This window comes from Orbicella faveolata, unplaced genomic scaffold, assembly GCF_042242905.1.
Source record: "Orbicella faveolata isolate gen_17 unplaced genomic scaffold, um_ofav_v1 contig_12, whole genome shotgun sequence".
Taxonomy (NCBI): Eukaryota; Metazoa; Cnidaria; class Anthozoa; order Scleractinia; family Merulinidae; genus Orbicella; species Orbicella faveolata.
The window spans coordinates 30,302,441-30,444,350 of NW_028301539.1; the positions used below are offsets into that span (position 1 = coordinate 30,302,441).

A 141,910-nucleotide genomic window follows, 5' to 3' on the forward strand; every position below is an offset into this window, starting at 1 on the left:
TGATCGGCTCAATGGAGCCTGAAATATACACGAAAATGCTCAGAAATTTGAGTGAAAACCTCAGAGCAAAATTTCCTGCGACTACACATGGCTACTCCAGGGTAAAAATTGCCTGTCTCCATGATGCTTTCTCAGACTTTTTTGAACTTGAAGCAAGCCCAGTAGAAGGTCAATTACTGCAGCAAAAAGATAAGAAAAGGAGAAAAAGGAAAGGCAAAAAATTAAAATTAAAAAAGAAGAAAAGCCTAAAGACGTAGGGCACTTTCCTGTCCAAAATTTTGATTTCTGTGCATGCCCGAGCAAACATGTCGTAAAACGCCATGCTAGTGGAAAGACAAGCATGCTGTCATGTTGCAAATGACTTTTTAAGTAGACTGGAGCTAATTTGGCCCATATCCAGCCTGAAAATCTCCAAAATGTCCAAAAAATGTGTTTTTGCAAACAGTTCTGGGAGTCAATGGGTTAATAATTACTATTATTTTTTCTCAAGCATCTGAGCGGGCCAGAATCCTAAATCCTCAAATTTGATTGGCTAATCATACGCACATGACTGGTCCAGCTTTTTATGATACAGCCCACAGGCTGGCTTTTTTCCCCAAATTTCGCTCCTAAAAGTTAGCGGTAATTGTCAATCTTTTGCCTTTTTTACACATCCATCGACGATTAGTCAACGCAAGTTTATATCTGTTCACTTTAAAATGGTAAGGAAAGTCACTGTAAGTAAATTCAATTGAGTGTTTTGAAGTTGTGAGAGTTTGCTTGGTTGTTTGTAGCTTCACACTGTAATGGCGCGCAATCCTGTGTTTCTCTCGCAGTAAAATTTGAGTCAATTTCAGTCGAGTTTACCTCTCTGATCGTTGCTGTATTGAGGAGAATTTCTGTGGAATACACTTAACAAATTTCCTCGCTTTCTGCTATTGAATTTACGGTAGAAAAATCTGATTTCAAGTGATTTTAAAAGCAACAACTGACAGAAATTGTTTTTGTAGTAAAACTTCAAACTTTGCACGAAATTTCACGCAGCAAAAACAATTTTGCAGAACTTAACTGGTGAAATCAACGCAACTAACATAAAGTAGTTTGAAAAAAAATCTGTTCTTTACTACATCCTTCTTTGTCTACTATCTGAGCTACTTGCTCGTAGCCAAGATTCTTTACAAAGTGTTAGTAGACGGCACGCAAGCCGATTCAATGACAACGGCTGCGTAAACAAACCCATTTGTAATCTGTAAAACCAATTTACTGCAAGAAAGAAAACTAAACATGTTATTTGCTGGTTTAGGTCGGTCCGTATAGTGAAAAACTGTGACCTTGGGCAGCATTTTCAAGACCCCGGTCACAGTTTTTCACTATACGGACCTGCCAGCCGGCAAATAACATATATATATTGAAAGGGAATGGGTTAAGAAGCATGTATCCATGTATGTGATGCTTGATTTGTCACTTTGTCGGTATAGAAGAATGATAACTGGAACTGGTGGCCAAACGTTCCATTCGCCAATCATGGAGAACACCAGAAACAATCTGGAACAAAATGTCTTCAACAGACACAACAAAACATCTACAGACTGAGTGACATCAACAATATTGAATTCTTACATTTCTTGAACGAGCAAACAATTGAGCACGGGAAGAACAATTGTTTTCTCAGAAAGAAGATGGTGATAAGTTTACTCACAAGCGTTTCTTTTGAGTCTTGACATATGGCTGTTCAACTTCCTCTTCCTTCTCCTCAGGAATGCTACAGGATCTCATTCTAGAGTTTGGATTTTCCTTGCAGTACCATTTGTCTGGCAGCTTTTTGGGGTCTGTACCATCAGGTAACTTACGCCACTTCAGGCATTCTGGATTGTCACATTGCACCCAGATCTGGTCAGGGAGTTGTCTGCAATAAAATGTAACTCTTACAGTCCTGTGTGCACTTAAAAGGGTCACAGTCATGACTTAAGCAGTGCTTTGTATCAAAACCAAAAACGAAAAAAGAAAATTGCCATAAATGGCAATTTACTACCACAGTTCAAACAGAAATTATAATTTTCAGCAAGAAAAGAACAGTTAGTGTGCCCCTTGATTTCAATAGCAGCAGCACAAATCTGTCACTCCTTTCATGACACAAGTCTTATAAATTATACACATCTGGTACTAAATTTATTTCTTTTTAATCCTGAAACATTTCTGGTTAGCTCATTTAATTTTACTACCAGTACATGATGCAAAATTTCCTCAAAATGTAAACTTGCTCATTAGTATCACTACCATCACAGGCCATACTCATCATCAACAGTGAACATCACTAATTTAAATTCATCATCATGGTTATCATTCACGTCATTATCATGATCATGTAACAAGCAAGTACTCACTGAACTTCCACAGGTTCAGGGATTGGCTCCTTGCTGTTGAGACGCTGAGGCCCCTTCTTCTCATTCCTAAATTGAGATTTTTTGGAACATAAAATGATTAAAATCATTGAGAGACAGACACAAGAGAAGAGATAGAGTTAATTTATTTGGCACCTGTGGAACAGGACGAAACATACAAAAGGGTTGGGGATGCTCCTTTAAAAGTTTGAATTTGACTTCTAAAGGAAACTTATCTCAGGTGTACTGTTACTGAAGCTTTCATTTAACCTCTAAAAAGGTACTATCCAAAAAATTCATTGCTGATCAGTCTACGCAAGCAATGCAGATCACAACATTTTCAATTTATTTGTTTGCATGCAACCAAAAACTGACAATACATTGACTGGTAAAAATATTGCCTTTCTGACCTGAACTCTCTAACTGCTATGAGAATCTGGAATTTGAACCCCTAAGTAAGAAAATGAACGTTGTCATCACTATAACAAGAAATGAATGATATTAAATCAATGCTTACCAATAATCATTCAGCTTGGATCCTAGTGCAGCAAAACAAGCTCTGCAAAATACAATTCAAGAATAATGTTTAGGATGTTAAACGCCCAATAATTCTTTCTATGTTCCCTTTGGCTAAAAATGAGGGAATCAGTAAAGGATTAGTGACCTATGAAAAGAGAAGAGGGTGTCATTGACCATTTAAGAGATGCAGAGTACACTGTAGGTAAATGCAACCGGTACCTATCCCTTTATGTACTGGAGAAATAATTCAAGCACCTGAAAACATCCTGCAAGAGTTTTGAAGATACGCACAGCTACTAATACTTAACATCCTAAACTTCCTCAAAAAAACGGATCATTTTCCTACAGTACCTGTAAGCCTTGGTATAATCAAAGTCTTGTTTGTTATGGGTTGGCTGAAGAAAATCACATTCAATGACACCCACAACCCCAACTCCTAAGTTGTTGGCCTGCAAAGTAAAGATAACATGAATCAGAAAAATAGTTTTCAGCTGTTGTGGTGGCTAATGGTTAGTAAGTTGGACTATGGACTAAGTAAGAGGCCCCAGTTGTTCAAAGGCTGGACAACACTACCCTCCGGATAAATCACTATCCAGTGGATAAGTGCTAACAAAACAAACCAGCTATCTGCTAGATAGCGATTTATCCGAGGACCAGGTTGCCTTCAGTTGTAGTGGTGGATCCATCCAGAGCGATGACTAGTACCTAGAGTGTTTGCCTTTATTTCTGTCATAATATTTACAACCTTTTTCAATTTTGTTTTTTTGATATTCACTTCTCCAAAAGGGGGAAGAGGTGGGTGGGGTGGGGAGGGCTAGCCACTCAATCCATCCCCATAAATCCACCATAACTCTCTAGTTCTTGTTATTTTTACATGACATGGGTGGTGAAACACTCAATATCAAAGTTCCAGAAAAATATCCATAACTGACCCCAAAGAGTTACTGGAAAATCCAAAATGTGGATATTTTTGGAACAACTCATTTGAGAATCAAGTATCTTGTGAAACAGCACAACACAATTCAACCATGAACACAAAGCTGTCAATTAATGCATGGCACCAGGTACCAGACTTCTAATAAAATAAAATGCATTTTTCAAATGCATTATTTAATTATTTCACTTACTTTTAACTGGTAACCCACACGGACATAGGGTTTAATAAGTCTGTTCCTGTGGTACATCATAATTCCATAATGATTTCTATTCTGACTAAAACCAAAGAATATCTTCACTTGCTTGTTTACCTATCCAAATTTTTAACCATGTCAAGGAAAAGAGTTTCATTTTACTTATCTCCATGATAACAAACTGAATACTGTATAGAACCAGTTCAAGTCTCAAAATAATCGCATTAATATTATTAAGCTTACCATAACACTCTGGATAATCCCAAAAATCCTGTATTCTTTTGTTTAAAAACAATAACAGTAAGTTTAGAATTTTGTTAAAAGCACAAAGCTCTGCATTGGTCTAGTAAACTATGGCCAAGGATGTTCACACCCAAATCTCCTCACATTCAAATTTTTTTACACTTAGCATTGGCAAGATTACCAACTTGTGTCACAAAGAAAGATATCCACTACATTGCCTTACATGAAAACAACATAAAAATAAGAGAACTCTACATAAGGGGGATGAAGGGTAATTATAATAATTGAGGACCCCGACTAGTAATACATTTTACAGCAGAGTATGCTAGATGGTCCTTAATGCTGTGGGCTCCAGTCCCAGCAATTTACCTGACAGTTTTATTTGGTCTTAAGAAACACTTAGATGAATGACATTGTGTGACATTGTGTAGTTCCAGAAAATATCCATACCTTCCCCACGGAAGGGAATTTTTCTAGGTCCCCCCCCCCCCCTGGAAATTCCGATTGAGCTTCATACATTTCTTTAAATTTTTTGGTCTTACAGAACCCCCACCCCCAGGAAATTCCAATCCCTTCTGTGGGGGGAGTATGGATATTTTCTGGAACTGAACATTGTAAATTGTGGATTTACGTGAACAGTAAATATGCATAGTGAAACAATATAAGTGCAAATGTCCCTAAGTACATAACCTGGCTACAGAACACAGAAAATATCAATAAAGGATACAGCTGATGGGCGGTAAAAGTCCACTGCTGTCTTGCTCAAACTCTTTGTTATCACAGTGGTGCGCACTTTCTTACCCCTCAGTATTATCTGCATTCTAGGTCTTAAGTACAGAATGGCACAATATGCCTAAGAAAAAACAACAATGCATGCATGTTAAAGCAAACAACTTGTTAAAACAGTTGTAAGCTTCACCAACAATATTATTGCTAGTCGCATGTAGGCAAAACATCTTAAGCCCAACTGGCTCGTAGCTCTTGGCACTTAACTCCGAATTCTGTAGGATCAACCAGCTACAGATATTGCTACTCCCTCTGGATGTGATGTTAGTCTACTGCAGGTTTCTCCCTAGCATTCTGTCAGGTTGCCTCCACAATTTGCCAGTACTCATTTATGCTTCTAGTTAGAAGGAGGCAATGTGAAAGTACAGTGCCTTATTTAAGAACACAGTACAGTGATCCAGGCCAGGGGCCCGTTTCTTGAAGGTCCTGAAAAGTTTTCGCACCCAAAAGCTGTAGCAAAATCTCAAAAGTTCTGACTACAGAGCTGTTTTATGAATATATTCTTAATATGAGCAGATGTTCTCTTCATACCAGGAGTTTCAGGCGCGTACACCTCTCTGTCTTTAAATACCAATTAACTAAAAATGCCTTTGCGGGCCTGAAAAGTTTCCAGGGCTTTCGAGAAATGGGCCCCAGGGCTCAAACCCACACAGAACACAAAAAAAATTTGGCCACCGGGCTTCCCATGCCACATAATATGACGTAGTAAGTACAATTACTAACCCGTAACGAGTAATCCGACTCTGGAATGTGGTTTTGTCGCTCCTGCTTTCTTATCTTGCTGATCTCCAAGTCTGTATCCTCAGGAATTCTTACATCATCAGGTGCAGATGAAAAATCAAACTCTGGTTTTCCATCAGGAGTTGTTCGAACATTGAAAATGATAATACGAGTGCCACTTGGATTTTGAATCCCAGCGAACTCAGCTAAAAGTTCCTCTTTGTATTTAAACACAGAATGCGTCAGAATGTCCTGCAGTGCTTTGTCTTTGTCAGACTTCTCAAGAATTTTTGAGAAATGTTAAGGATCCTATTAGGTGTAAATTTACAAAAATAACTAACTGGAAAATAAAGATAACATCATTTCAGAACTAAGTAGTGATATTGAAGCACTCTTGCATTCATGCCAATCACAAGCACAAATCAAAATGTAGACAATAAGCAAATTGAGTATAAAATAGGTAAACACAAATTTAAGGCAGCATGGAAAAGGCACGGGAGTAACAGAAGCAGCCAGATGGTTACCATACTGATCCAAATGCTGATCAGGGTCACCATGTTAGGTCTTAAGCAAGACACTTAAGTCTCAAGGGTTGCTCCGACTCTCTCAATGAGCAATATCAATGGATATCAGTATGTCCACTTAACTCATGCTACAAAGACAGATGTAGGTTTTATGACTGATTAAATGCAAGACACAGATATGGCCTCAAGATTTTAGCAGTCAAACAAAGTGCTACTAGAAAAAAAAAAATCAATTCACTGTGTAATTCAGGTGTGGCTTTCTCTCTTGAAATAAAATCATTCAGAAGCAAGTGCACCAAATTAATTAGTATTAAAAATTTTAAATAAGAAATAATGGTAACTATCATGCACTATGTCTGTATGACCATAAGTTGTGTAGGACCAAATTAAGACCAATTAAAATGCAGGGAATTACATTGAATGCTTAATCACTTTTTATGAAGTACAAACATTCATCATCTTATCTACCGTCCGTAAAAACAAAATCACACTCTTGAAAAATAAATTTAGTATCCTTGAAAAGCGCAAGAGCATTATTTGTGAATTAATACGTGATGCTCTGAAAGAGCACAATCGATCACTTCAAAATTTTACACTGAGCTTTAATACCAGTTTTAACGATGTTTCATGCATTTATGTAGAACGCGAAACGTTTCAGGCCATTAAATCGCTGGTGTAAGGAGACAGGACACTTCATTTGGCAAATTAATACAGAGACTTACTGTTAAAAAAAGTATTGGCCAGTCATTAGAGTCAGCCATCCTCCGATCTCATCAACAATGGAGACCACGAAGGATCTTTAATTCAAGGCGCCAAATTCGAGTTTGGCGCGAACGTCATACGACCGCGGAAGTACCGCAAACGCACGGACGAATTCAACGGTCTTCAACAGGTCGCGTTTATTTACGTGTGAGAATTACTTTAGTAATTAGTAAAGGATATTTCCATCAGAGTCCCAAGTGACCATAGGCACAAGAATTGTTTCCGCTTTGATGGCTTCCAAATAAGTTTGCGAGAGGAATCCAACGCTCCTCGTGTTGCCGGTTTTGGTAAGGACGATGGCGTCCTTGCCAAGTCTCATGGATCCCGACTTGAATCCATTCCCATAGTGTCCAACAGGCATAAATCCCTTGTCCTCTACCTAATGATGGTAATATTGTGAAATGAGATAACAAGAAACGTTCGAAAACTTTACAATGTCAATTGTAAATAAGTTTACTGTACGAATGAGTAACGCAACGTGAAAATCGCTCACTCTCACCTTATCACAAAATCCGAAGCTGCAATAGTGAAAAAAAGGACATGTAAGTATTCACGAACCTCAGAGTAAACGAAGAAGGTATTTAACTAAATTAAGTTGAGCATCTACAATGTGTAAGCCCCGTACCTCAACATTTTATGCAGCTTCTCCGGACCCATGCCGGCACCGTTATCCGTGAAGACAAGGCAATAGTTGTGTTTACTGTATTTTTTGACATCTATCCATAGCTGGCTGGCATTCACGTCCGGATCGTATGCATTATCTGCAGAACAAGCATAAACAAATCACAAAGAGGCCAAACACCGGCGGAAGAAACGAGCCCTGGGCTTGCGGCGACGCGAAACTTACCAATGAGTTCGGCGATAGCGCTGAAGGGCCAAGTATGACTCGTCGAATTCGTGTGCAAATACTTTGGACTGAGCTGGGGAAAAAGTAAATTCTTAGCAAACTAGAGCAGTTCTTTATTACAAAATATTGACGGTGCACTTACAGTGCTAAGGCGAACTCCGAGATCCGTGGAATCGAGAAGCTGTCTTGCCGCCATTTTGTTTTGTTTTCTTTTTCCCCTACACTCCCCCTTACAAACTGGTTTACTCGATCCGGCCGCCCAAGGGCCCGCAAGACAGACTGCGGTGTTCGTTTTCTCCTGGAAATTTGAAAGGCGTGGATCAGGAAAGATTGGCATATAAGGAAAAACGTCAAATACAGCCAATCAACTGATAAGATTTCAATGATGGACAGCCAAAGCTAATAATATCAGCCAATCACAAGACGACCCTTACTGACGCCTTTATCAGTGCGCAACGAAGCGCGCGCAATTCCGCAAAAATGCGGTTTCGGCGAAATAAGTTTTGGACTCAAGCCAGGACAGAATTAAATCAATTCAATTACTCTAAAAATTTTCCTCAAGTTCATGATCAGATTTTTTAATCACAACGCTGAAAAATACCCTTTTAATCTTGTCAACAACAATGACAAAAAAACCTGCAAAAGCAATTTTTTTACAGTGCACTATTCCACCTAGTTTCGAGAAAGTCCAATCGAATATCTCTTCGTAAAAAAATCGCCCTAGGCAAAGTGGGTTTTCACTGGGTCACGGTAAAACGAACTGAAGAAAAGTTTAGTCAAGCAGCTAGATTACGAGACAAGCGACAGCATGAGAGCTAGAACAAATCCCTTATTTTACAGCTTACATTGTAGGTCTCGTTTTCCGAATAAAAACGCGAAAATTATAAACCTCCTTTCTCAAGATCTTCCATTATGCTGAAATGCAAAGCAAGATTTACCTGCCGCTCAGGTTTTAAATTACCGCACTTGCATAATCGATCGAAACCTAAATAAACACGTCTACATCTCGACAAATTCGACGAATCGTGTTCAAGTGAACTTTGCATTTACATGTGATGGGCACGTGATAGACATATGCACGGCGCCAGTTTCTGAAACTGGGATGATGAAATGTTTACATCTGCGTGAGTTTCATGGCCATATATGGAAACAGGTCATGCAAAACATTTCATTGCGCTTGCGTACGACGTGGCAGGCGCCCAGTTATCTCATATGGCGTCTTTTGTCTTTTCGCTTTTTAATTTGGCATTGCATGGCGTGAGAAATCGACCTCACACGTCATATTTCCTGTAAATCGTCTGATTTGATTGGCTGGCAGTCGAGAAGCAATCAATCACATGCCATCGCCAGTTCGTATTTCAATTCTCATCCGAGATATGACATGCTCTAATGATTTGAAGTAAAAATATTTCGAAAGATTTGATAAGATTCCAAATTAAAAAAAAAAAAACAGATAATCGTACAGTGATGGCAGATTCGTCGTAACACGCAGCGCGAGCTTGATAAACACTGTGTTGAGATATGATTTCTGTCGCGAATCTTCCAAAGACGAAGAAACCAGAATTTTTCGCTGGCTTCTCGATAATATTTGAAAATGGCAAATATGAAATACTAATTAACTCAAGATATGGCGTTTGTCTAATGCAACAGCAAGAAATAAATACTCGTTATGGAACTTGACTAAATGAGTAACTGAAAGGGAACCGAATACTTTGACCAGAGCGAAACTGAAATAAAAGCGTTCACAAGGCATTGCGCAATCTTCCTAATCTCGAAAGTCATTCGGATGTAATCGTTTCTTCAAAATGTCAAATTGGCAGACTGTACAGAACAAAAAGCTTTACATAGATCAGTAAGCGAGAACTGCCAAGCAGGGAGGCGCATTTAAACTGCTTGAAGGGTTTTTGAGGCGATAATTTTTACTTCCTGATACTTGTAATAATTCAGTTACGGGGGCTCTCCCTAGTCACTGACGTTATATTTTTTTAAAATTCAAATTCTGAGGAATTTTCGCCGATGATACCTTGGCCATACAAAATTTCTGACTCGTGCGTTTCACATGGCCGTGCACGTGTGAGGAGAAGTTGCAAATACGGGGCCAATTAGATAGATAGTCGTTACTTTTCTAATATATGTATTTTGACCTCACAAGTGGTATGCAATCCACATACAAACAGGAATTAATTCTGCTTTCGTTTAATAGATTGTAAACAAATACGAAGCTCCGGGGCAGAAAAATAAATCTTTCAATAGGCCACTTTCGATATATTAAAATTCCGCTTGATGGTGAGGCCTAGAGGACACAAACAAAAGAAATGAATAAACATGGTCATTTATCAATTTCCTTTGTTTCTGTCCTCTAAGCCTCACTGCCAAGCAGAATTTCAATGTATCGAAAACGGTCTGTTGCGTTTGATTTATACCGTCAATACCCTATCATTATCAAGCTGCACTTGTCAGCAGAGATAACAATGACAGTTGTCAAATGCCGCGTGACATCAATGGTTCAATGAGTCGAAAGGCCTATAAATTTCCTAATGTTGACCTTTCTGCGTTAACTGACAGATATTGCAACAGGTCGAAACAGGTAAGTATTAGAAATATTAGAAGTTTCATTTTAAAACCAGCTGTTGATTATTTCCATCTGTTCCTTCTGTTGAGTGATTGGTCTGTGGTTTAATGCCAGCAGACTGATTTCATCTCTGTACCTGCGGGGCCTTGGAACCAAAAGCTACAGAACGTTTTGTGATGGTTTTCGGCATCAGTTTTGTGAAATATTAAACGCCGAGGCTTGGAGGCAAGAAAAAAAAAAATCTAAAAAACAAAAACAAAAAACAAAAAACAAAGAAATAACATTCAGGTCGAGATGTGAATAAATGGTTTGTTTTGTCCCTGACTCGGCGCCATGTTAGAATTTTTAAATAAGCATCAGCAACGTACAGATACGCAGTAATTTTACGAAGTCATTCTTAACTTATTTTAGTTTTTATCCTTATATTATGTTATTTAAACAGGACCCCTTTGATAACAGTACTCTTGCACTGAAGGGCTATCCTGTTTAAATATTCGTTATTATTATTACCATTATTTATTATTATTAAGATGTTGATAATTAGCACCTTTTGTTTGAAAAACGTTCTTGCAAAAGGTGCTACATGACTGCACCTCTACTGCGTCGGCGTACGATGCTTATATGCTCGTGCTTCTGCCTTTGAGAAACTCATGCAGTCTTGACAAGAATACTCAAATCACGTGCGACAAGACCGTAACAAGGAATTGAAAGAGCCTCTCTGATAGGCCATGTTCGTATTCTCGGTATTGGACTGGAACGAGCTTGCAACTGACGCTAATGCGCGCGCGCGGGGAGTCTTCTCGAATACAAATGACATTAATTGACATTAATATCGTTTTAGTGATATTCCCCCGCACGAGCTAGCCTCCATTGCAAGCTAGTTCCAGTCTAATATCGAGAATACGAATAATAATGCCTAATATCAGCTTCTTTCGTTTGCATCATTCAATATAATGGCCTGCGGTTCCTCTCAATCTCTCTCAGGATTGAATGTAACCTGTTGATACGCCATTTTGTATATCTAGTTTCACACCGTTACCATTTTACCTGAAGCGATAAATCGTGATAGAATCTTAATGTTTAATTTTTCGCTAAACATGTCGATGAAAGACTGAAGCAAAAGAAATAAAATTTGCCAATGCTTTCATGGCTGCATACCTTACTTCACTCTGAAAAGCAGAACAAAAGCAAATTTCTGACTAAATTGGCAAAACCTGTGCACAAATTTTAGGCCAAAACAGCTGAAGGACCCCTATCACCTTTTAGTGGCGCGCTTGAAAGATAATTTTACCGTCAATGAAATTTCGACAGTGACGTTGGTGTCGTGTGTGTGTACCACATTATGGCATCAAAGACAAACGCACGACCCACAACCGTCTGTTTCATCAAACGCTTTTTCAATATCACTGTAGGATTCCAAGCCCCTATCCACACTACGTCCGAGGAATTTGAAAACGGAGGTTTCACTCTGGTAACCCATCAAATGTTTTCTGTCCACACTACGCCGGCGCATTGAGAAGAATTTGTAAAAGCAACAATCACCGGTCATTTTCGATCTGTGTTTGAGGAAAGCTCAGACAGGAAAATCACAAGATTATTGTGACGCCATCGCTTTCGAAAAGCTTCAGCGTTTTCAAATTGTTTTCCGTCCACACGGAAACGAAAAGCCGACGTTTTCGGTTTGAAGAGCGTTTCGAGGACGGTAGGCCTAACCGAAAATATACATGAAGTGCGTTTTCAAATTTCTCCGGCGCAGCGTGGACAGGGCCTAAGTCACGTGGGCACACAGTGTTTAAGTTAATAGACTCATGTTTATTAAGATTTTTTTCGGTTACAATCTCTGGCTTAACGTTAGTAACTTTTTAATGGGACCTTTACAATGGTGCTCGCCGAATGGTTGCCAATTGAAAAAGTTATCATTCAATTTTGACATCTTTTTGACAACTTTCTGTTGCCTCTGAGAGGCGAAGATGTTAAGTTTGACGTTTGCTTCCCAATAATTGTCAACTCCGCCTCCCTCGCGTGCGGCATTTTGATTGGCCAGTTGAAAAAGAAACCACGAGAAAGTTGTCAAAAAGTTGTCAAAACTAATTAACAGGCAACAGAGTATCGGGAAGCCCTGTCAAAAGCTCCACTTCCTTGTTTTGACCTCACGTCAGCAACAATCAGTCTTATCACACGTACAATATAAGACTCTTCACAAGCTGACAATGTTTTTATCTTTTCGAGACAAGAAAGACACATTTTCAAACGCGCCATTTTGCCATAGCAATCCATAAAAAGGGCACACATCTTGGTCACACTCGGTTTACCGAGCGACGTGATGAGACTCGAAAGAAGACGTTGCTGTTGTTGTTGTTGTTGTTGTTGTCGATATTGTGCTTGAAAACTATAGAATATTAAACTGACGATTACTTCATGACTCTGGTTTTATTGTAACTCCTCTTCTGATTTGGCCCCAACCGATCAACCTGAAATTAAAATCAGAGTATCTAAGTCAAAAAGTTACGCTTTCAACTACAAAACCGAAGCAGCTAAGACTGACAACGAATTTGTCACAGCCTGTCGTACTTCCGCCTCGCGTCGACAAAAACCAACTACGTTTTCCGCTGGGTAGTGTTTAATCCGTTGACTGTGTTATCCATTCTTTGATCAAACAATTCGGCCACATTTATTTGGCCAAGATGATTTTTTTTCAAAAACAGCGTCAACTAGTTAACAGTATTCAATACATTGAGAGAGAAAAGTCTCGGCTTTTAAGTTCACTGCCCTTTTAATTATTTGTAGCAAAATATTTCAACACTTTCAAGTAGAAATACAACAATTCTCCTACTTTAGTATTTTTGTCTTGGACAAAAACTTCAGTCATCTATTTGGCCTCCAAAACAATAAGTAACATCCTTGGGTGCCTAGTTTGGGCCCGGTTTCCCTGAAATTTCTTGAGTGGGAATATGGAATCAGAAGGGAGACAATCACCATCAAGCAGCAACAATTGCCAACTTATAACTGACCGCCCGTCTCCTTGGGATCATCACATTCCATGCCACGCGTAAATACAATTAGAAATTGGTGACCTGTGGATGACCCCGCCGCACTCCAAATTATGTTAGCGTAATTCAAAGAACCATGCGTGACACAACAAATTTGGTTTGGACACAGGTCACGCAAGTAACGCAAGCGTTTCAACACATACCTCCAGTGTTTTTCAACTCTTCTACTAAGTGCAATCTTCTCTCCAATCTCAGTGCAAACCGGCTGAGTCAACACTATTTTCGCTAAATCTGCCTTGACAGCCAAAACGCGGCCTCCAGTAGACAAAGATCCAATGTTTACCATCAACACTTCATTCTTGGATAACTTTTGAACCTGCAAAAACAAAAACAAAGCTTATAAAAGGCTCTTAGCTCCCCTTGATTTTCCTTGAACAAAAACAAACTATAAACAGATAGAACGTACATGAGTGATTACCATGAATTATACTTAGGATTATGAAAGATTATGTCTTAGTCAAGAGCGCTTGAATTGCGTGCCTTGAGATTCAGTTTCAAAATCTCAGGAACAAACCTTGGCTCCCTTTTTGTCACCCTCAGTCCTTACTCCTAGCAGTCTTCTCAACAAGAAGTAACTGATTTCCAACTCGGTGTAAATCTCAGGAAGTGTACCAACAGCACCCAAAACCTGCCATGACAAAAGATAGATACTGAAACAAAACAGATTCCCTCGTGTGTACTGACCTTCAGAATACATGTAGCTCAACTTTACTTCTACTACACCAGGTTTGTTTGTTTACTTGACAATGTAAGAAACAAACAAACAAAAATGAAAACATGCACACCTGTCCAACCATTCTGTCAGCCCTACATAACGTTGGGTCAATCTTTGTTCCAACACCTGGAAATAACAAAATTAAAAACCCTTGAGAAAGCAGAGCTTGTCAAACTTAAGCCCTGGCCAAACGGACTTGCAAGTAGTTGCAAGTAGTCACAAGTTGAACTTGCGAGGAGAATTGCGTTGGGTGGCTAAACAGACTCGCAAGTTTCCTCGCAAGTACACGCAAATTGCAAAAAAAAAAAAAACACATTTTAAGGCTACATATCCTGTATTTAATTGGCTAATAGGTCGCTATAACAATGACTGGACTTCACTCAACTTGCATTGACTTGGGTTGGGTGACCAAACGGTGAAAAACTTGCATCGACTTGCTTGCAAATTTGATCTTGACTAAAGTGAGTGCAAGTCATCACAAGTCAACACAAGAGCATGCAAGTCCTGGCCAAATGGAGTCGCAAGTTGACCCAAGTTTTCAACTGGGGTCTACTTGCGAGTCAGTTTGACCAGGGCTTTAAGGGGATTTTATACAAGAGTGTTTCCCTGCACAGATACAGGTTTGAAGGCAGAAACACAGGAAGTTCTTCCTACCGATCAGTCCTCCAGGCACAGCATATTGAAGGTCATTCTGCTCAGCAAACAGGGATACAATACGAGAAAATATGGCACGGCACTGCAATTTGCCTTCACTGTCCTTTGAGACAATACCAGGTCTCACTTCAATTTCTTGGTTAACCTATACAAGCAGAAAAAAACAACAACAACAAAAGAAAAGGTAATGGTGTTGTTGCTTATGAATTACTTATTTTTAATTTTTATTAGAATTTGACTTTGTATTTTTATTAAGTATTCAGTTTTCGTATTTTATTCATTCATCTACTTTTTTATCAAGGTAATCTCTTCTTGATACTGTAATTAATGTTAGAGTGTATAAAAGTAGATGTAAATAGCAATAGTCAGCATCCACGTAACCAAAAATGAAGTTAGTGACGTGCTGCCATTGCTGATTCCCCAGCTCTCTAGAAAAAAAATTTGGAAAGGACCACTAAAATAAGGCTGTTATTAAGACTTATATCACTTAATAAACACACCCTAAGAACTCCACATAATATACTTCCTCCAGCAACTCCACCCTTAAGTTCTTCAACTTCACAACCAGGCTTGTTTACATCAAAAGACCTGATAACTAAACAACAACAACAAAAGATGAGAATCAAACTGAGTAATATGTTAAAATAAAAAGAATAAAGGCAACAAAAGATATTGCAATTAACTAAAAGCTAATGATAAACTGTCCCGTCAATTTGGTGAATATTGCTTTAGAGCACCCATGTATATGAAATAGTATATTTCTGTTTAATTATTTCTTTAACTCACTTTCCCATTTAGGTTTTTCAATAAGTTTGCATCTTAACCCAAGTAGTGTAGTTTACAATAGGCCAGTTCTAAGTCACATTTGGCTCTTTCCAAAACAAGTCCTCGGAGCAAAACTTTTCACTTAATCAAGTTTTTTTTTATTAATGTAACTATAAACATGCATATGACAAATATAAAAAACAACATGCCTTTCCCCTAGACTACTGATGCCATTGAGTTGAATCAATACATATTCTAGTTGAAGGCAGGATTATCAAAGTTACTATTAGTTTTAAAGTAAAACAAACCTATGAGTTTAGCACTTGAAGTAAAATCTCTGACGGGAACAGGAATCTTCTTGCAGATAAATTCACAGATAACTTCTATGTTGTACTTGAGCTGTGCCGAGATGGGTACAACAGGGGCTCCCTCGGCAATTGTTCCTATTGATAAAATAAAATTATAAATCATTAAAAAATACTAATAATTCACTGTTAATGCTTAGGCAAGTAGCTGCAACATAAAGGTCTTTAATTTTACCATGAAGCAAAGTGTAAACCTACAAGTACTGACATAACGTCCCACCTTGAACAAACTTGAGTATCTGGTCATACTGTTCTTTAGCCTGGCTTTCTTTGACCAAGTCTATCTTGTTCTGTAGGATAATTATGTGTTTAAGCTTCATGATTTCAATGGCGGCCAGATGTTCTGAGGTTTGTGGCTGAGGACAAGATTCATTTCCAGCTTTGAGGAAAACAAGCAAACATAATAATTTTGTCAATTGCATAACAGCACAGTGAAGTAATGGTGTTATCATGAACAGAAATGCTTTTGTGCAGTAACATGCAAATTTTGAAAAAACAAGGAGTTTATTCATTATTTGTGCATTAACTGTACATTATTTTTGACAACCCTTGGAACTGGAAAGGGAAATAGCACAGTAACCATAAATCCATGTGAACCCCTATCTCTTTTGGATGTGTTGTGTACCCTGTGCACGGGCTCAGGTTAGAAGGAGAGAGCTGAAAAGGATCTAGCTGTGGCAGCTGAAGGAGGTTCTATCTTCTCGTTCTGCCCAAATTTTCTTTTTGCCCATCCTGGAGAGCCTTCTCACAGGCTAGTGCTGTGAAGCAGATGGACTATGATCAGAAGCTAAAACCAATCTCTGAAGTCTACAATGTATCTTATTCTGTTTAGACACTACTGCTTCCAACAGTCTAGTTGGAATGTAACCAAAAGAGCTGAAAAAAGGCTAAGAATGCAAGATGCATGATCTGTATGGTGTTGGTCTCAATTACCAGTAAAATATTAATGAATACCACCAGGATGCTGGTATTGCAGAATTGAAATTTAATTACAGTTAATGCCCAGGGGCAGGGGGGCAGAGAAACTCCTGTGTGAAAAGGTAGGGAATGCTCACCAAAATAGTTTGAATCAACCTGCCAAATGAGAGCACTCTGGGCAAGGTTCAAGCTTTATTTGATCCCTAAAAACTTATTTTTGTACACTTAAATTTTAGGTAAAAGTACAAGTAAGTTGTTGTTGTTGTTGTTGTTAAAAGATACCACATTAAAACAGACATGACAGCTGTTTTATTATTCTTCGCAAGCAACCCTAAAAGATACCTTTACAGCTAGGAATAGTGGTGTTTCGTCCTGAACATCTAATTACAACCAGAATCGGTGATTTACATGTACACCCCTAAACGAGATGACAGACATCCCCAACCTTTACATGAGAGTCCTTCCCTTCCCACAGAGGAGTTGATGTTCTCACTGGTACTTGTGAATACCAGCAGTGTTGGTCAACTTGAAATTGGCCAATTTATGAAAACTGACCATTTCAAGATCATACCAAACCACGATCATATTGTAATGTAATTGAAATAATAAAATCATTCTGAAAACTAACCTACGAGTAAAAGAGCAGCATCCATAACTGCAGCACCGTTCAACATGGTGGCCATAAGAATGTCATGACCAGGACAGTCCACAAATGACACATGCCTGAGGAGAAACGACACTACTTTTGATATGGTCTTACAGAGAATTTTGAATTGTGTCAACACTGCCTGGACTCTTTTACCTTATGATCATCTCAAATTGCACAAAAGTTGTTTCCCCTTTTATTACAGATAAGGAGGCTTGTTAAAATCATCAAATTCCAAATGGGTGATTCCAGAAAATAACCATACCATACCATGGGCAGCATCTTGGAATTCCAAGGGAGAGGGGGGTGGGTGGTCTCTGGGACTGGAATTCTCAAGGCACTGGGGGGTAACGTAGTTTGGAATTCCAAACGCATGGGGGGTTTCAGCAATGATTTTCCAGAGGTGGAAGACGGTGAAAGCATATTGGAATTTCCGAAGACAAGGGGGGGGGGGGGGGTTGTAAAATGTTCACACTGCCCATGGTGGGGTATGGATATTTTCTGGAATCACCCAATGATGAAATGGTACTATGGGTAAGAGTCAAGATGGGATCCGGTTGTCTGTAAGGGTTAACCCTTACAATTATTGAAAACTAGCCACTGTCGAGTCAGTGATATTTAGCCTACTGGTAACTGGAGTACCATTTCATCATTTTGGCATTTCATGTTTTAAACATGCCCAGATAATAGAGCACATTATTAACTAAAGGCAAAAAATCCACTGTTGTAATTGACAAGCTGTGCAAGAAATATTCAATCTCATAAAAATGTTTCCAAAATGACAAACCCAAAACTGAAGTTCATAGATTAATAATAACCTCACCTAACTAGTCTAAACTTTCCATTGCAGCCCGGTCTTTCACAACTGAATACATCTTCCCTGGCACTACCAGAAGAACGATAACATCCAGGTCTTGAACAAGAGCTACCATCACACTTGTAGATCTAAAAATAAAAGACATTGTTAGCAACCAGTTAGTAACTCACATATTCCAGATGTTCTTAAACTAATGATCAGCAAAACTAAGTATTTATTTTAACATGTGTACATGTAGGTACACTAACTTGGTAGCCAGGATTTGAAAATATACCATACCAAGCCCACACTTACCAACCTCTAGAAAATTGACCACACATGTTTTTTTCACCTTCATTGTATATACAAGCCTTGCATACAAATCTCACTCTTTCCCCAAGTCTGCTCTCCTCAATGGCTACAGAGAGTTTCCCCACCCACCTGACCCCAAGTTATGCAAAACTGGCAAATTCCTTTCGCCTTAACTCAAGTCTTTTACAAAATTTTCCCACATATAACATACCTTCGTCAGGCATAGTTGCTATTATGCAAATGTAAATTCATTTCTATGGCTCTATCTTCCAGCCAATTCATCCCAGAGGGGGACAAGGCTTAAAGTCATTGCATTCTTACCTTTGCATTAGCATATCCTAACTTGATTGTGATATTTCTCTCCAGTTCATTCTTAAATCTGACAGTCTGAAATGGAAACAAATATAAACACTGCAATGTACACTCGATACTTAAGGTTTCATAGGGTCCCTTACATATACCAGTTAACATTTGTGACTAAATTGTATCAGCTTACATTGCTACCTAGGGTATCTGTGGTTGTTTTTCAAAACTCTCTATTCTTGGAACCAAACATTGTTTCCCTCCACTCAGTCCAACACTAATTTTACCCCGATTTCTCAAGCTACCCAATTTTTCAAACCAATTCTTGTTTCCCTTAGAGGTTTGAAAAATCCGGATTCCAGTGTACATGTAGTTGTTCTGACCATCAGTTGGATTAGTAAGAAGGTCTGTCTGTCTGTCTGTCTGTCTGTCTGTCTGTTTGTCTGTCTGTCTGTCTGTCTGTCTTTCTGTCTGTCTCTTTGTCTCTTTGTCATCTTAAAAGCTTAATTTGCTTTTGCTTTTGTCTTTGACCTCTTTTACCTCAAAATGATCACGTTTTCTGTAGTTTCTTTTTTGCCTTACCTTTCTTTTGTACCTGAATAGTGTGAATAAAGATTGTTGTTTGTTTTTTTTAAAAAATTAACTAATAAAACCTGCTAATAAATGACATTGACCTGTACTCCTGATAATGCTTTGACAACTGTGGATTTTCCATGGGCCACATGACCAATTGTTCCTGAAAATATATATTTACAAGAGTGAATAGAAGGAAGTTAAGCTTAGCTTATGATAATTATACTTCTTCAGCAGGGAACTGATCTATAAAAATTACACAGTACATTTTCACTACTTACCGATGTTAATAGTTGCCTGTCGACTTATAACTTCGGGAGTAAGAGGATTTAGCTCCGATACATCCTAACACAGTAAAACGAACGACATTAACATCTTTATCAAAACCAGCCATGTACAATTTAATACACGTGATCGAACCGGCTACCATAAAATGCTATATTTACCAATTTAGACAGATCTTGCTTTGCCAGATGTGGCTGTCCTATCGTAACCTGGGAGGAAGCATTGTCCGCTGCCATCACTTTGTGATTTTAAAGTTAAATCAAAAGAGAAAATCGACTCTTCTTCTGAGTCTTTCAAGAATTCATTTATAGGATGGCGGATGATGCAACTTGGAAACTTGGAACAGGTCGACGGACTGGGCACTAAATTACAAATTCATCTTAGTCTACCCCTGCAGGGGATCCGTTGTGCAACGCTGAATGCAGTGGGGTGCCCGGTATCGCAGTTTGTTGCACGTTTTCAAAATACTCTGGACCTTACTTCGACTTTTTCTATGAGTACCTCTGTCTACTGGACAATACCGTTTTCTTTATTAATCCGCAATGACTTGGAGAGATATCACAGCGAGGGGAAAACTAATCTTTCAATGGTACAATTAATATTAAACTACAGGTGATCTCTAGATCTTTTGCACATCTGACGAAGACGGGCTACCATCCGGCGTAGCCTGCCATTTATGGTCATTTATGCCCTCCCTCTCTCTTCCCGGGGATAAAAGACCCTTTATCGCAGGCTACAGAGAGTTTCCACTCACGTGGGCAGCAGCTATGCAAATTTATTGGAGCAGAATAAGGTAAGTGTGGTCCCAAAGGGTATGGCTTTTCAGCCGTTTTGGTCAATAAGGTATCGATTTTAGTCGTTTTGGTTTTAAAAGAAGGTATGGTTTTTGTACTCTAATCTTGAATTCTGCATGTTTTTTAGAAGACTGCTACTTCTTCATCGTTATCATATGTTAGAGAACAGTACTAAGAAAATACGCGCGCTGATTGGTTGAAAATCGTGTTTCTATAACTCGATGGAAACACAGAACTAGCACGAGCTGTTGACGTAATGATGGCGCAAGCAAAGAGAATTTACACTTTGATAATCAAAGTTAACAAGTTGCTTTCCTTTTTTCGTCGCGGTGTTTTCTACTGAAGAAATAGAAAACACGCTCTCCGTGTTTCTATCGAGTTTTAGTATAAATCTACTATCGTTGTATCACGAATGCCGTCCTCTGATTGGCTGCGCTACTCACGTTCTATTCTTTGATGGATAGTGAGTAGCGTAGCAGCGTGCGCTAAGGCCCGCTTCTTTGTGTTTTTGAAGATTCTTTGAAGAGGATTTAGATGAAAGTCTTGAACGACTAGTAGATTTATACTAAAACAATTAGATTATTCGCTCTCGATTTCTATGCGTAATAGAAATCTCGAGCTCATAATCTAATTGTTTCATAGAAACAATCATGGAAGTTTAGGAGAACTCGAAAAAGCTGTGGAAACACTCGCCTACGGCTCTTGTTCCCACAGCATTTCTCGTTCTCCCAAACCTACACTCGTGTTTCTATAACTCGATAGAAACACGGTACATGTTTTCTATTTCTTAAATATAAGACCATCAACAAAAGCCCTTCACAATGCCTTTAGCATCGGTCTGAACAAGGTAACTAATTATAAGCGCCTGTTTACAAGGAGCTAGAGATGGTTACCCTAGCAAGCAGGTTACCCTAGCACTCACACATTTCCTCTTTTTTTCTTCATCGTGTTTACAAGGCAGCTAGGGTTACCCGGGTAGGCGGGTTACCCTATCTACGTGCTAGGGTTACCCTGGCAGGAGGGTTAACTTTTTCCCTTGTGAACACTTTAGGTAGGGTTAACCCGCCTACCCGGGTTAACTTTTTGATTGTTTCCAGACCCTTTGAGTGTAACCGCGCATTAAGTTGTCCCGGGTTTTAAGGTTACCTACCTGTGAAATTTTGCTTGTAAACCCGAGCTATCTTTTGCCCTGCAGCCGTTAGGGTTAACCCGCTTTCTAGAGTAACCCTCCCTCCTTGTAAACAGGCCCTTAGACAGGACTGAAACAGGGTATAGATTTCTACATCCCCACCCGAGTTTTTGATTGTAGCTCCCCGGGCCTTTGGACATTTTGGACACCAATATGGCTGCCGTGACGTCATTTTTAAACACCATACGGTATACGGTATGTTCTTGATCATAATCGTATCGTGAATAAGAGCGAATAAGGGACAACATTTTTTGCAGCCGAGAAAGCTCGGGACAGACCATTACTTTTTGAGGAGGGGAGGGGTGGGAAATTTTCTGGGTCTCACTTCAGGTTCTTCAGTGCACATGATTTATTTCGGTGGGCAACAGCTTGTGAAATAAGGACCTGGTTGGTAGAAAGCACTTGCTCGAATTATTTTTCCTCTATCGCTCCCCTTTAACGATTTTTTTCGGCAGTTTTCGTTGTGCAGGAATTTTTTTTTTGGACATTGCCCAGCCCCCCTTCCCCCACCCCCGTCAAAAAAAGTCGAACACTGGCCACGAACAATCATTTGATACATCTACATTTATTCAGTCAGCAGAAACTATTTACAGTTATCACGCTAATATCATAGATAGTTCATCTTCATGTGAAATTAAACTACTCTTATCCTCGAGAACTTAGTAATAATACGTATTCTTAATCTAAATCATATTTCACTATTTCAAAATTTCATAGCTCATAAATATCATCACATTACAACTTTACAATAAATACTCGATTGTTTGTTTGTTTGTTTGTTTTGCATGTACGCTAATTCTATTGGGAAGGAAACGCTGATAAAAGCCTAGCTTTTGGTTGTTACACTACGAGGTCATTCCTACAAAGATCTCTTCTCGCTCTGTTTCTAGTCTCCAAAATCCCCGTGAAGTCGCACGCGAAACTCCCGTTTACTATTCCTCAGGTTACTCATTTCAAACACCGTAACTGCTAAAAAAAACTCTAGCTAAGTAAAGATGGAGGGATATTCTTCTTATTTTTTCATCCATGAACGTGAATTCGTGAACTCGTAGACAACTTGAATTGCGGCTTGTTTCTACCTACCGCCTATAGCTCGCTTAGTCGATGCTTAAGCCAAACGTAAAACCAATTTTATGCTTCCTTAAAGCGGTTTTCAAATGAGTGTCGAAAGTAATCAGGCAATTTACATTTACATGTACAAGTTAATATAATGCGAAGTAATACTGTGCTGTGCATGGTGCTCTTACAAAAAAAAAAAATTGTTCAATATGTTAAAATGTACCCGTATGGCTAGCCTGAAAGGGATCTCTGGTTTGAACTGGTGTATGTTGGATGGTAAGCTGTTGTATTCTGTCATTGTTGTTAGCAATTACTTTGGGTTTGGTTTTGGTTTAACTATGGTTTGACTGAATTAGCTGAGTAGTCTTATTGGTAAGTTTACGACACTCAAATGGAAATCGCTCTACTTTACAATAAAACGCATCAGGTTTTTGTCGAGCCTTAGCACTGAGCACTGAAACCAGAGTTTCGGCGGCTAGAGTTAGTAGATACCAGTTATAGCTACTTTGCGCAAGAAAACCATGGAAAACGTCGCGTAAGTCTGAGTGCTCTGACATCGGCGTGACCAAGCACTGTTTGCAGACTTCAGTAGTATAGGAAAACCCTTCACTCGGGTATTTTGATTCCGTAGGGAAAACCCCATGGCCCCTCACCAATCAGGTTTATAGCACACGCACGAAACTGCACTTGTTTTCCAACAGGTAAGTTCGCTGTAGTCTTGTCTATTGTCAGTGAGGTCTCGTGTCCTTTGTAGATGGTAACAAAACTGTTATCTGGACCTGAAATGAAATAACAATGACAAACTGAATCGAGGAAATAATAAAATAACACAGAACAAAACAAAACAAAACAGGCAGTTCAAAGAATTGCCATAAATGATTGAGTTGATCCAAGAAACTATTGTGAGCCTGAGCCTTTACAACCGTTGTGTAAGTGAGAAATGTTAAAATAGTTTTTCAAGCACTTGGCTGAACAAAATCAAATTACCATTTTTAGTGGCTGGTACCGACTTTGTCCAATTTCAGAACATCCGTATTGCTAGTATTGTCAGTTTTATTTCCCCTTCCTTCTCCAGGAAGGGGAGGAAAGATTATCATTGAAAGCAAGTTAAACTGGAATTTTATCTCACACACCCTTACCAGAGCTGCTCTGTAGAATGTAACCGAGCACCGAATACAGAAACAAGTTGTCCTCTGGCGGATCCCATGTCACATGAACATCGTTGTCCCTTGTTATTCTGCAAGTCAGCTTCTCTGGGGGACCTGGTGCTGTAGATTAAAGGAGCCACGTTACGGTTTGCATATCTTGAAAAGTTTAGCCTAGGTTTTTCAAGTTCGTCGTTTGTAATCCGTGTTAATCTTCTCCATCCTTAGCCATCCTTGTTCCTTTATGGTTTATCATTACCTCTTTGGTGTTTCTCTGTCTTAGTAAACTCTTATTTTCGTGTAAGTGTGGACGGAAAATTAAACATTTTGAAAACGGAGCTTTTTGAAAATGATGACGTTACGTTAAACATATGAGTTCCCTGACCGAGTTTTCCTCAAACGCAAAGGGTGGTGATTTTTGCGTTTTCGAATTTCTCCGGCGAAGTGTGTATGAAAAACATTTGATGCATTTTCAGAGTTATAACTCCGTTTTCAAATAATTTCTCCGGCTTAGTGTGGACGGACCTCAGTGTTAAAGTAGACTGAACATGTTACAAGGTGCACGTGGTTTATGAACGAATTCTAGATCTGTTGAAACACTAAGAGACTAACAAAGCAAATACAGTTACTAAATCAAGTTGATCGGATGAAGTCATTAAAAAAACGTGTCCAAGTTATGCTTGGCAGTCATCACGTTTTTTCTACAGAATTTTGAAAACTCTCAGTTGTTGGCCATATGCTCTTAATTAACTGGAGAAATGAAATGAGCCATGCCATGATACTTACGTAGGACAAGCTTGGCACAGCTACGAATGTTGCCCAAGAGTTTTTCATGATTAGGGAACTGACAGCCAAGGTTCGGCTTAGCAACAGGAGTAATCTCACACAGTAGTTCAAGGACATCCATCATCTCTGTTTCCACATCTTTTTTAAGCATCAGCATTTCATAATAGTCCAGACTCAGAGCATTGTCACAGTTTCTACAAGCCGTGGTCGTCAGGCTTGAGATTTCAATCAGTTGACTATAAGCAAAAAAAAAAAAAAAGACATTCTCCCCCGTGTAAAAATTGCAGTAAGTTTGGTTTTGAGTAAAAAATTTTAACATCACTCTATTGATTTTACTACGCAACTAAGGTTTGCATCTGAAGCCGGATTTCTAGTTGTTTTGCAGCGGAAAATAGAGGAACAACAACAACAACAAGAAAGAGACGACAAGAAAACAGAGATGGATCTGGGGTACAGGCCCAAGGAGCTGGTACCTCCCTCCTCTCTCGCTGTGCAAGGTGAATTATAGAATAGTTGAGCTTGAAGTGCTGCTCTGGACAAACTCCACACCCCCCACCCACCTCCCGGACACTGTTATAGATATTTGTACCTTGATTATCAAATATTACCTGAGCTGTTCATTTAAAGCTTTCAGCTTTGCATCACTCCTCTTGTCAATATCTTCCATCAAAATTTTCTCTCCCTGATCAATGGCGGCTCGTAGTTCCCTGTAATATCTCCGGGCTATATCCTTTACTTCTATAGTATTTTTCTTAACATCTTCAATAGTTCTTTGCACTTCTCCTCGTGCCTTTATAAATTTTTCACCATGCTGTTCAACTTGTGTTTGTAATCTAACAAGTGCCTTTCTTTCCTTTTCTTCAGCCTCATGAACTTGGAAGCAGCTATGGTTTTTGTGGCTGCCATACTTGTGACAGGATGCACAACACAGGCATCTACAATTCCGGCAGTAGAATTTTGTCACCTCCTTGTGAACAGGGCATTCTGAAGTTTCCAAGACACGAAACAACATACCACAAGGTTAATCAACAGCTCAAGCTTATTAATTAGCTTGACTCAACTAAGATTGTAATAAATCTCCTAATCTTCTTATTTGATTTAGTTGGCAGACAACTTGCCTGAGCCCTTGCCCACCAGCCAAGTGAGAATGAAAGTTACTTGCCCAGCAGGAAAATCTACTTGACCAGGATGACTGGATGGCACTAATTTTTTCAAGCCCTGAAGAAGGCAAACAACTTTGTGTTGTATTTGATGCATTCATTATAATTACCTGGTATTACTGAATAGTCCAACAAACCACTGGAAGGCCTGCTGCTTAGCCCGGGCTTTATGCTGGAAGATCGTTTACTTAACGTTGAAGAGCTAGATGAACATCGAGATGAGACTTTCGACCTTTGAACCTCCCCTGTCCCATCTTTAACAGTACTTGCTCGAGCGATGTCATGACAACGGAATTCCAATTGAGAGTGAATAACATCTGAACAACTACCGCACATTAACACGTCACATTCGGAACAGTAAAATGTTGCTGGTTTGGGAGGATAAACTTTCTGAATGCAGAAGTTGCACAATTTTTGTTCCTCCTCCTCAGATTGTAGAATGGCTCTCAAAAGGTCCATGTTTTTATCAAGTCCATCAACGCCATTGGGGGGTAACAGAGTTCGCAGTTTACATGAACAACATTCTATGACAGAGCCTTGCAGTTCTTGGAGTTTTAGGAGGCATTCTATGTCAGGAAACCAAGAGAAAAAATGTTCAATAAGTAAAAAGTGCTTTGGTTATAATAAGATTAGAAGAGGTTAGTAAGTTAATTCTCTTAGCCCACTGAAGGCCATCAACTATTCAACCATGGAGACCCAAGGAAAGTTAGTGAGGAAGATGAGCTAAAACAGATCTGAAAAATATTTGGAAATGGTCATGTAAGACTTTGTCCCTGGGGACTCCTTGTTTTCTGGGTGATACAAAATAAAGTTTGCATTCAAGCATTATGGTCCATCCAGCTTATCTCCAGTTGCAGACGCATGAAGTGACTATGAATATTCCACTCCTGGTCCTCCCTGGATAGGGTGCTGGCCCATTGCTGGTATACCCCAGCATTTAATTCCTTGCAATGTGTTTCTAATGTCTTCTGGGTAAAGGGAAGCACTATGATATGAGAGCCAAGTGCCCTGCTCAAGAACACAACACAGTTACTCTCACTGGTAACACTCTCTTTGGACTGCTTAATCTACAGTCAAGCACGCTACTAATACTATTTACTAGAATGTGAGCTATGATGCTCTTGGAATAGTTATTGTTTTGATTATGGTGCTTATTCAGGGCCAGAGCTTTTAAAAAAATCAAAACTTTTGTAAATGATAACAAGTAAATGATAACAATAAAATCTAGATCTGAACTGAAAACACTGTAATTCTGGAAAATAAATTTCCAAGGCTGGTTTAGGTTGAGTTGTGTTATACTGTGTGTTTTATTAGACTTCTCAATCGACAATGCTCTTTAATATTTTGTTCTCATGTGCAGCAGTTAATTATTGCAGGGTGGCTCTGAATTGAGTGAATAAGGTAACCATTATTAGGTCCATTGGGTGAGATACAGTAAAGAAGTATTTATTAAGAACTATACTTAGCTCTTATTAACCGAGCAGGAGGTCTGTATGGGAGAATCTTGACCTCGGTCGTGAGTACAGACCGAATGCAGTGAGGTCTGTACTCACGACCGAGGTCAAGATTCTCCCATACAGACCGACTAAGTTCAGTTAATAAGATGTTTATTATATGGCAAACAAGATAAATTTAATTCTGTTAATGTAACTGGTTTGTACCAGCTGACATTTTGCTCTCGAACGGCAATGGGCTGAACTTAATTCTGCCAAAGTCTGCTCATCCTCTTTACTTTTCTTTTCTCATCAGCCTTTTTGGCACTTCCATAAATAAATATTGTTAGAAGAAAATAGTCAATATTTTTTCAGTTTAGTTTGCAACTTTTCCACCGCACAACATTACCCATCTGGATGCCAGTCTAGATGGGAAAATCTAGAACAGTCATAAATAGGGTATAAAATTTATGGTCAGGTCATAAATAGGGTAGGGAAAACCACAGATTTTGGCCCTAAATAGGGTAAGGGTTTTAGGAAGAGATCCACATACCCCCACCCAATTTTTCTGGGGGAACTCCCCACCCCCCCCCCCCCCCCCCTCCTCCCCCAAGTAAAATGGCAGATGAGTTCAGCCTTGCATCTTCTGAAAGAAACTTAGGCCCAGTTCAGACGCCGAACTTTTCATGAGCCGAACTTAATTCGAATTTGGACTGACCCAAATTATCAAAAGTACCCCTGTTGATTCAGGCGTCGAACTTAATTCACCGAACTTAATTTAGTTTGAACCAAAACACATCGCAACATCAGCAGTTTTCAGGCAAGGTGTATACATTAGGTTCGGCACATGAAAAGTTCGACGTCTGGATCAAAGCCGTTCCAAAGCCGAAATTCCCGGCTGAGCTAGGCGGGAAGAACAGCTGAGCCGTTCTACATTCAGTTAGCCGTTCTTAACTGATTCAGACGCCGAACTTTTCATGTACTTAATTCAACGTATTGGGTTCGGCTCGTGAAAAGTTCGACGTCTGAACTGGGCGTTATTTGCTTAAATGTAGTGAGAATCATTACTTAAGAAGTAAAAGCGCTTCATCTCCTGACATTTTTAAAAGTTATGCACTTTTGTAATTTGAATCTTCTCGGCTAGCGGCTTCGGGTTAGATTTCACAAACGAAGTCACCTTTAACTAGTAAATGTTGCTCGGTAAACAAACACCAGAAAGAATTATATTCCGCTAGTAAAACGGCCGAGTGAAAACACAACCTTTGTGTTTTTATAAACACCCTATTGTTTTAAAAGCACCTATGATCACAGGACTTTAACTCTTAACTACAGGGGATCTGTTTATTTCAACAGTGAACGACCTGCGCTGGTTTTAACTAATTAAATAGATTTAATAAAACATGACACGCTTGACTGAAACATGAAGACACGACATTTGCATACACGCACATAACTATATAACACAAGAACACGAGATTTTCTGTACAAGTATGCTAAATTTTCTATATGATAAAAATCTGTAGTATATCGAGGCTCTAGCAAAACACAACCTTGACTAATTCCCAAAATTATCATTCATGAAATGTCGAATTCGGTGTTAATATTTTAGCACGCCCGTCCATGTATCCATGGAAAAATTGACAAACATTGCCGACTTCGATCAAAATCTTGCTATTCACTCCGAAACGCGAAAAACTTTCTCTGTATTCTTCCTTTGCGACAAACCCAATCCAAGTGAAAAAGATAGGTATTCTCGACAATTTGTTCAACCCAAAAAGGTAAAACTCTCCAAGCCAAATACCTTAATTCTTTAAGCATTCTCATCAAGAACAATTAGAACTACAATAATTTCGAATGCCATTTTCACTCTGATCTAAGGTGACCGTGACTGTGAAAACGAATCTCTTTTAATACAGGAAAAATTATCTCATAAAAAGTTAAATTCTTTGAGCGAACGTCTTATTTGAATTCCATAATCACACACTAGCGACCCACTAGCTACAACGTTTGAACTAACCTGTACAGAAGGTATGCCGGCAGTCCAGATCTCTTGGAATTCTTTGTGGAAATCCAGTGCCATATCTACTGTAGCATAAAGGACAAAACATCTCCGTCTTCTCGTACATTGTTTTGATAAGGAAAGCGAGTCCAGATGCCTAAATCATTGTTGCTAGATCTTGTAATTAAACAATTCGATGTTTACCATACCAAAGGCGATAATTTGACCTTCGTTGCTTGGTTCACTGACACACTGCTGACCGCTAACTTGCGCCGGAAGTCTGTGGCTGGAAACTGATCACATTTCGCTCATTTCTTGCGAGTTGCGAACCATTAATGTACTTCTACTAAAACCACATTCTGTTCGATCAGATCTTTTAAATTTTTAAGGTAGATAACTAAGTCTGCATACGAGCCAACAGCACATCAGGCCGAAGCTTATTCCGGGATTGGATGCTAGTCCATCGCAGGGTTACCTCCAGCATAACCCAGCATTCAGTTCGCCAGTAGCGCTTTATACACCTGGGTGTGGCACCGTGAGAGTACAGTGTCTTGCACAAGAACACAACAGCATGTCCCCGGCCGGGGCTCGAACCCCGACCGCGCGATCCTGCGACGAACGCAATAACCATAAGGCCAGCGCGCCTCCCACGGAGATCAATTAAACTGGAATTTAAAATATCTGCATAAGACAAACAGCGCTGTTACTTGTAATATGTCTTCATAATGTTTCACACCACCTTAAAAAAACATTGAGCTCGAATCAAGCCATCAGCGGGACCTTAACGACACCCACACCGTACAGTTTGACGAGACACGAGTAAACGGATCCAATTCAAGCTGTAATTTTGAAAAAGTGAGGCATTCTATTCCCATCAAACCAGCACAGTAAAATAAAGTATGTCGCTATGGCACAATCTCCTTGGTGAAATATTAATGGCCCTGTGAAATTGCTGAATTTCGATGGTCTCCACATTTTCCCTCCATTTTGTGTTGACCGTTTGTGTTGGCCTTCAATTCAGGCGCCTTCATTATTCGGGCAAACCGAAAATTCCTAAAACACCGAAACGGATTGTGGTTTTAGTATAAGTGCAGGAATTTCTCACAACACACAAGAAATGAGCGAAATCTAAGATAATGCAATGCTTCATGATGACAATCTTCCAGATACTTTTTGCTCCCGGAGAAATACTTTTCAAAAAAAAATTCATTGCTGGAGTAAGAGTTATTTGCAACGTTGACCTTTAATTTTTATTGAATTTTAATTATCTGATAGTTTCTCGTTTATCTCTTTATAGAGGTGGCTGGTTAATGGGGGGGGGGGGGGTTTATTTGTAGTATTTTACAGACAATAATTGCGCGACTTGGCTAAAGGTTGGCGAGTACATTATTTGAATCCTTTTCACAGACACTTCGAAAACGCCGAGAAGCGTCCGTCATTTTCCTAACAATGGCACACTGTTGCGCTGCTCACTATCTATCACAGAATAGATAGTGAGTAGCGTAGCCAATCAGAGAACGGCATTCGTGGTAGAACGCTAGTAGCTTTACCGGTACTGTATACGAAAACTCGATAGAAACACGGTACACGTTTTCTATTTCTTAGTTGATATCCGCTACGCAGGGCAAAATTCGCGTGCAATTCGCGTGCAATTGATCCATGAAATTTTAAGTTTAACGTACAAGGAGGTGACCCCCCTTAAGTTACAATCTTTGCCATCCATACTCATTGCCTAACGTTCTTTTACTTCTCAAAAACTTGCAGCGCAAACAAGGATCATGAAAACAAACACCAGCAACTAAACAAAATTGTTGCCACTTTTATTCAGTGAAAAAACCCAACCTACTTCGCGTAAATGACCATCTTGTCCAAAACTGTTTCACGTTTGGAGAGGTGGCAAATAATTCTGACACGGCCTCGCAGCTAAACTATCTATTCTTACTTACAAATCAATCCGCTTTGACTATGCTAAAATTCACTTCAGTACATTTCTTAATTCTTAAAATCTTATACTAAATACGAATATTTTAAACTTAAACAACCGCGACGGGAATGCCTAAGACGGGTTTTCCGCCGTTAGTTCTGGCCTGATCTGTTTTGTACTAAAAATACAAAGACAATAATGGTTGACTCCAAATACAAACATACCAGTTTCTTTATAAAATCCAGAACTTTCCGCCGTTGTATTGCAGTGAACAGCGAAGAAACGCAACAAAATGTGTAGGCGAAGAGCCGTACTCCATAATTTAGTCATGGTCGTTTACCAAGCTAATTCTAAAACTAACCGCGCACGCCTAGTAAATACTCTACGTAATAGAAAACGCGCATATTTCTATTCAATTCATCGTGCACATTGAAGCGTTTGTTTTGATCTACTGGAAAGAATACTTCTTTTTCTCCTTAGTTGTTTCCAGTTATCCCCTGTAGTTATCTAACGTCGAACTCGTCTAAAAAATAAATCGTTCTACATGAAAAACATCTAATTTCCCATGCATACGCCTAAAAAGCAAGAAAGCTTATCCAAATTAAAGGAGCAATGTCACCTATGTCATAGTTTTTGAATGTTGTTTTTGTGATTTACACAGTTTTCTTAAAATCATAGGAAACCACAACCAATGAGTAACAGCCTACTAACTACAAAGGAAGATCCTGGACAAGGAAAGATTGAATGTATCACGAAAGGCGGCTCAGTCATGCGGGTATTTTGAGTTATTTTGGCCACATACAAAATTACCTTTAAATGGTAGGAAACCTGAAAATAACAGTTTAATAAGATAGAAAAACACCAAAGAGATAATGATAAACCATAAAGGAACAAGGATGGCTAAGGATGGAGAAGATTAACACGGATTACAAACGAAGAATTTGAAAAATTGAGGCTAAACTTTTCAATATGCGCAAACCGTGACTGAGCCCCTTTAAGCTGAACTTTCCAAGATGCGCCAGCCGTGCACCAGCCTCGTGCTTGTCACGCAATCTTTGCTTTTCAGCGTTAAGTGACGACCCACATGAATGTCGTCATCGCATGTCTAAACTAACAGTGGTCACGAACATGAGACAGAGCGACGAGATGAACCGCACTAGCGCTGTAAGAACCAATGAGAGCCCTGGCACTCCGGGTTCCAATGAATGAGGCAAATCCAACACCATTCAAATTTACACCGCGAACAGGTCATGTGATTACATCCACCTAAAGCCATACAAGAGATATAAATTGAATAACATTTTTAGTGTCACGGCAAAGCAAACAAGATGAACAAGGGACAGGGGGGTGTTGGGAATATTGTGGGGGAGGGGGCGGGAGAAGATATTTCCTTACCATTTTTCTCTGTGTTTGTGTTACATCCGGGACACTTCTTACTGATCTGCTCAATCACCTGTTTCGCCTCAGCCTCCCACCGCGCTCGTCTGGCGTTTTCCGCGTTCACTCGATAGTTCTAGGGCATTAGGGACGAATATTAATAAATAACGACTAGGAAAATTTGTTCACATGTTATTTATAACACATTTTCAATTACGCTTGTGTGCCCAAGGCGCTTTGTTTCGCACTGTAGCTGTTGAGACATTTTTCTATTTTATCCAGTATTCATAGGTAGATAACAAACACCACAGAGGTGTAACGCTGACTGTTATGAGGTGACCGTGGGCTTTCAAGGCAGATATACTCACGCTGAGTCGAGCAGCAGTCGTCCGGTTTGACTGGTTCTGATGACACTCGTGACCTCGTCTGAAGGGCTCCTTGCATTCTTTACAGAACTCCAGCTGAAAACAAACTCATGACAGAAGATAATTAACAAAGACCCATTGACGAAGCCTCTCGGTTTTAAAATAAAAGCCTACCCAAGGACGAACAGTAGTCGGAGTTCCGGTGGGAGGTGCTCGGGGAGAGGTAGCCCCATGCTTCGAATTAGTTTCCGGAATGCGAGGTCTGGGTTTGAGCCCTGGATTGAATTCTTAAGTCTTGCTATTAGCCAAGACACTTTACTCTCACTTTGTCTCTCCCCATCCAGGAGAATGATTGGGCACGGCAACTTTTACGGCAATCGCACAGTTCATTGCAATCTATTAAAATGCTGCGGGAGGGGTGGGGGGGGGGGGGGGGGCTACAACCTCCATTAAAATAGCATCCCGTCCAGGAAAGTAACAATATTGCGAATTAGTTCATGCTATGGAAAGCACAGTTAAACGCCAACACCCATGTGTCCCTCCTGTGTTGCGGCCAGGAACCTGTAGCCATTCCGCCTCCGACGACTCACGGCTGAGCCCTCAGTCCAACAAAAAAGCGCAGCTTTCATAAGCAGCTATAAGATAAAAGCCCAGAAGTCGACCCCTCTAAGAGTGAACAAGTCGTGTATTTTGTTACCTTGCATCCATCACACTTCACAGAGCGCATGCCTGGTTCTGGTAACAGACCCATTCCGCAGCCACGGCCTGGGCACAACACACCGCCATTCTTCAAAACAAACTCCTCCGTTCCAAACCTGTGATATCGCTGATACTGCAAGAAAACACACCGTATTGGTAAGAAGACAAAATTTCAACCCAAGACTTAATACAAAATTATACGCCAAAAGGCAAATCTTTGTTTGCGCAAAATTGCAAAGGAATAGCGCAAGTACTAAGTCTTCACGCTTTCAACTTCGTTCATATTTCCTAAATTTCTCTCCTCGCTGTAGTTAGCCATCCTCATGCACTTCATTCCGAATAGCAACTCCGTTTCCAGAGGCTGCGATCCTTTTGATCAGCACCAAGAAATCGCGACCTTATCGGAAGGTGAGCCGGCATAAGTCAGAGCGGTTACTCTCTCTACGCATGTTCAGAAACCGTTATTGGACTTGAATGCATCTGCAAAATCATTCTGGTTCCGGTTTTTGATTTCGTCCTGAGCGCCAAGCGTTTGGTCGTGTGGAATGTTTGTTGGTATGTGTGTTTTTGTGCTCTTCAAAATGGTAGCAAATTTATGACAGTGCCAAGGGTTTAAACAGAGGATCAAACGGCTGAGCATCGCGATGACTTGGTCCACTAACCTGATCCTCACTGAGCACACGGAAATGATGCGCCTCTGAAATAAGGGCACTGTTGCAGCTACCTGCAGAAAATGTTCACATCATACAATATTGGTTAATCCTTCTTTCAACAAATGAATTGCTAGAATCTGCTCAGTGGACCACGTTAATTTATACCATAATCCGGATTTTTTCATTTTGCAAAGTTCACTTTTTTATGCGCTGAAACGATTTCCAGCAAAATCATTTTCCCTCAAAATTCGATTAACTATCGAAACAACTAACACCACCTTCTAATTTAAAAGAGCCTGGTATTTAGGGATATTTGCTCAAAACTTTAATCAAACCGTTACTAAATGCACACCAAACTAATGCACGTACGGTAAGGGAGCAGACCCATTCAGACAGATTCTTAGAGCCGTGACACCATAGAAACGTGTGGGCTTCGGGCGTATGTTACCCCTCTTCCCCCGGAAACTGAAATCTCTGGGTTTTTGAGATGCTGTTTCCTGCGTTCAGGAAGCATTTGTCAGCAAAAGACTTAGAAGGATAGATATTAAATTACTGAGCATAGAAAGAGACCAACTCCTTCCAGAAATGTCACTCTTCAAATCTTGCAAAAATTGATTGATCGCTAGCCGCTCTTCCCCCCGTCCCCTCCTCTCCCCCCTACCCTATCGAAAAAAAAAATAAAGAGAGAGAGAGAGAGAAAAAAAAAAAACTGCATCAACTCGCAAAATAAAAATTCCGCCAAAAAATTTCACACTACGCGCTTAAGGGCAAAAAAAAACCTTTATCCAAAACACGATCCTCCTTCTGGGATTTCTTCATGCCCAGATGCTAAAATGTTTTCAAGTTCGGGGCAAAAATTACCATATGAAAGCGATACAAAGACTGAATTACGTCAGTAGATCGAATCATATTTCGGATCTGGTTTACGTCACACTACTAACAAAAGGCCATTGTTTACTTATTGTTGACATTCGGGTGGCTTGAATTGAAATGAGTCCAAGCTTCGTCGAGTGTCCACCAAGCGCGACAGGAATGAAAGCAAAGCCCAGCTAAATTTTCAAATCAGAACTCTTGAAAATGCCGCAAAGAATGACTTTAAATTATTGAAGTCTTTCTGGTTTATGTCGTAACAGGAGATTTTGAGCCCAACTTCGCAGGAGAGCCTAATTAGGAAGATTAAATCGGTCAAGCGGATCCAACGAGTTTCGATACCATTGTCGGTTTGAGCGCCACAAGAATTGAATTCAATCGAACACAGAAGGAAGAAGCGCCTTGCTGATTCAACAGGAAAACAGCAAATTGAACGACTGTACGTGCCACATATCGTAAGTATGTTTCACTTTACTTTACTTGGGTATAGCACTAGCAGAGCACGCCATCAAAATAAGCGATTTAGCGCAAAGAAGCTCGAATCTCACATTAGCATCGCAGCGATCTGAGCTCGCGCGATTTGCATAATTGATATAAACCTTTCAAACGCTGGATTCGACGATTTCACAGCGTTTGAATCCATTCTGGAAGGGAATCTTCGACCATCCTCGAAGCGATCGAAGAAATAAATCTCCGCGATTAAAAAATGAAGATAAATTCAACAGAAGTACACGGAATCAATACTGATCGCAAATTTATTCAAAGTTGCTTCGAGTGAACTTTATTCCCATCTTAAATAACAGAATATAAAATTACGAAATTTATCTTCGAGCCTTCACTGAGGCATATAAAACTGAGCCGCAAGTCAAATGTTAACATTTGTATCCATGCATTATTGAAGTTCCAATACAAGAGGACTGCTTTATTTCCGTGGGGGGCAGTTGGACAGTGTAGTGTAAAATACTCCCGAGCAATACGAACTGTACAGCTGACTGTACTTTCAAGTCGTCATAAGTATTGATTCTCCGTCTCTGTCTCAACAAGACCTCCTTGAATGCCACCCACGGCTTCTAGGCGGCCATAAAGTTCGTATAAACGGACCTATCCTTCGAGATATACTATGCACGTGTCGGGTCTTTTTCTAATTTCTCTCCCACGAACTATTCATGGCTGAATCTCGATTTGTAAGCGGCTTATAAACATTGTTCGGATCGTGGAAAGTGTTTCCCTGTTTGGGGTTCTGAGGGCATGCACGTTTTTTAAAAGACTTCTCTAAACCCTATGAAACGCCATTTCTTGGAACAAATGAGAGTAAACTTGATTTATTTCTAGCTCCACCATAATCTTGGGCGCCGTCCACGGAGATTTCACTTCAAATGTTCTCCGTCCACACCACCCCGGAGGAATTTAAAAACGTAACAATCAGCGTACATTTTGTGTTTGTGCTTGATGAAAACCCGGACAGTGAAATTACATCATTATCGTGACAACATCGTTGTCGAAAAGCTCTGTTTTCAAAATATTTTCCATCCAGACTAAAACGCAAAGCTGGCGATTTCAAATTCCTCCGGTTTGAGGAGCGTTTTCGAAAAGCTCCGTTTTCGTGACGGATTAGTGTGGACGATAGGCCTAACCGTGGAAACAAAGCTGCGTTTTCAAATTTTTCCGGCGTAGTGTCGACAGGGCCTTCAGTCGTGTTGTCAAAAAAACGCGTAAGTTTAGTTCCCACTCAGTATTTTCTCAGTTTCTTATTGTAGTTTATTTGCTTGTCCCATCCACCAGCTTGTGTGCGTGTTTTGTTTATTCGTTTATTTATTTTCGCTTTTTTTCAACTGTTTTGAACAGGCAGACAAGAAAACTCAAAACAAGAAGAAACTCTCTCACAACAGAAATCAACATCACACGAGTTTCATGATGTCCCATCAGCCTCAGTCAATGACAGTTGCCGTGGCAACTGTGTCTGACACAAGCACAATGGTAACTGTGGGGGAGGGGGACAAAACGTCGATGGTTGAAATCAGTCTTCCTGGCCAACAGACCGTGCAACAAAAACATGACATCCCCAGTGAAGATGTCACCGGGACAGTAAACTCGTCCCGTTGGACCGACCCGGAAACCATGGCCTTATTAGGGCTTTGGAGGGCAAACTATCGAATTATTAAAGGCAAGAAAAGGAATTATCAAGAATGGAACATGATCGCTAAAGAGTTCAACCGTCGTGTCGCTCACTGCTCGCTGGGCCCCCGGACGGGTAATCAGTGTAAGGTGCGGATAAAGAACCTGCTCGCTGAGTACAACCGAACCAAGGACCAGCTACCGCATTCCTTTCCATATCATGATATACTCAAGGAGATCATCAACAACAAGGGAGCGCCATACAACGAGGAAGACGTGGTGCGTATTAACATCCCGGCGGAATTGACCGGTGATAATGTTATGAGTACCCCGACAGTTGTTACGGCTTCTCCGGCTGTGACCATCGCCATTCCCTCCGACACGGTCACGCCCAGACCTCTACGCCCCATCAAACCAGCACCCCCGACCACGCCCCTAAATGCCCCGATAGCGAGCCAGGTTGGACAGTATCCCATTCCAGTACACGTATACACGGAGGCAATTCCTCAGACAACTCAAGTGACGCCACTGAATGCGGAAACTGTACAACAGAGCGTTCAAAGCGAGGAGGATTCCTCGGACGATGATGACAGCTATCCAGAAGAGGCGACTTTGCGGGGCATCAAAAGGCCCCACAGCGCGTCCTATGATCCGGTACCCAGGAAGAAGCCAAGAAAGAACCCCAGGCCGGGAAAAGTGGTACAGAGCAGGCAGGAGGATCTTAGCATGATCGCCATCTTGAGAGAGTTTTTGGAAGACAGTCGCAAAAGAGAGGAGGACTTATTTAAGAGAATTCTACAACAGCAGCTTGAAGCGGAGAGCAGATATCAACAGTTTACACTAGACGTTCTGAAGGAAATCGCAAAAATGTTCAAGAAGGACTGATAGTGTGATTATGACAGTAAATGTTCAAAGGCAAGAACTACCTCACACACCTGTTATATATATCTGCGGTTGCCGAAGCCAACAAAGTTGAATTTTTTCAGTTCCGCGAAACCCTCTATCCGAGATTGCGCCGTTTAATCTTATCAAGAATTTTTTCCTGGCCCCAGTTGTTCCAAAGAATGATGACGCTACCCATAAGATAAATCCCACGGGATAGCGCAGATGGTACTTTAGTTAACCTGCTATCCTTTAAATAGCGATGCATCCAGTGGATAGCGTTATCTACCCTTTAAACAACTGGGGCCTGGATATTTGTGTTAAAGTAACATTATTACCCAATGTTGTTTGACTTGTTCATATTCTATTTAGAAGTTTTTGTCCGCGAATTTGTTCAATAAGTTAAAAGCGTACTTGAAATTAAAAGTAGGTCAGACTGTTTTGGTGTTATTGTCCATGTTTTCATTTTATCGTGGCCGAGCTGCAAAAGATGGTTTGTAGTTTCGAGCCAAGCGAAGATCTGTACACAGATGTGTGCAGTGTTTCGGATAGGTCGCTTTACGCGGAAAAATTCCAAAACAGAGCAACAAACAATGAGAGAGACACACTTCATGGATCTTGTAGAACTACCTAAGTCCTCAAAGCTCCGAAAGTAACGACCCCTCCCACAAAGTAGCGACTCTCCGATAAAATTCCATGGCTGGAGGCAAATTTCGAACTTAGGGAGCTCCCGAAAGTAACGACCCCTTCCCCCAGAGTATAGCTTCTCGGAGAGTGGCCAGACTGGAAGTGAAAAAACATACATTCTTATATAAAACTGAATTTTTAAAGAGAATCTGATTAAATCTTACCTGAGCTTCCAGGGCACGGAAGAGTGTACCCGTAAGAGTCACTGTGCACAAACTGTCGGTCGTTAAGTTTTGTTGTGCAGTAGACTTCGAAGCAGTCCAAGCACACGGCATGTCCATCAGCACATGGAAAAACCAGAACAGGATCTCTGAAAATCAAGAAGGTAACTCATGAAGGCAGAAATGTGCTCTCGAAAAGTGTCTGGGAATCGTAATCTACTATAACGACGGGAGAAATGTTCTGAAGTGATGTGTCAAATTGGTTAAGGCTAGTTTAAAGGAGCTCAGTCACGGAATTTCGAGTTATTTTGGCCACATACAAAATTTTTCCTTTAAATTGAAACTAAACATAGTTACTAGGTTACTTAGATTGAGAAACGCCAAAGAGACAATAAACCATAAAGGAACACGGATGGTTAAGGATGGAGAAGATTAACACGGATTACAAACGTTCCACGAACTTGAGTTATTTAGGCTAAACTTTTCAAGATAGGCAAACCGTGACGTAGCTCCTCTAACTGGTTGGTAGTACTTTAGCATTCTGTCATTAATAGCTACAATCTTGATCAGAATAAAATAAGAAACAAAACAACAACTTCCCCGAAATCAATGATGACCTCGCACTAACACCAAAACGCACCATTATCTCCTGCACTATAATAAGAGTAAGCTATTTTTGAAGGCTAATCACTTGAAAACTCAACTAGGTAAAACTATTTCTATATGACCTATTTCTGTCATAAATACCCACACAACAGACATTTTAAAAGTTTGTTGAAGGTGTTCTGAACCACCCTTCATGTATTACAGAATAAGATAGTTCTCAGAGCCCATTTGTTAGATTCGGTACTTTCACTTACGCAAAATCGATCGACACTTTTTAACTCTTGTGAACAACTTTAATTTTAAACATAAACTATACAAGATAACTCTAAAAGACAAACAACACACAACAGATGGTACTCATTTTTAACACCACCGACGGCATCCACTGACGGCCACCTTAACAACAGCCACAATAGCCGCCGTTTCCTCTGTCCTCAAGGTGGCCGTTGTGGAGAAGTACCACTGCACTTCATAATTAAGACTTACTTGACTAAGACTATACTTACTTGACATCTGTGCAGGCTAAGCAAGGGATATCTCTGGTGTTTGAACGCATCAAATTAAGTGCAACACATCTGTCACCTTCAGCAGCAGGATGCATTGCACATTTAAAGTAAAACTCCTGGGAAAAGGAGATCAGAAAGACAAATATTACAGTAAGGATACTTAAGCAATGAACACTTCTTATTTCCTTTGGGCATTTTATTTTTTGTGACTATAGAATGAAGACTCTTCATAAAATGTACAAAATTAGCGTTTTTCTACTGTAAAAATGCTAACTATCTTATTAGAGCAAGGAGCCCTCATTCTAGATATATTCACTAAACTTGTGAAGTGTTTAAACAGCCAGAGTGTCTGTAAAGGAGCAATATAGTATAATATGATTTGCAAATTTAATAAGTAAATTTTTGTGATATACAATAGGCCAAATTCTTATCCTCGGGATTGGACTGGAACTAGCTTGCAATGGAGGCTCACGCGGGGGAATATCATTTAAGGTAATTCCTCTGAAATAAAAGTAACAATATATTTTTGTTCAAACTTTGTCCACTGAATATTTGTCATATGATAACTTCAATTTTGAAATAAAAAAGGGGGGTGCCCATGCTCATTAAGGAGCAGTGAGGCATTGAAAATGCCACATTTTGGCATTATTTAATGCTTATTATAAAAACGCATTCCCAGTAATTGTAAAATCTTTGTGAGCCCAGACTCATAAGAACACGCATTAAACTACAGTCAATACATTGTGTCGGACACAAATAAACATTTTAAGTTTGATTCAGACAGAAAGCTAAATCCTTGATTAAAAATTTGAACCAAATTTCTTGACGTGGTTACCGACTGCGAAATAGAAAAGACCACAGTGTATCTGCTATTTTTCTTATTTATTCAATTTTCAGCAATAGAAATTAGATCAGTCTTTTCTCACGCAAAGCTTATGATTAGTTGATTACTATGACTGGAAAAAAAATTGGGGTGCCCGTGCTCGTTGGTGAGCTAGAGCCATTTTTCAACTGACAGAGCTCAATATCAAGGCAAATCCGTCATGTTTTCAATATGCGCGTGCACGAGCGCGCACTGATGACGCCATAAATTATGCGCAGTAAGGATGCGCAATGCAAATGTGGGGAATGACCTTAAATGAGAAAAATGTCGTTTGCAACTGAAACGACTGCCCGCATTAGCCTCAGTTGCAAGCTAGTTCCAGTCCAATACCTTCAATTACCTTCAAATAAATAAAAATAAACCAGAAAGGAAAAGGGATGGTCAAGACTGGAGAATATGTAGACGGAGAATGACGGAACTACTGCAATCGTGAAAAAACTGAGGCTAAATTCACATGAGTTTAGAAAATTTCAAAGGGGTCTGAGTAAAATCTTAAACCTTGCATTGGCAGATCAGAGGTACTAAAAATAAAGGAGAGTACGGAGTGGAGGTAAAGTGAAAATGAGAGGGGTTGAGCCAACTGCCAAGTTGGCGCCTTTTTTCCCAATGAGGGGAGGAAGGACAAACTTTATTTTTTATCTTTTTCAGGCAAAAGGGCATTCTTGTTCCCAGGGCAGCCTGTCCATCTAAGCCCACAAGTCTTTGGCACAAGGGAAAGGTTTCCCTGGTAATTCTGTTTTGATATTCCCTTAGTTAAAATCAGTTCAGGTCTGTTGATACTCTAATCAAATGATTTTAGTTCAAGATCAACCCTGGAGTGGCTATTTTGGGGAGTAAAAACCAGCATTGAATTAATGAAAATCTTAAAGATCCCTAATGTAAAAATCTAGTGTCTCTAGAGCCATCTTTCTCGCATGCCTAGCCCCCATGGGCTATGAGAGATAGGCTGTTCTGGAGATGAGAACAGCCATGGCAAAAAGGTGGAAGCCAAGTGCCCCACAGGCCGTGCTCAGTGATCTGTCACTGCCATGAGCCTTCAAGTTTTCAATTTTGTCTATATTTAATCCACTTCCATCCTCATGGTTCAGGGGCAGATCCAGGGGGAGGATGCAGGGGGTGTGCACCCCCCCCCCCCTGAGATGAAGCCTTCTAAATTGTTTATGCTTTTATAATTTGTTTACCTCTCCAGTTAGTTACACCATTCTTTAGTGGTGCACCCACTCCTAAAAAAAATCCTGGATCCGCCCCCTGCGGTTGTTATTTGTCTCCAGTTCCTAACCCATGAGAAACCGGGATAAGCTCCGGCCTGGTGGGCCACTTGGCTCGTATGCAGACTTTACCACCTAACCCATGGGTTACTGTCAATATTGCTATTTTTAATACTATTCTGCAATATGGGCATGATTTTCAAAGCTGTTAAAAATGTTGAGAATAAAGCAACTTTTAAAAAAACATAGTCATAACTCATACTGCTTTGTCTCCATCACATCCTGAGGTTTTACATGAGCCTCTCATTCTTCCAGATGTCAATACATCATCCCACCTACTGGGGTCCTGTACAGAACACCAAAAGTGGAATTGAAGAGGTGCATGTATGTATGGTGCAAAGTCATCTTAATTTTCATTTGAATCTTCATGGATCAAACTATTGCTAAAGACAAAATGTTTCTAGAAACAAAAGAAAAACTCTAGGACTACAGTATTTCCAACAATGTCCCTTTTTTGAACCATACTATTTATTGTAAAATGTCTGAAACCTGTCTCTGCATTGTGGTTTTTATCGTCATTATTGTAGTTTTTAAATTGGCAGCATTTTTTTCAAATATCCATTCAAAACAACTTGAAAGTCATCTACAGTAAGCAGATATGACACATGGAATATTACAGCACAATTTTAAAAAGTAAATGAGAAGGATCTTAATTCTAAAAACTGATACAAACTTACTTTTCATTAACCAAAAACAACTGTGTTGCTGACGCACCTGCTGAAGAACAATCGCTCCTTCTTTGCAAATTGAACAACAGACCCTCAACTTTCCTGGAGTCACTGTTTTACAAGTCTTGCAATAGACATAATATTGAGCCTGTCGCTGTGGAGACGCTGCAGAATGAACAATAAAAAAATGATAGATGGTAATTAAGAAATTGAATAAGAATATTATAATAGATAAATGGCTGAGCCAGATCAACTGAGAATTGAAGTCGGGGAGAGTTGCAAGCAAGGGTTTTTAATTAGTGTGCAAGAACAAGGGTATACAGTGTAATTAGTGTGTGGTCAAACAAGGCAGAAGTGACGGGGGGGGGGGGGGATAACTCTTACTACAGATCCTTTGCAAGTCCTTGATTTTCCTACTGAACAGATTTCTTTGTTTGTGACCCTGTTTATAACATCAACCATTATGAGTGCAAATCATCCCACAACAATTGTTGTGCACAGCATAATTCTGCCAGGCGTCAATGTGCCGAAAATTGAAACAAAAAGTCTTTTGTGCGGCTGACTTTATAAAATGTGAATACTGAAATTGATAAGGTGGCCCTATTCTAGACAGGAAACCCTGAAAACCATACCCCATCCGGCAGCAGATCCCTTGTGAGGCAAAAAAAGGGAGTACCTCTTCCTTGCTCCCAATATAAATTTCCATAATCACAATTAAAAACAAATGAAAATTCACAGGTTAAATTTATTGTTAGTTTGGCAATTCTTCATACCTGCAGCAGCTGCACCTGCAACAGCTGCACCTGCATCTTCCTGTTCTTCTCCAACAGTAGCAAGTTTGACTTGACTCAATGGTGTTGTCTTACCCTTTCCTGGTCTTGCTGACCAACGACCACCACGAACAGCATGGACAACACTTTGGTTAGGGATCTCGGCATCCTGATGAAAATTTCAATTAACTAAATAAGAAACTGTTACAATTAGAACAAAACACAAAAAGGCACTATGTATTCCAGTCTTGAATTTACCAATCATCATCCTTTGTTCGATGAGTCATGACTGACACCAGTTTCAATAAAACAGACGACCAGCTAGATAGTGAGATCTGCTAGGGGTGAGCATTGAGACAATTTTGTTTTAAAAGAAATGTTGTAGAGTTTAAACGCCTTTAAAAGAAGGTAAAATATATGATTTGCACGGATAAGGAGGATGCACTTTAAAGTGCCTCTGAAGTAAAAAATAAGTATGGGTTATTGACCAAGTGTGAGGTCAAGATGGCGGGATATTGGCCAAGTTCTTTTTTTGCATGTTTATGGACCGAGACGGAGTCGAGGTTCATAAACTCGCAAAAAAAGAACGAGGCCAATATCCCGCCATCTTGACTGAACAAGCTTGGTCAATAAAGGATTTATTATATCGCTGTTGCGGAAATTTTCCTTGCGGGACACGGCGGGTAGTCCCGAGCGGGCAAGATAGCTCCATCTTGCCCGCTCGGGTAGCCAATCACAGCGCAGGATTTGATTCATCTTGCCCGCTCACGGAGCTAGCCATATAATAATTTCTGCTTATTTGAAAGGCTTTTCAGAGTAAAGAAGAATGGCATTTTCCTTTTTGGAATATCTTTTTTCGTTTTAGAGATATTTACGTTTTTGTGTAATGTAAATGAGGAAAGCGATGACATCATAGGTGGTTGCACTAAAACAGTTTAACACTCAATCAAGAATATCTCTAGAAATATTAGAGCAGTGTTAGCACCAGAAATGTGCATCACAAAAGAAACAAAATGACACCCGTCGTGCCATCGCCATGCCAACAGTTAAGCCACTGGTCCTGTTTTAATTAAAACTAAAATTCCCAGATTTTATCTTAAACAAGGATCACCCACTCCCAACAATCTAATAGGGAGAGTTAAGGCAATATGGGAACCATGTGTGTTCTGACCGAGACCCTCTGTCACTTTTTAAAGGGTTGCAAATGGGCATATTTGATTTTTTACAGAAAGAAACTGGAGCATGAGTGTTGCCATGGCAACAACACAGAAGGTGTCATTCTGTTTCTTTTGTGATGTACATTTCTGGTGCCAAGTTTGAAGAACACTGCTCCAATATTTCTAGAGATATTCTTGATGCAGTGTTTCACTGTTTAAGTGGAACTTAATTTATGACGTCATCACTTTCCTCATTTGCATAAAACATTTTAAATGTAAATATCTCTAAAATGAAAAAAGATATTCCAAAGAGGACAATGCCATTCTTCTTTACTTTGAAAAGCCTTTCAAATAAGCAGCAATTATTTTTTAATTCATGGGCACTTTAATATGAAAAATATGAAAATGAAGCCAAGTTAAAAATTGCTGATGAAGTACTTGGGGTTACTAATAATATTCCAAAGTCCTGTCCTTTTTGACCATCAGGCACTTTCTACGTTTTCCCACCCCTTTTAATCTCTTATGTCTCAGATTGTCCATTGTCTTGAAATTTAAGAAGCCTTTGTTTTGAGTTACAAAAATATGTCTTGTTCTTGTGTGTATCCTTCGTCTCTGGAGTCTAAAATCATTCAGGTCTGAGTCTCAGTCTCAAGGGTCTTGGCATCTGTGCAAGTCTAGATATTGCCATTTATCACCTCTAACTATTTGGCGCACTGACAATTAACAATCAAAATTGCCAAAAATGTTACAAAATTATTTTGTACACCCTGTAATAACATCTTTGGCATTTGTCTACCATAAGTTAGTTAGAGTATTATTTTGAGGTTTCCCATTTGAGGTTTTCAGTTTAGAGGTAAGATCTTGTCTAACCCTGTACATCAGCAAAATGACTAAGGATATTGTTGCATACAGTTAGCTCCAGCACACTTTAATTTTCTCTCTAAGTTAGTATCACCTTTAGTTTGAGCTCATCCTTAAGTTCTCGCCCAGCAAAAATAATTCGTATTTCTGTGGGATCTACTCCTTGTTGTGCAGCTATTTCTTCCTTTAACCTTGCTACGTTCCATTGCAGATCTATTTGTACTGGTATGTTTATGTTGGAGTTAAACCGTACAAAGATTGGATGTCTTTGAGGTCTTCGTGATCCCATGCTCTACCACTTAAAACAAACCTGTAAGAAGAATGTCAAATTTGTAATGAACTACAGTTGCTGGTCATGACACTGTTTTCCGCTACTAAATTCTGGCTAACAAATGGTGGGTTCATATTGAAGGTATGATCAAAATTAAAATGAAAGGCTTACATGTAGATTTAATTTCTTTGGGTCAAAATAGTATACTGACATGGCTGACTTAATTAGACGTTCATAAATGCAGGATTTTATTTTAAAAGGTGGTAGTCCGATGCAGAAAGAAGTCAATTGATCACAACTGACACAATGACAATGAAGTGAAGTGACATGACATGAAGTGAACTCCTATTAATTAATATAAATCTGGAAATATTAAAGAAAATGGTTCTGTAGTTTAATAGATAAGATCATGTAGTAATGCTTGGGCAACTACTGTAGTATGAAAATCTCAAGACAATGGTATTATTCTCATCTGCGATATTAACACAACTCTACTGTGCCATATAGCCTATTGGTAAGAATTGTCGTAAGTCTCCAACACAGATGTCGTTTGGACTTCTCATGTGATCTTTCTCACGTGTAACAAGTTGGAAGGGCGTCTGCACTTGAGGCTAGATTACTTTGTACTTCTATCAATAAGAGCAGTAGTGCTGGCTAGCTTGGCCATAAACAGTTTGCAGTGGTAGTTTCAGTCTTTCGGATCAATGTTTTCCCAGCTACCTATTTCTAGGGCAGCTATAATTATTGTAAGTGATTGAAACATTGAAATAGGAAGAGGCATTGAGGAGGATGGTGGTTAGGATGCTGCAGGGTTCGCCTTATCAGGGGTTAAGCGGTAAAATTTACTGCTTGTAAGAGTACTTATTACCACCTGCAAACGCCCAGAAATCATAAAAAATACGCATTTACGGTGAGCTAATCTGATAAGAAAGTAATAGATGAAAAAAGAAACAGTGCACTTTTATAGATCTACGTGTGCTTTATTTAGTTAACACTGACTGTTACCTTTCGAATTTCGATGCAAGAGTGATTTTTCGCGGGCTTTCTACTAAACCTCATGACATTCGTCAGTTCTCTACACATGCAAATGTTGTCACGAAGTCACGAAGAGTAGCAGGTAAGCTTTCCAATCATTTTAGGGCTAAACAAAACAAGGCTTACGCACTAGCAATGAAAAAGCAGCCAATTGCCAGAAATAACTGCCTTGACAGCTCTACATTTGCCGGCTTTATAGCGAACATGTGGGGACAAAGCCAGTCTTCATCGTGAAATTCTACTTGAAATGTATTCCAGACAATGGTTTGAAAGAAGCCTTGAAAATGAAATCCTTTAACAGCGGAAAAGTTCTGAATTTGAGACGATTAGAACATGAATTCAGCAATTCGAAGTGATGCAATTTCCTAGCGATGCGATTCGAAGCGGACACCATAACCTAAGGGATTTTCCAGTGATATGCTACGTACGTGACGCCAAAGATATCACAAGAACCATTTTATGTTATAAGCAGTTTCGAAAGGGCATAGTCAGAATAAAATGCTTTTAAACAAAATTTTACTTTGTTTTATTCAACCTCTGAACCTAAAGGTGGATTGTTCACATTATGAATTCTTCAACAGAGAATTTTTGATAGGCACGATGTACTGTATGTTTTAGGAAATGACCATGTTGAGAATGACCAGCCATCTGAAGCTGCAAATGTGCCTTTGCGATCAACAGAAGAGTGAGTGATAACTGAACCACCCTGGACCGATAAATCAATAGAAACATCTGAGTCAGTTAGCGCATCACCTCCGGAAGATAACAACCAACTACCACCCAAAGAGACGACACCGTCAAAATTGCCATTGGAAGCAGAATCAGAATTAAAAACATTTAAACCCTCTTGTATTTCAGAAAAGTAGCATTTACGCATTCTGGAAGACGCTTTTGGTAGTAGCCAACCCCATGTTTTACACCATCATATACCATGTGCAAAATACAGCTGAAGTTGCTATCTTCCAATGAAATAAGCAGGCAGTTGCCATCAAAGCCCCATGTCTTCAAGCATGACTGGATTGATGATGACATTGTATTCTGCTGTAAAAGTAGTGTATGGTGGCTGACATTTACAAGTAAAGAGGGCGACGGAATGTTTCGTTGTCTTTGTAAAAAAAAAAAGCATATTAAAACAGGCAAAAATGTGAAATATGCTACTGCGCCCGGTACACGTTACAGGAAGGCCGCAATATCAGAGCATGGCAATTCAGAAGAACACAAGCAGGCAGTAAGGCTAGAGAGAGAAAAAAGAAACCTTGATTGTGTGAAGGTTATTTTTATACTTAGAGGGACAGCGCTGACATTAGCTCAACCAACGTGGTGCATAAGTTCAAATTGTAACTTATCCTTTGCAGAGCATCCAACATTAACCAGATGCTTTACCTGTTGTACTAGGGAGAACCCTGACGCTGGACTTGAAATACTGAGGTTGCACATTCAAGTCTTGCTCTGACTAGTCACTGCTAAGCTGGAGTTGTTTCTCAGTAGACCCTACTTCAACTACTCTGTCATACTTGTAAATAGCTAACTGGTCTGAGCTGCCTCCTGCCAGTTGGAATTTCTAAGTCTATTATATTTAGTTGATATGTTTGTTTCTTTCAGTGAACTACATGTAGCTAGGTGTAGCTACTTAGCGAATTGACCACTAAAAACAACAACATTTGAAAATTTCGAAAAATCTCAATCTTTATGAAGGGCCTTAAGGAAGTTATTTTAGTATGATTGTAATAATATTATGTTGTTTGTCTCGGTTAAGTGCTTTGTTGTAAAGGAAGTTTATAAATAAACATAGTCCCTGATCCCAACAATGGCTCAAAAATCTGTTTCTATGTTTGTAGACGACAAATTATTCAAATGCTTCTCCCAACCCTCAGGTCAAAACATTGGTGGATTTACACCAGACAGATTATGTATCTGAGCAGACAAGAATTTGGTCAACACCTCTTCGAATAAGTTCGACTTTCTTTCAGGTTCCCGCTTCGTAAGTAGTTTAATATTACATATATTGTAAGCTACCGCTATCCAAGTTCGAAAGGTATATCTCCGAGCACAAAAATCACTAAATTAAACGGGAATCGAGCAGAGATTGCGCACAATTAAAGCTTGGTTTGAAACCTAGCTGAGTTCTCACAAAAATTATGGTGAACTGCTCAATTTTTACAGAATCACTGCAAATTTGTTCCTAGAGGAGTATTTTCCCCAAATTGCGTTTCTAATTGTCCCCTTCTTATTCTTAATAGCTAAATGAATTACCTGCAATGCTTTATAGTGACAAAACTACTCCAAAACACCACTGAAGTACACAACAATCTGCAACGACAATCCGCACTACAACAAGTACTTTTCACTTCCGCTCTATGTCACTGGGGAGAGGAGGGCAAGTAAATTTCTCGCCCCAGTCCGCAACGTACACTGACTCTAAACAAACATTGACTACTTTCCTTGCAAGTAAAATATGGGATTGGATCGTTTCTGGAGCACTAATTTTAGCTTGTATATAATATCTAAGCGACTGCGAACGAGACTGGGTAAAGGAGAGAAAAAATTGACAGTTAGCGTCCTCTTTCATCTCGGAAAGCGAGAGCGGTTTGTGGTTTAACGCTTTGTAAGTCTCAGTATTTAGTGCTCGTGGGGAAGACAGGGATATGCGTGGCGCCGAAAAGCACAGCTGTAACCCGCTAATTCGAGCGCGGTTATTTCGAATTCTCCGATATTTCGAACTCAAAACCATTTGCCTTGGAACTGCCCTTCAGTCATTTACTATAGGCTATTTTGACCTCCTTTCCTTTTTCGAACTATTTTTCGTTTCCCCTGAGTTCGAAATAGCGGCGTTCAACTCTACATTAGTTCATAGAGCCCCCCCCCCCCCCCCCGCCGCCTCCTTGTCACTCCTGACTCCCCTTGGGAGATTTTTTGTCGATCACGTGATGTGACCATTGGACTTTAGTCGCCATTTGTTCAAGTAAGCGAGTGTTTTGAATCGCAGGAGTTTGTCAAAAGTTGTTATTGTGCCGTTCGTTTAGCTCGAAGCAAACAGTTCGGTAAGTTAACATTTCGCCTTTGCTATTCAAAGAAACTTTGGAACTTGACACCTTTTTGTAATTTTCAGAAAACCTCACTCTTACGTATACATGCACACACGTATGCCTTTGATGGAAGCGAAGAGTTTTATTCAAGTTGTTGTGACTTTGTTCATTGACCGAGGCCGTGCGGTCGATGTGTGACTTTTGAGGTTGAGCCCATTGTGAACTGTGAGGTTTCGACGTCTGTTTTGAGAGGAAATAAAGACAGGTACTACGGTACTGACACCCCTCCTTCTTTCCCCTCTCACCCCTCCTTGCCTCATATGTTTTTGAGAAGGTGAAAAGTGGAAGAAGACGAAGGTGAAAACTGAAAAGGCGGAAAAGAGAGCGAGTAAGAAAGCAAAGAGGTTTCTAAACATTACTTTCCCAGCTAAGGCGTAAATGACTTAGCACAATTTGCGGTATTTTTACAATCTATTACGCTTTTTGCGAGATCCTATGAAGGGCAGCCCCCGTGCTTTGACAGTGTTAACGAACAAAATGATCATGGTATGCCATAAGTGAGGCATTAGTGAGGTAGTCGCTGACCTACCGAGTCCAAGTCAATTAATGAGATGTGATTTGTCCTGTCAATGATCGCCGGTGTATGTCGAAATCAGCCGGAATATTTAGTTGTAAAAGTGATGAATACAAACCGAACTTTATAAACTTCCGATACAAATTAGGATGAAAATCAGTGGGCGAGGATACCAGGTTTTTAGTGCAGATTTCAGCCGGAATTATCCATAGTAGGAAGGCAAGAAGAGAGGGGCAATCATGAACGCTGAAAAAACATCAACATTTTATTCCATTAATTATAAGGGCAAAACCCGAAATAAAACAGAAGGCCATTACAAAACGCGATCGCCATCGGCTCCCTGTTCAGTTCGCATCGTCGAAAAGAAGTTTCCTAACTCAGTGAAACTTAAAACTTTCAACACGTCCAAACTCTAAAGTGACATCTTCTTCCAGTAACAAAGAATCGCAATTTTTTCGTGTAACTATCCTGACATGATGTGTTTTACAAATTCCTCGTACAGTACTTGGCCTTGGTTGTCCTCGAACCCAACCAAAAGCTGATCAACTTCCTCAGCTGTCAACTTGTCACCTAGGCTACACAGCACGTGACGTAACTCGGCCGCGTTCACCAACCCATTGCAGTTGCGGTCAAAGACGCGAAGGCATTCAATAAAATATTCAGGATCAACTAAAATGGAAAGAAATAACGCACATTGAGGTCAATAAAATAAAATCAGTAAAAATACCGTGGAAAGTTCTTTTCCTCGTATCTGGTAATTGGTCCGTGATGGTATTGTAGGGGACATAGGATATAGATCCGGGGGGAACTCGTCAAAAAATTGAAAAGAACCCCAGAGAGGTACCACGATCCTGTTTTGCGGAAGTGGCTTGAAATTTTTCTCCACTCCTAAGAGGTATAAATTCTAAAACAGCACATTATCTCCTGTCATATTGTTTCGGCTGAATACCCTGAAGGGTACCGCGAAAGTTCCCGCTTTGGACCTTTTGAGGCCGAACACTCTAAGAGATACCAAAACCGCTCTTTTAAGCCCTAAAAGGTACGATGAGCACCCCCGGCCTTTTTGTATGTGAGTTCCCCCCCCCCCCTCCCAAGGGTATAGTCTTACCCACCATGCAGTCGAGTGAGAAAATGGGCGCTGCAATACCCGACTGCGAAGAGCGAGAGAAAGAGTAAATCATAACTATTTGTAACCCAAAGTAGAAGCAATCCTTTTTGGACAGAGCAGACCAGCTGTGAAAATTTGCATTCCGTCACAGATACCTCAGACTTATTCTAGTTTCTCTTTGTTACTCCACAGAACGAGGTCGAATAACAGGCATTAGAGATATGGTGCTGATATCTATACAAAAAGGAAATCATTTTCCCCGCAGATTTCTGTTTTAACCTTTTTGTAGCCAGGATCCAGTAAAGTAACAAAAAAGAAACTATTGCAATGCGAAAAAGGTCTAAACTTTTTACAAACGATCAATATCCTGAAAATCCGATCAAATTCTTGTTTCCCATTGAAAAACTAGAATTTGATTCAGTCATGGTCTCTTGGTCATGGCAAAGAAAAAGGTATAATTTTACCGAGCATGATAGATTTCGGTCCGCTCTGAGCATAATTGTGAGGATAAAATGACAGATGGCTAGAATTAAATAATGAAATAGTCTAATTGCAAAACTAAATAGCTAACATTTTAAGTACAAACAAATGTTGCCTTGTTCAGAAACTAGAACCAGTTCGTAAATGTCAATATATCACGAAGTTACTAAAATCATTTTAATTTATCATACTTCTGTAGATACCATATGAAAAAAAGATTCATCTACTAATACCAGTATCATAAACTACCTAGTTTCTATTAGTGCATCGTATTTAGACTAAAACAAAGAAAATCAACTGCACATCATCAAAATTACTAGATAAAATAAAAATGATTAAGTTGTTTCTTGAATTGATTGCTTATTTGATTTAGAATAAGATCGATTTCTGACACCTCTCTATCATTTAAGTTTACATTTATATTTACGATTTACATTTATGCAGTGAAATTCAGACTATACCAAAAGCAAAACAAAGTTTTGTTTTCCGTATTATTTGGCAGAGATACTCGCCATCTGCATGCCAAAAGTTTCCCTTTCAAAACGGCAGCATAATCTATTTCCGTATCTTTCACTACCCAAGACTAGTCCGTTTTATTTGGGGCCTTAAAAACTTCTCCCGCACTAAGTAAGCTTAATATGGAGAAACAAAACTGAAAACTTATTTTATAGAGCCGTAAAAATTTTAAACAATTCTTCAAAATTAAACGAGCCTGTCGAAAACAGAAAACGTTCAAAACTTGAGCTTACCTCCACTTTTCTTCTGTCTATCTCGCAGATTTTGATATATTGGAAAGAATTCTTCGAAGGTAACTCGCTTGACTCCAGTTCCAGTGGAATCAAGGCTTTTAATAATTTTTGCAATTTCGCCTTCAGTCGGATTCGTTCCGAGCGCTCGCATAACCTCTCCGATCTGCCTGCATTCAACTTTCTTGTCTCCTCTTCGATCGTAAAGGTAAAATGCCTCTTTGCATTCTTCGATGGAGTCTTCTGGCGATAACATTATCTACTGAGAGAACAATTTTGATTTAGACTCGATGTTTTTTAAAAACGACAAGCTAGTTTAATACGCGACCGCGTTTAGATTCAGCTGAAATCGAAAGTTGTTGTTTTTCAACTGCATCTGGTTTTTCGTTGACAGGTGTCGCGCGAATATGCAAATTTCATTCATTCACTTTGTGCTTGTCAGCTCAGCGGAGATGACGCAGTTGGTTTGAATTCGATCAATGAAAAATGACTGAACTTACCAAAAATTATACTTAATTTTCAGAATGATTGTTAACAGAACAATCCTCACTGGGCAGAGCAGAAATCTTTTCCCGCCAATATTCTGGATAAAGTTCACTAAAGTTAGTCGCCAGACCTCTATTGTACCGCTCTGCGTTTCATCTCGAGGCCCAAGCGTTACAACGTGACCATTTCAGCATCATGCTAGGACCCACCAAACGTTACCCAAAAATACTACTCAACAGAAAGCTTTTTGTTCGAAATTCAAACACTAGTTAGCTAGTCGTTGGATTTGAGTTGATGCTGTTATATACAAAGTAAAATAGAGGGTCCCAGGCATTAAGTCCATAAAGGATGTAAAGCATGGGTCCTTACAAAAAAGAAAAAAAATTACGTCGTCAGAAACTCTATTTTGGGGCTATTGACTGAGTTTTGCTGTGCATTATAATTAGGGATGCCATCATAAGACTACTATCCATACTTTCCCAGCTCAGTGTCCCCCCAACGCCCCCCTATCTTTCCGTTGAAGCCATCTTTCCGCATTCTAGATCTTCCCACTCCCCTGCCTCACCTTATTAACTGCCAACTCTGAAAAAGTTATCCCCTTACGGTCTACAAGTTTCTTGGTCAAAGATCTTAATTGAGTCTTTCAGTACAGAAGTTCCCTGCCCCCACCCCCTCCTCCCTCTTTCCAAATAGAAGATTAATCTGTATACACAGTCTTTTGTAATAAGTTGTAGCTTTTATGTTAAATTGTTAATGCCTGATGTATTTACTGCGTTTTTAAATAAAGGTGATGATGATGATGATGATGACGACGATGATTAAACAGTCAGTGGACAAGGGCAACATCCAAATTAAATAAATCTGCAGTTTTCCTCTCCCAAGTGAACAGATCAGAGCCTCTTCGAGTACTGCAACTGTGATATCTACCAAAAACAGCCCCTATTCCCTTAACCCTAAAACTTGCCCCCTGCCATGGCAATTATCAGTCAGCACGCCTAAAATCAGGAATTCAATAAATAAATACTTTAATAAAAGATATCATAAATCTAATTTAAATAATACTACATTTGGTCTAAAAACACACAATCAGTAACTCCATATTTCTTGGCTCAATGTTCCTAAAGGAGGATACCTGCCTTGATCATATAAATACTGCTGCAATGTATTTGCTAATAAAATATTCTTATAACATCACAATAGTGGATTACAGACTTGGAATCACCAAAAATGCCACAAATTCTATATTAACACTATATAAAATGGTATTCAAAAATTAAGAATAAAATTATCAACAGGTCTAATAGTGACAATTATTCCTTAGATAGATTGCTGGGCCCTGTCATTCAAACACAATTCAGCTATTCCAGCAGCTGGGCCGGGTTGTTCAAACCCTGGTTAAGCTAACCCAGGATTAGCAGGAAGTATGATTTCAGTTTTGTAACTTTTGAGTGAAGTTTTCAGTTTATATTGTTTGTCCTTCAGCTTTGAATTTGAATGATCTCAAACTACACAAAACTACACAAAACATAAGCAGTGAAAAACATTTCTATACGTTTAGTCCTGGGTCAGCATTAACATGCTTTGAAACAATCCGGCCCAGGGTTACTGCCTGGTAATTGCTTTAGTTTTAATGGGACTTTTCCAAGGATGATGAAATTAAGCCAGTTAACAATAATCTAGGGCCGGGTTGTTCAAAGCCCGATTAAGCTAACCCAGGATTAGCGAGAATTTTGATTTCATTTTTGTACATTTTCAGTGAGGTTTTCTGTTTATATTGTTTGTCCTTCAGTTTTGAGCTTGAGTTGTCTCAAACTACACAAAACATAAGCAGTGAAAAACATTTCTATACTTTTAGTCCTGGGTCAGAATTAACCTGCTTTTGAGCAATCCCACCTTGGGTCACTGCCTGGTAATTGCTTTAGTTTTAAGGGGACTTCTCCAAGGATGATGAAATTAAGCCAGTTAACAATAATCCAGGATTGAGATTAGAAGAGTGAAGCACATTTATCACATAACAGGGCCAAGACATAACCTGAATACAGCAGTTTGGGCCAGGGATAGAACATGAGTGACATTGCACGCTAGTCAAAACATTTTATAACAACAGGCAATTTTAATCAGTGACAAAAATATTGAAAAAGTTACTTAATGTCTAAAAAGCAAAATGCTATGATTTATGCCCAAATTTGCAGGCTATTCCAAGACTCCATAAAATGGAATGTACATTTTGTTAAAATATTCCGTTAGGGCCTTTTCCATTATAAAGGTTTCTTAGACTCTTTAAAACCTGCAAGTAATTAGCTACGCTCAAATAGTATTAGAAAAAAGACTGCTTGTCTAGGCTCCATGGCCCCTATAAGTCAGGACTGTCATTAAGGGCTGTAACCCGTAATACCTGCTAAGACTGAGTATGTTTGATGGACCCTTGACGTTATGGGTGAACTGGACTATAGTTGATACAATTCACCAAAAAGTTAACAAGTTTTTTAAAGGTGTGAAGATCAAGGCTAAAGTTGACTCAAAACTTAATCACAGCCCTATAACTTACATGCAAAAATTATGACACATTACTTCAATTTAGTATCAAATTTTTTTGTCATAGTTAATGAAGAAAACATGGCTTTGGAACTTCTCTACAAAGGAACATATCACCCAGATTGCCATTACTTTAAAACATGTGGTTAATTCATGAACATTTGTAAGAACTGTGAAATAAAGTGCAAATAGTTTTATGATTTTCTTGTTTCATTTGGATGCTATAATTTGTTCTTCATTATATTAGCATAAAATTGCTATATACATGTATTATATATATTAGAGCATTTCTTCACAAAATAATTCCAGCCATATCCAATAAAGAAAAGATTCTGGAAAAGAAATAATACTGCTTGTATCAAAACTATTCTGTACTGTACAAAACACTTTTGTGGACACGCCTGCAAACATATGTGTAAAGAATAATATTACTGACTAGATTGTTTGCAACTGATGTCATGGCCACCATGTCGGATGACTGTTAACTAAAGAATTTCTATTTAGCTTTAGTTTTTCTGGCATCCAACATAGCCACCAGTGTCTCTGTCATTTAAATTCTTAGAGAATGATTGCAAACCAGCTATTGCTCATTCTTCCAAATATCCATAAAGGACTGGTGAAGAAAGGCAGCAATCCCCATCAGACCCTCCCCGAAGCAGATGCATTTGGTCATCACAGAGGAGTGGTCGCAGGAGGTCGTACACAGGACCTGGGTACATAGCCCTGTGTCTTGTTTGATGGTGAATACGCCCACATCCAACCTCTGCTATCTTTGTGCTTCATGTCAGCATAAATCCAGTCACCTTTATTTACAGTTAGTTCATCCACCCTCCTTCCTATGTAAGTGTCAGTGCAAACAAGTTCTTGGCCATAGAGTAAGAGTTCGTTGGTGTTACGACGCTGGCGGAACGACTCTGTTTGATCGCTGGGAGTAGCAGGACTGTAGCCATTTCGATTTGAGGATGGGGTGATTAATAACAGAGGTTCTGCAGATGAGCCTCTGCTATTGGTTGATCTGTTGGAATCTGGTGTTGTTTCTCTATAAGGACTTCTTACTTGTGTTGGTGACGGGGAAGCTTCAGTCTCCAATGACCTCCTACTTCCATTCAGAAGATTTTGGATTGAAGAAGCACTTGAATCTAAATAGGAACAAATTAAATTAAATCTCAGAAACATACACATATCAATTATTAATTGAAAAATGACAACAAACGCATGCTGCTCAAGTTGATTCAATGTTCTGCAAAACATTTAAAAGTTGTTACAACTTGTCAAATAAGGTATGGTTTACTGAGGTAAAAAGTTAGCCAGAAAATGGCCAAAAAGTAAAACAACTTTACTTTGAGTTAGCTAGGGAAGCTAAAATTACAAGAAACGCACGAGGGAAGTTTAAAAAAATCTGTTTTCATTCCAGTTGGTGTGAGTGCTCTAATGTCTAGGAAACTAGATTAATTCTGACACCTGACTTGATATATTAATTCTGAATATTTATTGAAAGGATACACATGGTTTTAAATGGTAAATTTCGAAATAAATTAAAATATTCTAATCGATCACTCCTCCAACAGGACATTTCAGGGCCAATGCAAACAAATACTGACCAACATTATAAAACGTATGCATGATAGAAAATTTCAACATTAATTTATAATTTCACATATGAAATTACAAAATTGCCATGGAAAAGTTTGGCACCAAATTTCTTCACTCTTGAGACAATAAACAGGTCAAAAAACCATAATTCTAAGTGTTATTTGTCAGCTATGATATTAAAAGGTAATCAAATAGTATGCTCATGAAATTCTAATAATTTCCTTTGAATAAAGGCTCGGGGAAATTATGAAAATTTTGTCAAAATGCATGTGAAATTATTTCTTAATTTCACACATCACCATTTGATTACCAAATAGCCACAAATAAATAAATAGCAGATACAAAAGGATTACTTTTAAGGACAACACCAAGTAGTTAGAACAGGTAGTTGAACATTTCGTCTCTGGATTTCAAGCCTAGTGCTTTAGACACTTGGCCATGCTGTCTCCTAAAATATTATTTTCACAATTCTATGAGGGAGCTAATTTGAGGAGGAGTGATTAAAATCAAGGGTGGATGCTCAATTAAGGAAATACAGTACCTTCCTTTTAGTTCTATGAAGCAACTAAAACTATTTCTCTCTTACTAAATTGGATGAAGATTGTATTTAACAAAAATGTTTCCCCACGACCAAGATAATTTGTCACAGAGCTTTGAACTACACTGTAGGCTGATGTGACTGATATTATCATCTCTTCCTTAAGAATCACACAAATACCCAAGCAGAGTAGCTGGCCAAGATCATGAAGTAAATTGTGATTTTTTACCTTTGACCATCATGAACGACATAATTCTTGTTCAGAATACATTTTATACTCTTGGAAGGAGGGAATAGGTACTAGACTACCAGTTGAATTTCTTCAATAGTCTGTTACTAGGACTGAACAACTTTAAGATCACACCAAGTGGCATTTTCACAAGTGTTATTACCCTTAAATTGCATTCTTATTACCTTTAAATTACCACAAATTGGTTGTGGACAACCAATCACAAACAATTTGGTAAAAATATGTTAATAACATAGCAGGTAACTTAATCTTGTGAGTCATTCAACCAGTAAATAAATGGTGAACACAAGCAATGATTCTCCTACAGAGAGTTCAACAACTTTCCAAGTGATAGCTTAAGTATTTACTTGACAGTTAAGCAGTGCAGATGAAAGGAGTAGTGAAAAGAAAAAAGACATTTTGCTGAATAAGACTCATCTAAAAATAAATCACTCTGAGAAAATAGTGTTGGGCAAATATATTGTAATGAATACAGTAAGGCACTTCCACTGTGGTGTACTGGCTGTGCCAACTCTACCGGATACAAACTGAATCTCCCCATCACCTATATGGGTCACCAAACCTCCTAGACAATATGAAAAAAAGCCCATAAAATACAGTTTCAGACATATTTTGGCCCACTTTTCGCATTTTCGTTGGAAAATTTTTTGGATATTGACGCATTTTGGTGGTTGAGTTGGCAGCACTCTAAACTTTAATTGACCAATTTATTCTAGGGTCAAGAAGGTAAAATTGGTGATCTCCCGGATTTCTATTTTAGGTTCCCATGATTCTCTGTCATGTTAGTGTCCTAGTAATAAGCAAAGTAGCCAGTGACAATCCTTTGACTGATCCAGAATGATATGAGATGATGACTTTCTCGATATTCCTATTTTGAATTAAACAATCGTTAAGGCTGTGCACTGTACTTTGATTTTGACACACAGGAAAACTGCTCTATACTAACATCTTTTAAAATAATTTGCAGCATTGTTCTCATCTCTGTCCTCTAGTACAACAAAGTTAGCCTACTTGTTTCAACAGTGTTGTTGCATAATTTTGTTCGATGATTGTTTACAATGATTTGTCAATACTTAAAATTCCTGGGTCACTTATTGATAAAATGGCTATCCTCTCTTTTGTAAGGCAAAGCCCTGCATTATGTTATAACAAGGTGTTTGCATCAAGTAAGAGTTCATAAACAATGTGTTGTAAGTGCTTTCGGTCACCAGCACATACACTGTTTTCATTAACCCCCTGACAGATTGTGCAGTCCTCATTTTGGGCACAAAGAAGGTTTTAATAGTAGAGGTTGTGTTTGGTTCAATTTACAGATAACAGACCAAAGATTAAACCTACATTACCATATGCTGCAGACGGGCGATATTTGCCTTAATATTTTATTGATGTTTATAGCAACTAAAATTAGTCACACAGCAGGCAAAGGAATTCAGGAAACATTTGATCTGGGTTTTAAAGTTACCGGTAATCAAGAAGAGTTTAAACTTTTCTATAGCTATTCATTTCAGCCCTAAGTATTAGAAGATAACATTTCCTGTCCGGAAAACACTTAATACTTCTGTAATTGGCCGCAAGGCAGAAAATGCATTGCATCCATCTGCTTTCATTTTCTCTCGTCACGAAGTTCCAACCATTGCAAGGTCGCGCTAGAGCTGGAAACAAAAATCTCAACCGAATCCTGGTAGAAATAAATTCACTTAAGGTTATCATACAATCTACGTCTTCAAGAGATTTGTTTGGTGAGTTGATCGAGATCTGAGATTTGTTTACGAGAACTCTACAAAAGACGATTTAGCGAAAACAATACAGCCCGAGGGTAATTAGCGCGGTGCGCTATCTTGCGGTTTGTGAAAACAGTTGCCCTCTGCGGTCTTCAGACGAACCACATGTGTTGCGATGCCATAAATTTCCCACAACATTCTCACACAATATATCAACACTTTAAATGTACGAAAGTACTCGAAGATCGCATGGCTATAGAAACAAAAGTCAGCTAACACACTCACCGCCATTTTGAAGTCTGTCGTACGGAACGAGAAAGTCCTTGGGAATGAATCCTTCAGCACCTTTCATATTTGCCACCCAGTACCAATCTTGATCGTCCTTGTTTAGTACACGAACTATATCTCCTTTCCGAGCGTTAATATCGTTCTCGTCGCAAGCAGTGAACTCGAATCTGACAACGTAATCACCAAAATCATTTTTCTTAAAATTAAACGCCGGTGTAGAGTCTGTTTGCACTTGTAATGAGTCGAGGAACGAGGCGTTGCGGAAATTATTCCGTTGAAGACCTTTTTGTTTCTCTTTTCTTTTCTCGTATTCTTCTTCTGGAACACAGTATGTAAACGGTACAAATCCTTCTTTACCATCGTTAGTTATAACATAGACCCAGTCTGTTTCTTGGTATAAAGCTTTGACATGTTGGCCTCGCTTTACGGCGACCTCGTCTTCGACACAAGGGATGAAATCGTGTAAGACAACCATTTTGCGAGGTTCAAATTCAATCTCGACGTCATCTTCCTCCTTGCCTACCTCCACAAGAGAGTCCACACTGTTGCTGCCGGTGATCCGTCCCTTAGTATTTCCATTTCGAGTGGTGTCTTTTTGTTCTTCATCTCGATACCCTGTCAAGGAAATTGACAAGCCGAGTGAGACCATCGTGCAAACAAAAACCTCATAAACGGTTTTCAAACACTACCCGAAGCTGAACCTGACTACTCACGTTTTCTCCGTCTCCTTGGAATTCTCATGGGGCAGAAAAACGCCATGGTGAGATAAAACTGCTGCAGAAAATTCGAAGATCAGCGAACTCTCAACCGCCGATCAAAAGAATGCGTGTTGATGTGTGAAGTAAATGAGGTTGATGGCACTCTGGGAAGTACCTTTGTCTGATCGTCCCATGAGACCTTGTGAGTTTTTCTTATGGGAGGGGAGAGAGGGCAAGGGCCTTGGCACTTGCTCTTCGCGGGTCTGACTTTGAGGGAAATGAGGACAAAACAAGCAGCCAAACGAACGAAGAACAACTCTGGGTGAAGTCTACAACTATTCAGTTTATCCAGCATATTAGACATAAGATAAATTTCATAAAGTTGGGACAGAGACCTTATCAGATTATAATATCTTCTGGAAAGTACGGATAGTTTATCACAGAAGATTTCACCATTCAGATTTGTGAGCTCGTGGGTTACTTGCTAAACTTTCTACGAAAAAAACCTTCAGTATCTTATTATCTAATCCTCAGTTTCTGTGTTCAAGAGAAACCAGCTGACTCATTTTCTGAAATGCCAGAATTTTCTGGGAATTTTAGTGGGTGTAGGAGGGATTTCAATTCGGATCTTTGCGGGCAACCATTTTATCATTATTCATACTGCAGGGAAGGGTTGGGCATAAGAGATGGCGGGGAAAATTTAGCAATTTGTTTAGAGGCAATGTGAATGACGAAAACAAATTGCACAAGAGCCGAATTATATTGTGTGAGAAGTAGTTAGTGTCAACATTCTGTTTTCATCGTCAGCACCTTGTTATCTGACCTTCTGTTCACCTCTAGTTATCACGTTCTGTGGCGTTTCTCTTTTCGGCACCTTGTTTTTTTGATATTCAATTCGGCTGACACTCCCCCGCTCAAAATATTCGTTAGTATCATGGTTAGATTGATCACCAGCGGCAGGGAAAACTCGCCCACAAACAACGAATCTGGAGAACACGGAAATCGCGCCTATATCACTGGTTGATATTATGGTCAACTGTTAACGCCGGTGTCTTTAAAGTCGGTTTCTTACTATGACCGCAGCGCTATGCTACGCTATGGGCGCGCCGTTTAAAACACGAAAAGGCGCAATGATGAAATGGCGCTAAGGGTAAGAGGTGTCTTAAAGGATTAACCCTTATACTTATTGCGAACTAACACTTTCGAGTCAGTGATATTTAGGCTAACCTGAGTGCCATTTAGGCTAATGGTAGTGTTATTTCGTCATTTCACCCTTTCATGGTTTATACTCGCCCCTACGTGATATGCTAGCTTTCGAGGCCAGCAGAAGCTTCAAAATAGATTTCGGGATGCAAAGAGAATTAACTCTGTACTGGCGCGGTTAAAATAAAGCAATATTCGGAAATTATAAAATGCAACCGATTTTGTTGTGAGAGTAATCAAATATTCCAGTTACTTTTCTGTAGGCTCGTTTTCCAGCCCCAAGGAATGCGAGCTCACAAAACGGCTGGAAATCGAACCTGACATTTCTGTGGAATTGAAAAAAATAATGTCGTTCCAGTATCGCGGGGTAATAAAATAAAAAGTAGCAGAAAAGGAGCGAAGAAATTAATATCATCCCAGCGATGGCGGAGCAACTGGGAAGGGCCTGAGGCACGTTTCTCGAAAGCTCCGGAGACTTTTTGGCCCGCAAAGCCATTTTCAGATAATCTGTATTTAAAAACCGAGAGGTGTATACGCCTGAAACTCCTTGTATGAAGAGAACCTCTGCTGATATTAAGAATATGTGAATAAAACAGCTCTGCAATCATAAGGTTTGAGATTTTGCTACGGCTTTTTGGGTGCGAAAACTTTTCGGGACCTTCGAGAAACCATAGTTAGTAGAGGAGGATAATTCCTCGGGCTTCCAAAGGAAAGCCCGAGCCACAAAATGCAAGCCGTTTTGTCTTGGTCGCCAATGCGACAGCTTATTTTATCGCTCGCTTTTCAATTTTCGTGAACAACGTAATATACAGAATACTGTGTTTTGTGAAGAAAGTTTTGGCCGGAAAGAATCACGCCTTATACGTTTATTTCATACACAAAGATGTCGATCGTTTTCGAAACGGGTCGGTCCACGAGTTATCTTGCTTGAAAACCTGCCAAATAAACAAAATTGATGCTCGTTCTCACAAGTAAACAATTGAGAAATATATCAGTTCAAACTAAGAAAACTCTGACAAAAAGCTATGATTACTGACTTAAAAACAAACTCTGATACTATTGAAAAAATCAAGAAGCGTCGTAAACAGCCGGAACTTCGAAGATGAGGCCAACAACATGCATGCAACATGGATAAAGAGGATACTCAACTGAAGCAACTTGAACACTTAAGCGTAACTCTTCTGTTAAATATCCTGTTCATTAACATGTAAAGTACGATTTACATAAATGCACGCCAGAATTTCGCAGTCGGAAACGACTGCAAGAGGCTCACACTGGTGTTTCTAAGGCATTTAAATGAAATGTCAATTCTTGACCATGGTCAGTATTTTCTCTTATTTTCTGTAGTAGCGCTTCCTTACACACAAACAAATGTTTAGTGAAAAAGACTAAGGCAAGGAATGTTCAAGGACTCTTAAACTAAGGAAGTTTCTCGACGTCTGTTGCCTGTTAACTCTAAGGGCCCTAAAGTGGCACGCTTGAGAGAAATCTCTATATTTGCCCTTTTAAATGATACAGGGGACATGAATAAAACAGCTTAGGTCCCTGCAGTCAAACATTATAAAACACGAGATGTGCCTTGGTTTTATTGCCATGCTTTCAGTATTTTCGCTGGTTATGTTATTTCAAGTCTTGTCGCCTATGAAAATTACTTGACATTGAGATATACTAATCATATAAACTCCTGTATTGGTTTAACAAGCACAGTGTACGCAACAGTGCAAGTGGAAATACGCAAGAGATTTTAAAAGCATCGACGTCACAAAACATCTTTGAAAAGTTTGTCTTTATTTTCAAGCCTGCCGTCCCAGAGTCTTGGCCAATGATGGTGATAAACATGTTAGATCACTATAGATAGTCTATGAGGACCAATATTTCGGATTGCTACTCTTTATAATCTATTCTTTTTACTTATTTAAAACCGAATCTAAGTTGTAATCTCAAAAATCTGGTACGATGGCGAACAACCCACGATGACATAATTACTTTTGATCTAACATGCGAACAGGATATTCCAGCAACAAACATGTCTAACATGTATTTATATGTAAAATGATATACTGCAATTGTCACTTATCTAATTTGCTCGAAGATGATTCTGATGCAATTAAGATCGACAACACCGTCCGCATTGTTATTTTTCCATTACAGCATATCCTGTGCATTGTTTTCTGATTTCAATGAGTGCTTTTTAGTAATCTGTGATCAGGCGTTTTTTTTTTTGCGAGCGGGAGATGGGGAAAAAAGAACACCTGATTGCAGGTTAGTTTTCTAGGTTATGTCTTCCAACTTAATTTAAAAAATACATTCCAACTTCCCTTTTAGAATATTATTCACTTATCTACACTGTACTTTAAAAATTAAATGCTTTGGCAAGGTGTGCAGTACATGGGTATTGTGTTGGTAAACAAAGCAGATATTTCGGTATAACTTTCCACAACAAAGAAATGATAAAAAATTCTGCCAGTTACATCACAAAAGCCCGTGAAACGAAGCTGAAAAATAATGAAGGTCAGTGAAATGCAGAAGGACCCTGTGTAGAAGATGCGAGCATTTTTCAAGTAAGGCATTCTTACATGTTTAGTGTCTACTCATATTAATATATTTTATGCTATTTACTGAGATTCTCAAATATTTTTTAATTCATATGTCGCCTGCTGCCCGGACTGTGTTCTATGTAAATACACAGCCCTACTCTAAGTTATCTACTTGCCTGCTGGCAATCAATTTTTTATTGACCCTTTTTTCGAAATTTCCAAACAAGAAACTGTTTTAATTTTGGGGAGGAAAGATGTTAGCTTACAGCTGCAGGTTCGTAATCCAACGGGTTCTTAGTAAGAGGAAGATTTATACGGTATTGTAGAGCAGTTTTGAAAGGACAGTGTTCAGGCTGGTTATCGGTCGGAAAGCAAATGGGAAATTCGGTAAGTGTGTTCAGAAATTGTGGACTTGGTACGAACCGTCGGAAAATTCTGTACTGTTTGCTCATTTTTCCCATTTCTAGTCTTCCATCATGGGGAAAACAGAAACCAAAGACCGAAGTATACAGCTATTTCAAGAAAGGTTTTCCTACGTATTAGAAGCATACGTGACAACGTCGAAAGGTATTATGGGTAATGGTGGTTTACGGCTGTGGCTTGATAATATTGAAGCTCAAGGTGTATCAGCGTGATAGAAGGAAGCAGCAAAAACACGTGTATTAATGCTTTCTCCTCTTTCTTGCTGAAACACCGTGAACCTCGATCAATCAACGCCAAACTCTTCCTACCCACCGTACCAATCGGCATGTGGCGTATGCTCTTACGCTTTTGTGGGACAGCCTTTGTCGAAACAGCTATAAAAAGTAAGTGCTATTTCTGTTGGTTGTTTCAATGATTTTAAGAAACACTTACCATTCTAAAACAGTCATCCCATCTGGCTCTTTCCAACAAATGTTAGGCAGGCCGAAGTTCATTTTACTAATCACCGGGCTTCAGCAAGTTTTAAATATATAAGTGAAGAAATTTTAAAACCAAATTTGAAAAAAATATATTACAATACTTAAAGAGGAAGCCACATCGACCTTAGCTGGTTTTCATGTAGATCCTCTATCCTGGTTGAATTGGAATTTAGAGAGAGGATCCGGAGAAAAACCCTTGGAGCAAGGCAAGAACCAACAACAAACTCAACCCACATATGGCACCGAGCCAGAATCGAACCCAGGTCACATTGGTGGGAGGCGGGCGCTCTCACCACTGCGTCATCCCTGCTGCCCTATATAGCATTACGTTTTGAAAGCAGTTAGCTCCATATCATTTTTAAGAAAGTTAATTCAAACATGATTGAAAACAAGATAATAAGGTATCTATGATGCCGTTGATTTTCTGCAAACAAAACGGCATACGTAATGTCATTATAACATTCCTGGCAAAATTGACGTTCTAAAACCTGTTGCCTATGTCATGACAACGCCAGTAAGCTTTTACCACTAACGGGCATAAACAATGTCGAAAAGTTAAAGCTTCCCACAAACTTTACGTAATATACCTATTCAATTATTTAAGAATCTTTGGAGCAATGACGCATTAATAACTATTAAAATCGAAAAAGGATAAAAAAGGGTGGTCCTGCGAGTTCTTCACATTTCTTTTGTGTACCATGTTCGGCCTGGATCTACGGCTGTAGATTGGTAAGTTTTTTTTTAATTTGATAAGAAACGACAGCAAAATAATCATTATTTCCCAGTACAATAGTTGTTAAAAGTATATAGCTAGCTAGATAAAAAAGACAAGTGTTAACACCATAAAGAAGCGGCCTTCTTTCATATTCTTCAAAAGCTTTGTAGGTATATTATAGCTTATGTATTAAACTGAATTTCTAAAAGACATGTTAACTGATGTTATCAAACTAAAACGAATAGTTTTTTTATGTTGTTATCAGAAATAGATTCTTCAAGTTTGCTTCTAAACTACTTGACTTCCACTTCAGAAATATTTAGATTACAAAAGACGAATATGTTTATCTCCATGACGAAATATTTAACATCTCTTGGAAAAAACTGTTCTGATATTGTTTACTTGCAATTACCGAAAAAAAAAGAAAAAACGCCTGGGGTTCAAGAAAAAAATTAAGCCACTATATTGACGCGCCCTTCAAAAATCGACAACAACAGGTACAACGTGAAAAAAATAACTTGATATTTTCAATCCTTTGGTTGATACAAGGGCCAAAACATTTCTATCCAGACATCAGGATCAATCAATCGAGCAAGGTTATCCCCAAATTTGAAAAAGAAAAAAAAAAGAAAAAAAAGAAACGAAATCAAACTGGAGCATTTAATGAACTGTTTTCACGTAGGGTCTGTTTAAAACATATACTGTAGCTTTGTCAGGAAAAAAATTAAGCAAATTCAATTCAATACCAAAAGCTTTTTTTGGGAGTGCTTTCATATTAACACCAGTCCTAAAATCCGACAAATATACTGAGCAGGGAATTAAGACAATTGTAAGTTAGTTCTGCTTTGAAGCGGATTTCTGTGGGCTTATGGCTGACAGCTGCGAGGTATTAATTGAAATTGTGTTCGTCAAGAGCTCGATATAAATGTTTGACAAACAAATATGGCACCAGCGGCTCACTGAGGTTGATCAACAATAACAACATTAAAACTCTCTGAATCATGCACGATCATCTTTTTATTAAATGGAAGTGAACCAAAATAGTAGTCCCATAAGGTTTATTCTCGGCAGTAGAAAACAAGAAATAAAACTCACGCTGTGAAGAAATTTTCAAGTTGCAATTGCGAATAGATGTATCAAATAATAAGTGGCACTAGCAATAAACAGGCCAATATATTGATATTGAAGCAACAAATAGTTCAACCGGTTGGAAGAAAGGCTACAGGAACGTGTTACATCGGCTAGCAGAGAAAAGCTGAGAAATGAGAGGTTTCTTTATCCGGAGATATATTTAACTGACAGCGAAGAACTGAGCGAGGCCTTATGCGTCCCATGGTGCAACGGAAACCAATGTTGATAAAATCTGAGATATATGCAAAATTTACTAATAGCTGAGAACTGAAGGCTCAGGTGAGAAAACGGTGAAAGTTTTACTTTGCAGCTCCGTATTCTACGCAATTCTTCAAACTCCCAACTCTCAAATACACATTTTTTATGAGAATATGTTTTATAAGAATATCGAGGCTGAATATTTTAAAAAAATGCACCCGAAGCTGAGATTTTGAAAAAAAATATAACTTTTTTGTGCTAAAAATTTGTAAATACAATAAAATTATTATTATTTTTTTTACTAAACAGCAAAAAATTCTCCCTTTCCCTAATCGAAAAACTAGCCAAAAAACCGACAATAACAGCACTAGCCGTATGTTTGATGTCACTAACATTTCTGCAAGAATTGAGTTATGTATTATTTAGGAACTTGCATAACAAGAAGGCTTCAAAATCTATAATAAACACGTGTACATTGTTCCCTTATGGTGGCCAATATTTATAATTCGACGTATCTATTGTTTATCGCCTCTGCATGGTCATCATTCGCAAACTAAAACCAAGCAACTAAAGGGTGTGGTCCATGTTTGTGTCAGTGATGTAGTAATATACACTTTTACAAGGATATTCGTTTTCCGGCCCAGGGTGAATATTCTTATTTTCTGCCGATTTCAGGTTGAAAATATTCTTGACTGTGAATGTTCTTAGATTACAACGTATGAGTTTTCTGTTTCATTGTTTTGATGGCGTTGAAGTAATTTTGGAGCTAGCTATAGTGCAGGCAATAAGGTCTGATATGACACACATAACTTCTAGCAGAAATGCTATTAGCGTGACACACGGCTCGTCCTGTTTTTCTTTTCTTTTTCTTTTTTTTTTTGCTTTTTGGCTAGTTTTGTCGTTTAGAGAAAGGAAGAATTTTATACAGTATAGATAAAAACATATAATTGTGTTGTATTTACACATTGTTAACACAGAAATTTATTTTCTTTTCAAAATTCACAGCCTCGGATTTATTCCTTAAATTTCTTAAAATGTCACAATTTTCAGCCTCGATATTCTTATAAAATATATCCTCATTATATAAAGAAAAAAGAGTGCGTACCTGGTAGTGGGAAACAAAAAGGCCACAATAGCAAAATTTTCTCTTAAAGGCGAACAGCCTCGTGACTCGGGAAGGAGGAAGGACTTATTTTCTGCCGACCCACCTTTCCATGAAACGTTACCGAAATAAACTTCAGGTTGGTAATATTGGAAACTTTCAAGAAACCAACGACATATGTTTAACGCCTCTTGGTCAGTTGTATTGGAATGCTGAGTCGTTGGACATGCCGAACACTGTTTCAGTTATATTTCCTGTTCAGTAATTACAATGTAAACGAGAACAGTCTGTTTTGTTTTTAAGGATTTTTAAGAATCGTCAAGTCACACAGAATGTCTAACTTGGTTTAGAAATTGCTTAGTAATTCCGCAGCTTGGAGGTGCATTTGAAGTAAATATTCATTTACCTTGAATATTGTAGTTGTAAACACAAACTTTGGTAAAATAAAGTTGCTTGCATCAGAAGGAAAGAGGTTCTATGTTCTACCGTTTGTCTTAGAGAAAGGGAAAAACAGCTGGGCTTATATTTCTCTTGCTATTTTTTCAAGACTGCTTCCTCGTTTTGAGACTCCTGATCCAGAGAGCTTCGCGAAATATGACGTCGTCACAAACGTCATTAGTCCGTACTTATGAGCATGGGTTATCTCAGAAGCATATCACCTCGAACAAGGTGATATGCTTCTGGTTATCTTTATACAAGTGCTTGTCCGATCTTTCCCAGTTTTCTTTTCAAAAAGCTTTTTTAAGAATAACTATTTCTTTCCGTACAAAAAGCCTTTCAACACCTTGAAATAACTTTACTGATGTCAGTTACACTTACTTCCAAATATGCCTGAAATAATGACCGAATCTAAATGGCAACCGCGCGAGGGGAATAACATGACTTCAAAAAAACAAAAGCAGGTAAGTCTAATTTTTTTTCTCTCGCTTCTAGTCGGCATTTTTACAGCGAATCTCAAACGAATTCCATTTACACCTTTAATTCCTTGGCAACTCGTTAAGCAAGCATTATGTTTTGTTCTAAAGAATGGCTGCAAAAAGAAATAACCACTGAATTAACATAAATGAAGAAGGACAGGCTAGATTTGCGGTCGTCTTTTGTGATGTGGGTTTTTAATGATCAGAACTTTATTTTACTTTTGCTTTGAATTTTTCCTGGTATTTTAAGCTTGAGACATTTAAAGCTATGCTTTCAGGTGCAATAATGAAGTAAATGGTTTTGAAATATGTGTTTGTATTTTTACTATTTTAGCCAAAGCGTCTCTTTCAGAGCAGCAAGTTGGACAATAAATCTAATCCCTAATTTCGGATTTATTTATTTCAAGAAAGCTGGCATTTTAAGGTGTATGGGCGTGCGATTATCTTCTTGTCAGCCTTTTAAGATATTGCACAAAAAGATTTCATTGATCAAAAAAAATTGCAAAACACAATTTTTAAGCGATCAAAAATTGCCAAAAACATTAACATGAAGAAATAAACTGAGAGTTAAATATTGTTACTTCTATTTGAAAGCTTTCAATTTTCACCTCAATCTTATCGCTGATTATTATCATGGTTTAACATGCAGCGAAAGATGATTACGAACAATAGCTTTCATTGAAGAGAGAATAAAAGATAACATTTTTGAAAAGAATTAAATATCACGGGTGCGAAAAGAAGAAATGTACATTAGTTTTGACACCTTCCCCATACAAAATGAAAAGTGCAAAATGTAGGTGGGAAAATAATCGTTTCTTTTAGAGAGGCAATTTTGCTTTCTGCGTTTAGGCATTATTTCAAACAATGGGCTATTTTCTGGAAGCCTTTTGCCGTGGTTTTAGAACGATTTCTGATGCATAGGCACTCAAATGAATCTGAGTACCGTGTCTCGGTCAATTGCACGAAAATAAATTTGCGAATAAAACCCATTTTAGTAGTACAAAGAGTTTTAGGACACGACCTGTTCTGAAAGAATGAAGAAAAGGTCAAAATGGCTTATTGGGAACAGATGTTTTGTTTTGATTCATCACCTCCACGTTATATGTGGCGCTTAGCAGCTGGGGCTTTGTAGCAGTGTTGCCATTGTGGACGGTTTCAAACTCTTGTAGTCAGGGGAGAAGAGATTTTGTTTTCAAGAGTAGAGAAAAAGAACCTGCATATACTGCTAGGTGGCGCACATTAGGACTTCACCACAGGAAGGTTAGGACTTCACTACAGGAAGGTTTGAACTTTTAAATTTGTTTTCAAGTTGCCCAAGCTTTATTCAGTTCTTGATATTGGTTCAGTAGCTACATTTGTACAAAGTTTGAGCGTTATTTGTCGATCATAGTTACACGATTGTAGCTTGTAAGCTTTGCCAATCTGGGGTGAAAGTGATCGAGGCAAACATCTCAAGTTTACGCCTCCACCAGTACACAGCCTCGTTTGAAACAAGCCGAGGCAGTAATTTGAATCTTTTCGCGTCGATTTTCTCTTCTTGTCGACCTAAAATCATCGGTTGTATTTTTGCCTTCTTTAGTGAATTGTAACCTTTTTTCTTGAGTTTAGTAACAAAACTAACTAGCATAAACTTCGATTTGATTTTCGTCATAACTCAAAAATGATCAATATATATATACTTTTGTTGTCGCTGTTTAGAGTAACGTATTTTTCGTTTAGACTGTGAAACTCCATGCTAAAAATTTTCGCCGCAATGCTGTAGGGTCCTGCCGTATTTATAGACCCCCCCGGCCCACACGCGTAGACTTGTGGGAATGTTAAGTCTTTCACTACGCGTTCATCACCGAGGAAATGTAAGGCAGTACCTGGGCGCCACGATGAAGTGACTCTATTTCTGGGCAAAGTGTGGCTCTCTTCGACACAGATCTAGAAACAACTAGCATACCAGAAATAACGTTTCTGGGCCCTACATATGCTTGGGGCGGTTTGCCAGGATCAATACCCTCGTTCTAGTAATTGAATAAATACAAACAAAATAAGAAAATGGGAATTGCCACTGGTGCCTATTCTAACTTCTACTGTCTCAAGATCAGATTGGAATTTATAAGCGCAGGGTAGAATAGTCAGAAATCTCGGCGGTGAAAAACCCTAACAGAGCAAGGATGAGAACAGCAAGCTCAACTTATATTTAAAGTTGGATGCGGGATCCGAACCCGGGCTACACTGGTGAGAGGCGAGCTATCTCAATATTTTACCTGGAACCACTTGTTAAATTGAAAGAAAAAAACTTTTAAAATAATGATTAATCTTCATATTCTCATTAATCCGATCAATCAGCCAATAGAGCATTTGGGTAGATATGCCTGTCAAAATATGGTTGCCACGGTGACAGTCAATAGTGACAGGCTGTGCGACATTATACATTTAATTACCGGTCCCGAGGCCGGAATAGTTCGTTTTGTTTTCCCGAGAATCTCGATGTTTCCCGAAACGAATTGACCAGTGGCGAATGTCACAGCATTTTCGAAAATTTCCGGAAAAGAGGACAGCCTCGCGAGGTATACCGAAGATATAAATGTCATACTGATAATTTCCGTCCCATTTGATTTTCCTCTTGGAATTTCCTGGATTTTTAATATAATTGCACGCATTTCGGAAATTCAACAATTTTCGGATTCTCCAGAACCTTTCCGAGGATGTTTTCATACCATTTTCCCCCGTCTCGAAAGTTCCGGAGGTTTTGGTTGAATGCACGGAAAGCACCCCTGGCCTTCGTTCGCTTTGATACTTTTGTCATTGTTTTGTTTACTGGAAATTGGAAATGGAAATAATATCCTTATTGTGGGTGTCCACGATACGCATTTAATTGATTTGTGGTAAACAGAATACCCGGATCTCTCATTTGACTTTAAGTCCGTTTTGGCGAGGCAAACGTCAGAGAAAGTTACCTGAAATCCTTGAAACCTTTACAGATTTTCTCCTTAGTGCTGTTGCCCGAACCATGAAGTTTTTGCCCGAAAAATTTCACTACTTCCAGCTCGCACAAAAGAACGGTTACTGACTAATTACATGCATTACGGTGCCATCGCTTGGCTTGGGCTTACATCGAGCCAACCTCAGAAGAGAGACCCTGGAACAAGGTTGACATCGAGCCTTCTAATAGCTAATGTAGTTTTAATTAGTTTATCTGCTTACAGTAAATAGCTAGTAAATTATTTCTCCTATTCACCAGGGTTAGTTTGTCATGTAAAGTAGTGTGGAAACCCTCATGGCACCCATGGGTCACCCATGCGCCCGTTTTTCATAAAAAGATTTTACCAACTAGGGCTTGGTTCATGCGGAAGGTAGGTTGAAATTAGGTGGTTAATTCTTACTGTAATGCTGTCATTTTAACTCTCGTTGATGCAAAGTAAAGAAGGAAGTATTTTGTTTGATTGTACTGAAGAGCGCCGCTGTAAGGTGTGGCCGCATGCATGTTCATACTTTATTTATTTAACCACGGTAAAATCTTCAGTGACACATTACAAAGGTTAAAAAAAAAAGAAATTCAATTATAATGACACTGTTTTGCAAGATTGCAGTATGGGAGCCTGACTGACAGTTGTTGTAAAGCCGGTCAATTTCCCTTTTAGAGTCTAATTTCTGTATATAGGCGCTATAGCCAAAGCAACACTTGCAGTTGTTCGTGCGCGGCTTGGGCAAGCCTAGTTTTATCTCAGAATCTCTTAGATTATACAGTGTACAGCGGATGCTGAATAAGTGTTGTTAAATAAGTTTTCTATTGATTATTAGAGTGCTTATTAAATGTTTTTATATGCAAAGAACACGAATCGTTTTTATTACGCTAAAAAACCCGGTTAATTGCAATATTTTATTCAAATTGCAGAAAAAAGGGAATTCACGACAAACAGTTTCCAACGATTCGCCCTGTAGTTCACTTGTTTACATTACAAGACACTATACAAATTGTAATTCAAAAGACCTAAAGTAACTTTTCTTCATGGATTCGAACTTCATTGGAAAAGTGTCAGTTACAGCTTTAGAATGCCGCCTACTTTTGGATATCAATGGGCGAGCCAGCTGCTGTTAATGTACTTTGCATTGAGGCTTTGAAAATTAATCCCATTACATTCAATACACTATATGGATATATATTCCAAAAAAGTCTTAACTTAGAATTATGACGTTATCAGAATAAACGACTTAAGTGATATTATGAAAAAAACAAGATCGACCATTTGTCTGTATTGGACGTCATTCTCAGTTTAATACCCCAGTTAATTAGCATCGGAATAAAGGATATATCACTCGAAATCTTGCTGCTGATTTCTTAAAAGTGCAAGGCTTTTTTTCTCTCCCCACTTTCTAAGGAACTTCGTACGATGATCGAGGTCGCGATAGGAATGCGTCTAAACGAGATCTCAACACAACCGGCAGACAATGCTTTTTTCGACGAACTCATTTCTGAAAATACAGGGTGAGTTGTACAATGTTTTTATTTTCGTGTGAATTTTCCAGCGCTCATCAAGTTGTAATTTATTTTTCTCGTAGCTGGGAATCTAATGAATATTTCTCCAGATATTTTGACAGGTAAAGTGAAGAGCGGCCTATTAACTTGACTAGAGAGAATATTAAAGTTCTAGAAATTTACGGTTGTTGGCATACCAGTTGAAGTCCAGCTGACCAACTCGGTAGACACTTAATAGCTTCTACCTACGATATCGTTTAAGGTAACAGTTCGGCAATTCCTGTCTACTGAATAATTTGGCTACAAATTGATCTAAAATATGTACAAATATATAGGCTATTTGAAATTTCCTCTCACCTTCAGCTCGATAGCGTAAGCCTTTCAGTATGAATATGAATTTTATTCCATGTTCATTTTTATGCAAACCGATTTCATTACATTTTGTGGTTTCGTAAATGGAGCGAGGTTTAAACACAGGAAAAAAGTTAGTCGGAAATAGCCTATTAACACTCTCTCGACTTATCTCTCCGTTGACTCTTTTGTTCAAGCTACGATTGAGATGATTATATTAGGCAACTGATTTCGCCAAACACCTCGAGTTTTGTGAAAATACTCCATGGCGGATCGCATTTTCAACTCTCCCCTTGAGTTTTGGAAAATGTGATAAGGCACTGTCTTTCGTTCTGGAGTTACTCTTGACGATGTAACTATATTGATCGCATTTGCGACGCCATCATTTCCTGTCATTAATCTTTAAGTACTTAAGTAGTTTACAGTTTCCTTTCTATTATTCGGCAAGGAAATCTTTTTGGCTCTCAAGAAAGCCGCAGTTGCATTTGTGGCTCTTAATGCTCATGTTTTGAAAAGACGGCATCATTTTAGCGGTTTCTCGCACGTGTGCCAGTTAAGACTTATTAGGCTAATAACGAGTTTAACGATGTAGTTTTCCAATTTTTGGCGTCTTCCATTACCGGTATGATTGAATGATTGCGTCAAAAATCTCGAGATTGTTGAAAAACTCTTTTCGGATTGGGCATATGCTATATGAAAACTGGCGTTTCATTTGGATAAAAAATCAAACCCTGAGGTGAATTAGTATTTTGAAAGGATTATTGCCAGGGACATTAACTGCAAGTTAATAAATACTGTATTAACGAGCAGCGGATAACGGGGAAATATGCATGATATCATAAGCACAGGAGAATCAATAGCCTCAATTGTTAAGGCCGGCGAGAAAACCTTGAGGTAGGGAAATTCATTCGGTGGGGTTAATATTCCGCGTAATGTACACCCTCGTTGTTAACAATTTTTTACAACACTTATAATTATACAGTCGATGGATTTTATTGTTTCTTTTGGCTAACTTGGCTTACAGCCAGGTCTTGCCAATTAAGACAAAAATTAATTTGCTGATCGAGTAAAACTGACTGAGGTTCAGTTTCAGCCTAGTCCATACCAATTTGTTTTTTAAAAGCGCATGCTATTTAATGCTTTTTTCTCCTTCTGTGTACACTAAAATGAGCATAAACACATACATTCAAAAACGCTGTCCAGCATAAAGACATTTGAAAACGAAACCTTGTCGTAACCGTGTGGCATCTGAGCTTGCGCCTTCACAAGGTATTATCCATACTACTGATATTTGCGTGTCAAAAGATGAAATTCATGAATTTAAAAGTTCGGTGGATCATCCTCTCCTGCTACTAATTATAATTACTACGGACACTCAATATCAAAACCCGCAGTACAAAAATGGCGCTGGATTAATTCATCAAGTTCGCTCAGTCTGTTGTCGTTTTGCACATTGAAATAACGAATATCGGACAGGGAAACATTGGTTGAGTCAAAATGTAAACCAAGCTACTTGCAGTAGGTTAAACTAAAGGATACAGCTCATAATGTGGCAAAACAAAAAAAAAAAAATCATAATATATCTATATTTTAATTAGACGGTAAAACTGGAGTTCGAGTTGTTCATATTATTTAGTTTGGTTGAATGCCGACAAAATCAAAAAGAAAACACAACGTTTATAAAAAAAAAATTAATATTATAAGACGGACCCCTAAGACGGTACAATCGAAAAATTAACCTTTGGTCTTCATCAGACAAATAAAGCCAAAAATAACGGCTATACATCTTGGCAGTGGTTTAATTGCACACAGGAATATAATTATTTGCTCATCTCAAATTTTTACACAAAAAATTAAAATGGTTTGCTCTGTTAAGGAGCGGAAACGTCGACAGGCAATGCCCCTTCCGAACTTTGTAACTAACCTTAACCTATAAACTTACGAGTTTACTTAACCTACCAATAACGTAACTAATTAATTTAACTTGGATGACATTTTAACTGTTATCAAATCAAGCCATCTTTTGCTTTCGTGTGTTTAGGTGAAACACGTAGGTAGCCCCACTCGAAAAATGAGCGCTGGTGTTACGCAACAGTCAAAATATAAGGATTCGTACGGTAAAAACCCTTCTATTCTTAAGCCTAAGAAAATATGAACGAGCATTGAACGAAAATTAATCTGTATGGAAAAAAAAAAAAAACAGTGGAGCTAAATATAAAATCCAACTAAGTGGCCAGAAATCTCATTAGAAAGAAAAAAATTCACACCTGAAGCGATGTAGGTTTATTGTTAGTCAATACTCGTTCACCTACAGTGGAATCCCGATTTTTCGAACCTCAAAGGGAAACGAAAATTGGTTCAAAAAATCAGAGAGTCCGAGAAATCGGCGTAAAATTACAGTGTTCGACTGAGAAGAGAGGGAAACGACTTTTGGTTCGAGTTATCGGGAGGTTCGAAAAAATGAGGGTTCGAAAAAGCGAGATTCCCACTGTATATACCTTTTTTTTTCCAAGAGGGCACGGTAACGAATATGTACTTTTTTTTCCAAGAGGGCACGGTAACGAATCGTGATTGGTTCTTAGCGCGGTCCGGATTTTTCTATCTCTGACCGCTGTCACGGTAACGCTTTCACAGCGGGTGAAATTGTCGAGTTGATCAATCTTCGTGAGTAAACTAGCGGTAATCTTCAGCCTTTTTACAGTTCCATCGACGATTAATCTGCACAAGTTTATCTCTTCACTTTAAAATGGCAAGGAAAGCCACTGTAAGTAACTTCAGTTGAGTGTTTCATTTGTTGAGTTGCTTGACTAGCACGGCTCTGTAATGGAGCGTAATCTTGTGTTTATCTTGACCTTCAATTTTACCAAAAAATGAGTCAACTTCAGTCAAGGTATCTCTTTGATCATTGGTGTATTTCAGAGAATTTCTGTGGAATACCCTTAATGAATTTCCTCGCTTTCTACTTTTCAATTTACGGTATAAGAGCTTGATTTCGAGTGATTCGCAACGACTGACAGACATTGTTTCTGCAGTACGACTTCCATTTTCTTTGCACAAAATTTGACACAGGAAAAACAATTATGCAGAACTTAGTGGTGAACTAAATGCAATAAATATTGATTTGTAAGAAATGTATCTGGTCTTAAATTCCAAATTTTGTGTCTGAGTTAATCGTTGCGAAGATTTGTTACGCAGGATGACGGTTTGTAGACGGCACGTAAGCCGATTCGGAGACACAGTGGCGTAAACGTTACACCCACTTATATAAAGCCAATTTACTGCAGGAAAAAAATAATAAACATGTTATTTGCCGGCTAAGGGTCGGTCCGTGTGGTGAAAATCTGTGACCTCGAGCTTGAAAATGCTGCCCCAGGCCTGCTGGGGCAGCATTTTAACAACCTCGGTCACAGTATTTAAACTTTATTATATGGCTAGTTCAGTGAGCGAGCAAAATGAACCAAATCCTGCGCTGTGATTGGCTACCTGCACGGACACTATGGAGCTACCATCGGGGACACCGGTCGCACTTTACGCGAACGTTCGGGGAACGTCTTCGAAGCGCCCAAAAGAACACTTGTGGTTTCCCAGTCGCAGAGCACTTTGACTGATCTCCCGGGCTCAGTCTATCAGACATCGCTGTAAGAGGTCTAAGGAAGTGTACGGGCGTTAGTTTCAGACAGAAGCAATTAGAAAAGAAAATCATTTTTAGGCTCGGCGCTATGTAACCAGAGGGCCTAAATAATGTTTTCAATTTCTTGTAAACGGCGCGCGCGCGTCTAGTTTCCGCTTGCTTAGCTTCCGTACGTTACTTTCAAATGAAAAGTCGCACGAACCGAACCATGATTAACGGTTTCACATATGCATTGAAGAAGGGCTATGCCCGAAACGTTCGTGGGGGGGGGGGGGGGGGGGGGTTGCTTGGCCTGCCGGCTTTTCTTCCTTCTGCGATTTTTTTTTTGGCCAAAAGAAGGGGGCCGTCCCCTAGGTCTGCCACTGAGTAAATCCCTTATTGATCAAGCTTGCTGGGTCAAGAGAGCTGGATATTGGACTCCGTCTCGGTCCATAAACACGCAAACCTCATGCTTGGTCAATAACCCACATATACTAACCTATCAGCCGGCAAATAAATATTTATAACGTTATGCCCCATGCTGAAATCTTGCTATTTCGACTGTTACGTAACATAAGTGTTATCAGTGCGGACGCTCATTTTCGAGCTTGGCCTGCCTGCTTTAAATACACTGAAGCGGCTAGTTCACTACCGCTGTATGCCCCTTTATAAGCTTGGTTTACTTAAGAAATTTGACGTGGAAATTAAATATACAAACTGTCATTTTTATACGACAGTCAAGGTGTTATTTATAATTTGACAATGTTTATCATTGTAGGTTATTATGCAGACATTATATAACATTCTCTCAATATGTTGATTTATATTACTTTTCATTCATTATTTGATATTTTTGATGATTTTAATAACGTCTTTTTACCACCTCGAACACATTTTATTAGCGCTCAGGTAACGCTTTTATCATTGAATTTTTAATCAAAATTTTACTGCGAATAGTAATAATAGAAAACTCGTAGAATCGTAATTTGTTCAAAAATTTGATAGGTGGACATTGTAATAAAGGACAGAGCTTTCGAACATCAACTCGATTTATTCTCTAAAGGTTAACGAGGAGAAAGCAACTTCGTTGGACCCGTCGCTTCTCTTCTGTAGTAAGTATCATATTTCATCGACTGATGTAAGTAAAAACTGTATACGTTTAAAAGCTACTTTTCAATTTAATATCGTATAGCTTTTTGGAGCAAATTCAAAGTGAAACACGAAATTGCAACCGTGACGAGGTAGCATTTTGTTTGTCCACCGTCAAAAGGTCAGAAGTTGCCGCCATACCGTTGACATTTTACAGTACAGTAGTAGGTTGAATTCACCGTAAGTAGAAATCAAAGTATGTGTATTAGGCGTTCTATATTTCGTTTTCAGTTATTAGACATTTTGTCTTCCAGTAAATATTTTCTCTAAAACACACGAGTTAATATCACACCTTGAAACGCCAAGGCGGTCATTGCCGACTATTGAGCGGTTCAATCATTTCTAGTTATGAACGAAATTGCATATTGTGCGATAGACGCCAAAATTAAACTTCAGCTTGGACCGCTTCGGCGCACCTTAATTTCCTCCATTAAAAACTCATAAAGAAACTTTTTACCTGGTGTTTTCTTTTATACACTACGAGATGACATGATTAAATGTTGAAAAAAAAAAAACAACAAAAAAAAAAAAACGCCAGTGGCCAATTGCTCTGATTTGATTCCGGAGTATGCGTTGTTCTTGGGTGTAAAATTTTGTACGTGCGCTCTAACTCCAAAGTTCTTGACGTTGTAAATTACTGAGGACGATTGAAAGAAATAGTTTAAAGTCAGTGGGCGGGAAATCTAATTTTATGTACACAAAGTTACGGAGATATCAATCCTTTCACGAAATATTCTTTCTATGGGATCCGGCTTCGTTCACATGCTCCCAGAATTGTATCTGAGTTGTCTCTGAGCGTGTTTCGAAGCCATTTAATTAACAAAAAAATACTGTTTTCCTCGATTCACTGCGGTTATTTCAAATTTCAGGTTTTCTTGATTGAAACAATTATAGCATTACCCAATTTCATATTTGTCAAGATACGTGGAGTAATTCCGCCTTCTCTTAATTCACTCATTCATTCGGATTGCTGTTAAGGATACGCGAGACATTTTATGTGTTGTGATTTTATGAGCGCATCTTCTGCTCTCTGTAAAAGTTGAGAAACTGGGGGTTAATTTTAAATTCGGTAATTGAACTGTTTTCTTGAAAAAACTTCCTTTATTCTATCAACTCAGGAAATAAGGCGATGTTTTGCGCAATCACTTTCATTCTTTATTGTGTCGGCCAAGAATTTAATTGAACATTTTCCACCTCGTAACAAAAGCACTTGATTTATTTTGTCAAGTTTGCAGATGATAGCCTAACAAATGTATGTATGAGCGACGAATGTTCCTAAGAAACGATTCATATTGTACTTCTGCCATCACGTAGGCTTTTTACTGCAGTGTTTGGTTGTTTAGAAGAAAGGAATTCTTTTCCCCGGTTTGAACAACGTAAGACCAATTTTAATCTTATTTTGACGAGTATTTTTGGAAATTAAGTTAAAGGTCTTCTTATACCTTCTTGAACAACCGAGATTTTACTTGCAATTTTTAATATTTTAACATTCACTGTCGAGGAGATTACATACAATTACAATACGCTTGAAAAATTAAGTTGCGGGGACAAACAGAATAAACATGGCCAACTTGGAGATGTTCAATTTATGTTTAGACAAATTTTCCGAAAGTGAATTAAAAACAATTCATCACAATAAAAATTAGAGTTACATTTTCGACCTTGTTTTGTTTCTCGTTAATATAGTGTTTTAACGGTTAGTTTTCCTATTACCGGCTGGGAGCATTGAAGCAAAAAAAGAAAAAGAAAAAGAAAAAGAAAAAGAAAAAGAAAAAGAAAAAGAAAAAGAAAAAGAAAAAGAAAAAGAAAAAGAAAAAGAAAAAAAAAAAGGCCCCTCGACTCCCATTCTAATAAGAAACACGATGTTATTTCACCAGCAATTACTTCTCTATCGGCGAATCCTTTAATTACTAAATTGAGAGTTAATTATTAATTCATGTCTCCAATTTTTGTTCAGCTTGATAAGCCGGTACACGACCAGGGCTGTAATTTAAGATACTCGCTCTATTGACCACTATAAACAACACCATTTGAACAGTGTTCTTTTTTTTTTTTTGAGCTTTCTAAGATCGAGAGCAGTGGATCATTGGTTGGTAAAAATATTTATTTGTTACACCAGCCAGGGCCGTATGAGGCAAACCGAGGCACTTGCCTCACTCATTTTTTTCGTTTGTGTTGTTGTTGTTGTTGCTTTTTGGAAGGGGAAGGTAAAACAATGCTAAATACCTAGAAAGAGAATTTAACCATTGACATCGCCTCAGTCATAATTTTTTCTTGGCTATGGCCCTGCCAGCGCTTACTACATTTACCGTTTTATATATATAGCGGAGGCCAAAACCTCTGGCGAGAAAGTACCCGTTTTAGCTAACTTGACTCAAGGCTATAATTAAAATTACGGCGTTTGTCAGGAAATTTTCGAAACAGTCTACGGGACCCTCGAAAATTGGAGGTACCATGTATCCAACAGGGGATCCCATATCTATTTGCGGAGCTAGCAACTAGCTAAAGGATAATTAAATGATTAAATTCTTATCTCCTCAGGTAATCACGTAATATCCTTCGTCCACATAATCCCTGAGATAAGGATATTTAAAGCTCGGCTTGTGGTCGTTTTCGGGGGTGTATATTTATACTCCATATTTGAATTTGTAAAGTTTAGCGGCTTATTCTCCATATTAATTTTTATTCCTTCAGTTTTGACCTTGAACTGGCAACCTCAAACTCCACATTAAGAAAATTATTCTTAACCAAAGGAAAATAAAACCTTGATTTATTTTTACGCCGGTTGATTAGGCCAATCCGGGTTCAAACAATCAGACATTGAGGGGCGCTTATCAGAGAGAATTTTTTTTATAACCATAAAGCAGGTTGCACACGTTACGACAAATAGATATATGAACTGGTAAATGCCGTTATACATATTTGTGATCAATGGATTAAGCCTGGTGCAGAAGTTAAGCTCTAATAATTGTTCTCTCTCCATAGAAATTGTCTTCATTTGCCGCTAATTTGGCAAGCGAGGGGGAGACTCCTATTTCAGTTATTCTACATCTTGCATCTTCTACGTCTTGCACAATACAGAAGTTTCCGCTCATTCGCTTCAAACCCCCAGTGTTAAGATCTTTGATCATGAAATGTAGATAGCCTTTCGCCCAGGTGAACTGAAAAACAAAGACAAATATAAACTATTCTAATTTAAAAGTGAAACGTTTTTCCACAGAAAATGCAAAACATCGGAAAAAAGTCAAGTGTGCAATTTAAAAAACAGCAGGAGCTCAAAACGTCTGCGGGCAATCGTGAAAAAAGTGCTCTGTATTCAAAGCATATGATTTTTAAGACAAAAAAATTTCTTAATTGCCTCCTAAACGTCCGTCTGCGATAATTAAAAACACCCGGCACGTATCCATAAAAGGTGATTTTCGTTTTATCCTTTTAAATCCAGAATTTAATTCTAATTATTATTGATATAACAGCCTGAACTAAGGAACTTTCAATATATAATTTCGATTTTTCTTCAGGCGTCAGAAACTCGGTATTAAAAACCAATTAGTTGATAAAATCTTTATTTATTTTGCACGGACAAATTTCTCGATGCTGGATGCAAATTCTCCGGAAAGATTTTCGTAATTTGTTCAAAGTTAGTCTTCCTGTCACGTAACAAAACCTGTATTTTGCAAAAGAAGACAATTTTCCGCTCATTTGTCCACTTTACCTTTACAGGCAGCATTGCTGAATTGCTGGTCAACTGAGTTGAAGACTCTGAAGTCACAGCTCCAAAGATGTCTTTTTCAGATATAAAGGCGCGTTGACATTTCAACAACAAACAGGGAGCTTCATGTTTTGAGAAACTCTGTGAAGAGCTGAAAATGGGTGCCTACTCAACAGAGACCATTCTAACATCAATCTTCATGATCACTGTCTCCGTTGTGGCTGTTCTGGGTAATTTCTTGGTCATCCTCGCAATCTTGTGGAACAGAAAGCTTCGTACAGTTTGTAACTTTCTCTTTCTTAACCTGGCCGTTGCTGATATGCTTCAAGGGGCAATTGCTATGCCGCTGCGCCTCGCCGATCAACTGAATCAAACAGACAACAGTCCACTGGTTCCTTGCCTTGTGGTTATACCGCTGACAGTGTTTCTGTTTGGCGCGTCCAACTTTAACTTGACACTAATAAGTCTTGACAGATACATTGCGTTGCGAAGACCTTTCATCTATCCAATCTTGGCTGAACCGCGCAGAGCAGCTTTCATTGTTGGCATGTCTTGGGTGTTGATGTCCATTATCGCATTTCTACCCTTAATGGGATGGGGGGCCGCAGAGAGCGCTGATGTGGCGGACATTTGCTTGTATTCCACTACACTGAGCCGAGAGTATCTCTTTATGTTATTTTCCATCGTCAATTTAGCCGTTATCATAATCCTTGGGTTCACCAACTACTTCATCCTCAAAACTGCGCGGAATCAGATTCGTCGTATAAAAGTCAACGAAAGTCGTGGATCGACAACGGTGGACAGACCATCTACGATTTACAAGGAAGACCAATCGGTTACTGTCGTCTCCTTCCGAACCACCACCGAAGGCGATCGGATTGACGACCTAGCCCCACGAGTGCCAAGGCCGGGCGGGAGTAAGGAACGAAGGGCAACCAAGATTGTTCTAATCGTTGTCGGTATTTTTGTGTTCTTGACAACACCAATCACGGTGATTGACATTATCAGTTTGTTGGGTTGTCCTACTTGCACTCCTCTGACTTTAGTCAAAATAACTGTATTTATGGCGTACGCTAATGCTTGTGTTAATGTGTTTATATACGCGGGCTTCAACACGGAAATGAGAAATACCTGGGTTAGTATTTTCCGGAGTGCCAAACGAGCAATATTTACTTGTTTTGGAAGACAAGAGGCGATGTAAAAGAGATTTTCACAGTTACTGGTTCTGTACATCTGACTGAGAACATTCGCTAGCTTGGTCGAGGAAACAAAGAGGACAGAGAGAGCCATCGTTTATTGGCTAACTGGATGCTTAGCAACTCGAAGTGATATTTTGTTGTGGGCTTGTGATGTCGCTACACCCATTTCTGATTTTGAGTGTTAAAAGTCGACGGAAATCTCATGCTTGGTGTATTTGAATCTGCATTGACATATTTAACGTTATCTCATCAGTGAACAACTTTAATTCTTCCTCCCTTTCCAAAAATACTAAAACTGGGTTTAGATTTTGGCAAAAGCAAAACGGTGAACCAAAGGCTAAGAAATTAAAGCCAACCCCGTCTGAATTGTATGCTACAAAATGGCGACACAACAAAGTTACAACGACAGGAATCCCTGAAGCTCTTTTTTGTTTTGGGTATTACGTGAAATGAAGCAAATAGACAACTCTCGAGAGTTTGTTTTGCATTTTTTCGGGTTTTGTTCATATAAGAGGTCACGAAATGTAACATTTCGCAAAAACGTATATGTTTCATGTCAACCGCCATTATGGATGCGAAGCTTTATGCCTCGTTCTCTCTGATATGACTCGATGAAACAACACGCAGCTGTGAAAATCAAAGAAACTATTGGAAAAAGAATTTAAAATGCCTCAAAGATAAGGTATGTGGTTCGAAACGAATAACATCGACTCGCATTCCATCGGGTGAGACTCACATACATTGAGGTGCTGAGACTGCGCAGTACAGAGTGGAAATCATCTTTAAGCGAATAAACCTTAAAATAATAGTGAACTAATTAAAGTGGAAAAAAAAAACATCAAAGAAATAATAGTTAACCAGAAAGGGATAGGGTTGTAATGTCTGAAAAAGGTTGACATGGATACTTAACGAATTTCTTGAGAAGTTAAACCGCGCATGCGTAAACTGCATGCGGTCCATTCCATTTACAACTCAATTTGTATGAGCACCACATAATCGAAAAGTATACATTATATAACTATTAAAAGAAATCATCAATGGGATCCACAGTAACGTTAATGCGGGCTATATAGTAATCTTCATTATCCTTACACAATATCGAAAAAAAAATATAAAAATGACACTTCAACATACTCGAGCTTGGTTAATAACATAATTATATATATAGTGTACTTATTCGTCAACACACAAATAAAGTTATAACATTGTCCTAGGTTGGTGTGTTAACTCTCTTGATGAAAGTACATTTGCAAAATGAAGATTGTTGTCGTCAGCAAAATGCGTTAACGCCGGCATGTTTCCGTTTCATTCAGTGCGGAACTAGTCAAAGGAAGTATTTTCTTAATTTCAGTCAGCTCAAGTCGCACTCTCCCAAAAGAGTGTACGACCCAAGGAGAACTCAAGGAAATCTCTGTTTCAGACCCAATGGGCTCTTGGTATTCAAACGAATAGGTTTACTTCTCCGTTCAGCCCGTCATACAGACCCACCTAATATTTATTTTTTTTATTGTGGGGTTCTTTCTTGCGGACAGGCTCACGGACTAAATTGAACAAATAAAGATGACCATGAGGCAGTTACAAAGTAATTAACACTTGTGTCACAAGTGATGTAGCTATTTTCATTTTCGACTCACTTGACCACCAAAGACAAAGGCCGGATGGTCATTGAGCGGCAATACACCTAAAGACACCATCAGAGATCGCATGCCAACTCAAATTCAGTACCATCAAGAGGCTCCTGCTAAATTGAGACCCGTTTACTTCGAATCCTCAGCGGTCTCGAAGTGAAATTCGTTTCCCAGTTGCTGGATTCTCTCACAATATTCTGTCATGCACGTACTAAGGACCCCCTCGAACTCGGTTAACTCTGATCTCCGCTATCCTGAACGAGGTGTAACTTCCAGTAGGTCAAACCAACACTGATCCCTGACTTCAATGACAACAGGACAAACCACTGCTCAGTAACAATTAAACGAAACATTGAAGTAAGAAACAGTATGCCGGGATAGCAAATATCGTATACAGTTATTTCAAAAGGCCACGTTCGATATTTCAATATTCAAACTTAGCTCCCAGACTTTCAGCACAAACTTCTATATTTGGTGGTGTTTCCTTGGAAACTGAGAGACAAAGGAAACATACAAAATTTGCAGTTTTGTCCATAAGCCCCGCTTGGAGCCATGTTAGAATACGTGGCCTATTAACGCCGTCGGATGAAAGCATCAAGCCTGCACGACCAGACCGAATGGTCGTCTGGGAATGTGAAGGAGGTCTACATGCTTGTATTTTTGAATGTGACGTATTTGTTTTTACTTTCATAAAACCTTTTTCTGTAGATTTTCTTTGAATGTTATAAAGCTTGGAGTTTGGAAAATTCTTCAAAACTTTAGTGTAGCTGAAAGTTCGTTGTCATACCGTTATTCAGGGCCTCTCGCAGCTCTCAACTTTTAAAGGGGCTCAGTCACGGTGTTTTGTCTTTTTTTTTGGCCACCTACAAAAGCTCCTTTAAATGGAAGGAAACCTGAAAATAATAGTTTACTAAGGTAGAAAAACATCAAAGAGATAATAATAAACCATAAAGGAACAAGGATGGTCAAGGATGGCGAAGATTGACACGGATTGCAAACGATGAATTTGAAAAATTTAGGGTAAACTTTTCAATATGCGCAAACTGTAACTGAGCTCCTTTAACCACATTACCTTTTACGGTATCATGATTGTCGTTTAACCTTCATGCTTTAACAAAACTGAAACAGGAGTTGATGTTGACCTATAAACGACACTGAGAGAGGTCGGCGACTTGTACAAAGTTTAATTTTGTCCTAAATAGAAATACGAAAACAACGCGCTACAATACCTATATCACTAAATAATTTATACAGAACTTCTAACAGCACAGTTTAATTTTGTTGATATGCAAATACTAAACTTGACATGCACATTAGTTTGCTATCTTGATTCCCCTTAGTCTCGAACAATTTGCCATCGTTTCCTTTTATAGTTGGAGACAATGGGGATCTGTTGCATTTATTTGATCAAAAACACAAAGCAAAACAAACAAAAAAGTAGATAAAGAAATTTTATTGAATAGGAAGGAGGTGATAAAAAAACCTCGAAGAGAACCATAAGGATTCTATTGTTAAGCTTCCTCCTTGATAACGTTGAAAAAAGTATTTAAATACTATGACTGAAAACAGATAATTAACGATAGCTAAGAATAAACTGCTTAAAGAAAGATAAGAATGAAAAGGCCTTCACGCAGGTTTAATTGTTCGTGCAGATATCTGGGACAATAGTGTACAGATTACCAATCAACCATACCAGTAGTAAAACTCTAGGGACTGAATTTGGACTATTCGTAGCCTATTGCAACTAATTATCTTAATCACACAAACTTCGCGAAGAAAACCCTCAGTTTTGACAAGAAGCTCTAAAGATCGTCATCTTTAGAGTCCATGCAATTAGTTATGTTCTTTATATAGCTTGAGGAAATTGAGCCATGTTTCATCTACAATAAGGTAAGTTTAAAAACAAGACCCTATCTTACACCAGTGGTTTCTCGTTTGAGCGGAGGAAATGAATTATTAAGAAGCAACACAGCATTTTTGGTTTTGAACTTTTAAATAGCAGGGAGTTTTTGAGGGACTTCTTAAGTCCGGTTTAAACTGCAGATACCTTAACCCCTATATTAAATTAAAGCTTGTAGAGCTGGCTTAAGTGGCCATCTAACAATATAGCTTTCAAAAGGTGATTCGGACGTTCACATTTAGAAGCCGTGAAAAATTAGACAATTCATTTTATTTAGTCAAGTTTATTGGTATAGGTCAATAGCCAGGTCTGTAAGCTTTAATTTGATATAGGGGTTAAGGTATCTACAGTTTAAACCGGACGCGCTACATCGCTTGGACGCTACAATAGATATCTTCACCCGGAAAGGTATACGGTAACCTTAATTGTACCTTAAGGTTACAGTATACCTTCAGGGGTGTCTCGCGCGCAAGCGATGTAGCGCGTGCAGTTTAAGCTGTAGATACCTAAACCCCTATATCAAATTAAAGCTTATGGAGCTGGCTATCAAACTATACTAAGAATGTTGAAAGAAAATGAATTGTCGAATTTTTCACGACCACTAAATGCGAGCGCCCGAATCACCTTTAGGAAGCTACAAGTCAAAGCGAATTTCGTTTTTCGCCAATTTAATTTTTTCCTCGGTTTCAGGGCCCAAAGCGCTTAAAAAATGTGTCTGCGTTTTGGCATATTCAATTGCAGTAAAAAGTTACAGAACATTTTCGAAATAGGATTAAAAAAATGTGGAGTGATCGTACAAAAATCGCTCTCGAAGAAAAAGTATTTCGAAATTGACAATTCCCAGACATGCTTTTGTAGTGTATATGTTAAACTAGCCACTGTCCAAATTTAAGAGCAATTGAACAAATTTCCTTTGAGTTATAACTCTTTAAAGTGTCTGCTTCAAGTGAAAAAATTTATTCGAGAAAACAGCGCTAAGAAAAATTTTCTGCTTCGCAAACAAACTCCGCCCACAAACGCCTTCAACTGGGTTCTCAGATAACTAAGCCAATCAGTGCAGGGAAACTTTACTACCGTTAACCTGCTGGTGAAATTTACGCGCGAATCTCTAAAAAACTCTTGTGTTTCGCAATACGCTCAAGGAACCGAAGGCAGAGAGATAATTTTTCTGCAGCTCGGTTTTTATTGAAGCTGGTCTGGCAAAATGGGGAAGACTAAAAAGGATACGAACGCTAGAGTGGCTGAGCGAAGGAAACAAACAAAAGAAAGCGCGGAGAGCAACTGTGTGTTGGGCAACTGTGCATGGATAACATTTCAAATGGTCTCAATGAGTGCGACGATTCGTCGATATCGGACTCATCAGAAGAGTCTCTGTCAGCATCCCTGTTATTGCTGTCAAGTTCCGACATTTTTACAGAACCTTTCTTTTCTCTTACCACGAATATTTGCCCACCTTATACGATAACTATAGCTTCATCCGCGTGGCGAACTTTCGCTTCTTCACTCATTAATGTATTTTCATTCGTTCTTCGCTGTTTTCGCTTTTTCGAACTGATCCATGGTTTAAACGTGGTCTATGTTTACTTATAACTTAATAGAGACACGCCTAATACCAAAAATGCTGGGTAGTCAGAACAACAGTGCTGATCAACTGAGTAGTCAATTCGTGACATCGATATAGGTATATTCCCGCGAAAATCGTCTCGGTTGATTGCATGCGCGCCATAGGGCTGTCAATCAAGAGGTAAACTTTTACTTCCGGTGAAAACATAAAACCGCCATTTCTCCGCCAATATTAAGCCTTTTTCAAATTTTTTTTCAGAAATTAGAGATTATTCTTCGACCACTATTTTGACCCAAAAATCCAAATTTGAAGAAAATTACCGACCCGAAGGTATACTGTAACCTTAATCTAAGATGCAAATATACAGGATTTTCAGCTCTCGAAAATCTCAAAAAGAAGTTTCTGATCGAGGTAGTATGAAAGTTACGTTTATTCATAAGACGGCGAAGATTGGCTTTAGAAGTGGATACCCAAACAATACCGCAGAGTTGACGATACAATCTCAGTCTTTCTTTGTTTCCTAATTACCAAATATCCTTAGCTCAGTGACCGAATTAATGAGTTCGTTCAGTTCTTTTCCCGAGTTTTCACATGAAAAGGCGTGTTGGATGCGCGCAGCTTCGGTCAATTTGGGATTTCATGGGATTATACGAGCGGTTGAAAATCGATTATGCGTATTAGGAACTCGGTCTTCTTAAAAATGTGAAATAAATTCGATAAAACACGACAATTTCATTTGACAACATGCTCTTGATTAAAACGATTGGTTGGCTAGCCTGATTCATTTGATGGAAACATCGAAACATTCGGGTGTCGAAAATTATGCGAACAAGTCAGTGAAAATCCCGGCCTTTGACCAAAATGAATATAATGAATTAGGCGAAAACAGAATTGGCATTTTGAAATTTTTGGCCAAATATTTGTACTTTATTTCGGTCAGATAACGAACACACTGCAAGGCGGATATGTGTATGGAAAACTAATTTGAACTTGACGAAAATGAATAACATCCGTCGATCAAAAACCAACGCGTATTTGAAAGTTTAGTCTTAATACCGGCAGGTGAAACGAAAACAGGTCACATTTTCAATTTGTAAGAGTAATTCAATCACTTGTTTTTTTTAAAACCTCCTTAATTAACACCTTATGATGCAAATTTTTTGAAAAGTCTTTGCAACTGACCACCTTATCACTGCGATGTGTTAATAGAAAAGTGATTTCATTAGGAAGTGATGTTAATTTTTCTTTGTTAGACTGAAATCCATATGATATTTAACCCTGTTATCCTCTGTTACGGTAGGAAACTTCGGCACCACATTATTGTATAAGAGCATGCAGACAAGCAGTTACAGGTTTTGTTGTTGTTGTTGTAATTTTGGTAATTCAGAAAGTTGCAACATGTGACCCAGCAGTAAATAAAAATCGTCCAGGCCGCTATCAATACACTATACCAGTGATATCACAATTCAAGCAATTGCTAATTAATCCTGAAAAAGGATTTTCAGATCCTCAACGGGATTTGAACATGTGGCCATTGAAGCTCTGAAAACCTTTTTTCGGGATTAATTTGCAATTGTTTAAATTGCGATTACAACTGCAATGGTCACATCGTCATTTTATTTGTATTTCAGCAGTTCACTTCATTCATATTCCGCCATACAGTATTCTATAAAACAGATTATTCTTGCTAAATGAATCTATTCTATACTTTTTCGTCAGCAGTGAAATGATGGCGACACGGTAAACCATTCAGATTACAAAGCGCGAAATGTCCGCTGAGAATTTAAAAAGTACAAGTAAACAAACAAGATATTTATAGAAAACTACATCAAACTAACAAGTGTCAATTCCCCTCATTTGGAGTGCTGTTACTGCTTATGAGCAGCTAGAACAAGCAGTGTGAATTGAGCGTTAAAAATTTGCTTGGAGTCGTGATGAGGGTGTTTGCATCTTAGGCTTAGCGCATTACCCAGAGCCCCTTGGAAAAGCTGCTCTCTGTTTCATCGGAAAAACGCAGCTAAAGCACTGTACCCGTAGGTGACATCTGACCAAACTTTTGAACGTCTTCAAAAAAATTTATCGGACTTCACATTTTTTTTGAATAAAACAAATTCTGTTAACACTCAGTTCTGAGGTAAGTTGTATCAATTTTCTGTTGGTTTCTAGACCTAACACGAATCAATTAACTTGATTTTCGAATCTAATATTTCCATTAAACGGCTACTCATGTTGATGATAGATGTAAACGCAGTTTGCTTTTATTCTAGCATTTCGGCTTTCCCAACTGGCTCTTTTCGTCAGAAAATGCAATCTCTAGAAACTTATGCCTTTTTCTACTCGAATACCCGCAGAAATTGATTGCTTCTACGATCACTTGCTTTGTTGCCTTGAAAGCATCACATCCCTTGTTATGGATAGATTAGATCCGGTTTGCGTTGTTTTCCCCTTAAAGAACCAAGTCTTTGCTGACAGGCTTCGCGATCAACTCAAAGATTTGACCCAGATGATTCATACGACCATTCCGCCCGTATTAGGCGGCGTGTATTTGTCATTAAACTTGATAATGATGATCGACGCGTGGTCGAAACGTCGTTCGCTTTTATTCGTAACAAAGATCCGCCGACGCAGTGCACGTGAAGGGAGTGTTTTGACGTTTTCATTTTGAAAAGACGTAACAGTAAGAAAGTCATACAAAATGTTCCTTTTGAAAACGAACTGTAATCATAATAGCAAGCCAAAAATGTTTGCAGCATCGCCAAAAACTCCCTGAATCGGATTCAGTTTAAAAATCAGTTTCGTCAATACTTAAGTTAAGCCTATTAAAGGATTTAGTTACGATTATTAGGAATTACTAGAGCACTTTTTAAGAGTGTGCCGAGAGTTAATGACAGCCAATTAAAGTTGTCATCACTTTTAGTTATCACTTCTTAATGCAAATTCTCTGAAAGGTCTTCCGTACATATTATCATAAGGTGTTAAAAGGAGTTTACATTTAAAGCAGTCTGTTGTTGTGACCGAGATGATTCACGGCAATCCGTAATTCATCATTTCTATATTTCCTTTTCGGAGAGATTCGTCAGGTTTGTTTGCCAAGACAGTGCGACGGCACTTAAACGAACCACTGAATTGTCAGGATCATTAAAAGAGAGAGTTTCCTGATTCCAGTTGAAATTTCACAAGCGTACAAGAGGATACAAAATAATTGTAGACGACAACTGGAAACGACGAAGCGACAAAAATGGCTTCTTATCCTATAGAAACCATTTTAACTTCAATCTTCATGATCACTGTCTCTGTTGTGGCTGTTCTGGGTAATTTCTTGGTCATCCTCGCAATCTTGTGGAACAGAAAGCTTCGTACAGTTTGTAACTTTCTCTTTCTTAACCTGGCCGTTGCTGATATGCTTCAAGGGGCAATCGCTATGCCGCTGCGCCTCGCCGATCAACTGAATCAAACAGACAACAGTCCACTGGTTCCTTGCCTTGTGGTTATACCGCTGACAGTGTTTCTGTTTGGCGCGTCCAACTTTAACTTGACGCTGATAAGTCTTGACAGATACATTGCGTTGCGAAGACCTTTCATCTATCCAATCTTGGCTGAACCGCGCAGAGCAGCTTTCATTGTTGGCATGTCTTGGGTGTTGATGTCTATCATCGCATTTCTGCCCTTAATGGGATGGGGGGCCGCAGAGAGCGCTGATGTGGCGGACATTTGCTTGTATTCCACTACACTGAGCCGAGAGTACCTCTTCATGTTATTTTCCATCGTCAATTTAGCCGTCATCTTAATCCTTGGGTTCACCAACTACTTCATCCTCAAAACTGCGCGGAATCAGATTCGTCGTATAAAAGTCATCGAGGGTCCCGCCACGGGATCGACTGTGAACTTGCCATCTTCTGTTCCCATGGAAACTGAATCAGCTATGATCGTCAGTAACTTGCCATCCACTACCGACGGCGATATAGTTAACCGTGACCCGAAACGAATGCCGGCGAAAACTCGCAGGAGTAAAGAACGAAGGGCAACCAAGATAGTTCTCATCGTTGTCGGTATTTTTGTGTTCTTGACAACGCCAATCACGGTGATTGACATTATCAGTTTGTTGGGTTGTCCTACTTGCACTCCTCTGACTTTAGTCAAAATAACTGTATTTATGGCGTACGCTAATGCTTGTGTTAATGTGTTTATATACGCGGGCTTCAACACGGAAATGAGAAATACCTGGGTTAGTATTTTCCAAAGTACCAAACAAGCAATATGGACTCGTTTCAGTGGCGAAGAAGCGTCGTGAAAGAAGATGGACATAGTTATTTTTCCAAAGGTTATAAACTGGGATAGATTTTTTCGTAAGATGCAATTTGAAAAAGTAAGCCAGAATGGAAGCTCAAATCGCACACGGAAACTTTATTAACAACTTACTCCTCTCAGAGCATTCCAAATATTATTTCTTCATTTTAATGTAAATATTTTCTCATAATCACCAGATCAAAAGTGCAAATAATTGGCTGACAGCTGTTCATAAGTTTCTGAAACGTAAATGAATCAATGAATCAATCACTTTATTAAAGTCACTGCGTGGGATTGAGGTTGCCCTCAGTATCCGAGCCAGAGGCTCATGTATAAAACGCATGACTAAAGTCACCAAATAAGTTATGTAAATAGGTTGAAATCATCAAATATAACCCTTAACCCATGCCATAACATCATTAAGGTGATACCTTAAAGTTACATAGGAGAAAAAGAAGAAAAGGCTGTAATATTTCTTTAGTCCGACGCATCTGAACTCTTTGATCCTGAGCACGTGGCAGTGTATAACTTATCATTGTATGGCTTGCCTTGAAGCCGATATACCGCGCGCTCTGATTGACTGATTGTAAGCCATTGTTCTCCCGTGATGCCCACGAGCCGATTACGGGATTACAGAAACAAAGGAAAAGCCATATAATAAACAACTTATTGAACTCAGACCGAGACTCAGACCGAGACTCGAGATTTTCCCGTAAAGACCTCACTCTCGGTTAATAAGTAGTTAGTATTTTTTTTTTTCAAAAACTGGCATACTTGGAGTTGTTCTCGTCATTTGCAATCGTAAGAGTGAGCAACGCCAAGGCAACACGTCAGTCGCACAGTAACACAATAGACTAATGATCACTAATCAGAATCCGTCGCGTTAACTTGACCAGGCGGTAAGCGCGGGAAGTGAAGTTGCGTTCATCAAATCACGAATCGTTGGATCTTGCATCTGATCGGTTGCATGAAAGATGAGACATCTTCGTGCTGATTGGTTGTTAATCGTTGCATATGTATCCTTATCGCCTTTGTCAAAGTGAGCTTGGAAAAACTAATGCCCGAAAATTGTATCACACTGCATAATGCTCGCTGCTGCAACTAATGGTTAAAACGGTATAATATTCTAGAAATTACGCCCGCATTACTAAATTTATCAGTGCCGATCAAAGGCGAAGAGTTTTCCACAACTTTTGAATTGGATTTTAAATTACCGTACTCGTTTACTCATGTTATTGATCTCATTTGTTCGTGTCGAACACCAGCCAAAGTGAAATGTCAAATTTGTTTGTTAAGTCATCAACAGGTATTGACATGTAAGAGGATGAAACTTTCATTAAAATTAACACAATTCAAAGTTATAACACGAATAGTCTAAATTCCTCATGGCAAGAGCTTTATTTGGCAATTTCGCTTTTTTGTCACAACATTTAATGAACCAACCTCGAATGTCTTAGATTTATGTTTTTTTCTTTTTTTCATAAATTTCGTCATAAGTTTCGCTTAGCCCGCCCCGTTGAGACACAAAGCAGTATTTCATGGGGGCTTAACCAATCAGATTCAATTCTGGGATTGAATGGTTATCTTAGCAGCATGAGATGTTCTAAAATTCATCAATTTACAAAGCTGGCCCTTTACAGTGATAAATATTTTATTTGAGAATTACACCTGCCTGCGAATTACCACTTTCACAATTACCTAACTCTAAAAGTTTGGCGACGAGATCGACTGTTATTATGGATAGGCATCGGCGATTCAAAGTTCGGCTTTGACGTTTAAATTTGTGGGTGTTTGCAGCTTGTGTTTCAGTATTGAATACTTTGCTTTGACGTCAATCACAGAAGGATATACGTGAGTTATTTACCTGTGTTTGCACTGCCGTCGATAGTCTCGTCGCACTTTTAATTTCGTAAGCTGTTTTAACGGTGTTACATAAAACGTTTCATCGGCAATTTATTGCTGATCAGCAAACAGTTTATTTGCTTGACCAACTCGTGGTTTAGAGTGGCTAACTGCGGGAATAATTTACATTTTGTTTCGTTTATAAATATAGATATGACTGGAGTAATTACGTGAAGCATTTCTATTCTAAAAACAAGTCAATTCAACATCTTTCCCTTGCTACGTTTCCGATTAGCTACACGTCATGTAAAACAACTGAAATTGCTACGTCCTCGATAGCTAACTTCCACGAAGGATGGCCGAGAAGAAAATTCCATATTGTAAGCTTGGTTTCCATGGCAATACCTCCCGTAGCGTTACTTCGATGTCGCCTCCTCCCCTGTTACTAAATGAAGAAGCCCAGCATTTAGTTTACGTCTTTTGTGATAGAGACAACTCGACAAAAAGCCGCTATAAACACAGATACCAAAGGCGGTATTGCTCGCTTTGCCGGCATTTCCACCAAGAAAATTACTACAAGGAGGGATTTGAAAAATATTTTTCTAGTCGGGAAACCCCGAAGAACTACAGGACGGGAAGAAATGAGAAAGAAAAGATGGACCTGAGGACATCTGAGGGCAGTGCCAGTGGTTTACATGCAAATGCTGCATTTGTTTCAGCGGGAAACACTTGGAGGACCCTTTCCATAGAAGGATTAAAACTGTACAAAACAACTGCTAGATCTACTCAAAAACCACTTTCAAGACAACCTGAACTCGGGAAAGTAGAGGATTTCCCCCGCAAAGGGGAAAGCGATATCAAAGGGGTTTCAGCGCGAAGTGGTTGCAAAGTTTGTGTGAAACGTATAGACAGTCCACAAAAGAAAAACATCATTAAGATAGTTGTGCCTCCATTCGACTGAAGACCAAGTTTGACGCTTGTGCGAAGGTACTTAACCTAGTAAAACAGTTTTTCAGAAACCCATACCGCCATCCGTATTCATCTTCTTCAATTTTTGTCCATCCTTACCTACTTTGGTAATTGTTGTGTTGTTGAGATGTTCCTTCACTGTTACAAGTGGTTATTTGGAGGCCTCCTCTTAAAATATTAGTTTATTATTATTATAATTATTTATCTCTTATTAACCGAGCAGGAGGTCTGTATGGGAGAATCTTGACCGAGGTCGTGAGTACAGACCGAACGCAGTGAGGTCTGTACACACGACCGAGGTCAAGATTCTCCCATACAAACCGACTAAGCTCGGTTAATAAGATGTTTATTATATGGCAAGCGAGAGAAATTTAATTTGTTTAGTGTAACTGGTTTGTACTAGCCGACATTTTGCTTGCGAACGGCGATGAGCTGAACTTGATTCTGCCGAAGTCTGCTCGTCCTCTTTACTTTCCTTTTCTTTTCTATCAGACTTTCTGGCATTGCCATAAATAAATATTGTTAGAAGAAAATAGTCAACATTTTTGCATCAAAGTTTGCAACTTTTTCACCGCAAAACATCACCGGTCTAGATGCCGGTCTAGATGGGAAAATCTAGACCGCTTTCAATATCGATTTCAGCCAATCAACTTCTTGAATTCGGTAGTTCCCAGTCCTTGTGAGACATAGCCACATAATAATATTTATTATTATATATTTTACTCAATTTGGTGGCCATTTTTTTTCGTCTAAATTTTAGTCAAGTCTGTGACATACCGTAAACTGCCGCTTACAAGCCCTGGGCTTTTAGATGGGCTAATAAACAAACGGGCTTATATCCGAAGGGGCTTATCAATGGAATAAAAAAAACCGTTTTGAAACGAGCTACAGCTGCACAAATTGATCGAAATGGGCTTTTCATTTACTGGTAGTTAAACTTTAAAAATCATAATAAAACGAATTAAAACAAGGAACGCTAGAGGGGGGGGAGGGGGGTGTTTATACCCTGGGAGAGGTTGTATTTTTTGGTTTACAGGATGGGCCTACAACCAGAGTGGCTTATAAGCGGACGCTTACGGTAGTTACTTTAACCCTGAAATAGCCGTTAGTCCTTGAATGGATTTAATTCAATGCAGGCAACCCTTACTCCTCCTGGAGCGGCAAAACAGAATTTTTATGCAGATGGGTGAAACTAGCGAAGGAAATCAGAATTTCATTTAAACCTGGTTTTTGACTAGCGACGCAAGCGCAAGCACAAACGCAAGCAATGGGGATGACCTAAGTGAAAACGAAATTCGACACAAACACAAGCATAAGCAAAATCATCCGAACCATCCGCCATTTTGGAAAACTGTGTAGGAGCGATGTAATCTGGATCCAGTGTATTCACTGGGCAAACATAACCACGTGTGGTAAATATCGTTGTGCTTGTGTTACGCCTGAGCCGGCGGTATTTCGTTTCCACTTGTTGCAGCGCAAACGCAAGCGCAAGCGCAAGCACAAGAAAAAGGAAAATTTTTGATCCTTGTTCTTGTGCTTGCGGCTTGTGCTTATGCCTCCGTCAAGACCGTTTTCACGGTTAAATAAGAATTATCGTGTTTGCACTTGTGCTTGCGCTTGTGTTTGCGTCGCTAGTGAAAACCAGGCTTTAGAGAAAGGAAGAATTTTGTACGAATTAGTTCAAGACATGTAATTTTATTATATGTACAAATTTACGATACAAAAAATTTATACTCTTTTCAAAATCTCAGCCTCGGGTTTATTCGTAAAATATTTTTAAAATATCGCAAATTTCAGCCTGGATTTTCCTTGTCAAAGAAGAGTATGATCTATCTTGCGCATTTTTTGTATTTTGAATACTCATGTTACACAGTAAGATAAATTTTGAATTGTTTTCTTTCGCAGGTTCTACAGTGTATATCTATAAACAGGTAAAGGTAGCGACGGAAGGAGCGAAGAATTGAAGACGAAAACAGTGCGTGCTCTATGGCAGCCTCCCATGGTACCACAGGAGCATGGTTTATTTTGGGGTGACTGAGGGAGATTGGGAAATAGACAGCGGTGACGTCACTCCATTTCACTCGCCTTAGATAACCCTGTTTCATCAAAAATTGTCTACTATCTGAGCGCCCTAATGAAACTTCTGGACCAGTGTGTTTTGCTGCAAAACAATGAAAATGAAACTGTGAACTGTTATAACCAACACCACGGAAAGTTTTATACAAGCACACATGTTCACCGAAACATACAAAGTATAACATGGGCTGTGAGCAGATTCGCCGAGCGGCGAAATCTTGAGGACGTGCCGGTTAGGGAAACGAACAACGCTTATATAATATAGCAGGTAACTAAAGCAAGCAACATCAAAAACACTTCATATTAGTCACTGAGGCTAACACTCTAACTAAAAATATAAAAGGCAATGATAAAAAGCCCTGAACTTTTTAAAATAAATAACGATAGATGAACTTATTATGAAACAAAGAAAAATTTCCGTGTTGGGTAATTAAGTATGTAACAAAGGACGTCTTTTGAGGGCATTTCACTTTCATATCGAATAAACACAATTTAGAGAGAAGAATAACAACCCAGGTGTAGTTTTGTTTTGATTCTAAAAATCATCATTAAAGAGTGACTGGTTTGTGACCACCAAACTGAATGTTCGCTCTGTATCATAACTGGTTTACAAGTTCTCATATCAGCCTTCACGGTTGTTAAACCATTTCGTATCACACCTGTGGTAAACTTGTTATGGATTGTGCGGGTTCAATACACCATACCAAACAAGAATATTGAAAATACCTGACCGAGTATTACAAACATCTGGTTAATGCGTGTTACAATAAAAGTCGCAAAGGAAAAACGTCGTGTTCCCATTATGTGTAGATACTGGCCGATGAAATTCCTTCACTAAAATAAATTGAAAACTTGTTGAACACATTTAGCTGTCGCTACCACGTGGAATAAAAAATAGGAACTTATTGTTACTCATAACACGCTGCAGAAAAATCTAAAGCCTCTGAGCAAACAGTAGACTTACTGAATGCGACACCAGCAATATAGTTCCTCTTGACCGAGAGACACGTGTTAGCCTCGCTTACAGTAAATCTGAGAATGGAAAAATGATGCGTTTGTCTTCCTGAGCTTGTGAATAGGCTTGTAAATATAGAAATTAAATTTAATCAGACTTTTAAAAGCAACAATCAACCTGTTTTTGTTTGAAGTGTACTTTTTGCTCGAGCATTTGATGCAAAGACCTATCTGGCAATTAAATGGCCGACGGAAATAAGCTTGCATTGATTTGCAGTGATTTTAACTTTTCCTTCTTCCGAAGCGCTTGCCCTGTTACTAAAATCTCATTTGTTTATTTTTTAGTTTTTATTTAGGAGTGGCAAGCTCAAGACTATACCAAACACATTTCAATGTGACTTTAACAATTTGAAGGCGATTAAAAAAGAACATTGCGATGATAGCGTCGAGAGAGATGAGAGGCATTCCATTATACCCGAGATTATAGGCCTCACCAGCTGCTCCGTTTCTAATATGCATGGTGATTGTTTCAAGAAAAATTACCAGACGATTCTCCCTTATTTCAGCACACATTTCCTGCTAATTTGCATCAAGATACCAGAACTAGGCCTCGAACAGTTAACAAAGGCAATAGAGTACCTGTTATGTAAACACTTCGTCACGTTTATGAGGCCCGGCCAAAAACAAGAGAAAATGTCAAATTTCAGGCATCCAAATGGTCGACTACCTGCCGCTCATCATAAAAGCTACTTAAAGCCGAGTGCTTTAAAGTGATGACTTCAGTTCGAATCAGGACATTAACACAAGTGAAAATACTAAGTCAGTGACAAATTGGTAGAGGACCAGAACTGAATAAAGCGGATTTAAAGCTTTTGTAACTTAATTATCGTTCAAGGCTGATCTTCTGCTGGGCAAACGGTCTAAGAGTTAAGGAATGGCTTTTGTTTGCTGTTCTTCTAAAGGAATACACAAACTCCATTAGACAGCGATAACTTAGTTGTTTTCGGTGCGAGTCTTTATATCATTATTATAAATTCTCCTTTCTTGTATGTTAGTCCCATGGTTTTTTTACGGTCAATCATCAGCGTCGTGATCATCCCTAACGCGTTATTGTATCAACATCTTTGTTATACAATGTCTTCCCGATCTCTGCTTGTTCCATGTCTTCATGATCAGTTGCAAGCTGCGTTTCTCATGGCCCAAAGAGCTCATGCAAAGAATACCCTAGCCAGAATGCGGATGATGGCGCAGTCTTATTGATATCGAAAAAAGGTTTATAACACCAGGGCTTAAAAATAAACACCGTGATTAGCAACTTTAATTTCAGAAGGGTCTTCCAACGAGAAGTTGACTTACACGACATACCTATTGACACTTAACGCCAAAACTAAACCTCGTCTAAGAGCTGTTTAACTGGGTAGTCCTTAATCAGTCAATGTTGCTACCTTAGCAAGCGTCTATTGTTCAAGCAGGCTTACACCAGCTTCCTTTTAAACTTGTCACGTTCAGCTACTGTAGACATTTTCCGAGGTATTGTCATTTTAGAGGTTCCATTACGGGGGGGGGGGGGGGAGGGGGGGATGGGGGTGGAAAGAGGGAAGGAGTCTCAGTATCTTACATCCCGTTAATGTTTGGCTAAATATCTTGTATCGGATATTTAATTCCATCTGCAAAAATGTACGATTTTCCCACTCTATATCTCGTTTCATCGGATCTAGATATCTTATATCCCATTAATTTTCCCCCAGATATCCTGTATCCCGCATCCTTTAATTCTGATATTCTCGTGATCAGTAATCGCAAAAACTGAATTAACGATTTTCCTTCTCTATATCTCGTTTCATCTGATTTAAATATTATATATCCCATTAATTTCCTTCCAAATATCTTGCATCCTGTTAATTTTTTACCCAAACACTCCCCTGTATCCCGAAAACCTCTAATGGGGACTCACTTTATAAATTATCATGGGCGACTGGAGTCCTTAATTGTTAAGTTTTTCCTCTACTTAATGAAGAAATAGATTTCTTCTTTTTATCTGTTTTTTTCCTTGTTAGAAGCCGGTGCGTTATTAAGTCAATTGAAAGGTTGCTGTTCAAATCATTTCTAAACCCTGGTCAGCTGTAAAAACGAATTTCATACGTCGAGTCCTTTGATCAGACAACTGCTTGCAAAACAAACATTCATTCTCATCGACTCATGCACTTTGTGAAGTGTTTATAAAGAAACCGGTATTGTGGTAAAAACGTCATTTTGACTTTACCACGCAAAAAAGAAATAAAATGATAAAATGTTTTCTTGTTCCATGCCCAGGTGCAAGAACAGGTACCTATAGAGCATTTTTGATCGCAGTCACGTCGACATCACCTTTATTTATAGAAACTGAGGCTGGTGTGGTTTGCTGTTTGCCCTTATATTAAATCTGACGTACCTGTGTTGGTTTGGTATCAATAAAACCACACTGTTATTGCTGTGATTCCTGAACAGTTGTAATTTCTTCATTTTTTTAGCGCACTTTTCCACTGAGGCTGATGAAAAAAGCTTTCAGGTGAATCATGAACCCGTAATAAGCTTACATGCGAAAAATCGGAGTAATAATTAAATTGAAACTGAAATCACTCTTTATATGTATTTGTAGTACTCGTGAATCTATTTTACTTAAGTGTTTGGATGTGAGATTTATCCCACCTTGGGGCTACTGTAGTTAAAGTTTGCCATGCCATAGCGCTTACATTAACATTTTAGCGCTCTTTTAACCGTCAAATGCAGCAGGTAATTTATCTGCCATCCAACGTGAATGAGGTTTTACTCTGCAACCATTATTATACGTTTTAGCCTAACCGTTATTTTCCCGTTGTCTTAACTAATCATATCATCTTTCTGGTGTTTACCTGTCTTTCAAAACAATTGCTGTACGCTGGTCGGTTTCTACCCGCGATAGCAAATATTACTTGACCAGGTAGGTTGACCAGACAGACTTTCGAGGTGGATGCAGACACAAAGAGTACCGGTCACTTCAGTTGTCTGAGTGAATAAACTGCTAACTTCAGAGATCTTTGAAAGTTTGTAAACCAGACGTTCTTGGCGAGTACCAGCAAACCGTATCAAGTGAAGAACGATTGATTGTATTTTAAGTTTAGAACCTTTAATTGGTTGCATGTCAAAGCATCACATCACATGACTAAGACACAGGCAACTGTTCCTTAACTAAGATCACCAATCGTCCATATTTTCCTGGCTACCAAAGTGTAAGCTTTACGCTCAGTTATTCCACACGGATATCAGTCTTATTGCATGGGGTACAGAACTATTTAGAAGACTAGAAAACCATTTCATATTTGGCGTTATTTCGACTGTGTATTTCACGGTCTGTATGCAGCAATATTTTCCCGTCACAACGTACAGTGGACACCATTTGTGTCAATTTCAAACACATGAAATAAAAGGGTATTCACGCATTCTCTTGTGATAACGCCGGCATCCCAGAAGTGAAATACTTTTTGTTTCTTTGTTTTCTCGTGAACCATTTTCTCAGTATACTTCAAGATATTTTTGCTCAAGTATTACTAGTGTTGCAGAAACTGTTGGTGGCGTTTTGATGAGAGTCTCGAATTGTCTTTTGAATGTTTTTTTTCTTTTTTTCAGGGCCGAGGTACTTGCCTCAGTAATTTTTTTCGTTGTTGTTGTTTATAGTTATCATAATCTCCTTAATTACTTTGCAAGAAAATTTAACTATGGACGTTGTTTTAGTCAGAAATTTTTCATGGTCATTACCCGTCAGAAGTTTTTTCTGGCTATGGCCCTGTTTTTGGTGATCACACATACCACTGAGAAAATTGATCATGTTGATAGCAATCACTTATATTGCTTTTGTACTTTTCAACTGATGATGTTGGTCAGGAATCATGTCTGTATTTTATCATTGCCACATAATGACAGAACTGGCGATAACAACTTTAAGACCTCAAGAAGAACTTAAAAAGTATATATTATTGTTAAATTTCTGCTTACTTGTTAGGTCATCCCAATCTCAAATTTCTCCCAGTTTTCCGGAGGAGTCAGTCCATTCGGTGCCTAGCGTCTCTCGTGGCAGTTGAAAGACAAGATCATACAGTTCTGAAGAAAAATCTGCAGTGATTTTTTTTTTCAGAAAGTAAAACTATTTCTTTAGGCAGAAACTAGTACGTGGGACGCATATATTTTCACTTCGTCAGTTGATCGATTAAAAAACACACTGTGTTCTCTTTAACATCGCAGACATGTTAGAATCTCTGATAGATTTTGTCCTCGAATTACTACTACCTTAATGAACATACATAATCAAACCCAATGAAGCGACCCTGTGGATTTCTCCCTAAAGCTGGGAGGTTAGTGATTATTTCACACTCGCCACGCTTTGTCAAGCTTGCTACTTGACCAAGAAATGTAAACGCAAAAACAAAGGAAATCGGCAAAGTGGAAAGCGGAGAAAGAATCTGCACAAACTGCAGAAAGATCACTCGATGCAAACAGTCGCCTCTATTTAAGTTCAAATCAATGAAGTACAGTTACGCCGGTCCTGTTGTTTCTTTAATGAACTTTATTATATGAGAAGCAAGTTTTATTTGTTTGTGGTTTTTCACAACTACCAGCTGAAACATTTCATAGATTGAACTCTGGCCTTTGCCTCTATCCTGTTCCTCAATACAAACTCACTGAGTCTTAACTAAGTAAATTACCGACCCAAAACTTGAGCGAGTGTCAAGTCAATGGCCTTCACAAACAATCTAGCTACCGTCGGTATCAAAGTTTACGTTCTAATCAAACAGAACACGCAGTGATTCCAAACCAAAACCCCGGTGATCTACAGTTAAAATAATAAACTGAAATACTTACCGTGTCGGATAAGCGTCCTAAACCGATCTAGCTTATTTAAAAATCGAATTTGCGTCTTTTGTTTGAATCTGACAGTGAATTCAGTTTTACGATGTACGAACACATGTTTACCTGACCACATGTTCATGGCGACAAACTTCAGTCGCTCAATGTCTGATTTTGAACAAACCTAAGTTAAATACCAGTAAATTGAAACAAGCTAGAAGCGGGTATATTCCATTAATTGAACGCAGTTTTTGATTTACGAAGAAAACCGTGGTGAAGATTTCAAAAAAGGTTTCCTGCTTGTCCGCTACAAATATGCATGGAGAGCAAAATTCTCGAACATATTGAAAAATGGCATTGAAATGTTCCTCAAATGTCTGTTAGAACTTCTTTTCCAAAGTCCCGAATTGCCCTTTTTGAAATGCAGTCTGATAATTATTTTAGTATTCGGGATTTCTTCAAGGGTTCTTAAGCTTAAATCGCAACTGATTTTGGAACCTCATCTCATCGAATTAGTTGTCAGTTTTCAACTGTGTTTGTCGAATAAATGGCTGGATATGACTTCATGTTCTCATCAAAAGATTTTTGTAGCTTCACTTAAGAGCATAGGTAATCCTGCTGAAAAAAAAAGATTGAAAGAGGCAAATTCGTTTTTTTTTCTTTTTGCCAAATTCAGTAGGTTTTGTTCTGTGTCAATGGAGTGTAAAGGTTTATTTATAGAAATTATCCAAAGGATCATTCATGCGAGTGAGTTCCTCAGTTTCTCTTGGGCAAAATAAACATTATTTGTTAGAGTCGTCTTTGCATGAAATCATGGAACAGAAATGAAACTTATCGCTTGGACAACTCTTGTTGTTCAAACGAATTTCGTTCAAGACAAAATAACCTGTTAGAGTTGTTCCTTACTATTGTGAAGTTATAACACTCATTGTTGGGCAAAACGTGTTGTTATTAAATTCCGCTAAACAAAGTACTCGCTTATATCGTGCTGCTTAGTATAAAAGACTTTAAAAGGCATTTAGATTAAAGATAAAATGTAAATAGACGGATCATACGGCGATTTAAAGTTTTACAAAAACGAAAATTTATTTTGGAAAAACAAAAGCCATATGTTTCCCCGTTTGTTATCGCGGCAAGTTACGCTTGTTGTTTGTGACTACCGATCGAAACATTCACCGTGTTTCGCTAACCTCGCAAATCTTTGCTCGACAAAATAAAGAGAATTCAGCCACCAGTTGGTTTGTGATACTTAAACATATCTCTGTTTTCCCAATCTTTTCATCGTTCCGTAGAGTCCGTAGACAGTGCGTAAGCTTTCAAAGGCGTCAATAAAAGGGAGAAGATTTCGTAATGAAGAATTGAATTTATGTCGGCTAACTTCACAGAACACCTCGCCTCTCTCTTTGTCTTTGCACTCAAAGACAAAGCAGAAAACAAAGCTAAAATGGTTTCCAGGCAATTTCTAAAGATGGCTAGAGAAATTTATTCACTTAATTGACTTCACAGGTTGGTGAATAAGTTTTGAAAGAAAACAACGAGAAAGAATATCAAATTAATAAATTATGTCTTGCGCGTATTAGAGACAGCAAATTCATTTCAAATAGCACGTTTTTTTTATTCTGCTTTTCTTTTTATCGTACAAACTTATATCTTGCTCCTTTTTATATTATAAATGTCTTTTCGTCTTTACAATGGTTACGTCGGAGAATTTTGTACAAACATATGAACTATAGTTGCGATTACAGTCTTCTGCGTACGAATGTTGAAAATGAAGGCCTATTAAAATGACCGAAATTGCTATTGAACGTTCAATGCCACAGCTAAATATCTTCACAGAAGTTCCTCTTCTCTCGATAAACTAACATCTAGAGCTATGAAATTCGATTTAAAAAGTAACAATTTTTACCATTTAGCGTCCGTTCGGGTGTCTTGATTTTATATGGCGGTCCAAATCCCTTCGTCTTACCAACACTTTTCCGCAGTACTGACATTTGTAGGGAGTGTCCCCAACAGCGTGAAGGCGGATGTGTTTTGCCATGTTGCTCGGATCTCCGAACCTCTTTTGACAATATTTGCACTTTAGGGGCTTGTAGCCAGTGTGAATACGCATGTGAATTTTCAGCCCGTATTTACGCGTGTATAACTTGCCACAGAGCTCACACAGGTAGCCTTTATTAACTTTCTTCGAATTCAGATCGTTTATCATTTCCTCGTTGCAGCCTGTCTTCGGTTTGTCCGGCGTCATTTGATCTCCGTTCAAACTCGTTCCATCTTGGTTCGGTGTCGTTGAAGAGGAAGGCAGTCTGTTAACATTCTGTTCCGCTCCAAACATCATAGGGCCTGTCGGATTCATCACTGGTTGACCATTTAGCGATGGGAAACCCTGAGGAAATCCGTACTTGAAGAACGGCATCGAAGAAGGGCTGCAAAGCGGCGGTCTCGGCTGGAGGAGAAACGCTGGATTACTCAACATATCCATTTGATTTTGCGAGAAGGCGGAATCCTGAGATAGATTGCCGTATCTCATACCGTTAAGTCCATTTAGTTCGTTCAAAAGCGGTCGCGAGATTGAAGGAAATTCCGAAGAAACTGGCACGCTTCCAAGCTCCGGGCTCTTAAAGCCGTTGAAGCTCGCGGAGCTGAAAGGTTGTGACTGGTTAACTTGCGGCACGAGAGAAGTGTTTTTCAAGCCTTCCTTCATTCCGAACGTTTCCGCGGTGAAGGAGGGTAAACTCACTGGTGTTAGCGGCGTGAGAACGGGCTGGAGTTTGTCTGGAGACTTAACGACCTGCAGATCGGCGGAACTTGAGTGCAGCGAGAAGGGTGGCGAGGCTTTAGATGACGAGCTTTCTCCTATGGAGCTTTGCAGCGATTTTGGGCTCTCCTTCATCATGAAGGAGTCAGCGTTGAAGTTGGAGAGAAATGGAAACTGATTCATGGCCAGTGATAGGTTGTTGAAGCCATTAAAACCATTTAAACCGTTTAAGCAACCCATGCTGTTGGATAAATTAAGTCCAGACGAAGAATGGCCCCCGTTAACCATGGGTTTATCGTCGTGAACTGAAACGTCGGATAAAAACGCGCTGCCATTATGATGGTGCGCGTTCCTGCTCGTTTCTCCGTCGTGTTTAAGGCTGAGCGGTGGGTCACTGTCCGGCTTTGATACCTGTATCCCGTCCGTATCCGAGTTGGGAGTTAGAAACAAAGTGCTCATTCTCGGCGGCCTGTTCGGCGGGTTGTTTCTACTTGGAAGGTAACTGGTGTGTGAGTGTGCTCGCTGAGTGTGAAGCAGGCTCTCTTTATAGCTCTTCCCACGGTTTGAGGCGCACTCAAATGCGATGTGCGTTTTAAGTGTGTTTGGGAATGCAAACACTTGCGAGCAGTGGTGACAAATATATTGGTATTCACCTGTGAAAGAACCGACAGGTGTAGCTAAAGTTAATGACACGTGCTAGTAAGCCAACCAATCAGAGCGGCGCTTCGCGGGACAGCCAAGCAGCGAGTCTATGACACGTGCGAGGCTCACTAGTTTCCCCCGCCTTCATCACTGGCTTAGAAGTTAAAATAATATCGGAGCTCGAGCGAGGAGGTTATTAATATTCAAAGGCACATTCATAATTAACCAACCATGCTGTAATTAGCTTCACAATTATTAGCTGGAGGAAGTCGGATTTTATTGAAATGAGTGATTTTTAAACGGTTTTAGGCGCTCTGTCAAGGCGCGCGAGTGTGTGCAATGCAAGGCCGAATCTGTCAACTGCACAGTAGAATCGCGATTAGTGCACCGCGCTAAGTGAATTTCACTGATTTTCGAGACAATAAACTTTGCCACGAGGGTCGCTCAGATCCTTTTGTTAGATCTTTTGTCAATGACTCCAGCCAATCAAATTACGCCGTCCGCTGTGCTTTCAAATCATTTCTCCGTTCATTGAGCGCCGTTGCCCGGGGGAAATCAGGAAGCGGTCAGAAAACGTGAGGTGAGCCTTTTGCAAACAGCTGAGCATCTCTGCAAGAGAGTACGCTGGAAAGCTGAACCAGCGAAGACCGGTAAATATGGAACGCTTTTCCACGCTTTTTGATTCAAAACTCTTCGTTTTACAGGTGTTGAATGGTGGCCGTACTGATTCCACGTGACCCGCCACTGGCTACGATGACAATTTGTTTAGTTCGCCCTTTGCTGCCTAAATATCCTAGAATTGCCACAAAGGGCTGGCTGTTCATCGCACACAATAGATGTATCACGCTTTATACATATATAATTTTGACACGCGGCCGAGAAGAGAACTCTTTTGTCCTTGGAATGTATCTTAAGCTAACAGATGCGTAAGTAACTTCGAGGGCTCGAAGCGTGCAAATTCGTCTTCCTTCGGTACACACGGATAACTTGGACCGGTTAAGCGCCCTCACCAGCGAACTAAAAAGTCACCACGAAAGATGAAACGGGTGAGCCATTTTAGTTAATGATTTGAGGCATCCGGGTACCGACCAACAGAGAAAAGACTTTAAATGACTTACGGTAGTCACATAAACAGAACTGATAACTCGATGCACGTGTTACATTGTTCGTTCAAGCGCCACAATATAGGTACCTAGGAACTACAGAATGTTTTGTTCGGCTAGGGCTTAATGTGAGAGAATGTACCCTGAAGAAGGACAACAAAAGTTACCAGCACCTAGGTAAATATCATCTGCACAATTAAGTGAGCAATTACAAGTTTAAAATCCCGCGCAACCTTTCTCTGTATAAGGATTCGGTCGCGCTCACGACTTTAACATCAACGACGCGTGGAAATGCGGAGCAATTCTGCACCGCTTTTGCAGATTATTCTAAACAAGAGCTCTATGTCGTTCTTGAAGCTTGAGCTTGCTGCAAAAACTCACTTTTCCAATGCTAGGGTGTCTTAATAAAATTCCATTAGTCTTCCGCAAATCATGGTATTTTAACATCGAAATGATCGTGATAATTTACTGGTTGTGCTCGCGCTTTGCTAAGATTTGCTGAAGTCAGGCGTGATAAGCGATCCGCGTGTAGTTACCCTTTCTAAAAACAAAGACAGTTTCGCTTTAATTCTGGAGGTCGGCTTAACCAAAAATTCTATGGATCAGCTGATTTGCGAACCTTTGAAGAAACAATAAGTTTTCATAACTGAATTCACCCTGGCTGTCCCGCGTGCCGAGAAACCGGTATCTATCGATTGGATATTTACCCCCAAGTTTATTTTACTTCATAAGAGGTGTCACAAATACAAACGCCGGGTGCTTAACTTTTCTGGTGCCTCGAATCGACAGAACTTAAAGTGACAGGAAAGAAAACTTGGGTTCCGTAAAACTTCTCGTTGACAACAGCTTCAAATCTCAGAGGAAATCGCCGCATTCAGAGATCGTCTATTCAATAAATTAGTGTAGTAATTTCAAGTTTTATTTTTGCAAACAATTTCGCACCCTTCCCAAACGTGTACAACTTGTTTGTGGAAGGATTTTTCTGCTCTGCAGAAAGTCCGTGCCGGTGGCGTTTAGCGAAATATAGCTCTCCGCACGAGCAAATTTCAGCCACGTTCAGGTAAATTCCCTCAGGCGCTCATCCCATTTTAATGCTTCTTTTGTTCTTTAGAGTTCACTTTGCCAATGAGAAGCGTTTCGTTCTTACTCAAATCACTGCACCTGAGTACATGTCAGTCGTTCTTTCAAGATAATGTTTGCGGGGTTTTTTGCGTGACGGAAATCTGGGTTTAAAAAATCGATCATCTAATCTTAAATTATCACCGTTAGTTTCACGCATTCACTGCTATTCTAGAGCCGTGCGAACTCTTCACCCTCACTCAAGAATTACCAATGAATTCGACTGAAAAATGTTATTTTTGCTGCGTATTGCAGGGCGATATCTGACTGACAATTGCAAAATATACCAAATTATCTACCAGTCAACACAGGTCCCAATAAAATTTGTCCGGCGTTCTGTTCTTGTGTTTTATTTTATATGCTCATGGACTTAAAGTGCGACGTGTTACGGTAACTTGAAAAACCACAAAAGAAACAGAGAAGATTAACATAAACAGAGGTGACCTGTTGTGAAGAATGTAAAAGTTTTGGATAAGTTGCAAGGTATCGAGTTTTTTCTTTCCTTAATTAAAACGTGTGCTGAAAAGAATAATAACTTTTCGCTGTAGAAAACAGCTAAATTAAAGTTCAAACTTGCAAAAGCTGTTAATAAGTCAAAACATAAGCAAAAATAGACAATCAAGTATAACTGAATGTTAATTGCGTAAGATAGCATCTTTTTGAAAAGAACACCGTCTCAATGAGGTACACGGATAATTTGAAATGAAGAAATGACAGGAAACCTTTTATTGTCCCCGTTATTGAAAGCTTTACGTAACTAGCACATCAGAGTCAATAAAGAAATCGTCCAAAAAATCACAAGAACCGGTTTGTTTTGACAGATAGGTAAGACTGTCTGTCACGACAAAATGACAAATATATGTAGACATCCAAGACATGATAATAGAAAAACGAAGCAATTTAATCAGATTTTAAAGATTTTCTAGTCTAAGGGGCCATCAGCGCCTCTGCACCGTTCCAATGAAAAACATTTTTAAACTTCTTGAAAATACTTCACTGTGAATTGCATCAATGGTCACCCCTCGATTTTAATTTAACTTTAAATTGCCTTGATAGTTATATTGCCCCTAAGTTGAAACAACGGGGCTGGCGCCCTCAACGATTTGTTTGCCCTCTGAAACCATGTGGTCGACCGCCGAGGCTTCCGCCCACTACCGTTGCGAGCAGAGCGAAGTTTTCGCTACGGTCATTTTTTTCTTTTAGCGGCCGAATTTTGCTCCCAAGCGACTTTTTCAATGCAAGAGAACCCGGGTTTGATTTCCATCGACGTTCAATAAGACTAACTATTGTTTACAGGCGATTGGTGGCAATTTGTATTATCGAATTTAAAAAAAGTGTTTGCGGAACAATTGACTTAAATACATCTCACGGCACGGTTAGCGATTTGCAATGCGCGCTCTGTTTTGTTTGTCTTCAAAGACAAAGAAATCACATGTTACTGAAACAATGGGGATACCAGGTTAACAGCTTGCTTTGCTTAGTAGCGGAAGGCCCAGTACATGCTAACAACTGCAGTCAAAATGAGCAAATACATTTTCGCGAGCCCCCGCGTTGAAACACCCATCTCGCATATAGGAATCTCTACTGTCACTGATTAAATAAGCACACTGCTAACAGAGAAGCGTAGTTTTTTACACGACTGTTTTCAAACACGAGAAACTTAAGAACACTTTCATTTCAAACAGCAATGAAATAGCTACAAAAGAAACAACCCTGGCTATTTTTGTAGCTTATTTTTTCCCTAGGAAAGAAATTGACCATTACTCTCATCGAAATAACTGTGCTTGATTAAAACCGAAGAAACTGTTAAGCTACCGTTTAAGCTATTTTTCAAATAAATTGAGTTCCCCCAAAATGTTAAACTATGTAAAGAGGGAAATGTGGAGTTAGAATTACAAAACTTTGTTTACTCTGACGTGAGCTGAAATTAATTACCACGAAGGCTTTCAGCCTTATTGAAAGACCGTCCATGTAACTCTTAATGCTATGTTGATTAGAAAGTCTCTTTTTGTTTTCTTTAGAAGATTTATTTTCCTGTTTTTTTTTTTCCTCTGTAAAGTTGCTTTCGTGCAAATGCAGTCTTAACAAAGCAATTATTTTACTCTTAAGCCTTTCCCCTGAAATCGGTTTCTGGGCACGTTTTTAGGCTGAAGCAAGACTTCCTTGGCAATTCAAGGAAAGAAACCTAGTTGAGTTTGTCATTAATTTAAAAATAGGCCGTATTTTTTTCACGATTTGCTTCGACGGATGTTAACTTAAGCTTGCTTAGTATTAATCCTTATCTCTTTTGTCATCCGAACTTGGTGCAAAGTAATGCTAATTTCGAAGAAAAAACTAAATGCGACTGAAATGGAATACTCCGCCAAACGCCAGTCTGAAACGTACAACTAAGTACGGTTGATAGATTTCGTGGTGCGAAGTTTACACAAAAGTACATCGTGTTTACAGGAGTATTAAAATGTCGTTTCTATCAAATTAGTTCATATGACAGGTGGTGTATTCATGATAATCATCTATAACCATTTTGGACCGTTAATGATACAAAAACTCCAGTCAAACAACCATGCCCTAAATTTACTAAGTGTAGAAATCGTATTAGAAAGTCTCCATTATGTCCCGAAACACAAGCTGGAGATATTTTTCCGTGTGAACATATTTATTGAAGTTCACGGTAGAAAGTAAGGTTTTCAGTTCGTCTTCTTCAGCTATCTCCTGCAGAGCCCTTGAGGACAATCAGTGATTTCGTCTATGTTGCCAAATAGAGTACTTCTTTCGTGACTTGCATTCAGGAATTTCATTCAATGTTTGAAAAAGAGATCTCTTTGGCAGCTCATTGCTTGCCATTTACATGGCCCGATACTATTTTAGTCACGTATCGAGAAGAAAGATTTCATTTCTCAAAAGGTTGAACTAAAATAACTGACTATGTTGCTGTGTCAAAGTGATTTTCCAGGCGAGTGACTTTGTACAATACACCACATGTCTGTGGGTTATCTTGGTGGTCATACACCGGCTGTTTTTGCCCAGTAACAAGCGACCCGACCCACTTATTTATAATCTTTATACTGGAGCCTCGGGGGGCGTTTATTTTTAGATCGTTTTGAATATTTAGCCCATGGGTGGAAGCTTGTGCATTTCGGTGATAAACTGGGCGTTGCCGTAATCTTAAAAGAAAGTTCGCCGAATTTAAGTTAGAGCAGCTTGCCTGGTGTCTTGTTAAGACAAATCGAAACAGATAGGTAACAGAGCAATTTCAGGGTAAAATCCTGTTATGGTCTTGTGTAGTTAGTGTCACCAATGCTTTATTTAATTAATTTGGCCCTTTAACAGACGTCTAGTAAAATTGAGTAAGGTGAATCGAACCGACTTGTCATGGAGCTGAAATTTAATTTTCCAAATGCTTTGATTATCAAGAGAGATTATTCACCCTGTTATCACTGGCTGGCCTGTGTTGAACTTTTTTAGAAATCTTGATAATAGCTGTTATTATTAGAAGCGCTAGCCAAAACAGCACTTTACAAGATAGATTAGTTTCCATTCGAACAATAAAACCACATGTTAGTTTCCGACTTCAAGAATCTTCGATCACGCTACCTCCCGCGCTCACCTTCTGTACAACGAGCGTGTGTTTAATGAAGGAAAATAGCACCAAAATTATCTGCAAAGACAAAAACCTGGAAAGATAGAGAAGGAAAGAAACCCCCTTGTTCTTAGCTTTTGGCTTTTCTCTTCATAATCTAGCGATGATATTTTTCTGTTCAATGCGCGTAGGAAACCAACCTTTCTAAATTGAGAACAAAAAGGTGTGAAGCAAAGTAACGAACAAAAGACTTGTTACGCAAATGCTAGCGGAGAAGAGATAGTCTGAGTCTTTCATCGGAACAATGCTACAATACAAGATTACACAAGTCGTAAACAATACGACAAAGAACTTTTGAATAAGACATCTTGCACCGCGCGTTAAACTTTCTTTTAAAACCTAAGCTTGCTTATCTTATAGATTGAAAAAAGAAAAACAGATTAATGAAGATGATGCAACTAATTTTAAGACCAGATGAGGTATCCTCCAAGGCGCGAGATTAAGTTCCGGGCAAGACGGTTTCTTTCTTCTGCCAATCCCGTCTAAGCTAATATTGGCTGTTATTTAGGCCTCTAATAATGATAAGACTTAACTAGCAAAGTTAACAGCTAGCAAGCTAACTTTTCGATGATGACAATCGGACGGTTAATAGCCACTGCAATGCGCCATTTCGAGTCTCGTAAAAAGCGAACCCCGGGCCTTTTTAGAGACAGAACAGATCTGGATTTGAAAAATACCTCTTAACACTCAATTACATCAAATCAGTAGAACAATACAAACACATGCTACGGGGTATTATGTATGTTTAGCTCTAGACACAATAAAAATACCTCAAGAACGGCCGGGTCTGCTAAGTAACGGCTCGCTCTGTAACACACACAATAGCCTGTTGTGCGGCGATAATAATGAATCATTCTCACAAAACGGCGGATTTGACGGCACTTAAAGACGATCGTGAAATTGTTCTGAATAGTTATTTAAGCGATAAGATTAGCAATTTCAAATGTGGAGATAAAAAAGACCCTTGGAAACAGGACGCGTACGCGAGTTCGCTCGCTCGCTCGCTGTACTTGAAGACAATTTTAAGCAGACTCTATTCGCTTTTCGTAATTTATCTCATGGTGGTCGTATTAAGGAAGTGAGTTTATAAAGAAAATAAAGGTTGGAGACTCCAAAATGTGGTTGTTGCCTGCGTTAGTTTAACGAGAAGGTTGACGGTCGGATTAACGGCTTTAGCAGATAAGAAACTAACTTGGCGCTAAGCAACATAAAAAAACGTTTGTGTTGGCGCGATGGCCGCAGGCAGGGTTCGGCAGTTAAGTTTTTTACGGCAACATCTGTTGCCATGGACCTAAGTTAGTTCTCAAAGAGGCCGTCTAATTAAAGAAATAAATCAAATTACAAATGCGCAATATTTAGCGATGGTGCCTACTATTGTTAGTGCGAAAGTAGCCTCGTCCACAAGTTCATGAGATGGGCTGCAGCGCGAAATCGGCGGAGCGAAAACAAGGAGAGAGAGGCTTGGTTCGAGGAGTCTTCCCGCGCCGCGCTTCTCCACAATTTTTTTCGCGCTCTCTTTTTCGCGCTGCTCCCTATCTTAACGCCTGGAAGAGGCTAGAACGAAAGCGTTCTGCAAATCAGGAGATGCGGGAATGAGGGAATTCTGCGGGAATGCACCTAATTCTAAAGGCAAAACACCTTGAGAGAACGCGTAATGATGATTAATGAAGCCATCAAGAAAAGACTAGCGTGCAGACGCCTGGAATTTGCACGGAAAAGGTCAGTTTCAGTCGCATGCTTGGACAGAAAATGTTTCTTGAACATATGTTAACAGTTAAATAACATTAGCAAGAAAGTACTAGTAGTACATTGATTGGCTGGAAACAGTTAATGATAACGTTTCATGCACTTTCTAGCATGGTAATCGATTGGATAAAACTATAGTTTGAAGCACAGATTAGCGAGGGATTACGCGTGCTCTGATTGGCTGAGTTTTATATTCAAAATAACGTTTGTATAAAAAAACTAACATATAAGAGTTCTGATTGGGTAAAACAGTGGTTTGATAAAAGCACAGATTAACCGGAGAGTAAGTATGCTCCGATTGGCTACGCTGTTCGAAATAACGTGCTCTTATTGGCTGGGCTTTATATTAGAAATAACGTTTTTATAAAACAACTAACATTTAATGGCTCTGATTGGGTGAAACAGTGGTTTGATAAAAGCACAGATTAACAGGGGAGTTAGTGTGCTCTGATTGGCTAAGCTATTCGAAATTACCCCCTCTGATTGAGTGACAGACTGATAAAAGCACAGAATAGAGAATCTTTGAAAGATTTAATCAAGAAAGAATTCTTACCTTCGTTTACTCTCGGGGTCACGAGATTTGGAATCCTAAGACTTCGACAAAGTCCTTCAGTCGGCCATATTAGCAGCTCCTCGCCCCGGGCCACTCTGTCAATGGTGCGAAAGAAAAACGAGCCAGCGCTCAAGAACACCTCTACATTTTGCTCCTCGGGGCAGCGAGCGAAGTTCATAAAAGGGACCCATGAAAGATGGCGGTCTACGACCCAGATAAGTTGTCCACATCTGTAAGTTACCTAAAAACGACGGGTTGAAAAGCCCAGCAACAAAAATATTAATATGACAAATTCCACAGCGCACCGCGCCTCTGGTAAATATGTTAGTTAGGGGAACTACATATTTTCTAAGCAAAAACGTAAGAACAGAGGCGTTTTATTTCTATTTGTAGTAATGGCCAGTCCCCACCCACTTCTAACAACCATGCCAGAACTAAATGATTCAAATTTCTAATTTTTAAATCAAATTTTATTAAAATGAAACTTTTGATGATAGAGATACAGATTAAAATAGCATGAGAATTAACGACCGCTAAGTTTCTGAGCGAAATTCGGAGAGACGAGGAGATGATGATGTAATCGAGAAAAGATATAAGGACTCACTGTCCACGGCCTAAACGAGAACTGAAGCTCCTTACAAGCCCTTCCACGTCCCACAAGCTATCCCCCGATTATGGCTCCTGCCCCTTTCTATGTTTTTTGTACCCGTGAAACATCAGGGCCAGGTCGTTCAAAGCCACATATAGCTAACCCAGGATTAACGAGAATTTTGATTTCAGTTTGTAACCTTGCGGATAAGGTTTTCTGTTTATATTGTTTGGCCTTCTCTTTTAAGTTTGAATAACCTCAAACTACACAAAACATAAGTTGTGGAAAACATTTTTATACAGGAAAACTTTATACTTCGGTTAACTTTTAATCCTGAGATAGCGTTAAGCGTTAGTTAACAACCCGGCCCAGTTGTTTACCATTTATACAAGTAAATTAAAAGGGTCGACTTACAGTTTGAAACAATCAGGTAAACAAAAATTGTGAACGGAAATTCCGGACCACATTTGGCGTTTACCATTTATCCATTGTTACAGTAGGAACGCTCGAAACTGTGCTGAATAGCCGCTTAGAGATGGACTTTTGTATTTTGAGTGGGGAGGGGGATAGGCAATTTTCTGGGTCATGGAGTTTTTTTCCTCATTGTTAGGTTGGGCATAATTTTTTTCTCGGTGGGCAATAGCTTGTGCAAGATTTTCTTCAAAGCGGCAAACACAGGGACCTGGAAAGTACAGAGCACTCAATTTTTCCCCATGGCTCCCCTTGCATGATCTTTTCTCAGCAGTTTTTGCTGTGCAAGAATTTTTTGTTGTTGGAAATTACCCAACCCTCCGCCCCCCCCCCCCCAACCCCCTCCCCCATCGGAAAAGTGATGGTCCGTCCCTTATTGGAGTTGAAACAGGTGGAAAGCTTGGAGCTGACAGATGAATGCTAATGGTGAAAATATTTTCCATTCCGGCGGATTTTCCGTTCGGAAGTTTTGAATTATCTTTCAATAAGTTACATTTACTTCGGTGATTTGTCTGTCGGTCAAGGTCAAAAAATTTTTACATCTACAATGTAAATTCTAAAATCTCTGGAATTTCTGGGTAAATTAATGGTAAACACCCTAAGTATTTCATTTTTAACAACATTGTTCCGAATGGTCATATGCATGGAGATCGAGTTATTAAATTTTTTAACCGAGTTAAAAATATAAAGAGCAGATACCCAAGCTAAAATTAAAATCTGAAAGGGATATCATGGGGAGCATTCATTGGCTCTGTTATGTAAAGATCTCATGGTCGACATCACTTCTCTTACCTCCAGAATGTAATCCAAGTGTTTATGTTCATTGGTTTTTAAGAGGATGTTTAACGGTCCTTCGTAAGGTCCAAAGGTCAATGAAGAAGGAATGGACGATGCTGCGAAAACCCCGGAATATCTCTGAACTTTTTCAATCTCGGACCAGTGGACTAGGTACATCATGTAACGCGTCACGTAACAGCACACCTGTGACGAAGAGATGAGACAAAAAAGAAGCTAATTCAATTCGAGTATCCCAACGAAAATAGCTCTCCCCAGCTGACTTTCTTCGTATGCCAGCCGGGTAAACATGGGCGTTAACAAGGATTACGTAATACATGGCTCTAAACACACTAACCCAAGAACGATGATTATTAACAAAATGTTCATATTTTTGTCTGGTACCCGAAGAAGCACACCAGTGAATGAATTAAATTTGTATACAATAAAATGAAATAGAAATAATAGTCATGAAATATTTAAACTCGACAGACGTGATCACAAGCGACTTTAATGCTGTAGTTGTGAAAAAATGCGCGCGAGCGTAAGAAAGTCGTGTTTTCGTTTACGTACAATGACGTAATTCACGGCAACAACTATGCGTTCACTCGCTACTTGATATATGAGAAACGACGTTTGCCCAGATAAAACTCTCTGTAACTTTTCAACTTGCAATTGCAGGATAGGTTTTAGTAGCACTAAATTGGTTTGAGGGTGGTGTTAGGATCAGTATGTTGAGTTTGTGGGTAAGACACCCCTCTCTCTCTCGCTCTCTCTTAGGTGGCCGTTAACCTAAAAACACACCATTTTTTCAAACCTTTCCTCGGGGTAAGATTTAAATCCAAACCATGGCAAAGTATACATTTTTAGAAAGCTTAAAGACCATAAGGAAATATTTTTGTACCCTAGAACTGTATTGTAACCTGACACCGGCTGATTAAATCTGCCACCAGCTGAGGAATGTCTGGGCTTACTTGAGAAAAGATAACTCCTACAAGAACTGATCAAAATGAATAACTTTTACATTTTTTAAAAGAAGACAAAAAGTTTACTGTTTTAAGAAGAGAGATTTTTGAAAAATTTAAAGGACATGAAATGGTGGTCAGTTAAATCTGATACAGAAAATCCAGCATACGTTTCAATCCATAACTTCGACAAAATGCACTGGATGGATAAGATCTCTGCTTAAACACAAAACCTACTCAGAACAACTAATCCTGAAAATTTCAGTCTCATTGGACAAAGCCTTCTCAAAATATTTTTTTTCAAGGGGAAAAATAACTCGTTTTGAGAAAAAGAGCTTTGAACTAAGAGTAACAGAAATTCTCAAAATAAAACTTCAATACCTCAAGATTCAAATTTCGATAAAAACAAAACTGCGAATTTTTTTTACAGAATATTCTGTTGACCCCCGCCTTAAGGAGCCCCTCCCCGCCCTGGAGTATAAATGGGCACCAGCGGTTTGTTTGGACAACCTTTCAGAATGCTGTAGGAGTATGTGATGGGCTACCGTACCATCTTTGGTCGCCGGAATGGCAAACAGTAACTACTGGCCACTTTATGCTTCAGTTTCGGAGTTGCAACTGAGTCCCAAGAGCTATGAGCTGGTAAGTTTTCAAACGCTATATTTCAGCTGAAGAAACTCGACTTCTATCCTAACAGGCATCGTTTATCCATGATCTCTTCAATAAAGCGTTGCTTAATCCTACTGCTATTCTGTGAAAGAATTCACTTCGGCCGCAAGAACGGCTCCTGATTCAATCTTCTTCCCAGGGCTTTTCTATTGAGGTTTGGAAAGGAAAAGCACTGGGAACGAGGCTACACTTGATTAAACTCTGAATTTGTACGAAAACTCGGGGAACACCAAACGCTACTACGTCAATAAAGTGACATAACTGATAGGTCATATGTTACTTAGCGACCGCTCCTATGAACCTCTCTTGTTCAGTGCAGACCTCAGCTCGGAGACGGGATTCCGACCGACATACAGATTCTCCGTACCGATCTATTGATCTTGCTAAGGCTCCATTAAGGGGGGGGGGGTATCCCACATCCCTTTAATTTTTGGCCTTAAGGTCACAGTATACCTTCAGGAGTGTCTCGCGCGCAAACGATGTAGCGCGTGCAGTTTAAGCCGTAAATACCTAAACCCCTATATCAAATTAAAGCTTATGGAGCTGGCTATCAAACTATACCAAGAATTTTGAAAGAAAATGAATTGTCGAATTTTTCACGACCACTAAATGCGAGCGCCCGAATCACCTTTCGAAAGCTACAAGTCAAAGCGAATTTCGTTTTTCGCCAATTTAATGTTTTCCTCGGTTTCAGGGCCCAAAGCGCTTAAAAAACCTGTCTGCGTTTTGGCATATTCGATTGCAGTAAAAAGTTACAGAACACTTTCGAAATAGGATTAAAAAAATGTGGAGTGATCGTACAAAAATCGCTCTCGAAGAAAAAGTATTTCGAAATTAACAATTCCCAGACACGCTTTTGTAGTTTATATGTTAAACTAGCCACTGTCCAAATTTAAGAGCAATTGAACAAATTCCCTTTGAGTTATAACTCTTTAAAGTGTCTGCTTCAAGTGAAAAAATTTATTCGAGAAAACAGCGCTAAGAAAAATTTTCTGCTTCGCAAACAAACTCCGCCCACAAACGCCTTCAACTGGGTTCTCAGATAACTAAGCCAATCAGTGCAGGGAAACTTTACTACCGTTAAAGTGCACCTAAGCCCCAAAATTTTTTTTCGCTAGAACGAATCTACTTATTATTTGAAATAGTTCTGCGAAAAAATTTTTGGATTCCGTTAAATCCTCGATTTTCTGTGCCACGACGAAATCTCGAAAATAGCTCCAAAACACCGCCATTTTGTTTCACGACCGAGTTTGAGGAGAATGGGTCCAGCGGCTCTTGTGACGTCTACCCAGGAAGGTTGGATATCTCATTTCCTCTCATCTCCTTCAGGATGGTGCAATACACATTCGAAAAGTGCGCAGAAACGCCTTCCAGAGGTGCTATCGGTTGTTGCAGCAATATTCCAGATTTAAAGAAAGGTATACTGTACAATTTACTGGCGATGATCGGCTAATGGTGCAATAAAGACGTAAACGATGGTTGATTTTGTCGAACCGAAACAAGCGAACTGAATCTGTGAGAACCATTGAAGAACTGTCACTGGAATTTGTTCCGCAGACTTTCGAACGCTGTTTTCATAAATTTTCTGCTTAAAGCTAACCGGCAATTTGTAGAAATACCACCGACAACCTATATCTTCCAATCCCGCAGTATTTATAACATAACCGGCAAAGTTGTGTGATCCGGTCATGATCAAGAAGCGTTATACTGATACGTAAATAGATCGCAACTGTACACCGCTAACCAACACTTATTTCTCTTTCGATTTAGATGAAAGTCGAAGGTTAATCCTCTAGAATTACATGATAACAAAATTGTTACACTCACAGGGTTTTTCGAAGGTTTGGAAATCAGCAGTGTGACAAAGATTCTGTGCAATAGCGTCGAAAATATGACCGCGTAACTTTATCTGCGGACCGCTTAGGGAACACATCCTTTTCGCTTATTCGACGAATTTCACTGCAAACTTTGAGAACAATTTACATTGGTTATTTGGAGTTACGACTTAAAACGTGTGACAATGTGAAATCGGTAATTGTATGAAATGTTTCCTTCCGCCTTGCTTCCCGCAGCTTCAAAAATACAGGTCCAAACAATACGATTTTCAATCGATCGAAGCCAATGTTTTGGAGGTCATCAAGTCTCGAAAACTGCAACACGTACGTCGCTCTTATAAACATGAAGCATTCAACTGAAAGTAAAACACAAACTGGATTTAACAGAACCTTGACAAAATACATTCTCGGTAAGGACAAATGTAAACGGGCTATAAACACGCGTGGGAATCTTATGTTTAGTTGACGAAATTACCATCCAAAGCAGTCCTTGAGTTTTCTTTCCTGCTGTTCGTTTGCCTGCTCCTCCACTTCGTATCTAGCTTTCCATTCCTAATATACAAGCAGCTCGTCCGCAAAGACATCTTCCCCGTCGTCGCTTGAAATATTGCAAATTGCTCTCAAAGCTCTAAGCAGTGAGTTCACAGTTGTCGAACGTGCTCGATCGAAGTTTATTTCGGAGCCTTCCGAATCGAAACTTAACTCTGACTCCAGTGACGAAAAAGAAATGATTCTGAGACAAAACTTGGACGTTTTAGTCCCAAAATACATCGGAACGATTAGTTTTGCATTCTATTTTCTCGAGCAAATACAGTGAGTTGACTGAGGCGCTACTGTGTTTGGTTCCTGGGTAGACGTCATCAGGTACCGCCGCCCCAGACTCCCTAAAACGCGGTCGTGAAACACTTAATCGCGACTTTGAAAGGGCATAGAAAATCGAGGATTCAACCAAATTCAAAAATTTCTTCGCCCAAATTCTTCAAATAAAGTCTAGATTTGTTTTAGCGAAAAAAAAAATTTGGGGGTTAGGTACACTTTAACCTCCTGGTGAAATTTACGCGCGAATCCCTAAAAAACTCTTGTGTTTCGCAATGCGCTCAAGGAACCGAAGGCAGAGAGATAATTTTTCTGCAGCTCGGTTTTTCTTGAAGCTGGTCTGGCAAAATGGGGAAGACTAAGAAGGATACGAACGCTAGAGTGGCTGAGCGAAGGAAACAAACAAAAGATAGCGCGGAGGGCAACTGTGTGTGGGCAAATGTGCATGGATAATATTTCAAATGGTCTCAATGAGTCCGACGATTCGTCGATATCGGACTCATCAGAAGAGTCTCTGTCAGCATCCCTGTTATTGCTGTCAAGTTCCGAAATTTTTACAGAACCTTTCTTTTCTCTTACCACGAATATTTGCCCGCCTTATACGATAACTATAGCTTCATCCGCGTGGCGAACTTTCGCTTCTTCACTCATTGATGTATTTTCATTCGTTCTTCGCTGTTTTCGCTTTTTCGAACCGGTCCATGGTTTAAACGTGGTCTATGTTTACTTATAAACGGGGTCGACCGCGCGAGACTTGGAGAAGGACTGTAGAAAGGGAGCTGGAAAAGGAAGGTTTAAGAACATGGGCAGCAGCAGCATCGGCTGCGGAGGACAGAACAGCCTGGCGGCAGAGAGCTTACGGCCCAATTCTCCACTTGGAGAACGGATAAATGATGATATTTACTTATAACTTAATAGAGACACGCCTAATATCAAAAATGCTGGGTAGTCAGAACAACAATGCTGATCAACTGAGTAGTCAATTCGTGACATTCATATAGGTAATTCCCGCGAAAATCGTCTCGGTTGATTGCATACGCGCCATAGGGCTGTCAATCAAGAGGTAAACTTTTACTTCCGGTGAAAACGTAAAACCGTCATTTCTCCGCCAATATTAAGCCTTTTTCAAAAATTTTTTTCTGAAATAAGAGATTATTCTTCGACCACTATTTTGACCCAAAAATCCAAATTTGAAGAAAATTGCCGACCCGAAGGTATACTGTAACCTTAATATCCCGTATCTCATTGATTCCAGATGCAAAAATCAACGATTTTCCCACCCTATATCCCATTTTATCTGATCTAAATATCCCATATATATCCTATTAATTTTTTTCCACAAATATCTTGTATCCCGTTCATTTTTAAACTCGATATCCCGTATGCCGATAACCGCTACTAGGCCTCCTTGTTTATAGCACTGGTCAACAAGAATTTTATCTTTGTAGTCAATTTCTTTGCTCCCCCGATCTGTATGGATATCTTTAACTTGGTTTTCACAACGGAAAAAGTATGTATAGAAGCAAAAACGTAGCAATAGCGAGTAGCAGGGACAAAGACATAATACAGGGAGAGGAACGTGAAAAAAATTTACCGATCTAAAACTCTGAGATAAGCAATAGCGAGTAGCAGGGTTAAGAACGTGAAAAAAATTTACCGATCTAAAACTCTGAGATAAGACATTGATATTTTGTTTGCATGAAGCTTTGACTGCTTTCTAAACAACACAGAGAGGTTTGAATGTTGTTTGTCAGTTTTTAGCTCTTCAGATCAGCAGCGGGCGCTATTGTCAGTCCTTATAGAGTAAGAAGGCCGAGGAAGAGTAAGAAGAGACCACCTCTTTTTCGTTATACAGCACAACGTGAGTGCTGTCTTTAACCAACATCCCTAATATACGCACACTTATGCGGCCATGATTCCGCGTCAGGACACAGAGATCTTCCTTTGCTCTCACTTGCGCTTTCATGCTTAGCTTCAGTCACGTCAGTTTTGTCCTCCTAAGTCTTTAGTTTAAGCTTTGTTTATTCTACAATCGCTAGTGAAACCAAACTTCTACTATATATTGTTTCTTTTTTTGTTGTTGTTTTTTGAGGAAAAAGATAAAGATTTAAAATGAACAGACTTTGTTCGAATCTTCAGTACCGGAAACAAATTCTGGTTTCCGCAACATGAAGTGGTTAGGAGTACAGCTTCTCTTCTTCGGATTGTATTCTAGTCTGCTGTACGCTACGTATCTACAACCTTTTTTCGGCGCGCTGCTCCGAAAATTTGCTCTTGCCCAGTTAAAAAGAAAATTGAAGCAGAGAGGCAGTTTGGGAGTTAAGTGTCATGTCTACCGAATATTCGAATGAGAGGGGAAAATGTAACAAATTTATAAACAAGGAAATTACATTTCTATGTTCTCGACGACTTTAATGAGCGTTTGAACTTTTCGGAGTATTTTATCTTTAACACAGGAGAGTCGGTTCTATTAGTTTGTATATTAATGTTTCAAGTCTGTTGTCAGCATTTGTTGAATCAATTTCACATTAATGGTATATGGGACGTATACTGGCCCCGCTGACTTCGAAATCGAATTTCCTGAAAAGGTTTTCGAAGGATGGCTGAAAGATCTTTTTCTTCTCAGTAGAAGGTGACGAAAATTGATAGATTTTATTTAATTTTTTTTTGGAGAAAAATCCAACACCTTCATCCAGGATCATCTATTTTCTTTTTTGTTCCTTAAGTGAGAATTAACACGTTCAGCATGTTCACAGAACAAAACGTCCAGAAGAAGGTTGAAACGGTCGCGTTACAACTTCTAAGATTTAAAATCATAGTGCTAGAAACAACAAGATCGTAAAAGCAGATAAAATCTGGTATCCATACAAACGTTTATTTTTCGCAATCAGGAAAGAAATGATTTACTTTTTATAAAGTAGCAAGTGAATTTCGCCATGTAATTTATTTTTAGCGAGTGGGGTCAACGATGTTTTACCCTTTCATTTTGACCAAAGAAGAAAATCTGAATTAATTTCAGCTCAAAAGATGATCCCGTAAAATTGTATTTAAATTTCACCAAGAGAAGAAACTAAACAAGGGATTACATATCTTAACGACAACAGCTTTCAAAGAGATATCAGTTTCGTTTCAGGTGGCTATAATGTCGCGCTATCTTCATGCACTCTTGTGATATCTAGTTCGGTTGTGACCGTAAAAATCACACTGATAATAAGCAGGCAAAAGAAAGAGCAAAACAGAGAACTACTCACCAGTGAGGACGAATTAACTTTTTGACTGTTATCGAGAATCACTACCTGCTGTTACCGAGTGGATCGAGTCCGCAAAAACAAACACGTCCTAACATCGCAGTGGCTTTTTTAACAATCCCTGTAAATTTCCACCTGCGATGCGTATTAATAACTGTTTGAAAAACACCCTCATCTCACGCTTTCTACAAATCAAACAAGCGATATTGCCGGATACGCTGAATTAACATCTTAAAAGCTTGCAATTTCCTCGGTGACTAAGTTGACTTGCGCTTGACAACTCTGTCAGCCTAAGCACCGAGATTTGATTTCAGAATCTCAAGCTTTTTGCCTCTCGTGTTTCTTTGCATGGATTCAGAGTGCGATATTTTTACAAGGAATTGACAGGTATTTTACAGGGCCAAAAGAAGTGCTCCAGTTAGCTAATCTAACACCAGTTTGAAACACAAAATATTAAGTAAATAATTCGCCGATAAATTGATTCGCCATTGGTTAGACGGCATGGTTGTTTAATTCGCAGACAATGGTGGGGTTTTACTGTAATAATGTTACACTTTTTCCCAATATTCTTACTGTTCAAACAAAACGTTAAATAGGTAAGACAAGTTTTCAAATCTCTTTTTTTCAAAAAGCTGCATTTTAATCTTACTTTGTAGAATAGAACAAGCGTCAGTGAAAAAAAGGATCTAAGTTTTTTCTCTCCAACAAGTTCCCCAGCCGTTTCGCTTCCCGCCTCTCTTGTTAACGGGTCGATTCCAACATGGTTTTTAATGATTTGTTATAATTTTGTTTTTCATCAAAGTCAAATTCATTATCGAGCTTTACCTCAGACTAACCCGCGCTATACAAGCAGCTGCTAATTCGCTTCCTATAGTTAAACTTTTTCATTAAAACTTTTAAATTGACGCACAAAACCCTTCTAATTAAAGCAAACGCCACAAAAGGTGAAGGAAATACATTCGGTTGCCGAACGTTCAACTCAATTATCCAAGATTCTGGGGGATTTCGGGTGGCTTAAACTTTCTCAACGATCTGCTTGTAGAGTGGAGAAAAAAAAAGCTACTTGTTAACACAGGTACAACGAAAGCTTTTTAACCTTGATTTTGTAGTGTACAACCAATTTCATTTTTGGATGTTTGTTAAACTTGTTTGTTCAGTGACTGCTCTGATTTCTGGTAAGATTGCTGACCATTGACATTGAAAAATCCTTTCTACGACTTGAAACCATTTCAATGCTTTGATGATTTTTCACAAGTGATAAATCGTACTTCCTTTTCGCTTCAAGACCTGACAGTTTAAAACATCGAGATAATTTTAGTGAAACCGAAAACTCTACCCTCTGACCCAATTAGCAAAAGCACTGGACTGTGTAAAAGCCACGATGGACAGTTAAAATGGAAAGTGTTCGCGACCCAAATAGAAATCGCTTATCAATGTTTGCTTTTGGTCGAAAAGTAAACTTTGTTCCCTTTCGCCTTGTTCTATACTTGACACTTTTCGTTTAATTTCCTATGCAAGTAAATTTAAACAGTGGTTATTGAGCGGAAGAATAGTTTATGTGTAACAGAAGCTACCCGATGACCCAAGACATTACTAAAGAAATGCTGTATGAATAAAAGTTCTCAGTTTCAAAATCAATGGTTTCGCGGATCTTCAAGGAAACCTCGTTGAACGCGAATTTTAGATAAAAAATCTTGAAAGTTCAAGTGTTGAAGTAGAAAAGCAGAAAAAAACAAAGCCTTTATGTCGGCCGTATTTGCTGCATGATGTTTTTGCGTTCTCAGTTAAATATTAAATTTTTTTTCACTTTTCAGTATAATTCAAAATTCACTTGAACGGAAATTTTAAAGCTACTTAACCGTCAAAAGAGTATCCAATTTCCTTTCCTTAGGACCTCGATACAGTGCCCACTAAACGGGAAGGTGCTCTTTTATAGGGACATAAACGCAGTGTTTGTCTGTGGCCGGGACTTACGCCCAAATGTCCATTTTGCTGAAGTGCCGGACCGGCGTCAATTTAAAAATAAAAGTCGATAGACTTTTCGTTTAGACTAGGAGTCCTGTGTTTCGTTACCATAGTTTCAGTCAGTCAGTCTCCTGGTTTCAGTACTATGGTAGTTTCTGTCGTCTATATATGTGACCTGATTTATGAAAACCGTGTCAATACTTTGCACCACGTCACCCATATGCACTTTGATTCCGCGACTCCTAAAGGCCTTAAAATCACTCCAAGCGATTACACAACAACAACAACAACAACAACAACAACAACAACAACAACAACAAACAACATAGAGAGAGGAAAGCAAGAAAGGGAAGATAAGAGAGTGGAAGAAAAAAAAGACTGGTATTCCTTTTCATTTTTACATTGTCTCCTTTGGAGAGAAAGAAACGCTTGACCAGGACGCGATTTCTTTAACACTAGGGTACTGTTTTTATAAATCCAGACAAATACAAGTTAAAATTTGAACGAGTACATAATTTTCCTAAAGCGCTCACCTCCACTAGAGAAAGCTAGTCTCTGGAACAAATGGAACAATGGGAGAATCGAAATGCACCAATCACAGCCGACCTTCGTGATATAAATGATACCGTGTAATCGGTCGACCTCATCGCCTGAAGAAGGCTAGCAGTAAGCAGTCGAAAAGTCGCGATCTACATCTCAAGTGACTGCTGTGACGATCGACTACATCGTGAGACATGCGATAATACACTTTATTGTTATTAAAGTTAAAACAGTCGTACATACACGTGTTAAAGCGTTCTTAGAAAGATGGAAACAGATCTTCGTGTAGCTGCGCTGACGCTTTTAAACATTTCTCTAAACAAATGACTGGGCCAGAGTTGCCAAGCAAGGCATTCATCTGCTGAATTTAGCGCGTGGCGGTTAAAGGCTTGTCGCCTCCTTCCCACTCTTCAGTTTCTCCGCACGTTAAGACAGTTGAACAAGGTATACCCACAACTTTGTTCCATTTTCCCCATTTTTTGCCCGGTATATGTTGCCTTGCGTCCCAGAGGGAAGAAGAAGTCGTGGCAGTCCGAAAGAGACTTGGCGGAGAACCGCAGAAAAAGAAAGAACAGCATTGGGTTTTGGCTCATAGAGCGAGGCAACAGTGGCTGCTCGTGACCGTCTGACATAGCGAAGGAGAATGTCTGGCCCTATACCCACATGGGGTCATGGTCGAAGAAGAAGATATGTTGCCTTGCATTTGACAGTGGTAGTTACGTTCTCGAATGAGTTTCTAACTAAATTTTGAAAGCCGAGTGACAGGTCCTGGCGACGAATCTCGATCAAGTAATTTCAATTTGTTGGGATTAACACACCATTTACACTTTCTCGCAAAGAGCGTTCTCAGTGGACTGAGTTTCTGAAATCCCACAAGTGGTGAATAATATAAAGGATATTTGAAGCGAAAAAAGTGACACTGATTTACGTAGCGGGTCGTCTATAATCCTTTAAGCTCGACTTCTAGCCGTTATTGGGTGTTACGTTGTTACTATGTGCGATAAGGAACGCGGATCTACAAAATGAATGCCAAGAGAGACTAAGAATCTTATGTATCTTGAAAATTCTGCATTGTAGTACAAGATCGTACAAAGTTTTACGCTAGATAGTAGGCTGATTTAGCAAGAGAACGGGAACGTCACTTGACGACGGCGCGCGCAGTACAAATACCCAAATATGGTCAGATGACGACTGCAGGGCGCGCGGAATAACCTAGATTCTGTTCTAATTTGACCATATTTGGGTATTTGTACTGCGCGCGCCGTCGTTAAGTGACGTTCCCGTTCTCTTGCTAAATCAGCCTATTTCAAGGAGGTGCGGCCTGTCACTGTGTACTTCTCCATGCGACCACATCTTACCGAGTTATTTATGATATTCCTTTATTGAATATATATTCAAATTACTTTTTTGTTCGTCGAAAGGCTGACAGAGACAGACAGACAGACAGTCAGAAGTAATTTCTGCATACATCCTCAATGAAAGCGTTGCCAAAACTTTTAGAGCAAATTTGCTTGAAATGAAAAAAAAAAAAAAAAACGTTCAGGTACCGTAGAATTCCGAAAGTAACGGCCCCCGTAACTTTCGGATTTAGCAGGCAAAAGGGGCCGCTACTTTCGGGTAACCGTTACTTTGAGATGGTTAAAAAACGCTTGTACGGTAGTTGTTCACAGTCGTTTCTGACAAAGCGGACGCGTATCATGAAACAAAAAGTTCCGTTTATTTGTGTTACTAACAACCCACATATAACAAAACAGACTGTATAAACAAAAGATACTCCAAGTGTTGGTACTAAAAGACCTAACGTCACTCTTAAACAACAACAATAGCTGCTGTAACCTTTTCAATTTTTAGAGACTACCTCTTATATACCCATTGTTTTATGGTACAATTTATACGTACATGCTACATATTTTAATTGTATATACATTTTTATTCTTATTCCTTATGTGTAAATAATTTTAATTTTTTGTTGTTGTTGTTATGTCCCCAATAAGTTGTGAAAACTAAATACATTGACACATTGATAAAGCTATTACTTACTTTACTGTAAGGTGACAGTAAAATCGTCGCATTATAACGCAATAAAACTAATTACACTCGATCATTTGACTCTGTTGACAGACAAATACAGCTTATAAAATCATAGTTTCAAGAAACATTCAGTTAAGTTCGAAGTAAAAATGCAAATACACTATATATCTCTTCAAGTTGGTCAATCCTACAGTCAAGCTGTTCTATCCGCATTGCGCTTGCCATCAGAGAGTTTCTCTTTTTTAACCTTGACTTCTTCAAAGGGCCGTTACTTTCAGGCGGATCGATACTTTCGGGGGGATGGAGGGGGGGGGGGGCGTTATTTTCGGAATTCTACGGTTTTTCCGTGTTACCTAGCAAAGCTTTCAATCTCATAATCCCAGTAGGGACCTTTCTTTTTTTTGCTAACAAGAGAGGCCAGGCTCCTGAGCCTTGACTTTGTGGTATTTGATGACGGCACTTGAGATAATCAGGCAACGAGTTAAAAGTTCAATATCAACAAAGTCTCAGCACAGTTATCTTTTTAGTTGAATCGACTGATTATAACTCGGGGTCAACTGGTCAAATATGGGATCTACAAACTAACTTTGTCATCTCACGCAAAGTGTCCCAAGCGTACAGCATCCTCATTGGATGTAGCCGAAAGCCATTTATGTCCCAAATAATCGTAAATTATTGTGTAATTTCTGATTAGGGTTGCTGAACAGAGAGTCGTACGTGTTCAGATCTGCTACCGAAACTAAATTGAAATCTGACCTGGACTCCCAGTCATGTGGAAATAGATAGCCTGATCAGATAAGTAATATAAATCTTGTTTTGATTGTACTTAATTAAATATTTAGAGACTAAACTAATCTCAAGAGACTGATGCAAAATAAACAGTCAAAATATGTTTTTGGCTACCACTAAGTAGAGCATTTAGCCTGATGGGTCATCTTATTGAACTAATGAAACCGCTCGCCGGAACTATCGCTGCGTTTGACGTGGGAAGGGAATGAGAGTTACTGTGATTTTGAAACCGGCTGAAAAACCGAACCTCGGGGGTTGAGTAGAGAATTCAGAGAAATTTTAACCGGTTGTTTGGATTCGGGGTATAATGCAATCGTTTCTGTAAGATACTTCTCGTCACCGGAAGCATATTTCAACAAAAAGTAGAAATATGGCTTGTTAGCACTGTAATTAACATTTCCACGAGGTCAATTTCTATTCCGGGGTTTTCACTGCTAACGCAGGTTGTGGTCCTCGAAAGAAGAAGTTTTTTTTTTTTTATTTCACCAGGCATGTAATTCACAGTTCTCTCCATGAGAGACTCCTGTATCGAATCATGGTACCAAGCCTTGGACCTGCTTTTTAAATTCCCTCTGAGGCGCATTTCATTGACGCAATTGCGTATTCGTTGCTCCACAAAAACTAAATAAAAAGCCGAAAAATATAATCTCACTGCATTTCGGTGTCTTTACGTGAGTCAATCTGTATGGGTCGCTGAAACATTTACCTTGACCTTCTACCTCCTACTACGTCAACGACATACTCTCCCACCCCACCCTGTCAACTTGTCTTTAAGAATGAATTCATTTCATTGGCATTTCATTCTACATATTGCTATTTTTGCACTCTGCTTCCACATCTATGCTTATTCGTGCTTTATTAATTTCTTAATTAAGTAGAGGGCGGAGTCATTCGCAGAACGCGTCGTAACCACGCGTGGAACTAACCAAATCACTATAGCTATGAGATAACATTCTAACGTGAAAAACCCAAAAGCTAAGTGGTTTTATAACAGTTTGAAACCGAAAATATGCGCTTCTGCCAATAAAGGTCGTTACACTATTCAAACAAAACTGTTTCAATTTATACAAGGCCAAGGACTGACTCAGCTCTACTAAAAATCAGAGTACAACCCTAAAATATTCATTTTCAGACAATTCATTAGATTTATCACAGCCCTGATTTAATTTTGTATTGTTGTGATCTTTTATATTAACCGGCGTCAGGATACGGAGAATGATTCTTTTCTGTTTAGCCACCGCTGTTTACAAAGCACAAAAGCGGAATGAAAGAGACAAAAAAAGAACTTCTTTATTGTCTTCATTATACCGAACTTTGTAATTAGAAAACGATTAGTTGCGAAATCCTTCAAACGAGGCCAATTATTAGTTTTCCACTCCAATTAAGAACATGCTTCGTTAAATAGACGGAAATACAAAATCGGGAAGTGAGGTATAAAGAGGTGCAGAAACCGCGCACGCACTACGTGAGTTGAATCTTCTGCCCACCCGCGGAACTGTTGAACCGTCACTTGGTCACTCAAACGCGTGAAAGCACTGACAGATTTAATCAGATACATGTAAACAGGGTCAGGGTATCTTCGATTACGAGCTGTTAGTTAAAAATACCCGGATTCCTTTTGGCCTTGAGTGCTTTGAGGAACGCTTACTACACTGCTACGAGAAGAGCTTATAAGGTTGAATTGAGGGGCAGAATTCTCGACAGAGATCTCGGCGGTCTTCATGATTTTAATGGCGCGAAGACGAAGCGCGCTTCCAGTGATTACAGAACCGACAATAGATCCAGAACATCTAACGGCTTTACAAGCGCTAGCGGAGGAGTCTCAACGAAGAAATTCCACGAACTCCATTCGTTTGGTAAGTAAAATTCAGTCATATAAGTTTTCAAATGTATTTCAAAACTGGCAACACAATACATGGCATGTTAAGATCGCCTACAGGTTCTGCTACAGGTTCCTGTCACTAATAACTTCTGCTTTTTTGTCGCTGATCAAACAACAAAGCATCAGTTTTTATTTGTGACTGGACTCAATGCCATTTTCCATGACATTAATTCCATAATCGCACATCTGTGCAAGTACCTATTTTCTTTTACGTTACAATTTTCGGTTACATAATGTTCGAAGGATTAAGTTTCAATCATTTTCGTTGGGTTCAGCTCTTCGTGAGCCGCCTTCATGCAGAGCTAATTATGTTAAATTGTTTTTATTCATTTTCTATTCTGCGCTAAATGCTCGATCTTTCCGCTTTTTGTCACGGTAAGTTGTAAGATCGAGAGTTTCATTTCAGACATGGAGTGTGTTGAAAGGCGTAAGACGATATTGGGCGATATAAACTTATTTTTCTTAGCCCGCTTACTCATAAACAATACAGTTACGAATGGAAAGACTCGTGAGTTTAATATAGAAACGTGATGCGGAAAACCTTCCCACTTTTAATATTATTTTGCATAAACGTAGCTTCTAGATCATAGACCTGAAGGACTACAATATTAACGGTGCTGAACAAAGAGCGTCTAAAATTACTCAAAATCCCAGCGGGTGAAAGAATTGTCTCAATGTCTTGTAAGCGCGGTTCCCTGCGTGAGTTATTTCGTTTTCATTTTTCTCGTCTTATGACTGTTTGTTCAAGTGCTGAGCAAATATAGAAACAGAAGAATGCTCTCACGTATTAATTCCATTCACCGGCCTTACGTGCAACCTTTATCTTATATACAAACACGGTTGGACAACTTTCACATGTGGCGTTTGTAAAAGTCAACACTACTCCGGCTTGAAAAGATGTTAATCCATTTGTCACATATATCGCACGGGTCAGTCTAGTTATTTTGAGCGCGCGAAAGAGGTCACTGTCATCACTCATGCATTACGGCTAAGATGGAAACGCTGATTTTGTAGAATAACAAAGAAGTCTGCACAATAATTGTCTCATTGCATTCGTATGTACATACCCGCGGGCTGATTGAAACATTAGCTCCATGCACGACTCTTCACGGGCGTGGTGTACAAGAGGACGCAATCTCTCGCTACGGTAATTTACCCATTTCTATTTTCAACCATATTAAGGCTCTGCACACACACATACTCTTCTGTAAGGGGTTCTCATTAGCTAGTAGAAACTTCTCGTTTATTAGAAACCAGAGTTAAGGAACATTTTTTGAAAAATCTATCAGATATTCATGAACATCGCCTGTCCAAGCGACACTCAGTGGATTCCAACAAAACAAAAGTTCTCGCCACAGAAAGTAAGACGTTCAGGTTCTGTCCTCGTGTACCGGTTCACAAGAACTGATACAAAAGACCCAGCAATGTTCAACAGCTAAACAAAGGTTCGTAAAGAAAGGAGAACGGTTATGGTTATTCCCTCTGTGTACCGGTACACCAGGACACAACCGACGTTCAAACGTGGCACAAGGGAGGGAATTGAAATCCATTAACGAAAGCCCTCTTTGAAAATGAAGAGACAATGGTTTCGAATCAGAGAGCATCTGTAACCCTGTTTTAGTCCCCTCGAGACCCAAATGAACATGATATAACTCTTCTTTACAGTCACGTTTTATTTTATTGTGGCTGATGAAGTGTGGATGAGCCGAAAGAAACAGCCCACTTTTAACTTTTATTGCGCCCTGAGAACAGGAAATTATTTTATATTTTAAAGATAGAGAACCTCTTGAGGGAACATTTTTTAAAAGAAGTCAAATTGTTAATTGCAGTCTGTTTTGTTTTTGGCTACCGCTTGCCAAATTGCACCAAAAACAAGACGGAGCTTAAAACCTGCCACAAAAACTGCTGATAAGGGGACACTTCAATTTTTAAACATGGACGACTAAATAACATGGTTTATATTTACTGATTCAGTCTTTGTCACGTACATGTTGTGCAAATGGATTACCTGCATCGTATATTCATTAGCTTTCATTTTACCATAAAACCTCTCCAGGCTTCATTAACGCCTTAGGCAATTAGTGCATTGGCGCTGTAGAAATGAATTATTATTATATACATTACGCAATCTGCTAACCATGGACGGTTGTATACTGAATAGTGATTTATCAGTGTACAGTAATGTTTAAGTTGTTTGAAAACGGCAAGTCGATTTATAAACTTCGGCACTGGTTAGCAGGATAGTGTTTTTCTTCCATTAAAAGCAAAATTGACTTTAGACACTGTTTTAATTGTAGGATAACGGCAATTGAATAAATTTTAAGGACAGAGAGTTTCTCTTATCGAAATTTTTGTCGAACGCAAGGGAATTTTGTGAGTCAGAGAAGAGACCAGAATTTTCTTGTCGCTCTCAGCTCAAAATGGCGGCCAACGTTCTAATCACTAAGCTAGCACTTCGTAATCGTTCAGTTCTAACTGACACTGATGGCAAACTATTCTAAAATATTCTTATTTCCTTCAGCTTTTTAACAACAAAACACTTACTCCACATAGATATCTAACAATAGGTTGAATGAACTTTGTACCATTCAAAGAGCTTACTTAAACGCAGCTGAGCCATCGTAAATTTCAAAGGCTGTGTCTTAAACGAAAACACTCTGGGAAAAGAAATAAAATTTGCATGAACGTGGTCAGTGTTAGTATTTTAGACATGTCAAACAGCTTTAAAGAATACGCATAGTGGTTTAAGATTTTACTGTTTTAATGACGTCAGATATGATAGTGCTCTGAAGACAAACTCTAATCGACTCACCGAGTGTACAAACAAAGATTTCGTTGCTTTTATTCTGGCGCCAAGGAAGCTGTATTTTGCGATAAGAAAATTCAGTTCCTCATTTTAGGTGAGTCAAGCGCCATTCGGTGAGATCTTGTTTACAAAAACTGATGATGATCTGATTGCCAGAGTTGAAGTACTTAAAGCACTTTTAAACTGCTACTCTGCGCTGACGCCGCCATTTTAAGTGAGCCATATATCAAGTTCAACCTCCGCGAAGTCACGGCACTTTCGACGAAACAAAAAAAATATATATTGATCACATGCCGACTTAAAACCAAATATAAACTTGAAACAGGAAAGACTTTCATATTGGACTCTTCGTCATTCATACACAGTGCGTGGGCAGGTCATTAACTGAATGGCTAAATTTTATTGGTTTATAATAGCACCGTGGATCACTGTATGATCAGAAAAGATTTATTACACATGCAGTTTATCACGTTATGCAAAACCTCGAATCACGGCAAGGAAAATTCTGTTACGCTTCGTTTTTCGTCCTTTATTTCTGTCACTTCTCGGCGCTGCTAAACGGCGATGAAGCCCTTTGAATCATACAGTTTTAAAATATTTGTGCATGTCGTCAAAACTTAAGTAAATACCGAAAAACCTTCGTTAAGACCTTCTCTTTATTAATCTGTCCGCTCTAATAAACCTACCCTCTCTTGCCTAGAACTTTAAATTACAGAATAACCCCTCCTTCATCTATGAATAGAAAACAATTACTCCTTTTGACAATTTTGATGCATCTGAATACTTCAGAGGTAGTCTAGTTACCATTTCTCAGAAGTGTAAACATACGGAAAAGTTATGATTAAGTTCAAAAGCTGTTTATACACTGTCGACTGTTTAAAAGCTCTTAAAATAATGTGCTGAAACACCCTTTTAAAAAAAGTTGTCTAAAAAAACTTTTCAAAATTCAGGTTCAAACAGAGGCATGTGTTCATTCTCGAGAGGCTGACACGTAACACCGCTTTTACGGAAAAAGAAAAAACAATGGAAAAGAGATTAAAAAATTATCTATCATGCGAGAGAAAATTTGTTTTCTTCTGATAGCAACTCATGGCAGCCAACCTGCAACAAAAATAAACACAACAGGTTCAGTATTGTCAACCATGGAATACGTATGTTATTAACCACTCGCGCGGTCCGTGTACTGCAAGAGAGCCCCCGAGTTGACAGTGCGAACGAGCTCAGCGAGTTCCACATAGAAGAGACCAAGGGTCGATGTGCTCCCAACATGGTTCTGAGCAAGATTGGTTAATAAGAGATTTTTCACCGGGTTGAAAATGTCGGATAAGTGAAAAAAAAAAAATACCACAATCACGGACTGGAAAGACATCGGTAACTTCAGCCTAGCAATTGTGATTAAGAGCCAACTTAAAGTTTACACAATAAAGAGAATAAAAGAACGTTGAAAAATAAAGAAAAAACGAAATTGTTACTATGAGTTAAATATTTAGAAAAGTCAGCCATAAAAGAGTGGTAACACCACTTGGAGAATACTGGACGGCAATGGAGCAATTTGATTGATTTACTTTAACCCTCAACTATCTCAGTTGTGTGATAATGCCTCATATGGCCTATACGAGGACGTACCGCTGGAGAAAGGGTATTTTTTGCGGCCTAGCTGCCTTGAACATGGTGTATCATATTACGTAAGTAGTCTCTAGACGGTAGTAGACGTGTCCTGAACAAGGAATGCTTGCGCCATTGCTGTTGTTAAATTTGGTATTTTCTGTCGAGGAAAAGGTTGTTGTTATTCATCGTGGTAGATGCAATAATAAAGTGTATTATCGTTTGTCTCACGATGTAGTCACTTGAGATGTAGATCGCGACGTTTCGACTGCTTACTGCTAGTCTTCTTCAGGCGATAAGGTCGACTGATTGCACGAAATCATTTATATCACAAAGGTCGGCTGTGATTGGTGCATTTCGATCCTCCTATTGTTCCATTATTCCGGCGAGTAGCTGTTCCCTCAGTGGTCCGCTGTTGTACCGTTCTCCTGTTGTTGTGTTTCTTGATCGTGGGTATCCATGCTTCAGGAATTTCAATTCCACTATCCCTGTTGATGTTGTTAGGGTGAAGTCTTACGTGAATAGCTTCCTTGACCCTACGTGTGTACCAGTGAGGATCTCGATCAATAAACTTGACCTCATTCCAGATAGGATAGTGGCCGGTCTCGTGGGTGTGTTCAGAAACGGCGGAGGTCTGGGTTCGGGCGAGTCGTATATCGCTGTCGTGTTCTTTGATCCTCTCCTGCATAGATCTCCCTGTTTCCCCGATGTAGACTTTGCCGCACTCACAGGGAATCCTGTAGACAACACCATCTTGTTTAGCCGGGTTGACGGTGTCCTTTGGTCGCACTAAGTGTGACCGAAGTGTCGTGTCGGACTTAAAGACGGTGCGAATGCATTGTTGTTCTAGGCAGCGTCGGAGAGACTCCGAAACTCCTTGGACATAAGGTAAAACGGCGGTGGATTTAAATTCCGCGACAGGCTCTCTTCTTGGGGTCGTTCGTGCCTTTGTGATCTTCTGTACAAAAGAGGAGGGATATCCGTTAGAAACAAGTACAGATGACAGATGTTTCTTCTCTCCAGCGATTACTGATGGTTTGGTGACGAGACGTTTAGCCCGGTCGTACAGACACTTCACAATACCGCGCTTTACTGAACGAGGGTGGTGTGAATCATACGCTAGGTACTGATCAGTATGTGTTGGTTTCCTGTAGACACTGGTGGTAAGGCGGCCATCAGGTTCTCTGTAAACTGACGTGTCGAGAAAGGCGATCTTGTTGTTGTTCTCGATCTCCATGGTGAAACGGATTGATGGTTGTTGACTGTTCAGGTGTTGCAGGAAGACGTCAACTCTATCCCGATCCAGGATGGTGAAAGTATCATCTACGTAGCGTTTCCAGATCTTAGGCTTGCAAGGTGCGGACTCTATTGCTTGTTCTTCAAATATCTCCATGTAGAGATTAGCAATAACCGCGGATACAGGGCTCCCCATGGCTGTGCCGTCTCGTTGTTCGTAAATCGATCCGTTGTACTGGAAGTACGTAGATCTTAATACGAAATTCAAGAGGTCCGCGATTTGAACTGGTGTAAGTGTCGTGCGGTCAGCCAGGTCTGCGTCGTTCTCCATTTTTTGTAGCGCGGCTTGTACGGCGCCCTCGATCGGTACGTTGGTAAACAGTGACTCTACGTCGAAAGACACTATGATCTCGTGGTCCTGGATCTCTTCACTGGCGATGGTGGAGGCGAAGTCACATAAGACTTCACCCTAACAACATCAACAGGGATAGTGGAATTGAAATTCCTGAAGCATGGATACCCACGATCAAGAAACACAACAACAGGAGAACGGTACAACAGCGGACCACTGAGGGAACAGCTACTCGCCGGAATAATGGAACAATAGGAGAATCGAAATGCACCAATCACAGCCGACCTTTGTGATATAAATGATTCCGTGCAATCAGTCGACCTTATCGCCTGAAGAAGACTAGCAGTAAGCAGTCGAAACGTCGCGATCTACATCTCAAGTGACTACATCGTGAGACAAACGATAATACACTTTATTATTGGTATTTTCTGTTCTCAGTGAACCAACCTCAGAGACGTTTGTTGATGTTCAGTAGGTCGTCAGTTAACATCGGATAATTTTAACGAAAAGAAAATAATTATTTAACTATAAAAAATTGCAATCAAATATTTCTTAGTACTAATTAAGAAGAAATTAAGAAAGTTATGTTAAACGATGACGTTTCTACGTTTAGCTAACGTCATTATCAAGTCAAACTTAGAGTTGATGTAATATACTGTACTTCGATGTCAGTAAATGTTATTTACTAAATAATAATAATAATAATAATAATAACAATAATAATAATAAATTAGAGTTGATAAAAATAATTGTATAAATACTAATTAAAATATCAGTTAATTAAAGAGGAATAAACGTGGTAAGAATATGCTAATTACAGACTGGAAAAGTATGTAATTGGAAAAAAGGTGCTCATTACAAAAAAAACAAAAAAACAACAAAAAAATTAAAAATGCTAATTACGTACAAGTACTTGCCAGTTTCGGTTGATCAGGCAGCAGCTCTCGTAAGCTTGTAATTCTATTAATTTGGGGTTAGGGGCATTGTTTCTGTTGTTTGTTTTATATAACGTTTCCTTAACATGCGAGGCCTTGCGAGATCTGCTACCTGGCCCGTCAGAATACCTGTATTCTACTCAATTCTTTGCGTCAGACACGTGCTAGTAAACAGGCGGAGTCAGGGTTTCAAATCTCCAGCGGCATCCTATCGCCCACACATGGGTTAAGTGCTCCCCCCCCCCTCCCACTGGTATTTCAACAAGACACAATCGCACTGAAAAACGGGGTGTTCGCTGAATATTGTCATTCCTGATTCGTTGTTTGTCAGATTTCTCCGGAAACCATCACTAAAAGTGCAGTAGGACTCGATTTGCGCGAAGCTCTTCTATCAGCATTTTTGCATAAAATCTTCCACACGGAAATGCCATCTAATTATTTTCAACACATTTATAATTCAACTCTTTTAGCAGCTTTGACATTAATCGAACTTCAATCTTGATAATGATGTTGGTTACATCTGGTTACATCGGAACCAGTGGCGGATCTAGACCTTGAACTAACGGGGGTGGGGCGGGTTGTTTTGCTTGCCCTGCCGGCTTTTCTTCCTTTTGTGATATTTTTCTTTTTTCACCCAAAATAAGGGGGGTCCAGGCCCCCCAGGCTCCTCCCCTAGATCCGCCACTGGAAACGTCGACGAACGTTACTTTTAGGGTCCGTCCACACTACTCCAGAGGAATTAGCCACAGCAGCTTTATTTCTACGGGCCTCTGCGGTTAGGCCTACCGTCCACACTAATCCGTCAGGGAAACAGAGCTTTTCGAAAACGCTCTTCAAACCGGAGGAATTTGAAAACGCTGGCTTTGCGTTTTAGTGTGGACAGAAGACATTTTGAAAACGCAGCTTTTCGAAAACGAAGACATCAAGATAATATTGTGATTTCCCTGTCCAAGTTTTCCCCAACCACAAATCAAACATGATCGGTTCTTGTTGGGTTTTCAGCTTTCCCCGGCGTAGCGTGGACGGAAAAGACTAGGTGCGTTTTCAGGGTGTAACCTCCGTTTTTTTCTCTAGCATAGTGTGGACGGACCCTGAAAATTTCTTGTTTTAAGAATGCTTCAGCAAGCACCATTCACCTTCCATTCGATCCGTTAGATTTCTTACTACAAATAACGGATAGAACAATATTTATATAATAATAAAGTTATTATTATCATTATCATTATCATTATCATTATCATTATTATTATTATTATCATTATTATTATTTAGTTTTCACGCTTTGAAAAGAACCCAATGAAAGTGAACAGTCTTTCCTGAAGGAAATTTGATGTATTTTTAAAAGTTAAAAGTAATCATCACAATGAGTGATCACCATAGAATCGTATAAATTAGCACCAACACAAATGTAAACACTAGTATCATGTTAAGTTGTGAGACTAGAGAACCCGAGGGCTTGACTATTGGGAAAAAAGGGATGTCTAATTGAGTGTGTGAAGAATGATGCGGTGTAAACAGACTTAACAACAAAAACGGAAAAAGAATTAACAAGGGTTGCAAAGACCCGGCTGACCATTTCAATTCAGTTTTGACAGGCTAACTGCACAAGAAGGGAAATTATGAAAACCACTCGTGCGATACAGGTGTTTCTAAAAAGGATATTTGCATATCTGGCAAAGTTCTCGAAATATGAAAATAAACCGTGCTTTTAAGAAACCAATTGAATGACAGGAAATGAATATCGACCGATTGAAAAATTCGAGTTGTACTGCGGAGAGGAAATTTGAATAAATAAACAAATCATCTTGAGTTTTCGAGATAACCTGCAAACGGCTTTCATACAAAATGAACGAAGAGGGTCATTTTTCGTGCGTTAAATTCTAACAAGTGCCTCAATCAAGCGAGATGAAACTGCACAGAAATCGTAAGCAAAGAGCTGTCAGCCTTCCCAACGTCTCTTGCGAGGTTTGTCACTCAAATTCTATTTCTCTCTCGGCCAATTTTGAATTACGATGTTAATAGTTTCGTTGTAAATATTACATGATCATATCTTTAGTAGATACTAAAGAGAGCGTTGCACCTTTAATAGCAAAATATATGAACGTTCTTTCATTGGAAAAGCAAATCATCTTTGCATGATAAAATCTTCATAAACAGCGAGAGAATTTTCTCCCTTAATTTTAAGCAATTTAACGTAAAAAGTTCGCTGCAAATCAAGCGTCATTCAACAACAAATAGGCTCTTTTTTACACTAAACTAATCGCTTATCATGTAATAACATTTCTTTCGTTCTGCATTCGCTGGTTTCTTTATACAGCAAATTATTGCAATAGATGTGATCTCTAAAATGGTTCTTTTTCAC

The 141,910-nt window shown here is 39.1% G+C and overlaps 12 protein-coding genes and 2 long non-coding RNA genes across 18 annotated transcripts in view; 6 read left to right on the forward strand and 8 right to left on the reverse strand.

Moving 5' to 3' along the window:
• The window catches only part of LOC110060450 (uncharacterized), a 15,616-nt gene extending 7,420 nt beyond the window's left edge, over positions 1–8,196 (reverse strand). Inside the window, exons 1-12 of the mRNA XM_089283282.1 lie at positions 8,034–8,196; positions 7,892–7,964; positions 7,670–7,805; positions 7,544–7,562; positions 7,227–7,423; positions 5,762–6,050; positions 4,980–5,105; positions 4,007–4,126; positions 3,231–3,328; positions 2,878–2,919; positions 2,364–2,429; positions 1,679–1,885 (exon numbers count right to left, since the gene is read on the reverse strand). Of these exons, the coding sequence (XP_089139408.1) occupies positions 1,679–1,885; positions 2,364–2,429; positions 2,878–2,919; positions 3,231–3,328; positions 4,007–4,126; positions 4,980–5,105; positions 5,762–6,050; positions 7,227–7,423; positions 7,544–7,562; positions 7,670–7,805; positions 7,892–7,964; positions 8,034–8,087 (1,427 nt within the window). The 5' untranslated portion in view covers positions 8,088–8,196. The remainder of the gene's footprint in view (positions 1–1,678; positions 1,886–2,363; positions 2,430–2,877; positions 2,920–3,230; positions 3,329–4,006; positions 4,127–4,979; positions 5,106–5,761; positions 6,051–7,226; positions 7,424–7,543; positions 7,563–7,669; positions 7,806–7,891; positions 7,965–8,033) is intronic.
• A 4,058-nt stretch (positions 8,197–12,254) lies between these two features.
• On the reverse strand, positions 12,255–20,186 carry LOC110060445 (eukaryotic translation initiation factor 2 subunit 3). Its single transcript, XM_020767226.2, has 14 exons — positions 20,007–20,186; positions 19,842–19,905; positions 19,662–19,723; positions 19,006–19,071; positions 18,400–18,521; positions 17,559–17,653; positions 16,233–16,391; positions 15,956–16,090; positions 15,383–15,477; positions 14,883–15,027; positions 14,299–14,354; positions 14,028–14,141; positions 13,657–13,829; positions 12,255–12,934 (listed from the first exon to the last, which is right to left on the reverse strand). The coding sequence occupies exons 1-14, from the start codon at positions 20,079–20,081 to the stop codon at positions 12,880–12,882; spliced, it is 1,416 nt and encodes a 471-aa protein (XP_020622885.1). The 5' UTR covers positions 20,082–20,186; the 3' UTR covers positions 12,255–12,879.
• A 2,187-nt stretch (positions 20,187–22,373) lies between these two features.
• On the reverse strand, positions 22,374–29,653 carry LOC110060446 (tripartite motif-containing protein 67-like). The gene is made up of 6 exons (XM_020767227.2): positions 29,429–29,653; positions 26,089–26,544; positions 25,427–25,802; positions 24,819–25,054; positions 24,027–24,155; positions 22,374–23,666 (listed from the first exon to the last, which is right to left on the reverse strand). The coding sequence occupies exons 1-6, from the start codon at positions 29,535–29,537 to the stop codon at positions 23,494–23,496; spliced, it is 1,479 nt and encodes a 492-aa protein (XP_020622886.2). The 5' UTR covers positions 29,538–29,653; the 3' UTR covers positions 22,374–23,493.
• A 1,556-nt stretch (positions 29,654–31,209) lies between these two features.
• LOC110060430 (E3 ubiquitin-protein ligase parkin-like) lies at positions 31,210–49,546 on the reverse strand. 3 transcript variants are annotated; one of them, XM_089283285.1, is made up of 13 exons: positions 49,422–49,546; positions 48,552–48,713; positions 45,957–46,172; positions 43,848–44,013; positions 43,121–43,239; positions 42,609–42,692; positions 40,256–40,371; positions 39,147–39,292; positions 34,438–34,499; positions 33,774–33,908; positions 33,080–33,172; positions 32,730–32,847; positions 31,210–32,600 (listed from the first exon to the last, which is right to left on the reverse strand). In XM_089283285.1, exons 3-13 carry the CDS (start codon positions 46,149–46,151, stop codon positions 32,491–32,493), a joined length of 1,344 nt encoding a protein of 447 aa, XP_089139411.1. In that variant the 5' UTR covers positions 46,152–46,172; positions 48,552–48,713; positions 49,422–49,546; the 3' UTR covers positions 31,210–32,490. The 3 variants fall into 3 exon arrangements, with proteins under 3 accessions (XP_089139411.1, XP_089139412.1, XP_089139410.1); XM_089283286.1 differs by lacking the exon at positions 48,552–48,713 and having other exon boundaries at positions 43,863–44,013; XM_089283284.1 differs by lacking the exon at positions 48,552–48,713.
• Positions 35,391–38,734, forward strand: LOC110060429 (uncharacterized). Of its 2 annotated transcripts, none has more exons than XM_020767209.2 (2): positions 35,391–35,757; positions 37,144–38,734. In XM_020767209.2, exon 2 carries the CDS (start codon positions 37,210–37,212, stop codon positions 38,296–38,298), a length of 1,089 nt encoding a protein of 362 aa, XP_020622868.2. In that variant the 5' UTR covers positions 35,391–35,757; positions 37,144–37,209; the 3' UTR covers positions 38,299–38,734. The 2 variants fall into 2 exon arrangements, with proteins under 2 accessions (XP_020622868.2, XP_020622867.2); XM_020767208.2 differs by having other exon boundaries at positions 35,391–35,753.
• A 1,462-nt stretch (positions 49,547–51,008) lies between the features above and the next one.
• On the reverse strand, positions 51,009–53,989 carry LOC110060348 (myosin-2 essential light chain-like). The gene is made up of 3 exons (XM_020767114.2): positions 53,603–53,989; positions 53,106–53,364; positions 51,009–51,437 (listed from the first exon to the last, which is right to left on the reverse strand). Exons 2-3 carry the CDS (start codon positions 53,356–53,358, stop codon positions 51,232–51,234), a joined length of 459 nt encoding a protein of 152 aa, XP_020622773.2. The 5' UTR covers positions 53,359–53,364; positions 53,603–53,989; the 3' UTR covers positions 51,009–51,231.
• A 607-nt stretch (positions 53,990–54,596) lies between these two features.
• LOC110060442 (SH3 domain-containing protein Dlish-like) lies at positions 54,597–61,386 on the reverse strand. The gene is made up of 3 exons (XM_020767224.2): positions 61,227–61,386; positions 60,511–61,128; positions 54,597–57,262 (listed from the first exon to the last, which is right to left on the reverse strand). Exons 1-3 carry the CDS (start codon positions 61,270–61,272, stop codon positions 56,796–56,798), a joined length of 1,131 nt encoding a protein of 376 aa, XP_020622883.2. The 5' UTR covers positions 61,273–61,386; the 3' UTR covers positions 54,597–56,795.
• A 19,972-nt stretch (positions 61,387–81,358) lies between these two features.
• On the forward strand, positions 81,359–85,615 carry LOC149117499 (adenosine receptor A2a-like). Its single transcript, XM_089283287.1, has one exon. It carries the CDS (start codon positions 83,361–83,363, stop codon positions 84,402–84,404), a length of 1,044 nt encoding a protein of 347 aa, XP_089139413.1. The 5' UTR covers positions 81,359–83,360; the 3' UTR covers positions 84,405–85,615.
• A 6,969-nt stretch (positions 85,616–92,584) lies between these two features.
• LOC110060351 (adenosine receptor A2a-like) lies at positions 92,585–94,197 on the forward strand. Its single transcript, XM_020767116.2, has one exon. The coding sequence runs from the start codon at positions 92,733–92,735 to the stop codon at positions 93,783–93,785; it is 1,053 nt and encodes a 350-aa protein (XP_020622775.2). The 5' UTR covers positions 92,585–92,732; the 3' UTR covers positions 93,786–94,197.
• An 871-nt stretch (positions 94,198–95,068) lies between these two features.
• Positions 95,069–99,881, forward strand: LOC149117500 (uncharacterized). The gene is made up of 3 exons (XM_089283288.1): positions 95,069–95,632; positions 95,835–96,610; positions 98,498–99,881. The coding sequence occupies exon 2, from the start codon at positions 95,979–95,981 to the stop codon at positions 96,582–96,584; it is 606 nt and encodes a 201-aa protein (XP_089139414.1). The 5' UTR covers positions 95,069–95,632; positions 95,835–95,978; the 3' UTR covers positions 96,585–96,610; positions 98,498–99,881.
• A 6,191-nt stretch (positions 99,882–106,072) lies between these two features.
• Positions 106,073–125,540, reverse strand: LOC110060451 (uncharacterized). Its single transcript, XM_020767233.2, has 4 exons — positions 125,411–125,540; positions 117,893–118,081; positions 116,041–116,281; positions 106,073–107,890 (listed from the first exon to the last, which is right to left on the reverse strand). The coding sequence occupies exons 2-4, from the start codon at positions 118,055–118,057 to the stop codon at positions 106,392–106,394; spliced, it is 1,905 nt and encodes a 634-aa protein (XP_020622892.1). The 5' UTR covers positions 118,058–118,081; positions 125,411–125,540; the 3' UTR covers positions 106,073–106,391.
• Positions 108,384–109,412, forward strand: LOC149117501 (uncharacterized). Its single transcript, XR_016205677.1, has 2 exons — positions 108,384–108,459; positions 108,584–109,412. It is a non-coding gene; the product is annotated as an uncharacterized LOC149117501 (long non-coding RNA).
• Positions 125,541–132,179: 6,639 nt separating the features above from the next.
• The window catches only part of LOC110060367 (uncharacterized), a 15,101-nt gene continuing 5,370 nt past the window's right edge, over positions 132,180–141,910 (forward strand). The window contains exon 1 of one of the 2 annotated variants that reach the window (XM_020767137.2): positions 132,180–132,588. In XM_020767137.2, coding sequence (XP_020622796.1) covers positions 132,454–132,588 — 135 coding nt within the window. In that variant the 5' untranslated portion in view covers positions 132,180–132,453. Of the gene's footprint in view, positions 132,589–141,246; positions 141,514–141,910 lie in introns of those variants that run through there. The other variant, XM_089283289.1, reaches the window with a different exon arrangement.
• LOC149117502 (uncharacterized) overlaps positions 136,059–141,910 on the reverse strand; it is a 13,697-nt gene continuing 7,845 nt past the window's right edge. Inside the window, exon 2 of the long non-coding RNA XR_016205678.1 lies at positions 136,059–136,521. This is a non-coding gene — a long non-coding RNA (uncharacterized LOC149117502). The remainder of the gene's footprint in view (positions 136,522–141,910) is intronic.

What these genes read in the sequence shown, in the direction of transcription:
- LOC110060429 (XM_020767209.2), top strand. Translation starts at nt 37,210, where the DNA reads ATGATGTCCCATCAGCCTCAGTCAATGACAGTTGCCGTGGCAACTGTG.
- LOC110060446 (XM_020767227.2), bottom strand. Translation starts at nt 29,537, where the DNA reads ATGTACGAGAAGACGGAGATGTTTTGTCCTTTATGCTACAGTAGATAT. An exon ending in GGACTATTCAGTAATACCAG is followed by an intron (nt 25,803 to 26,088) that starts GTAATTATAATG and finishes TGGAAACTTCAG; the next exon opens with AATGCCCTGTTCACAAGGAG. An exon ending in CTGTGCCAAGCTTGTCCTAC is followed by an intron (nt 24,156 to 24,818) that starts GTAAGTATCATG and finishes TTTAATCTACAG; the next exon opens with CACCAGGTCCCCCAGAGAAG.
- LOC110060430 (XM_089283284.1), bottom strand. Translation starts at nt 46,151, where the DNA reads ATGGGATCACGAAGACCTCAAAGACATCCAATCTTTGTACGGTTTAAC. An exon ending in TCCGTGCCCTGGAAGCTCAG is followed by an intron (nt 34,500 to 39,146) that starts GTAAGATTTAAT and finishes CATTTTCTGCAG; the next exon opens with GTAGCTGCAACAGTGCCCTT. An exon ending in CGACTGCTGCTCGACTCAGC is followed by an intron (nt 32,848 to 33,079) that starts GTGAGTATATCT and finishes CTAATGCCCTAG; the next exon opens with AACTATCGAGTGAACGCGGA.
- LOC149117499 (XM_089283287.1), top strand. Translation starts at nt 83,361, where the DNA reads ATGGGTGCCTACTCAACAGAGACCATTCTAACATCAATCTTCATGATC.
- LOC110060351 (XM_020767116.2), top strand. Translation starts at nt 92,733, where the DNA reads ATGGCTTCTTATCCTATAGAAACCATTTTAACTTCAATCTTCATGATC.
- LOC149117500 (XM_089283288.1), top strand. Translation starts at nt 95,979, where the DNA reads ATGGCCGAGAAGAAAATTCCATATTGTAAGCTTGGTTTCCATGGCAAT.
- LOC110060442 (XM_020767224.2), bottom strand. Translation starts at nt 61,272, where the DNA reads ATGGCGTTTTTCTGCCCCATGAGAATTCCAAGGAGACGGAGAAAAC. An exon ending in TCCAAGGAGACGGAGAAAAC is followed by an intron (nt 61,129 to 61,226) that starts GTGAGTAGTCAG and finishes TTTCCTTGACAG; the next exon opens with GGTATCGAGATGAAGAACAA. An exon ending in CGACAGACTTCAAAATGGCG is followed by an intron (nt 57,263 to 60,510) that starts GTGAGTGTGTTA and finishes GTTCCTATTTAG; the next exon opens with ATTCAAGTGCTTCTTCAATC.
- LOC110060445 (XM_020767226.2), bottom strand. Translation starts at nt 20,081, where the DNA reads ATGGCAGCGGACAATGCTTCCTCCCAGGTTACGATAGGACAGCCACAT. An exon ending in TAGGATATGCTAATGCAAAG is followed by an intron (nt 18,522 to 19,005) that starts GTAAGAATGCAA and finishes TTTTATTTTTAG; the next exon opens with ATCTACAAGTGTGATGGTAG. An exon ending in GGAAAGTTTAGACTAGTTAG is followed by an intron (nt 17,654 to 18,399) that starts GTGAGGTTATTA and finishes GTTTCTCCTCAG; the next exon opens with GCATGTGTCATTTGTGGACT.
- LOC110060451 (XM_020767233.2), bottom strand. Translation starts at nt 118,057, where the DNA reads ATGATGTACCTAGTCCACTGGTCCGAGATTGAAAAAGTTCAGAGATAT. An exon ending in ACTTGGATTACATTCTGGAG is followed by an intron (nt 116,282 to 117,892) that starts GTAAGAGAAGTG and finishes CGTCGTTTTTAG; the next exon opens with GTAACTTACAGATGTGGACA. An exon ending in GACCCCGAGAGTAAACGAAG is followed by an intron (nt 107,891 to 116,040) that starts GTAAGAATTCTT and finishes GTTCTTTCACAG; the next exon opens with GTGAATACCAATATATTTGT.
- LOC110060348 (XM_020767114.2), bottom strand. Translation starts at nt 53,358, where the DNA reads ATGTTATCGCCAGAAGACTCCATCGAAGAATGCAAAGAGGCATTTTAC. An exon ending in TAGACAGAAGAAAAGTGGAG is followed by an intron (nt 51,438 to 53,105) that starts GTAAGCTCAAGT and finishes TTTCCATTTTAG; the next exon opens with TTGATCCTGAATATTTTATT.